The 143232-nt window shown below is 35.6% G+C and overlaps 16 protein-coding genes and 1 long non-coding RNA gene across 27 annotated transcripts in view; 11 read left to right on the top strand and 6 right to left on the bottom strand.

Moving 5' to 3' along the window:
- Nucleotides 1-6711: 6711 nt before the first annotated feature.
- On the top strand, nt 6712-8551 carry LOC110711519 (pentatricopeptide repeat-containing protein At1g09220, mitochondrial-like). The gene is given in 2 exon segments (XM_021889925.1): nt 6712-8000; nt 8002-8551. Coding segments are annotated over 2 exon segments (1488 nt in total). The 5' UTR covers nt 6712-6909; the 3' UTR covers nt 8399-8551.
- A 93-nt stretch (nt 8552-8644) lies between these two features.
- On the bottom strand, nt 8645-17190 carry LOC110711520 (protein NAR1-like). Of its 2 annotated transcripts, none has more exons than XM_021889927.1 (11): nt 16794-17190; nt 15654-15727; nt 14401-14554; nt 11918-12104; nt 11597-11723; nt 11279-11456; nt 11123-11172; nt 10857-11028; nt 9920-9989; nt 9743-9834; nt 8645-9211 (listed from the first exon to the last, which is right to left on the bottom strand). In XM_021889927.1, exons 1-11 carry the CDS (start codon nt 16917-16919, stop codon nt 9059-9061), a joined length of 1383 nt encoding a protein of 460 aa, XP_021745619.1. In that variant the 5' UTR covers nt 16920-17190; the 3' UTR covers nt 8645-9058. The 2 variants fall into 2 exon arrangements, with proteins under 2 accessions (XP_021745619.1, XP_021745618.1); XM_021889926.1 differs by having other exon boundaries at nt 9920-10046; nt 16794-17187.
- Nucleotides 17191-31853: 14663 nt separating this feature from the next.
- Nucleotides 31854-33686, top strand: LOC110711739 (cytochrome P450 94A2-like). The gene has a single exon (XM_021890157.1). It carries the CDS (start codon nt 31879-31881, stop codon nt 33433-33435), a length of 1557 nt encoding a protein of 518 aa, XP_021745849.1. The 5' UTR covers nt 31854-31878; the 3' UTR covers nt 33436-33686.
- An 8912-nt stretch (nt 33687-42598) lies between these two features.
- On the top strand, nt 42599-44737 carry LOC110711698 (cytochrome P450 94A1-like). The gene has a single exon (XM_021890114.1). The coding sequence runs from the start codon at nt 42945-42947 to the stop codon at nt 44496-44498; it is 1554 nt and encodes a 517-aa protein (XP_021745806.1). The 5' UTR covers nt 42599-42944; the 3' UTR covers nt 44499-44737.
- A 263-nt stretch (nt 44738-45000) lies between these two features.
- On the top strand, nt 45001-47131 carry LOC110711771 (cytochrome P450 94A1-like). Its single transcript, XM_021890189.1, has one exon. The coding sequence runs from the start codon at nt 45172-45174 to the stop codon at nt 46708-46710; it is 1539 nt and encodes a 512-aa protein (XP_021745881.1). The 5' UTR covers nt 45001-45171; the 3' UTR covers nt 46711-47131.
- A 2872-nt stretch (nt 47132-50003) lies between these two features.
- Nucleotides 50004-52634, top strand: LOC110711657 (7-deoxyloganetin glucosyltransferase-like). Its single transcript, XM_021890075.1, has 2 exons — nt 50004-50790; nt 51495-52634. The coding sequence occupies exons 1-2, from the start codon at nt 50250-50252 to the stop codon at nt 52442-52444; spliced, it is 1491 nt and encodes a 496-aa protein (XP_021745767.1). The 5' UTR covers nt 50004-50249; the 3' UTR covers nt 52445-52634.
- An 8879-nt stretch (nt 52635-61513) lies between these two features.
- On the top strand, nt 61514-65999 carry LOC110711725 (7-deoxyloganetin glucosyltransferase-like). The gene is made up of 2 exons (XM_021890142.1): nt 61514-62201; nt 64949-65999. Exons 1-2 carry the CDS (start codon nt 61697-61699, stop codon nt 65911-65913), a joined length of 1470 nt encoding a protein of 489 aa, XP_021745834.1. The 5' UTR covers nt 61514-61696; the 3' UTR covers nt 65914-65999.
- A 269-nt stretch (nt 66000-66268) lies between these two features.
- Nucleotides 66269-68557, top strand: LOC110711726 (UPF0690 protein C1orf52 homolog). The gene is made up of 3 exons (XM_021890143.1): nt 66269-66423; nt 67407-67524; nt 67956-68557. The coding sequence occupies exons 2-3, from the start codon at nt 67413-67415 to the stop codon at nt 68330-68332; spliced, it is 489 nt and encodes a 162-aa protein (XP_021745835.1). The 5' UTR covers nt 66269-66423; nt 67407-67412; the 3' UTR covers nt 68333-68557.
- Nucleotides 68558-68582: 25 nt separating this feature from the next.
- Nucleotides 68583-71796, bottom strand: LOC110711724 (protein NRT1/ PTR FAMILY 3.1-like). The gene is made up of 4 exons (XM_021890141.1): nt 71619-71796; nt 70832-71049; nt 69876-70435; nt 68583-69546 (listed from the first exon to the last, which is right to left on the bottom strand). Exons 1-4 carry the CDS (start codon nt 71722-71724, stop codon nt 68616-68618), a joined length of 1815 nt encoding a protein of 604 aa, XP_021745833.1. The 5' UTR covers nt 71725-71796; the 3' UTR covers nt 68583-68615.
- A 10579-nt stretch (nt 71797-82375) lies between these two features.
- Nucleotides 82376-86647, bottom strand: LOC110711640 (exocyst complex component SEC15A-like). The gene is made up of 2 exons (XM_021890059.1): nt 86308-86647; nt 82376-85276 (listed from the first exon to the last, which is right to left on the bottom strand). The coding sequence occupies exon 2, from the start codon at nt 85256-85258 to the stop codon at nt 82883-82885; it is 2376 nt and encodes a 791-aa protein (XP_021745751.1). The 5' UTR covers nt 85259-85276; nt 86308-86647; the 3' UTR covers nt 82376-82882.
- Nucleotides 86648-87515: 868 nt separating this feature from the next.
- On the top strand, nt 87516-89090 carry LOC110711751 (psbP domain-containing protein 6, chloroplastic-like). Its single transcript, XM_021890167.1, has 3 exons — nt 87516-88055; nt 88296-88612; nt 88821-89090. Exons 1-3 carry the CDS (start codon nt 87746-87748, stop codon nt 88989-88991), a joined length of 798 nt encoding a protein of 265 aa, XP_021745859.1. The 5' UTR covers nt 87516-87745; the 3' UTR covers nt 88992-89090.
- Nucleotides 89091-89189: 99 nt separating this feature from the next.
- Nucleotides 89190-92838, bottom strand: LOC110711750 (bZIP transcription factor 17-like). The gene is made up of 2 exons (XM_021890166.1): nt 90920-92838; nt 89190-89978 (listed from the first exon to the last, which is right to left on the bottom strand). Exons 1-2 carry the CDS (start codon nt 92583-92585, stop codon nt 89536-89538), a joined length of 2109 nt encoding a protein of 702 aa, XP_021745858.1. The 5' UTR covers nt 92586-92838; the 3' UTR covers nt 89190-89535.
- A 3929-nt stretch (nt 92839-96767) lies between these two features.
- LOC110711754 lies at nt 96768-106107 on the top strand. Its single transcript, XM_021890171.1, has 4 exons — nt 96768-97248; nt 103370-103991; nt 104602-104881; nt 105683-106107. Exons 1-4 carry the CDS (start codon nt 97116-97118, stop codon nt 105731-105733), a joined length of 1086 nt encoding a protein of 361 aa, XP_021745863.1. The 5' UTR covers nt 96768-97115; the 3' UTR covers nt 105734-106107.
- An 8073-nt stretch (nt 106108-114180) lies between these two features.
- On the bottom strand, nt 114181-116761 carry LOC110711602 (transcription factor MYBC1-like). Its single transcript, XM_021890007.1, has one exon. It carries the CDS (start codon nt 116012-116014, stop codon nt 114983-114985), a length of 1032 nt encoding a protein of 343 aa, XP_021745699.1. The 5' UTR covers nt 116015-116761; the 3' UTR covers nt 114181-114982.
- A 6792-nt stretch (nt 116762-123553) lies between these two features.
- On the top strand, nt 123554-124698 carry LOC110711626. The gene is made up of 2 exons (XR_002509385.1): nt 123554-124046; nt 124444-124698. It is a non-coding gene; the product is annotated as an uncharacterized LOC110711626 (long non-coding RNA).
- Nucleotides 124699-130904: 6206 nt separating this feature from the next.
- LOC110711512 (calmodulin-interacting protein 111-like) lies at nt 130905-140041 on the bottom strand. 2 transcript variants are annotated; one of them, XR_002509375.1, is made up of 12 exons: nt 139515-140041; nt 138814-138972; nt 137458-138314; nt 136704-136908; nt 136364-136571; nt 135645-136150; nt 134300-134726; nt 133824-133904; nt 133505-133695; nt 133233-133420; nt 132739-132803; nt 131746-131838 (listed from the first exon to the last, which is right to left on the bottom strand). XR_002509375.1 is itself a non-coding variant. In XM_021889919.1 (11 exons), the coding sequence occupies exons 1-11, from the start codon at nt 139812-139814 to the stop codon at nt 131757-131759; spliced, it is 3204 nt and encodes a 1067-aa protein (XP_021745611.1). In that variant the 5' UTR covers nt 139815-140041; the 3' UTR covers nt 130905-131756. The 2 variants fall into 2 exon arrangements, 1 of the variants encoding a protein (XP_021745611.1); XM_021889919.1 differs by lacking the exon at nt 132739-132803 and having other exon boundaries at nt 130905-131838.
- Nucleotides 140042-140117: 76 nt separating this feature from the next.
- Nucleotides 140118-143232, top strand: part of LOC110711489 (tRNA 2'-phosphotransferase 1-like) — an 8009-nt gene continuing 4894 nt past the window's right edge. The window contains exons 1-3 of one of the 9 annotated variants that reach the window (XM_021889883.1): nt 140119-140294; nt 140877-140932; nt 141791-141900. The gene's annotated coding sequence lies outside the window, so the exon portion shown is untranslated. The other 8 variants (XM_021889881.1, XM_021889882.1, XM_021889880.1 and 5 more) reach the window with 8 other exon arrangements.

The following is a 143232-nucleotide window of genomic DNA, read 5'->3' as shown; positions in this document are numbered from 1 at the left end:
TTTTTTACCCTTTTCCCGTGCACTTCTCCTTAGCTTTCGGCTTTAGAAGATCTCTTTAGTTTTTTCATGGACGAATGATTTTTGGTCAAGTAAAAAGGTTCATGATCATGTAAGACCACAACAGTATGACTTTACTGGAGTTTCATTAGCAATTTTCTTTTTCTTAATTTTTACATAAACAATTTCGGACGTGCAAATTTTGCAAGTTTTCTGTCCAATATGATCGCGATAATGATATAATGATCTGGCTATAATGCATACACATATCACATATCATTTCTTCGGTCACAATCACTCGTTTTCAACCAAAGAGTAAAGCATTTTGCAATATTAAATTCACTTAAAACAAACCGAAAGATTGCAAGATTCATATTAACTTACCTGCCACTGCACTATACTACAGCTTTTCTTCACAAAATATGTATCAAAACAGAGGCCTGACGTAGAAACCTGCACATAGTTTTATGATCATTGTGAGTTGTGCAAGGGTTCTACAACTAATTACAGTAACTTGTTCTAAAATATACTTCGTATGTACTTTGATGATGAGATGATAAATTTAATGCTCCGTTTATGTAAAATTAGATGAAATTCAAGGAAATTAGAGGTATATCCTTAGGACAGTAAGAACATTTGCAGTCTAAAAAAGCAGCAACATGCTTAATTAGCATCAGTACGATCAAATATTCAATACGCCGAATCTTCATGATCCAACATGTTCATGTCAGCACAAAATTAGATGAGATTCAACTACATGATACTGAATTTTCCTTGAGAGGGATGTTTGATATGACCCTCCGACATTGCGATTCAGGAATCTACAACCCTGCCATCAAAGGTTTGTGTCAAGTACTGATAAACGTCGGTATAACCTCTGCCCCAATACATAGAAATTATAGTATTTCCACTCACTTTCGTGAAAATGACCTTCATCAGATACGGAAGACTTAACATTATACCATCCACCCGCCAATTTAACTAGCAAGACCCCTCAAGACACCGCAAATTCCAGCTAAGCTAGCTACACCACTATACCCATATATAAACATATAGTAATTTAAAAATGAACATACGTTCTTTATATCTTAACTCTCTCTCTCTCCTTCTTTCTTACCTCTATTAATTTTCTCTCTCCTCTGTTTTCTTCTCAATCGGAAATTTTTTCTCTCCTCTTTTTTTCCCCCTTTTTTATTAGTTAATTTTCTTTCTTACCTCACTTTCCTTCAATCTTTATACTTCTTTATCCTTCTAATTTGGATATTCTCCAATTCGTCACCATAATTTAACGAAATATTTTATCTTTATTTTTTGTTGATTATTATATACAATAAATTTGAACCTATATGAATATATGAAAATCATGTTCATTTTTAATATACTAAACGTTCATAATTTTTTTTAAACGTGTTCCTTTGTTTATGTGTTTATTTTTTGTTCTAAATGTTCATTTTATATAATGTTTTCATATATTTTTATGAAATGTTCATTTTATTAGGTATGGTTCAACTATTCTATGATTGTATGATAAATGTTCATTTTTACTATACTAAATATTCATTATTTTTTTGACATGTTAATTTTTCATTACCAAATATTCATTTTTTTTACGTCTTTAAATTTTTTTTTTTTTTACTAAATATTCATTTTTAAGGTCGTTATGATTATATGATAATCATGTTCACTTTTAATACATTGAATAATCATTTTTTTTAACATGTTCACTTTTTAATTTTAAATGTTCATTTTGTTTTTATGTGTTCATTTTTTATTACTGAATGTTCATATTACAGGGCGTTGTGCAGCTATAAGGTGCATGCAAGACTTATTGCTCAAGACACCTCGAAACCAATTCTAAGCCCAATATAAATCTATAATAATTATTACATTCTTGACCAAGGAGTTTGGAGTCGATCTCTCAATGATGATCATAGTTTTTCCATACTTAGTAGGAATAAGGATGTCAATCATGTCAAAATTCAGTATTGCTTATACAAAAATCATGATATACTACCTCAGTTAAATATTAGTTGTAACTTTGGGGTATTATTTGTAAGATAAAATATTTCAAAGTTACAACTAATATTTAACGGAGGTAGTACATTAATGCTTTTACCATAAACACATTGATTAATGATTCTTTCTTTATGAAAAAAAAAGCACGGAAGAGGCAAAGACACGAGTATGACAAGGATAAAACCAATAAACCTTAAAGTGGAGCTTCATCTTAAATATTAATCATCTATCAGTTTGAGCTTTTACTTGACAACAACTACTACCTCATACGAATCCCCACTAAACACATTAAGGCCGCATCTAGAGAGATTCAAATACATGCAACCTTACTTTTGAGTAGTGTAAATAGTGGTGGGAGAAACAAGCCAATTAGATTGGATTCAGTTTGAACCATATTGGAGGATGTTTTAATTAGTTTGGGTTTGAAGTTGGCAATTGGTTCAGTTTGCTCAGGTCAGGTCATCTTCGAGTCTATTTTCTTATAGCTTATTATGAAAAATTATCAATATTAACATAACATTCAGGTTGGATCAGTTCCAATTAAGTCCGATCATCAACCAGCAGAGAGGCGGTTTACTATGTTTCTACAATTAGTCTTGACATAATAAGCTAGCCCTACACCATAAAAAACCGGTTCTCTCTAAATGTCTCAGTAACATAACATAATTCAGTCTGTAATATTCCAATCACTAGAAAGATTGTAAAACATATACGAGCACGAAGTATTAGAATAAGCACTTTCAATCAGACTTTAAGCACATGTAATAGACTTGTAAGAACCTTCTATTAAGTACGTCAGTGGTTCTGTAGAAACAGCTAAAGGTTGTGAATGTTGGAAACAACCATAAATTATTAGCACATCATCATTATTATTTCCATTCTATGCATGATCTTAATAAACAACTAAACAAGTAACATAAAATATGCCAAAGTTCACAAAACTCTCCTCCATTATAAAAAGTGGACATTAGACATTTCATAACAATAAACTTCTTCTACAGATTGGATAACTAGCTATACGCGTCAGCGAAAATCTGGCCAATGGCAGAACAGGAAGCTTTTGTAATGGCAGGGCAAAAGGCAAACTACTGGTTAGTTTATTTTTGATTTTATGGACAAGAAGAAAGCCTTCAAAAAACAGGCAATCTTGTTGATTGGTAAATTTGTTTGCCATTTTGTTAATGCTCCTAACAAAATTGACAAGTCTTATTTTTGATTAGCATATAAGAAGGCTTGTTAAGAAGTTAATTACACGGCATCTTTTCGATGTTATTCACATGTTCAGTTGATTTATTTCAAAGGTAATAGTTGAATCTAGCAAGTAATTCTCTGTTTATTTCCACTTACTTAGTGAGAACATGTATGACAACCCAATTACTTGAACGTAACAAAGACAATTTGTACTGTATTAGCTAAACAAATTAGTGAAATAAAGCTTTTTAACAACTAAAGATTATTGTTACAAAGGAGTTGGAGGATCATGAATGACCTCATGTTTAGGCACCATTACACAATTAGTTCAATTATTCGCGAGAAATGACTAAAATACCCTTGATGTTGGATTTAGGGCAGTTAATTATCAGCCATGATTAACTAATCAACCCATAGTGATGCACGGAATAATGTGAACAAAAAAATAACCTTTAGATAGGTGTACCCGGGAACAAGATAGAGGTGTTGCGTAGGCACTACTTTCTGTAAAACTAGAATCTCAACAAATTCCTACCCTTGTTAATTCCCAAACTACCCTTTTACAAATTATTCTAAATTATTCCTCCATTATCCATAATGGGATTACATCAGCAAGGGTTGTTTAAATCTTGCATAAATAAAGCAATTATTAAGATGAAAAGCTAATTATTAGGGTATTAAAGTGACTAACATAGCTGGTGTCATCCTGCTCTGCTGGTCCATAGCAAACGACGACAGTTTCCTCTCTCTATCTCTCCCCTTCTGTTGGTGCTATAGTGAACCCACTTTAGAGCTTCCTTCCTGCACATCATCATGAAGAATTAGGCACGCAACGGTTATAATATCGGTTGGAACAAGAAGTGGAATCCACAAGCGAAAATCCTGCTTCTTAATATTAGCACAAGATAACGACTAGGCAGAAATCTCACATTATGTGGTGAAGAATGCTTCAGGTGATTCAGCATAGCTAATAATAAAATCGAACAATTAATCATATCATCCATAAACTTATTCTATGCATTTGCGCAAATAGATAATGGTAACGTCTAAACTCATATAACTCGAAAGTACCTCAAACTAGATTATAATAACTAACAGTCTCTGGAGCCTACTTAATTTTTTGTACATTAAAGAAGCCTCTTGCTGTTCATCAATCTGCTTCTTCTGCCTATGTAAACCGCACTTTGATTAGTATAACAATATCTGAAGCGCGAATGCAACTTCCACTAACACAAACTGCATCGTATTACCACATAAACTTAACTTTAATCATTGTATCAGTTAGAAATCCAGTAGTCCATTTGTTTGAGATTTGAAATTTGATACTCAAATGTTTAGTAGCCTAATTTTTAAGGCTTAATTGCAACATCCACCAACATAAACTGCGTCGTGTTTCCACATAAAACATGCTTTAGATTATAAGAATCTGCCAAATGTTTAGTAGTTCATCAGTCGACATACAAAGGAGACTATTTATGTATATTGTGCATAGCCTAATAACATTCTTGACGCAGAGGAGAGACAGACAGAGAGAATCCAATAGCTGCAGCAATTCAGCATTCAATTCAGACATACATCTAACTGATACTCAAATGTTTAGAAGTCTAATATTTAAGGCCTAATCACAACATCCACTAACATAAACTGCATCGTGTTTCCACATAATCATATTTTAATTTCTATGAATCCACCAAACGTTTAGCAGTTCAACGGTTGAGATACAAAGCAGAGGAAAGACGGAATTTAGTAACCACAGGATTTCAACCTTCAGACATCTAAGTAATCTAACTGATTACTGAGAGCTAAATACATCTATGTCTGTGTACAAGTGTCAAATTTGATATTCTGATATGTTTTGAAAAGTTTCAGCACTTTTTGTTCAAAATGAATTGTCAATTATCCATATGATACATGTTGAATGTCGAAAATCTTACACAGATATGAGGTAGGATTTGCTTTGTACACCATGTGAGTACTCGGGCCATATCTTTTACACCAACTATTGGATTGTGCAACTTGGCTAGTTGGCATTGTGCTAAGCTGAATCGAATTTTTGGAATTTAAAAGTTCATTGCATCTGATACTTTCAAAACACTACATCTTTAGGTTTCCCCATGTAGGGCAGGGCTGAAGACGGAAATTTTTCAGACTGATGGATATCTGTAATCCAGTAATAAGTTCACCTAATTAAACTAAAGTTTATAAGCTACTCATAATTCACGAATCTTGGCATATCGAAATTGGTGCAGAACTGCGTTCAAAAAACTTATACAGAAAAAAATTGTTTCAAAATTATCAAATGTAGAAAGGTACATTTACAGTCTAAGAGACTTTGATCAGTTTAATGCATGGTCCATTACACATTTGAAGGGGGCTAAAGTATCCAACATGATACATCAGTTGTCCAATTAATCACTGGTCTTCAAATTTAAGTGTTGAATTGCCTGGTTTAGTCAACATGGTAAAAACAAAAAACCTAAATTTATCTGTAGGGTCTGATTACGTCCTATAATGACATCAAATCCGGCAGCCAAATCAACCGTGTCCTAGAGTTACGACCATTCTTGTACTGTATCTCTTGTCCTTAGCGTCTGAACATAAAGCCCTAGAGTGACGCATACCTCATATCTTATCCAGCTAGTAGCTATCTTTGCCTTAAAAAGATATTTAGTCCTGTAACTCAAGAGATAAGACCTCGTCCTGTAGAAATCTCCATTTCTTTAGGGGCCAATGTTACATTGTAAATTCCGAAAGGAGGGACAAAGAAGCATAGAATTTGAATGGTGTCATTTCTTACAGTCATGACGATTAATTAGCCAATTATAGCAGTACATATAGATGGATAGATTAGACCTCATGAGGTTGTAAGCAATATTGGACCATCATGATGGAATGTCCAAATTCCATACAAAAAAAAAAAATTATATTATGAGATGTCTACAATTAAAATCTTAATGGAAAGCACCAGCATTGTCGCTTGCCAAATTCTGTTTTCTCTGTAAGTAACTAAGTATAGTATCAAATCAAATCAAAGAAAACATTGATGAAACATGAAGAGCAAATAACAAAATCCACAAAAGTAAGATTTGAAAGCTATACCTAAAACCAAACCTCATTGTATTAATACAGGATCATAAAATGCACTGAAAGTATTATATATAATACCTCATTGTGTAGTAGAGTACTCCTAATAATTAGTAAACTCCTGTTATCAACTTACGAGTGTGCTCACCAAGTGTTGGACAATCGAACAACCTGGAGTAGCAGCAAAGAAGTGTGTATTAGTGATTTAGTTCCCTAAACACCATCAGGACCACCAGTAATAGGCTGATAGCCGAGAGAAAGAAAGCCCTATTCGGGTTAATGGGAGAAGATACCATTGCTGACTTACTCTGAAAACATATTGTTCCGTTTAACTAATTTAATCACATTCTTATAAGGAAACCAATACAGAAGAGAATAATTTTAAACTCGTATCTACAAGGAAAAATATTATAGTACTTCGTATGTAAGATTAGATTGACACAACTCACCAATCTCGGGGATTAACAACTACTTATTACCAATCTCGGAGATTAACTACGACTTTCGAGAAAGAGGGAGAGGGTTTATAAAACAAAAAATGTGATTTCCCGCCCATATGAATCATTTGATCTTCTTCATATTTCTTTAGAACCCTAAACATCCACCTGTATTCTAAAATTCATGCAGTGGTTGCAAAGAAATCGGTTCATCTGTTATACCCAGATTTCATTACTCCCCAACTCTTTTGCCTCTTTCTCATCCTATAATCATTCAATTAAAGGTCGTAAAAATTACCATATTCATTATCTTTCTCCTCTGAAAAACTTCCCTTCGTCGCAATTTGTTACCCAGCAAATCCACTCTCAATTAACAACCAATGGCTCGTTGAGTCAATCCCCAAATACCCAGACCATAATTCTGTTCAACACCCTTTTAAGACGCTACGCCGTTGGTGAATTTCCACATGAAGCTCTGTTTCTGTACAAACAAGCACAACAATCAACTGCATTGTATCAATACTTTGATAGTTTTACGTACTCGTTTCTCATCAAAGCATGTGGCAATTTGAATCAACGAATTACGGGTTTTCAACTCCATGCTCTTGTTGTGCAATTGGGGTTCGAGTCGGATGTTTATGCGCAGACTGCATTGCTGAACATGTACCTAGATTTTGGTTTGTTGAATGATGCAGAGAAGGTGTTTGATGAAATGCCTGACAGAAATTTGGTTACTTGGAATGTGATGATTACTGGGTTGGTTAAATGGGGTCACCTTGAGGCTGCTCTTGCTTTGTTTAGGCAAATGCCTAGAAAGAATGTTGTTTCTTGGACTGGTATGATTGATGGGTTTACGCGAATGAAGAATCATCTTGGAGCTTTTTCGTTGTTTCGGGAAATGATTATGGTTGGAGGCATTATGCCTACTGAAGTAACATTGTTAGCCGTTTCTACTGCTATTGCTGAACTTGGGGATCTAAAAAATTGCCGATTATTTCACTCCTTCAGCGAAAAAAGTGGCTTCAGAGCAAATTATAATCAGGTCACAAACTGTCTTCTTGATACTTACGCCAAATGTGGGTGTATTGAAAGTGCATTGAGGGTATTCGAGGAGATGTTTGCGTGTAGAAGAAATGTCGTGTCTTGGACATCGATAATATCTGGGTTTGCTATGCATGGCATGGCAATAGAAGCTGAACAGTTCCTAGAAAGAATGGAGGGTTCAGGGATTAGACCAAACCGAATTAGTTTCTTGAGTGTTCTCAATGCTTACAGTCAGTGGATTGGTAGAGGAGGGGATCCGGTTCTTTAGAAAAATGGTTGATAATGGCTTTGTTGCAGCAGACGTAAAGCATTATGGGTGTGTGATTGATATGTTGGGACGAGCAGGCAAGCTAAAAGAAGCAGAAGAAATTGCCTGGCAGATTCCTAATGACATTGATGATGTTGTGATTTGGCGCACTCTTTTAGGTGCTTGCAACTTCCATGGTGATGTTGAGATAGCTGAGCGTGTATCAAAGAAGCTGCAGGATATGGAGAGAGAATATGGAGGAGACTACGTTTTGATGTCGAACATATTGACAGGTCAGGGAAAGTTCAATGAAGCTCAGAACATAAGGACACTGATGGATAAAAGGCAGGTTCTAAAAATTGCAGGCCATAGTTCAGTCTGAGCTTACAACTGCAGCTTATTGTGTCACAATAAACCAGGCAGCAGAGCACACACTAGCGAAATTCCCTTTTGCAGTATCATTTCAAATGAGGAGATAACACTGGCACACTGCTGCAGCAGGAAAATTTTGTTATGTTGCCTAGCAGTCTGTAATTTTTGTACTCGCCTTTAGATTTCCTTCGAATCAAATAAAACAATGACCCAGCTCTTTTATTTCAGTTCAAGCCTCACGGCAACGCATTATACAGAAAGGAAAAATGGGACACATATCATTTCAGAACAAGAGTGTTGAGAAAATAACATACAGAGCACATCTTACAATATGGGTTAATGGTACAAAACTACAGAACAAAAACCTTGTCATGCATGTGTATAATTATATAATTTTTCTGGAAAAAGAACAAAAAGTGTTCAGATCAAATGGACTTATCTTCCTATAGAGTTGCATCCTGTCATTAACAAAAGAACTCACTACATCTACAGTAATGTACACCTGGAGAACCTCTGGTAAAACTGGTCTTCTCCGTAAAGCCTATATCAATGAAGTGTAGATATGATTCCAACCATAGGTCTGAAAAAACTCACTCTAGGCTAAGCATATGCACAATTGTAGACCTCCGGAGTTCAGCAATTGGGAAGAACAAAATCCAGGGCAACAAGTTCACCAATTGTGCAACTGAGACGTAATGCTTTTAACCACAGGATGGTATAGTGTGTGCAGGTATTTCTTAGCTTTCTCAGACCCAGGTTTCTCAAGCCACTCATCATATAACCCTTTTGCTACGGGATTTTGAAATGGATCAGCAACCAAAACCTGCCACAACAAGGATCAGCAATCAGAGATGTACCTAAACGACAATACTTATCAACCAAAAATGCTATCTTCCAACTTCAATGTCATCTTTGCAAATTACTCAAGCAAAGACAGATTATTAATAAGCACTAAAGTTAAAAAAGTGTGAAAAAGTACCATTTACTGACCAATTCTAGCAAGCAAGGTCAAACTTGAACACATAACAGATATTTTTTCCATGTTAGGTTCTAAGATACTATGCAATCATAAACAGATAAACCAGGAGAACGATATGTGGGTATTCGCATTAAGAAATAAGACTTCCTTCCAAAGAAATTTCCATGTCAGCAACAAAAAGGAGGGGGGAAGGGTGAAGCAACCAACAAATTAAGGACACTGAAACTATAGTTACATATGGCAGCATATGAAACTGAAGGTCAATGTGTATGCATGCACTGTAATTTGTTCCTTGTCACACTGCAAATACATCATATTGTACGAGATACATCTAAAGCATTCAAGAACAGTTCAAAATAGCAATGAAATCCTTACATTCTCCATGTAAACACTTTCCAATTGCTGAATTAAATCTTTGGCAGACTGCCCTGGCTTCGGCTTGATTTGACCACCACCATTCAAGCAACCTGCAACCCAAAAGATTATCCAATTTCAGTCCCAGTTGATCTAATTCCAAACCAGATGAAATAGATGAGCGAACACAATTCTAACCTGACGGACATGCCATGATTTCCAGATAATCATAATCACATTTTCCAGTTTTGATTTTCCTTACTACATTCTGCAGATTTCGAAAGCCATAACATAAGGCAAACTTTAAGACATTTTTTCCCTCAACCTGCAACACATAAACATTAGCGTCAATCTTTTACATGGAAGGAAAATTTTCCAGATGAGAAATCAGAACTCAAGAATCCCCACTCAATGGCAGGGTTCAGCACATATAGCGAATCGATGCATACATGAAGAACAGCAAGGTAATACTTGTAGCAGCAATGAGATATTGTGAAAAATCCACAAGTCAGAATGTAAAAGGACCAGGCTGGACTAGACAAAAGGAAGATTGTCAAATAGATTCTCGTATGGTACTCATCCTGACTTAGCTGGGACTTTTAAATTTTAGCTCAGTTTAGGTCCAAAACCAGAAGATACACAAAATTGATCAATGGACCAAAGTCTTGTATCTTAAGCGATAATGAACATGATGGCATCTCCATTGAAGAGAGAGGAAGCAAAAGAAAAACAGAACAAGAGGAGGAAATGACTCAAACTTGACTGGCAACAGATAAAAGAGGATTGGGAGATGGGCGAGAAGATGGTCGAGGGAGTATAGTATTGGAAAATCAGAAGGAACTTGAGGCTTCATTATCTCAGTAGTGTAATTAAATTCCACCCTGGAGCAAAGAATTGTTCAACTCCTATGTAAAGAAAAAAGAATCCTCTTAAAGAGCCAAAAAAAAAGGGTTTTTATAAACACTTTCCATAACAATAAAATTCTCAACCAATAAAGCACATATCAACTATTGCATAAAGAGATAACTGCAAGCTATCCAAGATTCTGCAGAAACCTCTTCAACTGCCAAACAAAATTCCATGCAGTTGGTTAAGTTTGCATAAAGATTCTTGAGATTAGAAAGAGAGATCTTACTTCAAGAATAACTTCACGGAAGTCTGAATTCCTTATCATTCTGAACTCTATAGGTCCCTCAATGTCCCTGTCAAAAAGGGCCTTTGCTGCATGCCTAAAAATAGTTTCAGCATAGCCCCCAGAACCTCCATTGACTCCATACAGATATCCATCATCAGTAATATTTGTCAACCTGAAGGTGGTAATTAAAGATCGTACACCATCAGTATCAACTACAGTAGAATACCAAATTGAAGCATCAGCCACAAAAGTTAGTTGATTCTTACATCTTATCTAGAGGAGATTCGTCCAAGGAGCTAAAATCCACAGATTTTAACTGTCACCAAAAAAATAAAATAAATAAATAAATAAAATCAGTAACATAGGAGTCATTACAATCAAAAATATGAAATGAAACTAGCAGCTGAAACATTTTTTTGTACCTGTATTAGTTCCAAAACCTCTCCAGAGGTCAACACAGAATCCACCTCTGCTACCCCTAGATCACCATGTATATTATCTTCATCTGGATATTCCATTTCAAATACAAAGTCTTCTCTCGCAGCCTCAAGCTTCTTGTCATAACAAGGCATCACAGTAACATGATAAACTTCATCTGGCCTGTTTATAACCCATTAATCCACTGAGAGAGAAATGACAAGAAAATTAAAAGTTTTTTTTTTAACGTTATGTTTAACTATGCCATAGAACCAAAAGAATATTGGTTTCTTATGGAGACATGGGCCTAAAGTTTAAATTACCTCAAAGACATTTTCTGGCAAAGGTAGCGCTTCAAGACAGCCCCAATTGTTTGCTGAGGGCTCTTTACGGAAGAGATGTAAGGTAAGATGTAGGATCCAAGAGTTTTTTCTGCATAGCAGATCCACCCTGGGAGTTTCACAGGAAAAAAAGGTAAATTCAAATGAAGAAAGCCTTCAAAAGTAAAGCTAGTCCTTTCTCTTTCTTTCTTTTCATTCCATTTTATTTTTCTCTTTCTTTCTATTCATTTCTACAAATTTTCTTTTCTTCAATCTTATTTCTGCACCAGGGCCGGGGCGTATTGGTGAGCAAACTATATATACCTGGACAAGCGGATGAAATTATTGGCAGTGATGTCTTACTCCCATCATCATCACCAGACTGCCTTTGCTTATAGCGTACCACAAATTCATTACATGCTTCTATAAGCGCTAAATCTCTACTGCAGCTGGTGTCAAAAACAGCCTTCACTCCAAGGGACTTAAAAAACGTTGTGAGCTTCTTAAAAGCCTGAAGGGAAGAAGAAATATGACTTCAGCGAAAGGTGAAAATGTCAAACTAAATGCAAAATTAACCCACACCTCAGCATTCAATCATCCATGATATTCTAGAAGCGGCCAAAGGAGAAACTACAAAAAAAACTGAACTGCAAATTTTAAATTACTTCTCTTTCCAAGCACTGCATAGTCAAAAGGGTAAAACATAAAAAGGTATAGGCAACATAGAAGCATAACTTCAATGCAAAGTCAAAACACCAGTCATCCAGTCTACATCACACTTCTCAATAAAGTGCCACGATTACAAAAGAAGCACTAACAAGTCATCAAGAGTCTTGCCTACATGAAGTCTGTGTCTGAATCAAGTTGTTAAGAATCAAGTTTTGCAGGAAATCTAGCAAATTAACAGTATTGAATATTTGGAGAGAATTTAAAAAAAGTAAAGCAAGAAGCATTTAAAGAAAAGCTAAGGTCAAATGATTATACAGATCAGGGTGACCAATGCAATTACAACCTACCCACACTCAAGGGGTGGGAATGTGCGATTTCTCCTACTGATTGTTTCCCTCACTACTTACTGTATAACTCTCGTACATGGCTTTCTCACACACACACACACACACACACACATATATATATATATATATATTAAATCAGCAAGCACGCCTACCTTGTTCTCCACTATTCTAGCTAACTAACTTTTGGGAGGATTTCCTTTTCTACCCTTCTCTACTTTCCTTGCAAGTGTTGTAACTAATATAGCTAAACATTCCTAACGTTATACATGGAATTCCTTCTAGAACAGTCGAGAAACATAGGAGGCATAGGCTGGTTTGTTGCACATGTGCCGACTCTAGCCCTATCCAATATACCAACTCTATCTCTAACCCTAAAAAATATCTCCATTCTCTTTTGTTGTAAATTTACCTACGACTAGAACCATACTAGGGAGCTTAATCCAAAACTGAAAGTTGGAGCAGCTGAGCCATTGAACACAAAATGCTCCTTATTTTACCACAAATGTTGCCAGCTTTTAGCCTAATAAGTGATTCACCCTCACATTTAAGTCCAATACGAATTTTTATCGAGGCCAGGAGAAAACAAAAAAGGAGTCGCATTTTTGTAGCATGATTGGAAATAAGTTTCGTGGGTCACAAACCTCCTTCACGTCTAAATTCAAACGTGTTCACTTGATGGATGGCTTTTCCACTTAGATTCCAACAATCATGACTTTAAATTGTTTTAAAATATTAAAACAATTTACATATTACGTACCTCACAGTTTTACTATATCATAATTAGTTTATTACCTTGCTCAAAAGAAGGTAATTTTATATACTCCCTCTACTCCCAAAAGTTCGACTTACTTTCTATTTTGAGACGTTCGGCACACTTCTACTTTTAATCCTCTTTGGAAAACCTCTCTTACAATCTTACCACTCTTACCCCACAATATTTACACCTTTTTACCCTTTCTCTTACTTTATTCACTTTTTTCTTAATACCTACCCACCTTTTACTACATCACTTTTATTTCGTTCACTATTTTCTTAAACCCACTCGCTTTTTCCAAGCATTAGTAGAAACAAGAGTGTAGTGAGAAAGTCGAACTTTCGAGAACGTAGGGAGTATTTGTAACAAGCAATATAATTAATCAAGCCAGGTATTGTGTCTACTGACTAAAATTAAAAATACATCATTATTTGCTTCACAGCATTCTGTGATAGGAATACAAGATGTCTTGAAGCTTAAACTCTTCTACTTAATCAAAGCAACAATTGTAACTTCAATAACAGAACCCCAGAAAGCCCTTCTACAAAAATATGATATAGATTACCAAACACTCCTTTCTTTCAAAATACGAAGGGCAAGGATCATTATTTGAGAAATAATGATGAAGTAGACTTGAGATACATTTATGGTCCTCCCAAATATATGAGCAGTCCTCAACAGTTGAGCATTTGGTGAAAGCATACTTCTAAATAATTTCAACAAGAGCTTTCATCAGTAAAACTATCAATTTCATTATAGTTTTGTTACCTTGGAATTTTGGAAGTTTTAATAATAAGTTCTATTCATAAAGCAAAATTAAGTACGAAATATAAATCTATCATCAAAACCTTAGGAAAACAACTCATAGAAGATTAAATTTGGACAAAGGTGCTAAACAGTAATCATCCATGGCCATGACGCCAAAACGCACAACAATCAACTTTGTCCAAGCCCTTAAAAACAGCATGTTCTGCTTACCATGCATCTCTAATAAGAATATTGCCATAAGAGAAAGAAAATCAAGTGAGATCCCACACCTGAAGTGGTGCGAGGCCAAAATGAGCTGCTAAAGAAGCCCTAGACTGCGGCGAAATGGATACTATGACTGTCTTCCCTTTATTGATACTTGACAGGAACTCATCTAAACTTTGTTTCTCAAGCATCACAGTCTCTGCTGATGTTATACATCCACTGAATATGACCACAGAAACAGAAAATAAATGAATTGGAGTAAATAAATAAAATAAAAAATAAAAAGCCCAAAATAAAAGTCACTACACCTAGTTAACATAGCCATGATCGTGTGATTTGGTGATTAATGGAAACAGAAAAGCTATATACAGAAAGCAAAAATGAAGTTCAGCATGTAAGGCATTCCAGGAATAACATTTCATTGCTTTAATGACTGATTAGCGAAAGAAACATTCCCTGTCAGATATTAACGAATATCTTCATTTTCCCACGACATAGAAGTGATAGATGATCTGAAATGACAATAATAAACAATCCTAAAAAAAAAGGACAAGACACCTGTTGCAACTTGCAAGAACCATATACAGAGATTGTATCACCTAAAGCAATCAGATGACTGAACCATCAGGAAGCTACTTAAGACAAGTTCACACAAAATAGACCAAAATCAATGTAAATATTTTAGCAACAGAAAGGGATTGGGAAATATGTCCCATTCTCTTGTCTACCCCTCCTCCAAATTAACTCTCTAAAGCTCTGATTCTCAAAATCTTATCCTTTTCCCCACTTATACCAAAAGAATTCCTTACGATAACAATATGAAGACTAAATTAATTGATCCAGACATCTTCTATCCTCTCATTATTTTCTTTATCACTATGCTTTCTGCTACCACTTTTCCTCATTCTTGTAAAACCATGCTTTAACAAAATTGCTGACTAATTTCAGCACGCATGCCATGCTAGGTATCAAGAATAGAAGGTAATGTTCAAACCTGTCAAGAGTCAACATATTTAGCAAATTATCAAGACTTCTACAACAAGACAGTTCAAGATATATATTTATTTTCAGGCAATCAGAAATAAATTAATAAAAGTTGAAGGATTCTCGTTCCATCCAGAAAGACATTATGGGTACCCAAAAAAAAATACAAACAGGACAAGCCTAACATTAGACACCCTCCACTTACATAATTCATACTATCTTTGCAACCCCAACAAAAAATCACCATACCCGACAAGCTGAACATTGGGCATTTTAAACGAACATAATTAATAATTTCCTTACAATCCTACAACAAATTTATCAAGAGGGTTACCTGCAAGCCAGGCAGTCCTTGAGTGAAATTTTAACAGGTTCTGTAGCAGCAGGAGGCCCCGCCTTTGCTCTTTTCTAACCTCAATAGATCATTCAAAGCAGCATCTTATTAGTTGAACTCCCAAAAAAGGTAAAAAGTTTAAATCTTTAAACAAGTATTTAGAAGTAGAGGCTCGTGAGAATAAAGAAACCGATAGTAAAATAACAAAACTACATCCAATTTATTAATCACCTTCCATAAATACAAAAACTACATCTTTGTCCTATAACATTCCAAAGTTTCAACTGTTCAGAAACCCACAAAATTACATTATATATAATTTCCTCCGGAAGCATCTAACAAGACACCATCAGCACAAAAAAAAAAAAAAAAAAAAAAAAAAAAAAAAACACCATCATAAACCCCAGTTCTCAAAATTCAACTCACGGACAGCAAGCTCACGACTTCACAGCTCCAAAATAAAATTTCTCACCAGAAGAACTAAATTCAAGTTAATGTCCCGCTTCTACACTCATAACCCAACAATTCCATCAGCTGTTTGCACTAATAGAGTAACCCACAAAACAATTACATCTATCTTTTATTTCCAAAACATAATTTTAAGTGTTTGCAGTAAAAGAACAGCACCCTTCCCCTCCCTTAAAATAATAACCTTCAAATTCAACTAACATGTCAACCCAACAAGGATCATCCAGCATAATCTCTAACTGTCTTCCCTAAGTATTCAAACTTGTATTGCCAAAAACGCGAAATGAGAACGATACTACATCAAAATTCTTCAGTATTGCAATTGCCCCTTTCTACACCCCAAAATCAAAATTCAACACTCGAGGAGCAACAACGAGCCCACGAAATCACAACTCCAAAACTAAAATCCTCAGCAGAAGATCATAATTGAACTACTTTAATAATTTGATTTCCGAATTCCATACTTCATTAACCAACATAACTGCCCCCGCAAATCAAAAACTCAACTTATCACTAATCATCAACAAGATTAAAACTTCAATAAATTAATTTCTCCAAATATTATGCATCAAATCACCAAAATTATCAAAATTCAACAGAAATAATACAAAATAACAATACCCAAAGTCCCTAGGGTTTCATAAAATCAAAGAAAAAAAAAAGAAAACAAACCTCGAAATCATTAATAATAGGTTTGGTGGGATTAGGTTTAAGTTGGCCGACAATACAAGCTTGAGAAGGAGCAATGAAATCGTTCAAATCGCCAATCCTCAAGGTTGCCGAGAACTTCTCCGACATCTTTTCTTCCGGCGGCGTTGCGGCGGCAGAGGCGGTGAGTAAATGAGGCGGTTGAGTAGAAGTGAGTCGAGGTGAGAGGAAATGGGGAATGGGAGGAGAGAGATGAGAGAGGGAGAGGGAGAAGAAAAGGGAGAAGCACAAAAAATTAAAATGGTTGGGAAAGGTTTCGAACCCGCGATCTGAAGGTAGATATTGGCTTTGTTTGATAAAGAGCTTTCTGAAAAGTTTTTAGCTTATTGAACACTATTAGGGGGTGTTTGGTTGGGGGGTTTAAACAAAGGGAAAGAGAATGAATCCCTTTGTTGTCGTTTGTTAGCGACATTCTTTCATTTCATTTCCCCTTTTTTATTTTGGGTTTACCCAAAATTGGTCCACCCCCATTCCCCACCCCCCTACATTTACCATTCCCTTTCCCCAACCACCACCATACCTGATTAGGGGATTTTTATCCACCAAGCGCCGTTTGACAAGCGGACCACTTAAGACACGCCACGTGTCCACCCATGCCAAATGGGACAACCGGCCATCAAGGCCCATTTCAGTCTAGAAGCCCGATCGGCCCTAGGTTTACCTTAAACCTAGAGAGTTGCATGCTTCCCAAGGCTATAAATACTCGATTAATCCTCATTAATCAAGGGACCGAATAATTAACAGAACAGAGGAGAAACATTACGGAACACACTAATAACCGGCTGATCTCGCTAGCAAAGCAGATTACCTACATTAAATACTCTCACCTAGAGAGACCTTATTACTTTAATTTCTGTGTTAATTACTCCTTAATCAGGTACTAACTTGACCGTTGGAGGCGGAGCTCTCAGGAGTCTCCGTTATTTTGCAGGTACAGGCGTCCGGTTCCAGTCTCGGAATTGTAGCTCTCCCGCAGGACATCAGAAAACCCCAAAACATTTGGCGCCGTCTGTGGGGAGAGTACTTCAGAGATGGCATCCAAGTCTGTACCGACCCCAGAAGAGAGGCGTCCCCTAGACGACCCTCAAGTTCAGTCGGACCATGATACCGAAAGTGAATTTGAAGTTGAAACTCATACAGCTCCAGACGGGACCCTAAGGGCCCGCCGTACCCGTCATACTGAAATAAGGGAACGGGAGTATCTTCAAACAGGAAGCGAGCCAGCAGGCGCACCGCTTGCTCGGCAACAGCCGACTGATGGGTCTGCTCCCATCACAAGGAACGAACTCATGACCTTCATGAGGGGATTCAAGGGAGAGATCCAAGAGTTGATCAACAAAAAACCGCCTGCTTCAGTCAAAGAGCAGGCGGCCAAAAAACCTTCCACTTCACTGAAGAGGAAGCCAGTTCAAGGGCGAGAGGCGACTCCCCATCCTAAATCTAAGAAGCGGGAGCCGTCTGCTCTTGATTTCACAAAACTCCGTTATCCTACGGGAAATAGGAAACCGGTTCGTCATATTCAGGCGGACGGGTCAAAGCAAACGTTCACAGATGCTCGGCACCTGCTAGAGCAGAAGAAGAGTGACCGATTATCAGAGTCGGCTTCTACTTCAAATTTTCAGGACAGTTTGCGAAATGCCTCGATGAGGCCAACTCAGTCGTACCATGAGAGTCAGTCAGGCGGCACCTCCCGTCAGTCTGGCTTTCATAGTGCGCAGGCGGTACCAAAATTGCCATTTGTGCCGCAACAACAATATTTTATGCAGCCACCTCCATTTGGTGGACCTGCAGCAAAAAACGTCCAACCTATGGACTGGCAGCTACGGCTGCTTAGACTTGGTGAACAGCCGTCGGCCTTCTCCAAGGAAATTACTGAAGCCGCTCAGCCGGCCAAAGTAAAAAATGTTTTAGTAGGCGCCTATGATGGCACTACTAACCCGGAAGACCATCTGATGGCATTCACCAACCTGATGTACCTTCAAGGGTTGGATGATCCCACTTGGTGCAAGTGTTTCCCAGCAACTCTCAAGGGAATTGCACAGCAATGGTTCGGCAACCTGCCGACTGGTTGTGTAAACAGTTTCAGGACGCTTGCTTACTTATTTGCCTCCAACTTTGCAATGAACATCCCTGCGAAGAAAACGACTCTTGATTTGGGAACAATTCAGCAGGGTGAAAAGGAGGGGCTTCGTTCCTACATCAGGCGGTTCAACCTGATGAGAATACAGATTCAAGGGTTACCGGATGAGGTAGCTTATACTGACTTTTTTAGAGGTCTCAAAGACGGGTCTACCTTCAAATTTGATTTAGTTCGAAAAAGGGTGGCGACTCTTCAAGAGGCCTTGATTGAAGCAGAAGCCTATATACAGGCGACTGATCTGTGTACAATGAAACAGTCGGACGGGAAGAGGTTCGACAATAGAGAAGGACGACAGAAACAGTCGTCCAACAAAGATGAAAAAAGAAAAGGGGTCTGGGCGGCTGATTCCTCTAAACAGCCGGCCAAGAAGAAAAAGGAATTCAAACCATACTCCCCAAAGTATGTGTTTAACAAGGATAACCAGTTTATCCTAAAAGAAATAAAGGGACGGCTCTCAATTGAGAAACCGCTCCCCATGAAGGGTTCTGCGAGCAACCGGAACCAAGACAAAATCTGTGCTTATCATGATGACATTGGTCATCACACCAACGACTGCATTAGTCTCATGCGGTACCTAGACCGCTTGGCTGATCAAGGTGATCTTGACACTTATGTCAAGAAATCTACGGGGAATACTTCCTCAAAAAAGCAGTCGGCCAAAAAGAATCAACAGGCCGACAGTTCCGATACAGATGATGCAGTCGTCTACACCATTGCAGGCGGCTTCTCAGGAGGCGGCCCCACTATTAGGGGCAACAAAGATAATATAAGGCGGTTAGATGTAAATTCCGTTCACCAAGAACGACCGTCCAAATATACATTTCCTGAGATTGTCATCACTGAAGAGGATCTAGGAGGAATAAGGGGGCCGCATGACGACCCTCTCGTTATTGAATGTAAAGTGGCCAACCAGAGAGTTGGTCGAATCCTCATAGATACTGGGAGCTCTTCAGATCTCATCAGCAGCAAATGTCTGTCAAAACTGAAATATCAGACGGACTGCATACATCCGGCCTCCCACCCTTTAATAGGGTTTGGAGGAGGAGTCGTCCACCCACTGGGACGAGTTGATCTACCCGTCCGCCTGGGCGAAAAAGGGGAAGGACGACACATGGTAGTCCGATTCCTAGTTGTAGAGGAACTCTCTGCCTACAACATAATTCTGGGTCGCCCAACCCTGAATAGTGCCAAGGCTGTTATAATCCCGTCACTTATGCTGCTTAAGTTTGAAAGGGACAATGGAACAGTCGGCTCCCTAAGGGGAGATCAGAGGATGGCCCGAGAGTGCTATCTCTCGGATGTCAAACCCACTGCTAAGGCCACTGGGTCAAGTGGAGAAAAAACAGACCTTGACAATGTCAAGGAAAGTGCGCCTGTTCAAGAAACAGGCGACAGAAAAAGAAAGGCGTCCCAGACAGAGTCCGCCAGAAAGGCAAGAAAATAGCAATCATTGGCAGAGGACCGGCCGGATGAGTTCCGCCCTCAGCCGGCTGGTGAGCATACGGACCTGATATTAGACGACTCCCGTCCTGACCGAACAGTCAAAGTTGGGACGACTGCTCTGAGAAACCTTGGTGATGACTTTCACAACCTGTTGAAAGAATACAAGGACATCTTTGCATTTGAAGTCCATGAAATGCCAGGCATTAGTCCTGATCTGGCAGTACACAAACTCGCTGTGGATCCGAAAAAGAAGCCGGTACGGCAAAAGAAGCGGAACCATGGTGAAGAAAGAGGTCAGGCGGCCGCCGCCGAAGTCAAAAAATTACTTGATGTAGGGTTCATTCGGCAATGTTACTTCCCAGATTGGGTTGCAAATGTGGTACTTGTTAAAAAGCCGAATGGCACCTGGCGAATGTGTGTAGACTACACAGACTTGAACAAGGCGTGCCCCAAAGACAGTTACCCTCTGCCCAAAATTGATAACCTGGTCGACTCAACAGCCGGCCATGCCTTGATGAGTTTTATGGACGCCTATTCTGGTTTTCATCAAATTCCTTTGTGGAAGAAAGATCAGGAGAAGACGGCCTTCGTCACTGATCAGGGATTATACTGTTATACGGTCATGCCGTTTGGTCTTAAGAATGCCCCGGCTACATTCCAACGAATGATAAACACAGTGTTCTTTGATCAGATTGGGAGAAACGTCGAGGCATACATTGATGATATGATTGTTAAGACTAAACTTCAGAAAGATCATCTGACGGACCTCCGAGAAACTTTCGCCACACTCAGGCGGCACCATGTCATGCTCAATCCCAAGAAATGTGTATTTGGAGTTGAGTCTGGGAAATTTCTCGGATTCCTTATCAACCAGAGAGGAATAGAGGCGAACCCTGAGAAGGTACAGGCGGTCATTGACATGCAGTCGCCTCGTACCGTCCGAGAGGTTCAGAAGTTAACAGGTTGTCTGGCGGCCTTGGGAAGATTTCTAAGCCGATCAGGCGACAAATGCCTATACTTTTTCCAGGCAATTAAGAAAAAGGCAAGGTTTGAATGGGGGCCGGATGCTGAGGCCGCCTTCCAGAAATTAAAGGTTCACTTGCATTCCTTGCCAAGGCTGGTCAGCCCTTTGCCCAAGGAAAATCTCTACATGTACCTGGCCGTCTCTGATCATGCGTTAAGCGCGGTGCTCCTTGCTGAAAGGGACGGCTGTCAACTTCCGGTCTACTTTGTCAGTCACGTACTGAAAAATGCCGAGTTGAGGTATCCCCTAGTGGAGAAATTTGGTCTTGCACTCTTCATGGCTGTTAAAAAATTGAAGCCCTACTTTCTGGCACATGCAGTCGTCGTGTATACCGACCAACCGATCAAGCGGCCCCTTACCACCATGGAGTCCTCCGGACGAATGATCAAATGGGCCATAGAAATGCAGAGTCTCGAAGTTACTTTCGAGCCTAGAAAAGCAGTGAAGGGGCAAGCCTTTGCTGACTTTATTGTAGAGATGACTCGTCCTCCTGACTCTCAAGTTCCAGACCAAGTCTGGAAGGTATATGTGGACGGAAGCTCTACTTCAAACGGTTGTGGAGCAGGCGTCGTATGTCAATCTCCAGAGGGCGACAGGTTCGAGTATGCTCTACGCTTCAGTTTCCAGGCTTCAAACAATGAGGCAGAATATGAAGCTTTACTAGCCGGGATCCGCATGTGTAAGGCGGCCGGGGCAAGGAAAATAGACGCCTGTTCTGATTCACAACTGATAGTGAGTCAGTACAATGGCGAATACGAAGCAACACATCCGGCCATGATCAAATATTTACAGGCGGTCCGACAAGCAGTCGGCTCCCTTGAGGATTTCCATCTGATCCAAGTACCGAGATCAGAAAACAACCAGGCAGATGCACTCTCGAAATTAGCATCATCCGCCTCCTCCGATACTCCTCGAACTGTGTTTTGGGAAGTAATGGAGAAGAGAAGCATCGAGGAAAATCCTATTGGAATTTTAGACAGAAGCTCAACCTGGATGGATTCAATCAGGGCATATCTGACAAACGGTACACTGCCGGATGATCCTCAACAGGCGGCATCACTGAAAAAACGAGCCTCCTGTTTTGAAATGATACAGGGGGAACTGCACAAGAGGGGGCACCTTCAACCCTTCTTAAAGTGTGTTACTCCTGAAAAGGGACGAGAGATACTAGATGATCTTCACTCTGGTTTCTGTGCTTCCCATATAGGTGGTAGGATGCTTGCTCAAAGGGCAAGGCGGCAGGGCTACTTTTGGCCTACTTTGGAAGCAGATGCAATGGAGATGGTGAAAAAATGTGACAAGTGCCAAAGGTTTGGCAAATTAATTCACCGTCCGGCTACTGACCTCACTACCATTCACAGCCCACTACCGTTTGCTAAGTGGGGCATGGACATTCTGGGTCCATATACGCCTGCTACAGGCGGCAGAAGGTATATACTTGTTGCCGTTGACTACTTCACTAAATGGGTAGAGGCGGAGGCTGTAAAGGGAATCAAGACGAAAGATGTAATTTCATTCATTTGGAAAAACGTCATCACTCGGTTCGGGGTTCCCATGTCTATGGTTTTTGATAATGGTCCCCAATTTGAGACGCCTGTTCTCAAAAGCTGGTTGGGAGACCAAGGAATTGGACATTACTTTGCATCTGTCGGCCGTCCACAAGCAAACGGCCAGGTAGAAGCCTTTAATAAAATCATCTCAGACGGTCTCAAGAAAAAAATTGAACGAGCAGGCGGCCTATGGGCAGATGAACTACCACATGTTCTTTGGGCCATTAGGACGACTGAAAAAGGGGCGACTGGAGAAACTCCATTCCTCCTAACTTATGGTGCAGAAGCTGTTCTTCCAATAGAACACTACGAGCCGACTCTTCGAGTAATGCTATATGACGAAGAGGCAAACTGGGAAGCTATGCGCCTGGCATTAGACTCACTTCCTGAAAAGAGGGGCAATGCTGTTTTGCGCCATGAAATCTACCGCCTGAGAATGACTAGATCATACAACAAAAAAGTGCACAGGCGTCCACTCAAAGTAGGGGACTTTGTACTTAGAAAAATGGAAGCAGTTGGTAGGGCTAACGAGTCTGGCAAACTAACTCCCAACTGGGAAGGACCCTACCGAATCTATGCGGAAGTCAGGGACGGTACCTACCGTCTGGAAACACCAGACGGACAACCGTTGCCTCGAACTTGGAATGTAGATAACCTTAAGAAATATTTCTTTTGAATGATGTAAAGTAAAGAGCTACTTAATAAAGTTGGCACTTACTATTCAATTTTGTATTACGAGGGGCATGCCGTCTGTACCTTTACAGTCGGCTACTCTCCATTGAGTTTCACTCTTTATCTTTACAGGGGCATGCCGTCTGTTCCATTACAGTCGGCTACTCTCCCTCGAGTATTTTACTCACAATACTTAGCTAAAAAGTTTAGGGCCTGGCCGATCCTGTAACTAACAGGCGGCTACCCTTCTTTTACTTAGCACATACGTTCACCAAAAACATACCAAGGCCACTGGCCGAATGATCAGACCAGGCGCCTAGTCAACTGATCTAACTTTTAAAAACTAATCCGACCTGTCCCAACATTATAGCAGGCGTCCGGCGGCATCCATTCGGATGAAATTCGTCGCAGAGAGCAGCTCCCTTTTGGGTGGAACATTGTTCTATAAACTAATTACACGGCACCTATACGACTGTCCCAAAGGGCAACCACGTAGCCGTTTTTGAGACAAGGATAACTCTATCACTAACCAAACCAGTGGTAGCAGTTGACATCTGAGTCAGATGACCGCCTGTATTACTTGGGATAAATGCAGGGGGTACCTATTGAGTTAATAGCCAACAAACATTGGCGAATCAAGGGGTCTAGCCGGCCTACGCCGCCTGGTACCTCTACTTCTCAAATAAAAGTGACGGCGACTGAGTAACTCCAAAGTTAACTCATAGTCACTCCTTCAAATTTGGTATGGAACCTAAAAAGTTTGAGTCGTCCGCCTGATTTATACAAACAAGGGCACTCGAACCCCTATTCCTACTGGATAACCTATTGAGTAAATAGCCAACAAACATTGGTAAATCAAGGGGTCTAGCCGGCCTACGCCGCCTGATACCTTTACTACTCAATCAAGATTGTGACGAAGACTAAGTAACTCCTATGTTAACTTAATAGTCACTCAAACTTAGTACTGAGCCTAAAAGGTACGAGTCGTCCACTTGTTTTTAATAAACAAAGGCTCTCAACCAATACTCTTGCTAGGTTAACAAATAACAAATTAGAGGCCAACATTGGCAATAAAGGGAAACAACCGGTACCCGCCGCTTGTTTTCCTACTTAAATTCCTTGGCTACTTGGTAATTCTATTTACTTGGTCAAATTGAATAAAGAGTTCGAATACCGATTGATTAAATGGCCGACTGATCATCTATCCTGGAAACAGACAACCAGTCGTCCAGGGGCATAGGCGGCATACTTACTATTTGTACCTGTCTTAACGTTCGGCCATACACAACAGTCTGTCTAGTGAGCAAATTTCAAATACTTAGACAAATTTGAACAAAAACAAAAAATTTGATTAAAATGAGCCGGCCATAAAAGACCAGCAGAATATTCAAAACCCCGGCCCCCTGGCCGGGTAATTACAAAGCAAACGGCACGCAGGCCGTGAAAAGAAAAAATATACTTAAAGCTTAAGAAGGGGGCAGTTCAGTATCAGCAGCAGCCGCCTGGTCAGCACTCTTCTTGCTGGACTCGCCCTTCGCTGCATCATCTTTTGATGCCTTTCCCCCAAGTGGCACAAGCGCCACAACAGGCTCTTCCTCCTCCAACGCAACGTCCATCGCCTCTTCTTCAGCAGCCGCCAGGATCTGTTGATTATATATTTCCGAACACTGGCGGTACGTTCTTTCCCATGAGGCAAAGTCGGCACTGGGGAACAGTCGTTCCCAGGTCATGCGTTGGATTTGGGCGGAGTCTTCCACCATCTCCCGGACGAGCTCTTGTTTTTCTTGCTCGGCCTTGTCCGAGAGCTCTTGGGTAAGACTCTTCTCCTGGTTCACCAGGCGTTCTTTTACGTTAGCCAAAGATTTCTCCATGGCTTCGTAAGAGTGCATTTTCTGGCGAAGGGGTTTCAGCTCGGCTTTAAATTTGGTGACGGTCCCCTCCAGCTCGTCAACCTTCTTTTGGGCCGCCTCTAGCTGAGCCCGAACAGCGGCGGTCGCCTGCGCCTGATAATAAAGAAGATCAATGGTCAGTACTTCATTTTGGGCAATTTGAAACATTGCTTTATCACAGCTGGAGGCGGCCATAGCCTTTGCGGCCTTTACCTCTTTGTTTTTCCGATCAATCGGCTTGCGAAGGCTGTTGACTCGGAGCAGGGCCTAAGTACAAAGAAAAACAGGCGTCAGTTTCCAATCATAAGGGTTAACAGGCGTCCTGGGACTTCAAAAGGGTATACCTCAGCTAGGATCCCCGAAATTCCATCGAGGTCAAGGGTGCCGGCACCCTTGACCGCCTCCCTGTCAGAGGGAGGAACTACTTTAACCATTGACTTGGCTACCTCAACCAAGTCAAGTCCCTGGGGGCCGGCTGCATTAAGCAAAAGGAAAAACAAGTTAGACCTAATCAAGAAGGAAGCAAGAGTGAGTTTTTACAAGCAAGTGTCCATACATCTAGGCGGCCCCGCCTGGGTTTTTGAAGAAGTGGCCGGCTGCTTCTCAGCCGCCACCGTTTTCCTGGAAGACCCAGGAGAGCTTGCAACAGTCGTTCTCCGGGCCTTGGGGTCCGGCTGTTGCGAGGAAGAAGCCCTTGGAGTGCCAGACTGAAAACAAAAAGAGTTAGTATATGCATAATACAACTTAAAGGGGAAGAGTTTTCAAAGCTTACCAAGGGTGCCTCCTTGCTGGGGGAGTCGGCGTACGACTGCTTCATTAGCGAAACCCGCAGCATGGCCGCCGCAGTCTTAGATGCTGTTATTTTACTCATGGCGTCGGCTGAAAGAAATAAACAGCAAAGTTAGTAAAAATCCCAAGTAAACAAGGCGTGAAAAAACAGAGTATTCGTCAGGCCGGCTACCTCTAGGGCACCGACTGCCGAGGCCACAGGCGGCCAAGAAGTACTCATCATAGAGCCACTTGAAGCTCGGGACGCAGTGTAGGGGTACTTGCTCTCGTACCCCTGAAGTAGAGTTCACCCTAGTCTCTACTTTGAAGAGTCCTTTGTCTAGGATCTCTCTTTTAGCCTTTGGGGGAACAGGCGGCATGCTGCGGCCGCCTGCAAGAAGAGGCGGATCCCTGTTCCACTTGTTAAAACGTTTGTTCAGCTCCGTGTCTGAACTCTCGATAATAAGGAAGGTGTTCCGCCAATCCTTCCATTTGTTTGCCTTACCTCTCGTCATGAGGTAACCCCTGTGGCTTGTTAGTTGATACCAGCCGGTACCTCCCGACTTAGGGGTCCGGCTGAGATAGTTCATGTGGGCGAAAGCCTCAAAACTTGGCTCCACCCCGTTCAGTTCGCACCCGGCCACATAGCCGAGTACGTTTACCCAAGAGTTGGGGGCTAACTGCCATAACCCCAGATTATACCCATCTAAAATCCGCTGAACAGCCGGATGTAATGGGAAGCGCAGACCAGCTTTGATGGCCGCCACATAGCAGCCAAAACAGCCGTCACCATAGCTGGTACCAGCCGGCCAGACGACAGTATCTTCTGGATCCGGCACAAACAGTAAATACTCCGGGCCCATTTTGTGGTTAGCAATAAAGCTCGCCACGTTGTCTCGCATGGTTGCGATCCGGCCCCGGGGCACCCTGCAGTAGTAGGGGGTGTTTTCCTCTCTGTAAGAGGCGGACGGCTCTGCCCAATTATCCCCCTTCTCCACTGCATGGGAACTTCTCGCCTCTTGTAGGCGGTTATGTTTTTCTTCTGAGTCAGAAGAACTATGGTCAGAAGAACTATGGTCAGAAGAGCTGGAATCGGACTCGTCCCCTGACGAGTCCGAAGAGGACGACGCCTCCCCTCTCCTAGAGGGGCCCGCCTCCTCTCCCTTAGAAGGAGCAGAAGGTAAATTAGACATGTCCACGGTTAGATGAGAAGGGAACACCTTGGTCCCTCTCTCAGAACTGTCAGCTTGACAGTCGCCTCGTTCCACATCTGGCGCCTGGTCAGATGTTTCGCTAAGGAGTACCCTTTGGGAGGAGCCGTCTGAGTTTGATATTCTAGCAGTCTTTTTTGTTCTGGCCATCACGTTCTGCATAGACACAGATTCAGTCGGACTTTGTATAAAGGGTAAAGATGGGTCCAGAAAAGGGCAGGCGGCACTCCTAGTCCTAGATTCAGCCGTCCCCGGTGACCGGCTGATCACTAACTTAGGGCGTGTCGTGTGCTTCCATGGTGCCATTTCAAAAAATAAAAAGAAAATTTAAAGTAGGAGAACTGAGTTACCTGAACGGATGACAGTTGATGAAGTCCTGAAAGTTCGGGTCAGTCGGCTTGTCAGAACAGGCGGTAGGCAGAAAAAGTCCGAAAATGTCAGAGCAAGTTCAGGGGTCCGAATGTTCTCGCAAAAATTCTCAAATGTGAAAATGACCGAAGTCAGCACTTCCTTTTATAGGCAAAATGAGAAGGCGAAGGGTCGCTTCCGAATTCAAATTTGGGCGGGAGAATCTCCCGGCCGTCTGCAAGGTGACACCTGTAACGGGCCGTCGCCTGTCACCGTGCGACACCTGTCACAGGCGACACGTGACCAGTCGCGTGCCACCTGTGAGGGGCAAATGATTAGGGGATTTTTATCCACCAAGCGCCGTTTGACAAGCGGACCACTTAAGACACGCCACGTGTCCACCCATGCCAAATGGGACAACCGGCCATCAAGGCCCATTTCAGTCTAGAAGCCCGATCGGCCCTAGGTTTACCTTAAACCTAGAGAGTTGCATGCTTCCCAAGGCTATAAATACTCGATTAATCCTCATTAATCAAGGGACCGAATAATTAACAGAACAGAGGAGAAACATTACGGAACACACTAATAACCGGCTGATCTCGCTAGCAAAGCAGATTACCTACATTAAATACTCTCACCTAGAGAGACCTTATTACTTTAATTTCTGTGTTAATTACTCCTTAATCAGGTACTAACTTGACCGTTGGAGGCGGAGCTCTCAGGAGTCTCCGTTATTTTGCAGGTACAGGCGTCCGGTTCCAGTCTCGGAATTGTAGCTCTCCCGCAGGACATCAGAAAACCCCAAAACAATACCCACATCCCACCAACCTCGTCGGATGGTCGCCGGCTCTCCCCGACCTTCGCTCCACCTTCGCCGGCTCTCCCCCGACCTCGCTGCACCTCCCCCGACCTCGCTCCACCTTCGCCGGCTCTCCCCCGACCTCACTCCACCTTCGCGGCTCTCTGATCCCCCGACCTCGCTACACCTCATCCGACCTCGCTCCACCTTCGTCGGCTCTCCCCCGACCTCAATCCATCCTCCCCCGACCTCGCTGGTCGCCGTCGGAATTCCAAACAACCAAATTCCAGAAAAAAAAAAAGTCAAAAAATTACCCTAAATGGTGGTGTTGTGGTGGTGGTTCTATGGAATCATCGTTTGTATTTTATTTTAACAAACAACGCCCTAAATTTTAAGGGTTTCATTCCATTCTCCTACGTACCCTTTCCCCATTCCATTCCGATTCCACTTTGCGAACCAAACGACCCCTTAAAGGTTTGACCATTTTAAAAAGCTACTTTTGGTGTTTTGGTAAATAGCTTATTAAAAGAGATTTTTGGGATCAATTAGCGTTTTTAGTATTAAATACATTGAAATAGCTAATAATAAACAGTTATTTACCAAACATTTTTACACAATCAGCTATTTATAACCAGCTAGTCAAATCATCTAATATAATCAGCTAGTCAAACCAATTAATATAATCAGCTATATCAACTAGCTAACAGCTAATAACCAAACAGGGTCATTGAATGAATTGGGAATCATAACCGACTTTTTGGGGGGTTTTGGCACGGCAAAAACTCAAGAAATTTGACACGCGTTGGCATTAAATTTAACTTTAGATTATGTTATCATGATACTAAAATACTTATTCAGTGATACCAATGAATGCAAAAATGTTTTGTTAGTATCGATATAATTTCTTGTTGGTATTTAGATGATACCATCTAAACACAATGTTATACCATCGCTGTGTTATTAGTGGCAGAGAATTCCTCGGTTAATGTGACTTTCTAGCTTTAATTAGTCCCTTTTTTTAAAATTAAGGAAACGGTATCCCTACAACCATTTTTTGAGTCTGCCCCAGCTTTGTCAATTAAGTGACAATTTTTGTAATTTAACACAAAAATAGAAGCTTTATCGATTACCTGGCAATATTTGTAATTTAACGCAACAACATAAAAACTTCAGCTCATATTTACGCTACATCAGCTAAAGTTTTCGCGGAGTCATATCGAAGTAAAGACACTGACATAATGTCTGTTCCCTAACTTTCTGCTCAATAATAAGAATACTTAACCACTATGCCACAACTTATTATATACAATTATTAAACATTATATTTCTTATAATCAACAACTCAAAAATACTTATAAGGAGGTGGGCCTTTGGCCCTTGCCCGCCCAAACAAAGATCACCACGACCACCACCATCTCTCTGTCAATCAACTTCTCGACCATCGCGAAAAGGCTCCATTTTCTACCACCATTGATTCTTCCATGAAAACCTCAAAATCGTAGACGGGGAGGAGAGAGGAAGAACAAACCACATCACCACCATTTTCACCACCTTAATCTGGCGGCTTCCGAATTTAAAGAAAACCATATGCAAAATGTATATTATTAAGGGAAATGGTTAACCCTTAAGGGTAATTTTTTTCGTGGAAAAGTGTAGAAAATTAAAGCTTCAAATATCTTCAACAATGGAGGAAGAGAGAAGTTGGTCTAAAGTTGAATATGTGGGTTCTAGTTATATTGATGAAGTTGTTGTTGCTTGGATGAATAGTTGGGTTATTGATAAAATTTCTCGGTCTTGCATATCCAAGTAATATCGTTTGTCATTGTTGCATGTATTCCAACTCAGCTTGACCAATTTACATAAACATCCCCAACTAAGGGTTTTTTTTTTCAATGAAATAGATTAACTTTTTATTTTCTCCCATTTTTTAGGAAGAAAACTATTATGCCTACGATTATTAAAAATATTTTTTTTAAAATCATCTAAATTCTTCAAAGGTACAAATCGAATTCTTAGATCTGTATGGACACATATACTTTTAATATATCAACTAGTTTTATTAATCTAACTCTTTTATAATTAAACAAAGATATTTAAGATTGAATGTGCATTCAGATGTACAAACCCCTCATTGTGCAATATTTGTGGAACATAATAGGTATTACCGCATTATAGGCTACGTAGTACATGACTCATGTTTGAAAATGTTTTGTTTGAGAAAGCATAGTTTTCCCTTTAGTAATCGTGACTTTAATTTAAGCTAGCTAGTTTATTTATTGGTATGGATGACTAGATGATTGATTGGATTCATTATTTTTCGCATGTAAATGAGATTAAAATTATTGTTTCAAAAAAAAAAAAGGATTAAAATTAAGTAATTTTTTCAACTTATCACAACTGTTGATTATTATAGCTTAGGTGGCATTTAATTACAAAGATAAATCGCCTATCATCTATAGCTATATCAAGCTAGAAAGGAAAGATACAACTATGTAAATCAAATAAAATAATTAAGCAAATCAATTGTGTAATCATAATCATGATTTTGATTTGCTACTTACTAGGATGAATTATCCTTGTCATTATTGTTAGCTATCTTGGATGATATCAGATATCTATCTCCTTTTACCAATCTTACGAATGTTACGGCTAAATAAGCTAATTTAGAGAATACTTTTTCTCATTTTTAGCTTTTTGCTTTGCATATCAACCCCCGCATCCCACCGAATTGGTAAAAGCAATTCATTTGAAACTATTCCTTAATTACATGTTTTGTTTTCATTGCGCAATTCTTTTTAAACACAAACAAGAAAACAATGTAAATGAGTAATAAATGTCTAAATGAGTGATAAATAGAGTTTGGACCATCAAGTGGTGCCTTGGTGCGTGGTGCCATGATGGTACCTAAAATTTATGAATCAAATCTCGTCTACAATTAATGTTCGTCTCTTAGCAGCTTTCTAAACAATTAAATCAAACAATAAAAGAAACGTACAAGGGTTTATCTCCACAATTTTTGACAAAACGTATACATAGTATGTTCAAGCTACTTTGAGGTGAGGTCGCTGCCAATCGTAACCTCATCTCAATTAATTAATTAATCAAAAGTCAAATTCCGTCTAAGCCAGGTTAGCAATTCAATTGATTATAAACTTATAAAAACATAACAGTTAGTTTCTTCATTCATTATTATCCAAATAATATAATGGAGCAAATCATGACTACCTTATTTTCCTTCTTTCCATATTTTACTCTCTTCTGTATCATTCTTCTTTCACTATATTTCACACTATACCACCTTACAAACACCAAAAAACAACCCCTTGGTTTCAAAAAATACCCCATCCTAGGCACCTTACCACAGTTCTTAGCGAACCGGCACCGCTTCCTCGATTGGACCTTCGAAATCCTTTCTGACCTCCCCACACACACCGCCGTCTTATACCGTCCTGGCAATGTGCAAGATGTCTACACCGCGTACCCTCCTAACGTCGAACATTTCCTCAAAACCCGTTTCGACAACTACCCTAAAGGCACTCGTTTCATCTCTTTACTCTATGACTTTCTCGGCACTGGCATCTTTAACTCCGACGATCATCTTTGGCGCCACCAACGTAAAACTGCCAGCTTTGAGTTCAACAAACGTTCCCTTAAGAACTTTGTTCTAGATAGTGTAAGGCTTGAAATTACAACACGGCTTATTCCTATTTTTAAAGAAGCATCCGGTTCAGACCGGATTTTGGATTTACAAAATATTCTCGAGCGGTTCTCTTTTGATAATGTTTGTAAGTTGGCCTTCGATTTTGACCCGGGTTGCTTGGCGGGTGACGGGTCGGGCGAGTCCGAATTTATGCGGGCTTTTGAGGATGCCGCTATGATCAGTGCCGCACGTTTCTTGTACATGCTTCCTTTTATATGGAGAGTTAAGAGATTTTTTAATGTAGGATCGGAGAAGAGGTTAAGGGAGTCAATCAAGACCGTACATGGGTTTGCGGATAAGATCATACGGGCGAGGTTAGAAGAAATACCAAGAGAAAATATTAGTAATAATAATAGCGATGTGAATTCACAAGATTTGTTGTCACGTTTTATATCTGCAGGTGAAAAACAAGATTGCAATTTTCTGAGAGATGTTGTAATAAGTTTTATTCTAGCTGGGAGGGATTCAACGTCCTCGGTATTAAGTTGGTTTTTTTGGTTGTTATCCAAGAATCCCGATGTTTTGACAAAGATTCGGTCCGAGGTTGGGGAGGTTCGGAATAGAGCTGGTAAACAAGTCGGGGATACGTATGATTTTAATGATCTAAGAGAAATGAACTATTTACATGCAGCATTATCTGAGACTTTACGATTATACCCACCAGTACCTGTAAATACTAGATCATGTTTAGAAGATGACATGTTTCCTGATGGCACAGAGATTAAGAAGGGTTCGCTTGTCACGTATTGCACTTATAGTATGGGGAGAATGGAGAGCATTTGGGGCAACGATTGCTTAATGTTTCGACCCGAAAGATGGATAGACGAAAACGGTTCTTATAAGTCGGAGAACCTGTATAAGTATCCTGTTTTTCATGCGGGTCCAAGGATTTGTTTAGGGAAGGAGATGGCGTATCTACAAATGAAGTCGATAGTAGCTTGTGTTGTGGAGCAATTTGATGTGGATATGGTACAAAAAGAGACATCTCCTCAATATGTCATGTCTTTAACTCTAAGGATGAAAAATGGTCTTCCTGTCAAATTAAAGGCAAGACAATTTTAATACTGCAAATGTAATACGGATTATATCGAATAATGATTACAAGATTTATCTACATGCATGTTACGTTTACAATACGAAAAATGATTAAGCTCAGTTATCAATTAATCTGTACTTTATTAAAGTTTATGAAGGCTTAAAAAAATACTTCAGTTATCAATGAAGTCGATAGTAGCTTGTACTTTATACGTTTTTAAAAAATGTTGACTTTAATCAAAGCTGGGACTCGTCGTGGTCGAAGTTAAATTATAACATCCATATTTGGTCTTCAAATCACCCTATTAATTAAAAAAAAAAATGAAGGAAAATTTGTCAGAAAAAACCTTTTAGAAGCATTATTTTGCGAAAAAAGAAACCTTTTAAAAGCTTTTTGGGTAAAAAAAACTACCACGCTCATTTTTTTTTTGTGAGAGGAAACCTATTTCCTTAATCACCCTCTAATTAACTTAATTAAACTCTAATTTTTCTTATTTCTTCTAATTAACCTCTAACCCACCAAAATTATTAAATAATTAGATTTTTTATATATAAAAAAAAATAAAATGGGAAAACCACCGCCCCTCCCCTTCCTCCTCCTTCCTCCTCCCTTTCCCTCTCCCATGGCAGCAACTCCCCTCCCTCATCGGACCCGCTGCCCAGATCCCCCCACCCCCGGCGACCTCCTCCACCGCCGAACGACCCTCCCTTTCCCCCTTATCATCGCGGCGACAACCATCTCCTTGATTTTGAAAAACCCTGGAAAATCGATTTTGGGGTTTATAATTTTGTGCATCTTGCTTGTAATTGATGCTTGTTTAGGCTTTGATTTTGTATGTATGTGATGCTAAGGTGATTTAGAAGCAAATTACAATTGTTTTGGACTTGATTTGAGCATGTTTAAGTAGATTAGAACCAAAAAATTGAAGGGTGGTGGTGGTTGCCAACGCGGATAAGGGGGAAAGGGAGGGTCAACCAACGGTGAAGGTAGGTCGCCGGAGGTGGGGGGGTTTGGGTGGCAGGTCCGCTGGGTGAGGGGGTTACTGCCAGGGGAGGGGGAAAGGGAGGAAGAAGGGGAAGGGGTGGTTGGTTGGTTGTAGGGGTGGTGGTTTTTTGATATATAAATTAAATCTAATTATTTAGTAATTGGGTGGGTTAGAGGTTAATTAGAGGGTGATTAAGGAAATAGGTTTTCTCTCGCAAAAAAAATGAATGTGGTGGTTTTTTTAACCAAAAGCTTTTAAAAGGTTTTTTTTTCGCAAAATGGTGCTTTTAAAAGGTTTTTTCTGACAAATTTTCCAAAAATAAATAAATAAATAAATTATATACACCCGGGTGTAAGATGCATCCAAAGGGTCAACCCTCCACTCCAAAAGAATTAAAATTTGAAAGAAGAGAAGAAAGAGGAAGGAACAAGGGAAAAATCGGGAGAAGGGAGAGGGAAATTGAAAGGGAGGTGGTTATTGGGACCCACCATGACGTCATTTAGGGAGGTTAGGGTAAAGTGGTGGTAGTTTTTAGTGTTTTTAATAAAACTAGGTGGTAAAATACAATATAAAAACCTTGAGGTGATATTGTACAAAATGACAACAATAGATGGTGGTATTTTTCAAATTTTCCTTATTTTTTTAACTAAATTAAATATATAATAAATGGATATTATTTTAAAGAACTTTTTGAAACGAATTTTATGATGGAAATAAAACCGAGTTATACGATATTTATTAAAAGTTATGATTAATTTTGTATATATGAAATATTAAAAGTATAGTGATAATAAAATTCTATACAACAATTTTATCGTAAAAAAATCTAGCCAAGAATCGCTTACTTAGCATCATATATGTCACAATAATACATATTTATCGTCTATGTGGCGCGACACTTGGCGAAAAACTGGAATGCCAAGTGTCGCTGTCTCGTAACCTGGCTGCGAGACCGGCTTTATTTATTAGTGATATATGATATGATATTAGATTTAATTTATGTAAAAAAAAATTAATAGAGAATTAAAAAAAAACAATTTAAGTTCAATAAAAATAATTTCAAATCAATAATAACATAGATATTCACAAACTAAACTACAAAAAGTACACTATTATTTAATTAAATAAGCGATATGACATCGTATGTCTAAATATCCTACATTATCAAAAGGGATTGTAAGACCTTATTTAACATTCAAGTAAAAAAATTTATACTGAAATTTTATCAAGGGCATCGTCCGGGCCAAAACAAGTATATATATAAAGAGGAGTTTTTTCCCGAGTTTTTAGAGAGTCACGTAGGAATTAAAAAATTTAACGCGCCATGTAGGATTATAAATTTTAATTATAGCCAATTAAATAAGAGATTTGTAATTTCTTTTAGAATTAATTAATTCAAATGCCACATAAGTAAAATTGGCGAATGAAGTTTTAAAGTTTAAATTAATTAAATATAAAATATTATCTTTTGAGATTATGAATTTTACCAAAAATATAAAACAAACAAATTTTATCACATAAATACCAAAAAATTTTGTTTTAAAAAATACAAACAAACCATGGATCGTACAGGCTTTATCTAGTAATAATAATAACACTATATAATTTCGTCTCCTTATGAATATATTCAATTATTCATTCATCCACCCGGCCTATACTATTGGCCTGGCCATTACTTTAAGGGTATGCTCGCTTGGCACTAGATTTTGAGTAACTTTTTGGTACTTAATAAAAAAAAATTGAGAGCTCAGCAATGTAGAGGTTGGGGTATCTTTTAGTGGTAGAAGTAGCTTTTATCAAAAGCTAAAATATTAACTTTTTTTTTTTTTTTTTGAAGGAAGCTAAAAAATAACTTTGGATACTTAAAAGTAACTATTGATGATTTAATCTATACTTTATTACATATATTTCATATTATTTACAATAAAGCAAGGGATATTATTTGTGAGACATAAAAAATTCCTTTGTTGCAAATTAGTATATGTAACTACTTACCAAACACCTATACTATAATTATCTAATTTTACGGCTAACAACTTATTAATTACTAATAATTACTTGCGCAGTTAATAACTACCTTCAAATTAAAGTTAAATTTTACCTAACACACCCTAATAACTTTCATTTTTTTTCACTGTGTTTATTTGATACTTCGTACATACTCCAACCATGTATTTTCTTTGTTACCTCTTCGGATTCTTTAATTTGGTAACACCTTAATTTATGAGGTCAAAGATACGAGTGTTTAAATATTTTCTCTACCAACAGCTTTTAAGGTGGCTAATTCGCTGTAATTAATTCACTTTTTTAAAAATTATATACTTGTATAACTTTAACAAGATTAGAATAGATGAAACTTAGAGCTTATAACTTATTATAAATAACAGCATTATATTATTCGATCATATACTTCATGGTAAATCGATCTAAAACAAAATGCAAGCTTACATTTTAATTACTCCATACAACTTTCTGTAATTTCCAACAAAAGCAACACTTACCTAATTGCCTATCTTATAATTCTTATTGCTATACAAATACAATAGAAAAGAAAATAACTAAATCAAGCTAAAAAGGTTAGACAAATTTATAACAACTATATATGTGTAGATTAAATCAAATACAAGTACAATAATTAAGCAGATTAATTATTATCTGATCATAATCACAATTTTGCTACTTATTAGGATGAATTATCCTTATCATTATTGTTGACTGTCTTGGATGATATTTATCTTCATTATTTACCTATTTTACGGTATTAACGGCGAAGTGAAGCTAAATTATAGAGAATACTTTTTTCTCATTTTTAGCTTTGTGCTTTGCATATCTAGCCTTGCATCCACACATATTGGTACTCCGTAGAAGCAATTCAATCTAAGATATTTCTCAATTACAAATTTACAACACTACACCTTACACCATATATAAATTCCAAAGCTATTTTATATGATGAATAGTGACTAAAATTTAAAATTGAATCTCGTCTACATTAATGTATGTTTTTGTGCGGCTTTTTTAACATGGACAACAAAAACAATGTACAAGTGAGGGTTTAATTATCTATATCAGTGTTCATAATTAATTAATCAAACACGAATTGAATTCCATCTCCGTTAGTCGGACTTTTAATTTAAAAAAAAACAAACAACAAAATTATTTTGTAGCCTTCTATACAAAAGAAAAAGAAACAAACAACAAAAGCAACACACAAGTAATTATCACCACCATTTTCAAATTTAGTTGATTATTATAAACTTATAGACCTCCATTATTTCCCAAAAATCAAACAACGGAGCAAATCATCACCACCTTATCTTCTTTCTTCCCATGTTTTACTCTCTACTCTATCATTTTTTTTTCCCTCTATTTCACCCTCTACCACCTTCCAAACACCAAGAAACAACCACTTGGCTACAAAACATACCCCTTTATAGGCACCTTACCATAGTTCCTAGCAAACCGGCACCGCTTCCACAATCGGAGCATTGAAATCCTTTCTCCCCTCCCCACACACACCTCTGTCTTATTCCGCCCTGGCAACGTGTGAAAGGATTAATGAATGTGCTAGCTAGTTTGCGATTAACGACAATTAACAATAACGAAGACAGAAAAACAAGTAATAAACGAGACAAGGAGAATTTACCGTGGAAAACCCAAGAACTGGGAGAGAAACCCACCAATCCACTATGGAGTAATAATTTGATGAACAACAATGTAGATTACAAGCTTTCAATCACCATGAAAGGTCCCACCCCAAACTCACCCTCTCAAACACTCAAACCCTAAGTGTTTTGGGTTTTACATTGAGGCTCTCTCTCTCTCTACATATTTCCCTTCATCCTATTACTCTCTAACAATGACAAAACATGAGTATATATATAGTGCAAGAAGATCAATGGATGAGGTTACATCCCGAGCGAAATAAAAGAAATTGCATCGCAGGAACAGAGGCAACCGGTTCGACCTAACCTACCATGAGTTCGGTCGAACCTCCAAGAGGTTCGGTCGAACTCTCGAGTCAGTAGCAAAACTTGATTTCCTTCAAATGGTTCGACCGAAATTTTCAACAGTTCGGTCGAACTTCCGTACTGCGCGGACATCTCTTCGTAAATCGGCCATAACTCCCTCAATTCTTGACCAAATCGAGCTTATGACCAGACGAGCTATCACCTCCAACTTGAATCATCTCAATATCATTCCTATATCTTGAGATATGCTCATTTGAAGTCAGCTCCTACTTTTCGTTGTTGCTTTGCACCAAGCAAACAATCCATAGCTTAACACCAAAGCTATGCACCCCTTTAGCATTCTTGAACCGTTCTCCACACTTCTCAAACCCAACAACGTGAAAGATGTCTTCACCGCCTACCCTCTTAACGTGAATACCCAAGATATGATTAATTATTGAGTGTGTATTCGTTGTTATTACATTTTCATTACTCCACACAACTTTCTGTGATTTCCAACTAAAGGATAAAGCAACACTTTCCTAATCGGCTATCTTGTAGTAATTCTTATTGCTATGCAATAGAAAAGAAAATAACTAAATCAAGCTAAAAAGGAAAGATAAAATTTAAAACAACTATGCGTAAATTAATCAAATACAAGTAAATTAATTAAGCGACTCTGCAGGAATGCTCTAAAATTGCAGATATTATCAGTACTTATGAAAGAGCGTCTGGTCAGAAAGTTAATCTTAGTAAGACGGAGGCTACTTTTAGCAAACGTGTGAATGTTGAGAGAAGAAAGGAAATCGTTAATACTCTTGGGGTACGAGAGGTTGATAGGCATGAAAAATATTTGGGACTCCCGACTATAATTGGAAGATCAAAGAAAGCAGCATTCACGTGCCTCAAAGAGCGAATTTGGAAGATATTACGAGGGTGGAAGGAGAAATTGATGTCTAGGGTGGGAAAAGAGGTATTAATTAAGGCGGTGGCCCAAGCTATTCCGACCTATATGATGAGCATATTTCGTATTCCAGATGGGCTCATTAATGAGATACACTCTACTTTTGCGAGATTTTGGTGGGGTTCAAGAGGATCGGAGAGGAAAATGCATTGGCATAAATGGGAATCCTTATGCTTACCCAAGTCTATGGGGGGATTAGGATTCCGGGATCTAAAGTGTTTCAATCAAGCATTGCTTGCGAAACAAGCTTGGAGGTTATGTAATGATACCAATTCCCTGCTGTCCAAGGTTCTAAAAGCACGATACTTTAATATTCTGATTTTATTGATGCTTCACGTGGTTTTGATCCTGGCTATAGTTGGAGGAGCATATGGGGAGCAAAGTCTATGCTGCTTGATGGTCTGATGTGGCGTGGGGGTAATGGGTCTGTAATAAAGGTATGGGAGGACGCTTGGATTGAAGGGAAAGGGTCTCACTTTGTTCCTACTTTGTCAGCTAATAGCAACTTGGAGATGCGAGTGAATGAGCTTATTGATTTTGAGAGGGGCTGCTGGAATATTGAACTAATATCTTCCACATTTATTGAGAGTGACAAAAGGGCGATTCTTGACATTCCCCTCTCAAACATTTGGCCTTGTGACATACATTTTTGGTGGCCTACTTCTGATGGGTTATATACGGTGCGGTCAGGGTATTGGTTGGCCAGACTTGGGCATATGAGAACTTAGGAATTGTATTTCGGTGCTAGTGAGAGTGACTTTTGGAAGCTTGTTTGGCAATTGGATGGACCACCAAAATTAAGTCATTTCATCTGGAGGGCTTGTAAAGGGAGCTTGGGGGTGATGGATGTATTCCAAACACGCCATATGCGTGAAAGTGGGGCGTGTGCGATATGTGGAGCTAGAAGTGAAACAATTGTGAATGCTTTATTTGATTGCAAATACGCTAGGCGGATTTTGGGACATAGCAGCTTTCAGAGCATGATTAGAGATGCCCTAAGTACCTCATTTGTTGAAAGGTTTAGATGGATGGCTGGGAAATTGGACAAAGAGCAGCTTGGAATTTTTGCATCTCTTGGCTGGGCAGCGCGGTGCTGTAGAAACAAGGCCATTTTTGAGGGTCTGCAGGAAATGGATGAGTAGGTGTGGCGTCTGGTTTTGCAAAGCTTAATGAAGATTATAGAGCTTATAATAAGAAGGTGAGTGTAATCTCTGTGGTGCAAACAGTCACGTCTTATGCTAGGTGGTCCCCTCCCCCTGCTTCTTGTGTTAAAGTCAATGTTGATGCTCGAGTAATGAATGGTGTGGGGGTTTGCTTCGGGGTAGCTATAAGGGATGAGTTGGATGCTTTGCTGGTGGCTGCTGTGAAGCACCATAACTCCTGCTAGTTTGCAGATTTGGCAGAAATTAGGGCAGCTCGTTACGGGTTAGAGATTGCGAACAGGCTAGGCTTCCATAATGTAGTGCTTGAAGGGGATGCAGTTAATGTTATCAAGGCAATTCAGAGTAAGCAAGTGGGTGCTAGTCCAAGATTCCTTTTCCTAGATGACATATATAGAATGAGTTCCTTGTTTAATTTCTTTAAATGTAATCATGTTAGACGAGTGGGTAATACCATTGCTCACTTAGTTGCTAGGTGGACATTAATGTGAAGTCGCAGCGCATTTGTACTACTGAGTTCCCCCAAAGTATTCACACTTTGGTTGACCTCGATACGATTTAATAAATTCCTTTCCCGCTTTGCTTCAAAAAATAAAAATAAAAATAAATAAATAAATAAATAAAGTGACCTTACTTGAATAGGATCTGTTCTATAGGATCGTATCGTTGTATCCTTGAGTTCTAAGGAGACAGAAAACCAAGTATGGTGGATGAATTATGACCGTGTGGTCAGAGCGTGATTAACAGCTGCCTTTTGTTCTCGGACCACTGGTGCCGTAGATGATCGTTCCCCAGCTTCACTGTGAACTTGGGATGATCACACGGTTGTCTAAAAAAAATTAAGCAGACTAATTCTCTTATCATAATCACAATATTGCTACTTATTAGGATAATATATCCTTAACATTATGGAAAAAACTTGCGTGGACGTGGTCTACAATAATATTTTTGTGAACCTTAGGTTTATACACACGCAACAGATGTTATATTAAACATAGTAACCTAATTTTAACATAGTAACCTAATTTTTAACATAGTAACCTTATTTTTAACAAAGTAAGTAACTATAGTATAACTTGTGTGACCTTTAATATTATTGTGAACCCGAAGTACGACGTTATGTTGAATAAAGTGACCCTAATTTTAACATAATGACCTTTATTTTTCATATTGACTAGTATATAAAAAAATTCATTAAAAAATAAAAATTAACCTCTTATAGACATTGTAATACCACAATGACTTTTATTTCAACATAATAACTTTTATTTTAATATAATGACCTTTTTTTTATTAATAAAATTACTAGTGTCTCTAATATTAGTGGTCCACAATAAATTAGTGTAAATCAGATTCATTTAAGAGTTTATATAATTATTATGGTTGACTATCTTGGATGATATCTCCGTTATTTACCTCTTACGGTTCTTACGGCTAAAGAAGCTAAATTATGGAGAATACTTTTTCTCATTTTTAACTTTGTGCTTTGCATATCTAGCCATGCATCCACACTATTGGTACTCCGTAAAAGCAATTCAATCTAAGATATTTCTCTATTACAAATTTACGACACTACACCTTACACCATAAATTCCAAAGCTACTTTATTAAAGCATGTCATATTCTTCTTTAAGTCTTTTCATGTCACAATTTCTTTCAAACCCAAATGATGAACAATGTGATGAAAGACTGTTAAAAATCTCGACCATTCGTATAGTGACTAAAATTTAAAATTGAATCTCGTATACATTAATGTATTTTTCTTTGTAGCTTTTTTTAACATGGACAACAAAGATAATGTACAAGTGATAGATGATTCTATGGTAGTCATTTTAAAAAATGACTACCATTATACTAATTTTTTATAGGTTGATTTTGATTTATTTTTTAATGTCAAAATTAATTATAAATTTTTATCTAATTTTTAAAATTCATTTATTAATTTTAAAATAATTTTTTGAATTTTTTTTTTTTTATAATTTTCCTAATTAATTTACAAAATTCAACTTGTATTATTACTGAAATTCAAAAATAATTTATAAATTAATTATGAAAATATAAAAATAAATAAAAATAAATTTTAAAAATAAGAAAAAACTTTTATGATTAATTTTGATATAAAACTAAATTAAATGACTACCATAGAATTTTTATACAAGTGAGTGTTTATCTACATCAGGGTTCATCATTTTGTTTGTTTGAGCTACTTTGAGGTGAGGTTATGGTTTATAATATCCTCATCTCAATTAATCAAGCGAGAAATGAATTTCATCTACATCTATCAATGTTCATCATTTTGTATTTTTATAGATTTTTTAACATGAAAAAAAGAAACAAAAAACAAAATCATTTCGTGGCCTTCTTGACAAAAAGAAACAAACAACAAAAGCAACGTACAACTGTTTATCACCACTATTTCCAAATTCAGTTGATTAAATTATAAATTCTTCTTCCATTATATCCCAAAAATCAAACAATGGAGCAAATCATGACCACCTTATCTTCTTTCTTCCCATCTTTTACTCTCTTCTCTATCATTCTTTTTTCCCTCTATTACACACTATACCACCTTCCAAACACGAAGAAACAAGCACTAGGCTTCAAAACATACCCCTTCCTAGGCACCTTACCACAGTTCCTAGCAAACCGGCACCGCTTCCACGATTGGAGCTTCGAAATCCTTTCTCCCCTCCCCACACACACCTCCGTCTTCTTCCGCCCCGGAAAAGTGCACGGTATCATCACCGCGTACCCCCCCAACGTCGAACATTTCCTTAAAACCCGTTTCGACAACTACCCTAAAGGCGCTCGCTTTATCTCTTTACTCTACGACTTCTTCGGTACCGGTATCTTTAACTCCGACGGTCATCATTGGCGCCATCAACGTAAAACTGCCAGCTATGAGTTCAACAAAACTTCCCTTAAGAACTTTGTCCTAGAGAGTGTTAGGTTTGAGATTAAAACACGCCTTATTCCCATTTTTATAGATGCATCCGGTTCAGACCGGGTTTTGGATTTACAAGATGTTCTCGAGCGGTTCGCTTTTGATAATATTTGTAAGTTGGCCTTTGATTTTGACCCGGGTTGCTTGGCTGGTGACGGGTCGGGCGAGTCCGAATTTATGCGGGCTTTTGAGGATGCCACTGCGCTTAGTGCTGGACGTTTCTTTTATGCGCTCCCTTTTATATGGAAAATTAAGAGATTTTTTAATGTAGGATCGGAGAAGAGGTTAAGGGAGTCAATCAAAACCGTCCATGATTTTGCTGAAAAGATTATACGGACGAGGTTAGAAGAAATATCAGGAGAAAATAGTCGTAATGTGAATTCCCAAGATTTGTTGTCACGTTTTATTTCCGCGGATGACATAAGTAAACAACAAGATGGTAATTTTCTAAGGGATGTTGTGACGAGTACTATCCTAGCTGGGAGGGATACAACATCCTCGGGATTAAGTTGGTTTTATTGGTTGTTATCCAAGCATCCCGATGTTTTGACGAAGATTCGGTCCGAAGTAGGTGAGGTTCGGACTAAAGCTGGTAAACAAGTCGGGGATATGTATGATTTTGATGATCTAAGAGAAATGAATTACTTACATGCAGCGCTATCTGAGGCGCTACGATTATACCCTCCAGTACCTGTAGATACTAGAACATGTTTGGAAGATGATGTGTTTCCTGATGGTACAAAGATTAAGAAGGATTGGTTTGTCACGTATAGCACGTATGGTATGGGGAGAATGGAGAGCATATGGGGCAAGGATTGCTTAATGTTTCGACCCGAAAGATGGATAGATGAAAACGGTTGTTATAAACCGGAGAATCCTTTTAAGTATCCCGTTTTTCATGCGGGTCCAAGGATTTGTTTAGGGAAGGAGATGGCATATCTACAAATGAAGTCCATAGTAGCTTGTGTGGTAGAACAATTTGATGTGGATATAGTAGAAAAAGAGAAATGTCCTCAATATTTGATGTCACTAACTCTAAGGATGAAAAATGGACTTCCTGTTAAAGTAAAGGCAAGACAACTTTAATGGGCCGAGGAAGAAATATTGCAAATATCATGTAATGAATATTGAATATGATTACAGATTTGTCTACATGCTTGACTGCTTAACAAATATTGCTTTTTTTTTTTTGTGCGATCATGTGTAATGATACAACAAAGTTTCTAAGCTCACTTATTAATTAATCTTGTCTTATGAAAATTACGAAGAAAGCTCAAAAAATACTTGTATTTGATGTCAGCGGTTGTTATTTAGTAATAGTTATAGATAGATTTCAATTTTTTTTTTCAATAAATTTAACAAGATTACAATAGATGAAATTTACTAATTTAGAGAGTAAAACTTCTTATTAAAATTAATCAACATTATTCGTTCTTATGAAACATAATGCAAGTTACATTTTTATTACTCCACACAATTCAACTTTTTGTAGTTTCCAACAAAAGCAACACTTACCTTATCTTCCAAGATCATTTGCATTGTATTGCAATTGCCAAGTGTGTACATTTTGATTACTCCAATAACGCCAAAACGATAAACACTAAACTTTGATTCAAAAACACTTCAATTTCCCACAATCTTTTAATTGGTTTCAATTTTTTTTGACAGATATTTTTTCTAATTTAAGTATATAATTTAACACACTTATACATGACACCACCCCTATTTGCCACAATATTCTCTAACAACATAATAAACCATGGAAATCAATCTTGCTATCCTCTCTATTACAACCCTTTTCCTTGTTCCTTTACTCTATTTCATCCTCCTTAAACCTAAAACTATCCATTATGGCTTTAAGAAATACCCGATTTTCGGTATGATACCGGACTTTTTACGTAATCGCCATCGTTTTCTCGAATGGTCTACCGATGTTTTGTCTACTATCCCTACCTACACCTCCGTATTTTACCGTTTCGTTGGCGGGAACCATGGTGTGCTCACCGCGGACCCCGCCAACATTGAGCATATTCTCAAAACCCGGATTGAGATTTACCCAAAAGGGACCCGGTTTCTCTCAATCCTACAAGACTTCTTGGGCACCGGCATTTTTAATGCCGATGGCTCGTTGTGGCGCTTGCAACGCAAAACTGCGAGTTTTGCGTTTAACATGCGCAGCCTAAGAAACTTCCTACTGAACTCGGTTCAAGTTGAGATTATTAATCGGCTTAATCCGATATTAGAAGAGGCCTCGGGTTCAAACAGGGTTTTGGACCTACAAGATGTCCTCGAGCGGTTTGCTTTCGATAATGTTTGTAAGTTGTCATTTAATGTGGACCCGGGTTGCTTGAACCGGTTCGGTTCAAGTGAGTCGGAGTTTATGCGGGCTTTTAATGATGCCACGGAGCTTAGTTCGGGACGTTTCTTGTATGCACTTCCTATGTTGTGGATAATAAAGAGGTTTTTTAATTTTGGGTCGGAAAATAAATTGATGAAATCAATCGTAACCGTACACGAGTATGCTGACGATATCATACGGTTGAGATTGGAGGAGGAAAAGTCAAATAAAGGTAATAAATATGATGATCTGTTATCCCGTTTTATTGATGCTATGTTGGATAATAGTCGAAGTTTTGTTACAAATTCAATTAAATTTTTGAGGGATGTTGTTATAAGTGTTATATTAGCTGGAAAAGATACCACGTCAACGGGTTTAAGTTGGCTGTTTTGGTTATTGTCACATAATCCGGATGTTGTTGAGAAAATTCGGGTGGAAATCGATCATATTCGGGTTCGAAACAAGAAAGTGATAGGAAGTACCTATGATTATGAGGAGTTACAAGAAATGCATTACTTACATGCGGTAATATCTGAATCACTACGATTATACCCACCTGTACCTGTTGATACAAAGGCGTGTTTAGAAGATGATGTTTTGCCAGATGGGACGAGGGTTAAAAAAGGTTGGTTTGTTATGTACCACATATATGCAATGGGACGGATCGAGGGTATTTGGGGGAAAGATTGCTCCGAGTTTAAGCCTGAAAGGTGGTTGGAAAACGGGGTTTTTAAGCCGGATAGTCCGTTTAGGTACCCGGTTTTCAATGCCGGGCCAAGGGTTTGTTTGGGTAAGGATATGGCTTATATCCAAATGAAGTCTATAGTGGCTAGTGTGTTGGAACAATATGACGTGGATGTGTTAGGGAAAGAGAAACGCCCAGATTACATATTGTCATTGACACTAAGAATGAAAAATGGCTTGCCTGTGAGATTAAGCAAGAGAAAGAGCATCATGTGAAGTTGTGAACACTTGAAAATCTTACTTAATAGCAAATATTTGTATAGTCTCTTTGGTTGAGTGGTCGATATCTTATATGATTATATTCCCTCAAGCATGAAATTCCACATGCCTAAGAGAAGATTTATTATCCTAACTTTTATGTACCTTAAAAAAAAAAATCCACAAGATCACAATCATCTTAAGATATGTACACAAAAAAAATAAAAAAATAATAATAAATTGCATATATATATATATGAAATTTGAATGTATTTGTACAAGTACTTGATTCAAACTTGCATACTTGGTATATACATTTAAAGAGAAAAAAAATTTCAATTTTGGTCTGCATACTTGGTATATACATTTGATGTAAACTTTCTTTGTATATATATGCATTTTTTTAAAATAAATTGGGGTATTCCGAAGGTTGTGAAGGGTCAAGTGGTGAGTCATTTAAAATTCAAAAAATATTTTGAATTGTGAGAGACCAAACAAAAAAAATACTCCGTAGACAACTAGCGTTATTTATTATTGTAGAACAATATTTAAAAACGAAAACGAGAAGAAAAAAAAATAACATGAAATCAAATCGGGTTGAGTTTATTTAGATTTGGGTCAAAGTTGGGTCTGAATATAGTCGGGTACAAATCGAATTTGGGTCAAGTTAAATTCGGGTCAAGTCATATCGAGTTCATATGAAATTGGTTTCAGATTTTATCGGATTTATTTGGGTCAAAACGGATTTATTAGACTTTGGATCAAGTCATTTTGGAATTAATAAGATCTCGGTTCAAATCAATGCAATTTCGGTTAAAATTTGAGTAGGTTTATTTCAATTATTAGCTCATTATCGGTTAGAATTATTTTAGTTTCGATTATTGGATCGTGTAATATGAATTCGGGTCAATCTCAGTTTGAGTCATTTTAGTTTAAGCTATATTAGCATAAAGGTGATGTCATTTTTGTTATTGGATCATGGAAAATTTTGGCTTGGGTTATAATTAATGGGTTGGTTTTAATTAGACCATGATGAGTAGTTCCGAGTCGATTTTAATCGGTTCATGGGAAGTTTCAAGACGGGTAAATAAAGGTCGGGTAAAAAGAGATATTTTTCGGGTCTAAATGGTTTCAGGTAGTTTTTGGTTCGGGCCAATTCAAATCGATTTCGGATCTTGGATTATCCGGTCTTATTGGTTTCGGATTAACTATGAGTCGATTTCAAATTGGGTTTGGTTCATACATTACTGGTTGAAGTCGGTTTCAAGTTAACTTCGGGTTGACTCCAGATTGAATTCGGATAAAAATTGTCGGATCTAACCAGTTCGAAAACAGTTCGGTTTCAAGTAAATCTTTCAGATCAGGTAAGTTTTTGACATCCTTATGCCTAACTGTAACAAATGCCTAACAAGATTATAGGAAATTTACTAGTATTTGTGTTTATTTAAAAGGTAAAAGTACATAAAAGACAGAGGTGATGTAGATCCTGTACTTTCTATCAAAGTGTCATTCACATGGAATTAGAGAGAAAAGGTAGTGGGGACCACACATGATTGTATTAGAGAGAGAGAAATTCCACTTTATAAGTTTGAGGAGAGTTTATCCCAAAACTACTAAAACATCCAATAATATTATTTGACCTTACATGATGCTAAGGAATTTGCACATTGTTAAATATGTGTTTGGGCCGCACTTGCAACCAAGAGAGAGAGTTCGCTTCACAAGTCCAAGAAGGCAATACTCAAGCCATTAAGGTCTCAAACCATGGGCCTGCCTCTGATACCATGTAAAATATGGGTTTAGACCGCACCCACAACCAAAAGAGAGTTCATTTCACAAGTCCTAGGAGGTTCTATCCCAAAACCATTTGACAGTTGGAGGATTAGCCCATGACTTATAAAATGTTCAACTCTCTCTTTTTTACTCAATGTGGGACACTTACATGTGTTCTTTGAAAAGTTTATACTTCAAACACACATAAATGGCATGTTAGGCATTTAGCAAAGTGCTCATTGTGAGCCAGAGCCACTAAAAATGCCTCGTCGAGTCGTGATTGTGAAAAGGAAATTGTTTTCCACCATGCAGAGGTGAAGCTGCCTAGCTGATCAAGTGTCGCATTCTTCTTTCTATGAATGGTCCTTGACTCCTTGTGTACTTGTGATCAACCTTGCTTCGCATTAGATTACAAATACTAAAGCTTGGATTTCAGTTACTCCACTTCCTACATTACAATTCGTTTTTTCTGCCTACTACTACGAGTACGTATTTGTTTACGGCTGGTTGTTGTTTTATGTGCATGATTTATGCTTTTCAATTTTTTTCTTAGTTAATCATGTAATTAGTTATAAAAAATAAAATTGTTAGAAACCTTTGAAAATTGTGTTTTTGCTGGAAATTAATTTTTATTTTTAAAAACAAAAAAAAATCATCTTGAAAGTCATTTTAAGGATGACTACCATAGAGTTTTCACGTAAGAATAAACCTATTTCTTTTACTTTTCCCTTTTTCGTCCCGCTATGTCTACCCCATCCAATCCGCCACACCCCTCTCCCTCTCCCTCTCCCTCTCCACCTTATCTTAGGGTGGTCGGGGTGTTTGAGGAGGTTAGGAATTTTTTTTTATTGTTGAAGAGAATTTCGAGGGTGGTTGGGTGGATTTTTGTTGGTGAGTGGGGCGATTTAGAGGAATATTTGGTCACCACTTTTATTCTGCTAATTCCAACCTTTATACATTTTTAAAATAATATCCCGTATAAAATAAAGTCAGGTTTCCTTAACATGTATTATGAATAAAAAAAAATATATAGCTTGATTGATTAGGTAGCTAGGAATATAAAAAAAAATATATACAGCTTGATTGATTAAAGGATAAAATAAAATACTTGATACATCCATTTCAAAATAGTTACATCATTTTTGTTGTTATTCAAATTAAAATAATAATTAATAGAAATTAAAGGTTTTTGTACATTAGTAAATACTTCATTCGTCCTTTAATTTTTGCCTCATTGCAAAAATATGGGTTAAAGTTTAAAAACTTTGAGCATGAATTCTCGTTAACCTATAAGTGATAATATATTCATGTAGGATCTTGTTAAAATCGTCTCATTGTATAGTTTATTAATATGAAGTTTTTATAATTTTAACGCATGTAGATGGAGATATATAAGTTTCAAGACGCGTGTTGAATACCGTAAAAAGTCAAATATGGACAAAAAAAATAAGGGACAGAGGGACTAGTATTAGTGATAAAAATGTTGTCATCATTTATAAAATATTAAAATCATTAATTAGGTAGTGTGTCAACATTTGACCTTTTGACTTACTTAGTAGTTAGTACTGATGCACTAAACTTTAATTTTTTTTATTTTTATTTTTATTTTTATTTTTATTTTTTTTTTGAGGGCATGCACTAACCTTTTTATAACAATCATTGGAAAAAAATAATAAAAAAATGTTACCCTTACACACCATTAGTCCTTAGCAAGCATAAATATCATTATCATAGAAACAAAAAACAAAAAAAACTAGCTAAAGAGGAAAATAAAATTAAGCAAGATGAAAAATCATGTAGTCTGCATACCATTTCCATCACAAGGTCATATTAGACCCATGCTAAAATTAGCTAAAATCCTTCATTATAAATTTGGTTTCCACATTACCTTCATCAATACTCTACACAATCACCAAACCCTATTTCAATCTCAACAATATTATCATCAAAGTATTACTAGTCCTACCTTTCGATTCGAGTCCATACCTGAATGTAACGATGACAACAACGACGACGACAACACCACCAACCCGAAAGATATCATGTCCGTGATCTACTCTATTTTGAATAACCATTTGGGACCTCCCCTTAAGAAGATCCTTTTAAAACTTGGTAGTAAGGACTATTACCAATGTTTGCCTAAGGATGATTTGAGGCCACCGGTGACGTGTATGGTTTCCGATATAGGCATGTCGAAGTTCACCCTCGACGTGGCCGAAGAGATGGGGATTCCGGCGGTGGCGTTGCAGACGTGTAGTGGTTGTGGTATGATGGGTTACTTGCAACATCGTCAGCTTCTAGACAAGGGCATTATACCTCTCAAAGGTATGTATGAGTCAATTCTTTCCTATAATTTTATTTTGTTGAATATTTGACCAACAAAATAAAAATGAATTTACGTAGAAAGAGGGTTCTCCAACTTGTAGGTTAACTTTTGACTAATTAGCTAGTTGGATTTGAAAATGTGAATGAAGATAATGCTATTATTGCTGTTATAATGCTATACAACTAACACTCTTGTGACTAAAAATTGTCATATTTTGCCAATATACAAACTATTAAAGTATTAATCGCCACTTGTTTCCACTTAAAAAAAAATTAAAGTATATTATTCTCCTTTCGTAATAAAATATTAATTTAAACTTTTATTTAAATAATTAATTATCATTATACTCGTATACTTTAGATGAATGAGATCTTCGGCTCTAAATTCAATATTACGAAGTATAACTGTATAAGTATATATTATGGGAATTTTTTTATGAGACAGAGAGAGTATATTGCTTCTACTTAATTGTGATATTGTTTATAAACATCCATATGTAAGGACGTAAGGTGCACCGAAGGGTGTTTTCTGCTTATGTAATATTTATTGTTCATCTTAAAATGTTAAAATGAGCAAAAAAAACATACCCTTGGATGCACCTACCTCTATGTGCATCCGAATGTATATAAAAGGTCTCGAGTTAATTGCAGCCTTACACTCATAATCTAATACTTGGAACATTATTTTATGTTTTCGTATGCAGACTCAAGTTACCTTACAAATGGCTATCTTGATAAGACTATTGATTGGATACCAAGTTTGAAGGGAATACGATTAAAGGACATGCCGAGCTCTATTAGGACCACAGACCCAAATGACAAGATGATGAATTATATGATTTCAAGTGAGCATAGAGCTCTCAAATCACAAGCTATCATCATCAACACATTTGATGCTTTAGAGCAAGATGTTCTTAAGGAACTCTCATCCATTTCACCAAATATCTACCCAATTGGGCCACTCAATTTATTAGTAGACCACTTAGTACCAGTAGATGAGAATATTAGGCCCATTGGGCCTAGCCCTAAGGAAGATGTTAACTACATCCAATGGCTTGACTCCAAAGAGCCCAATTCAGTTTTGTATGTAAATTTTGGGACACTTGTAGTTTTGACCCAAGAAAAACTTGTTGAATTTGCATGGGGGCTTGCAAATAGTCATCATAATTTCTTTTGGGTTGTAAAACCCGATTTAGTTTCGGGTGGGTCAAACAATAATAATCATTTTCTCATTGAATTTGAGGAAGAGATCAAGGAAAGAGGCTTATTAACAAGTTGGTGTGACCAAGAGAAAGTGTTAGGTCATCCTTCTATCGGAGGGTTCGTGACACATTGTGGGTGGAATTCGATGATTGAGAGCATAAGCAATGGAGTTCCAATGATTTGTTGCCCATTTTTCGCCGAGCAAGGTACTAATAGTTGGTATTGTTGTAATCATCTAGGCATCGGTGTAGGTATGAGTGAAGCCGTGGAAAGAGTTGAAGTTGAGAGGGTTGTGAAAGAGTTGATGGAGGACAAAAATGGCAAGGAGATGATGAAAAAGAAAGCCATGGAGTGGAGGCAATTGGCAAAAGAAGCAACCTTGAGTCCACATGGATCTTCATATGTTAATTTAGAGAACGTAGTCAATGACATACTTCTTTCAATTAATTAATCAAACAAGAAATGTATTTATAGCATTTTCCTCATCATAAAATAATATATAAGAGTAATCGTGTCGTATTTACTTTATTAGACCACATGTATTAAATTCTTTATACGATCAATGCTATCGTGTAAAATAAAAATATGGGTTGTCATTACTCTTTAGCCCTTTTACATATGAGCATTATAATTTTTTATTTTTATTTTTTTGAAAGTTACTCCCTCCGTTCCCAAAAGTTGGACCCTTATTGGCAATTTTCACGGGTATTAAAAAAGTGAAAAAAGAAGTAAAAATAGTACATTGAAAAGTAAAATTCACGTAGGATTTGTAAAAAAAGTAGAGAAAAAGTAATAAAAGTATATGGAAAAACAAAACTTACATGGAAAAGTTAACTTTGCACAAATATTGTTGCAAATTAAAACACGTAAATTAATAATAATAATATATTTTATTTATATATAGGGTCGGGATCCAGTGAAAACCACCTCCTATAAAAGAACTCATCCCATATGTGAGAATAAATCTCAGCCATTAGATTGTATTAATCCAAAAGCTGAGATTGTTCAACTAATAATGGCAATAATGTAATTCTTAAAACAAACAAATCAGCCCCCAAAACCCAAATTTTGTACAATTTGTATACTCCTCTTTCTCTCTCTTTAAAGCTGGGATTTCTCTCTCCTCTTCTTCACTGCTGCATAATTTTGGTTATCCGAGTTTGACTTTCAAATTTTTGCTCGATTTTTTTTTACTTTGAGTGTTCTCAATTTAGGATTTTTGTTAAAATTTTCAATAGGATTTTCAATTGTGCCTGTAGACAAGATCCTTGACACCATCGAGGAGCACTACAAGAAATAGGCCATATTCCGACATAATCGTTCCGACGGAATTTGGATCTGTCGGAAAATTCCGCCGGAAAATGTTAGTTCCGACCAAAATCCCTCGGAAATATTCCGAAGGATTTTTTTTCCCTCGGAATTTACTGCTTCCGACGGAAATTTCCGCCGGAAGCTGTAAATTTCGAGGGAAAATAAATCCGTCGGAACATATTAATTTCCTACGGATTTTAAATCCGTAGACAATTCCGAGGGATTTTAATTCCGTCGGAAATTTCCGACGGAATTTTAACGACGGATTTAATACTTACAAAAAAAAAAGATACAAAAACCCGTAAACCCTAAATTCCCCCTTTCCCTTTCATTTCTCTTTTCTCTCTCCTCTTTCCGCCTCTTTACTCTTTCTCTTTCCTCTCCTCTTTCCTCTTCTCTTCCTCTCTGGTTTCCTCTCCTCCTTCATTATATCTTCTTCTCTTTCTTTGCTGCTCTTTTCTCTTTCTCACCGTGGCTGCTCTTCATCACTTTCTCATTCTCGCACCGTCAACAACAAAGACAAGCCGCTATAATCGACAACAACTCCAACAATGAAAAGGTTATTGATGGTTAAAACGAAGGTTTTTGGGTCAAATTCGACCATGAAAACCCTAGATCTAGAGTTTTCATGGTCAAATTTGGCCTTGTAAACCCAATTGTGAGGTTTTGTGCGGTGGAATCAAGGTATGAATATTTTTTTTTTTAAATTTGTTTGTTGTTTATTTCGGGTTTTTTTAGCTAAATTCTTTGTTTTACGGTTTTTTTGGGTTGGTTTGGTGGTGAATGGGTTTGACGCGGTTTGGTGGAAATTTTCGCATTTGAAGGTTGGTTTGGTGGTGAATGGGTTTAGGGCAAGGGTTTGACGTGGTGGGTGGTGTGGGAAAAGGGGTTTGACGTGGTTGGGTGGGGGTTGTGGGTGCTTAGGAGTTAGGATGGGTGGCTAATGGGGTTACGGTGGTGGGGTGGGGTGGGGTGGGTTAGGGGGTGGCTAATGGGGTTACGGTGGTGGGGTGGGATATGGTGGTAGGTTACGGTGGTGGGGTGGGTTAGGCGGTTACGGTAGTACATTCTGGTGGGTGAGGGTAGTTGGTTAGGGGGTGGGTGTGGGTGTATGGTGGTTGTGGGAAGTGGGTTTAGGGGTAGGTGGGGCTTTTTTTTATTATTGAACTTTCCGACGGAATTTCCGTCGGAAGCATAGTTGTTTTCGACGGAATATTCCGTCGGAAGGTTGTAACAACGACGGAATTATGTCCATCGGAATGTTACGACGGATTTCCCCTAAAAATCAATCTTGACTCCGACGACAACAATTCCGTCGGAATATAGTGAAATTCCTACAACATGTAATACGACAGTGCGTTCCGACAGAATTCCATCGAAAACTGGCTTTTCCGACGGAATTTCAGGTTATTCCGAGGGATTACTTCCGTCGTTAATTAGCTTATTTCTAGTAGTGGAGGTTGCGGACGAGCTGGACTTGCAGGTCCGCATGAGGAAGAAGTATGGTGTCGAAGACTTGGTTGGGCCTAAGGGTGATTTCATTGCCAGGGTAGAGATTGATCAACTAACTGAACAATTGGTAATTATCAATGAGTTTGTTTTGAATATCCTGATAATGCATACAAGGTGTTTGATAAAATTCTTGTTAGAAAATGCTTGGTAATTATTTGCCGTTTGAGGAATGCTATCACATGGAATTGAACAAAGGACTATTAATGCTGATCAAATGATTACTCGGCTTAAGGAGAATGTAGTTGGTAGAATTAGATGTTTGCCATGTAAAATGAGTGCTAAAAATAGAAGTTGGTTTGATAATATGTGATGTATAAGTTTCTTTAGCTGCTTGTTTTGATAATATGTGATGAGCAACGATAATAAGTTAGTTGTTCATTTGTCAAATGAGCAAATAATTAGTTCTCATTTATCAAATGAACAAATACTTAGTTGATAATTTCACAAATGAGCATTGAGTTATTTGCTCATTTGACAAATGAACATTCAATTATTTGCTCATTTGACAAAAGATCAAAGAATTGTTTGCATATTTCACAAATGAGCATTGAGCTCCTTGGTCTGCTTGCCTGTGCACAAGCCCCACCCCCTTCTTCTTGGTCTGTTTCCTGCACACCAACCACACTCCCTTCTTCCACTTCCCTCCACAAATCTATATATCCCCCCTGCCCCCTCATCTTTCTGCTTGCAGTTCTGATTTCAGAAACTGATTTCAATTCTAATTTTAAATTATGAAATTATTTTGTGTGTGTGTGTGTGTGTAAGAGTGTATGTGTAAATGTGTGTGTTTGCTCCTGGCCGTGTACATTCTTATTTAAGAATCTGATTTCAGTTCTAATTATTGAGAGAGTGTGTGTAAGTGTGTTTAAGGGGGTGCATATTCACTTGTTACTAATTTATTTGATAATACTTCCTAGTAGTAGTTGTGTTGGGTGAGCATGTGTTGGGTAATTTGTGAGCTACGGTGGTTGTTGTGGTAATAATGGAGGCATTTTAGTTTCTACATGTGATTGTTTTCCTCTGCTTCTATGGGAGGGCGTTGATCTATATCAAAAACCTATTAGCTCAAGTGGTAGAGCACTATGCAAATGCATAAATGATGTAGGTTCGAATCCTACATAGGTTGTATTTATAAATAACTATATTAAAAAAACCTTCAAAAAAAAAACTTGATCATCTCTCCTTTTCTACTCAACTATATCGTTGTTCAATTCTTATACATGTCTTATAATTGTAACATGATTTATGCAATGTCCGAAATTTTTAGCACGAATTAGCCTAGGCAACTTCCTCTTGATCAAATAATAGGTGTTCCTTTTCCAGCAATGGGTGTCTTTTGTATTGTTTTCCCAATAGCCAAAAGAAATAAATTTCATTAACTACTCAAAATTTTCAAACTCTGCATTTTCACACTACTCTACATGCTAATTGAGTGTAGTTTTCTCATTTCTTTGCTCACACTACAAACTTGTGTCTCCACATTACATAAATGAACCTACGTGGGATTCGAACCCACATCTTTTGTGTATTTGCACAACGCTCTACCCTTGAGCTAGTAGGCTAACGTATTTAAAACATTCAAACACACTTATAAATGAGCATTAATTTGACAAAACGAGCAAGAATCATTTGCTCATTTGACAAATGAGCATTAAATAGTTTGCTCATTTGCCAAAAGAGCATTGAATTTTTTTACTCATTAATTATTTGCCCATTTAATAAATGAGCAAAAACGTGTTTGCTCATTTGACATATGAGAAGAGAATTGTTTTCTTATTTGACAAATAAGAAGAGAATTACTGCTCATTTGACAAATGAGCGGAGAAGTGTTTGCTCATTTGACAAATGAGTAGATATGTGTTTGCTCATTTGACATATGAGCAAAGAATGAACAAAGAATTGGGCAAGCCAAGACAAAATTTGTTGAACAAAATGTGTTTCACAGCAACCCAAAATGATAGCCAAGATAGCTGTTAAACAATATATAACTTGATCCAACTTTCCGTGAAACAACATTTTCTAGTCTACGAATCCACGACAGACATTAGTTGACAGGAACACAAGGCTCTTACTTTACAGCTAGAAACAGCCACAATGTTTGAAATTGTCTACAAGCCCTTTGGAAGATCTCCCCCAAAAACTGGTTTAGCAGGTTGGGCAGACATCGTGACATTCACTTTTCTAACCCAGGGAAGTGCTGCCACCACCTCATTTGCTTTCTGCTCAAACTGCAAAACACACAACAATTATATACCCCGTATTAATGCATAATGATTGAAGCCCAAATACACATTACAAGGCAATAGTATAACCTCAAAAGCAGTGGTGGGATCAAAAGTATAGTATAACCATTGTCTAAAAAGAAAAAAAAATACAAACATGTAAGTGCCATATTCTTTTTCATATCTATGTGATCACTTGGTTGATATCTATGTGATCTTGAGAAGTTGAACCCTATGTATATCTATGTGGATCAGCCCAATAATGTACGAGTATAAAGAAACTACCACTCAATACCAATCAAACTGATGACAAGGTTAGCAGATATTAAAATATACATAGTAATACTTTAAAATAATTTGACTATGAGAAATGTTTATAAGACAGATTAACGTAGACCAACTATAAAAAATAAAAAAAGTGACCAACTAAAAGGGAGATTTATGAAACGACCTGCAACATCAACGTAGACTTCACGCTTGTATCTTGTGATTCTACTCTTGCAAATGAAAAACGGCAGTTACAGCACACATTCAATCAGTATTATACTAATAAGACCTCCAACTACTCCAACCATAACTCCAATTTTTTTTTTATTTGAATAACCTGTCAACAAAAAACAGAATCAGTTCAAAGCAATAGCTTCTTAACTATAATTCAGGAGTCGCCAACTTTGAAAGACATAGATACAAACACATAATCACCAAATACTCAAGAACCAATATACCTGCACTATTAGCTTTAGCTACACAAGGATGGTGAAGATCTCTACCACACAACTATTGATTCCCTGAGAAACTGCAACCAGGGAAACAAAAGATGATAACTACAAAATAGCATACATTAATGCTGCTTATCAATCGATTCCTTATTTGTGTATTATTAGTACTTTTGTCTCATTACTCAAAACAACAGCATGTAAGTGCCATATTCATTTAAACAAGATGCTTGGTGCTTATGGTAGCAGCATGTGAGTACTCATATATCACAGACATATTAATGCATAATGATTAAAGCCCAAATACACATTACAAGGCAATAGGCGGTATAGAGTCAGACAGAGGTCAGTGTATACTGTATAGAATTAAGGCAATAAATTATGATAGTTCTACATGACATATCAAACATCTTAGTGTGCATCAAACATCTTAGGGAATATTAAATAAGAAGATCATCAATTAAATATGTACTACATTTGAAATTGATAAAATAATAGGATTCATTGGGGAATATTGTCAAACACTTAGTGTGCATCAAAATTTAAGCACAAATTAGTGAAATGCAATTACCAAAATTGACAAAATCAATCTCTATAACCATTCATAACATAAGGGATGTGTTCTCACATGAGAGAGAGAAAGAGAGAGAGCGTATGGATCATGTGAAAACAAATGTTAGGGTGAAAACTGAAAACGATTCATCCTAGCCGTAGATTATAATCTAGCGGATGACATCTAACGTTTATATACTAATTTTCTCTCTCCTCCCACGAAAACAATTTCTCTCTCCTCCGTTATTTTCTTCTTCCTCTTACTCCTCTCTCCTACTTTCTCTCTCCTAATTTCTCGACATTTTTCCCCCAATTTTCACGCTATTTTTTTCAAATTCAGCTTCAATTACTTTGATTTTTAGCAATTTTTCAGCTCTACGATCTATTATCAGGTGAGTTCTTTGTGTTAGTTTCACTATTTTTTGCATGATTTGAGGTTTTAAGGTTTCTAAAATTTTCATCAATTTTGTTCGATTTTGTTTGATTTTGCGATATTCTGTTCGATTTTGTTCAATTTTGTTCGATTTCCTATTTAACTAATCGATTAACTTTAGTTTCCTCCTTAATTTCATTGATCTAAGTAGAAGAAGATCTACAACTTTCATGATTTTTTCATTGTTGTTGAAGCTTTTTTCTGGCGCCCATGGCGAATCAACGGCGGCGGCGCCACCACCTCTACCACAGCAACACCAGCATCAGCCGCCTTTCTCGCAGATTTCTTCCCGCTGTTACCTCCATCGTCGGCGTCTTCGTCCTCCGCTTCTTCGCTCTCTCGCTCCTCGTCCTTCTCGCCTCCTTCACCATGGCCACTCTCGCAGCTCATTTCTCTTTGGTATTCTCTCTCTTTCGCTTTCTCTCTCCTCTGACACTGTAATTACAACAATTTGTTTTACTATAATTTGTTTAATTACTATAATTTCTTCATATATGAGGTTTTGTTTGTTTAATTAAGTGATGAATTATTGTCCAAGTGTTTTGTTTTTGGATTTTACTTTTGTTCATTTGAAATTAATGATTTTTTTTCTTTTGTCTGAATCATTGATTTGTTTTTCGATTTTTAGATCTTTGATTTTGTAATCTAGAGTTTTGATTGTTTTAATGTTGATTTGTCTCTGTATATGAGAGATTTGAGTTTCAGTGTAGATGACTATTTTAATAGAAATTCTAAATGTTTGATTTAGGTAAGAAAATGTATGATTTGTTAATGTTGATTTTGTAAATTTGGTTGATGATTACAAACTCGCGCTTAATTGGAGTGTTGTGTTTTTAACCTTTTGGTGATGTTGTGGCAATTAATTGAAGTGAGTTGATTTATTGTACATAGTTTGGTATTACAGTAGATTGATTTAAGATTGGATCCAAAATTCTCTTGTTCAGTTTGTTTATAGGATCACCATGTTTATAGGATCACCATATTAAGTGATTTAATCAACATTAATTTATTGTGATTCCAACAGTTCCCCTTAGGAGCTGTGAGAGGGATACATGATAGAGGCGAGTAAAAATCTTACTGTCAAGTAACAACACCCTGTGTCATGCAGTAAATGGCTAATGTCGTTATATGTCATTATCAGCTCATGCTGTGTTTTAAGATCTAAATAATATGCTTTGTGAATTGCTTAGGTTTTTGTTGTTCTCTTTTACTAATTATCAAGGGTTTATGCATATTAATGAATTAATTGTTTTTATAGGACTTAATAGACGTGGTAAGAGTTGCAGGCTTAGGTGGACTAACTACCTGAGGCCTGACCTTAAGCATGAAGAATTCACAGAACAAGAAGAGAAGCTCATCATTTAGTACCATGCAGCTATAGGCAGCAGGTGGATCTAAAGTTTAATCTAAAGTTTGTCGCATTGGGTCAATTTTAGTTAATTGATTACTCACATTGATTGCTCTAGTTGTTGATTAATTTTTGGTAGTTCATAGTGTGATTTAGTCAAAATTAATAATAGCTAATTATTTTCTTAGTGTAAATTTTAATGAGCAGGAGAAAGCATCAGCTGAAGTTATCTTATGATAAGGAGCAGCAGGATGACAAGGAGGAGCAGGAGAAGTTATCCGATGACAAGGAGGAGAAAGAGAAGTTATCTGATGATAGTTACCTTATTTTTGTAAATAATGACTTCTATATCAATGTGGTCAATGTTGTCAAAATTGATATAATTACCTTATTTTTATATATAGTGACCATCGTTATTTTTATATATAGTGGCCTCTGTATAAATGTGGCCTCTGTAAATTGATGTACTTACCTTATTTTTGTATATAGTGACCTTTATATAAATGTGGTCAAAATTGATATAATTACCCTATTTTTGTATATAGTGACCTCTAAGTAAATATTGTAAAAATTGATATACTTACCTTGTTTCTATATATAGTGACCTCGGTGTAAGTGTCATCAAAATTAATATAACTTGATATAATGACCTTATTTTTGTATATAGTGACCTCTCGGTTGTTTCACACTATCAGATGATCTAGTGAACATTCAATGGCTAAGATTGCTTGTTTTTAGTTTTCACCATAAGCTCTGTTTTCAGCGGAACCTCCCCGTTTATATATATAAGTTGAGAGTGAGCCCCACTAATGGTGATTGAACTAATATAACGGAATCCGTTAACTACGGCAGGATAATGACAAGGTCACTGTATGGTTACTAATTATATTTGAGGGTTACAATGTGTAACTTTTAAAAAGAGGGGGTACAAGTAGAATTTCTCAATTAATTTTAGGATAATGCTATATAAGGGCTACATATAAGCATTAAATATACTCTTGAAAATTATATAAAATTAGGAATTCATGACAAAAATACGCAATCAGTGTAATTAGTGTTTATATTTTTATGATTTCAATACTTTATACAATTTTCTAGTATATAAATGCTGATATGTGCCCTAAAGGTTATGTATAATATTTTCTTTAATTTTAATATAAAAGTTTATTTTCCCGTAATTTTACCATTATCTATGTACGGTTTAAAAAATCAAAATCAACGGTCAAAAAGAGACAAAACCCAGGTCAGACATGTGAAACAGATCGTTCATACTGTATACGACTACGACAATACGTTAATTATTTGCAAGACAAAAACGATGATTCATGAATTCACAAGTTTTATTATTTTATACTGTAAAATTAACTACTACATTCATAAAATATAACGAAACATAATGGTTGGTCTGAATAATATAATTAAATAATAATGTAACAATTGAAAATGCTACGGAGTACAGAGTACTTTAGATCAACTATAAAAAAAGACCTTTATATCTCGCTTCACTTCTTCCTCTCCTTAAATTGCAAACTCCACTACAATAAAAATAATCAAAGAGATCATAAGGTTCATATACTTCTTTGTCAATAGTATAGTAAATTTACTAATAATGGAAAATCATGTTGTTTGCATACCATTTCCAGCACAAGGTCACATAAGGCCTATGCTAAAACTTGCTCAACTCCTCCATTTTAAATTCGATTTTAGCATAACTTTCATAAACACGCACCACATCCACCAAACCTTTTTCAAACATCAACATCATTCTTCTGGTAACAAGACTCATCCCTTCTTTAGGTTCGAGTCCTTACCAGAAGACGATGATCCAAAAGATATTCTTTCTGTCGTCAACTCTATAATCGCTAACAATCTGGAGCTCCCGCTTAAGGAGCTCCTAGCGACACAACTTCATAGTAGTAATAATAGTAATAGTAATTGCTCGCAACCGCGAGTTAGTTGTATGATTAGTGATGTTGCTATGTCATCCTTTACACTTAGAGTGGCTGAAGAATTGGGGATCCCTGCTGTGCTTCTTGAGACTGCTAGTGCTTGTAGCCTTCTAGCTTATTCACATTGCCGCCAACTTCTTGACAAGGGTATCATACCCCTCCAAGGTACTCCTTTTTTTTCTAAAAAACTAGCTACTATATAGTAATAAAATTTTCACCAAAAAAAAAAAAAAAAAAAAAAAAATAATAATAAAAAAAGTAGTAATATAGTTCACATACACTAATTTGCATTGTTTTGGTTCAAAAAAAAAATTTGCATTGTTTCAATTTAATGGTCTAAGTTGTTTCAGAAAAAAAAAAAAAAAAGTAATAATAATGGTCTAAGTAATTTCTTAAATGGATGCAATTTATGTTTGTTTGAATTTAATGGTCTATGTTTATTTAATTGCCGGAATGCAATTCATATATATTCATACAATATTAAATTTACAATTTGATAAATTAAATTATTGTGGTATCATTTGATTATTCACTAACTTTTATATGGTGTGGCCAGCCACCATGAGATTACTCGATTAGTGTTATACAGATTACTCTGTTAGGGTTATAGCCTTACAAGAGTTGTTTAGTTTGTCACATATGGGTTACTCGATCTATCAATGTGTTGTGGACTAATGGTACTTAGGGCTTGTTTGGTTGCACAAAGAAAATGGGAAGTGAAAAATCATGCGAATTCGAAAATAGATGCAATGAGTTGTTTGGTTGACAATAAAAAGTGTATATGTGGGAATTGCAAATTCATGGAAATTGTGACTTCCCACAAAACATGGGAAGTTAATTACCCAACCCCCTTAAGTAAGTCAAAATTCCCATGATTTGCAACTTCCTTCATCCCAACCAAATAAGTTTAGACAATTCTTAAAAATTGGATATAGGTGTTTGATTTCCATGAAATATAAATTCTCATAAAAAATAAATTTTCATATCCAAACAAAGGACACCTTAGTTTGAAAATGTAGGGTGTATCTGAACAAAATTAAAGGCGGCCAAGGGATAAATGATAGTCACGTGAAATAATCAATACGAGAAACAAATTTAATATGTACACTAGTCCGATCCACAACCACCCTTGTCCTCAAATTGTTATCCTAATCCCTCCACATCTTTTTTTCTTAGTCCCCCATGTGAATTATTTGTTTCATTTAAAATTATTATACACTTCACCTCTTTTTTTAATTGCAACACATCAATACCGTAGACTGTAGTCATATGAGATTTTGTTAGATTCATCTCAATATTTCCTTTGTAAAATCTACCTTTTATAATTTTTACCAATACGCAATTAATGATATAAACAATTGAAGTTATGCATGAACAAATGTGAAGAAAAAAAATGTTATTTTATGGTGTTTAGAGAGTCACAAGGACAGGTGATGAGAATCTATCCCATAATCTTCTGAAATCAAGGGAAAGCTATAGCACTTGAACTATCCTTCGATCTCAAAAATTAAATAAATAAAGGAAACAGATGAAATATTATAATGCACAGAATTCTATACTCTATATTATTGATAATTATATAAGAAATTAATGACATTCCTAGATTCTTGTTTAATTCATTTCGATTTGAAATTTTTAATATATCAACTTTTTATAAAAAAATTTACTATACTTACTAAAGGTATTGATGCTTCAATTATGTATAAGTCAAATGGAGACAAGTGAACGGAAATAAAAGAGTACTCGGGTACTCCCACTGTTTTTGTCGATTGCAATATTTTGCCCAGCATATAGTTTTATATATGTGGTTAATATTATAATGTAGTGGAGTTTGTTAGGGAATTAAAAAATAAAAAAAGAAAAAAAGAAAAAGAAAAATCAAGTGATAGTATTAGACTATTAGTGGATGAATAGTTATGTATAAGTAAGAATTGCGACAGAAGAAAGATATTACTCCTCCCATCCTAAAATAACTAACAAGTTGGATCTTTTTTCACAATTCATACTACCTCTGTTTCTGAAAATTCGACTCACTTACTATTTATATGGTCAAATAAAATAAGTTTGACCACATTTTATGACTTATGCAATAGAAATAAATTAGCACGTGAGATCTTATTAGATTCAACTTATTATAAATTTTTCAAATATCAACTTTTTGTAATTTTTACTCATACATAGCCAAAGATATTCACGGTCAAAGATGTTCATTGGAGATCGTGCAAATGCAAAGTGAGTCGAATTTTCGAGAACGGAGGGAGTATATTAACATTGACTTTAGCTTTTTTATTAACATAATAACAACATATTTTACCATAAAATATGTTATTAGATAGGTATTAATTAATATAAAGTTTCATAATGATTTTTTATTTATAATTTTTATTAATATTTACTTATGTAAAATAAGGTCAATTTAGTGAATCGACATGTGTACAAATTTTGACTGTATCATCTATTTTAGGAATGAGGGAGTATAAAACTAATAGAGTAGGGTATGAGCTAGTGGAGACCAGGTGATGAGAGATATGTAATAAATTAGTGTATAATATATAATTCAATTTAAGGAAATGTTGAAATTTAAAAAATGGTCATTTATATTATATAAAACGTTCCAATTAAAAAATTAGGGAGTATTAGATATATGACTTGTGCAATGATATTAAGTTTAATGTGAACGTAAGAATACTTTAATTGACTTAGGGAGAAAAGAATTAATATATATAGGATCACACAACACATGATTATACGGCGCATTTTTTTTTACTAAATTAATATGTAGTATTTTGTGATATTTAAGAGATTAGAATAAATGAATAACATATTTGTGTCAAAAAATCCTATATGTATGATTTCTAAGTGTGGATTTTTAATCTTATCCTTACTATAAAAGTTTTCTCATTTACTTTCAGACAATAGTTGGCTGACAAATGGATATCTTGAAAAGACAGTAGATTGGATACCAAGTTTGAAGGGTATATCCTTAAAAGACATGCCAACTTTTATTAGAACAATAGAGCCAAACGATATTAATCAAATGATGCTCGATATTCTTATGTCAAATGCACATAGAGCTCTCAAGTCTCAAGCCATCCTCATCAACACATTTGATGCCTTGGAACAAGATGTCCTAGAAGATCTCTCCACCATTTCTCCTAACATTTATCCAATTGGACCCCTTAATTTGATGGTGGATTATCATATCTCTAAGAAGGACACCATTAATATTGGAGCAACTGCTATATGTAACGAAGAAAATTCAATTGATTATGAGCATATAAAATGGCTTGATACTCAAGAGCCTAAATCTGTTCTCTATGTAAGCTTTGGCTCCCTTGTTGGAGTCGATCAAGAGACATTTATTGAACTTGCATGGGGGCTTGCAAATAGCCTTGCAAGGTTCTTGTGGATTGTAAGATCGGATCAAGTTGTTGAAGAGAGGTTTACTCTTGAATTTAATCGATTTAGGGAAGAAATAAAGGCTAGGGGTGTGCTAATTGATTGGTGTGACCAAGAGCAAGTATTAGCGCATCCTTCTATTGGAGGGTTTTTTACACATTGTGGTTGGAATTCAACAATCGAGAGCATAAGTTATGGGGTACCAATGATTTGTTGGCCATTGGTCGCGGACCAATCGACTAATTCTTGGCACTGTTGTAATCGTCTTGGCATTGGTATGAAGATGAGCGAAGAAGTTAAAAGAGATTATGTTCAAAGGGTAGTGAAAGAGTTGATGGAGACAGAAAATGGTAAAGAGATGGGGACCAAGGTTGCAAAGTGGAGAAACATTGCAATAGAAGTAACCATGAGTTCACATGGATCCTCATATGATAATTTAAACAATGTAGTTAATAATGTATTAAAAGTACATCAATAAGTCAGTATTAATCTTGTATGTTGTTGGTCATGAGAGATTAATTACGTTAAATGCAAAAAATGGTTAATTTAATAATGTTTGAATTATCTTGTAATGTCTTGACCTTTATTTTTTCAATCAAGGAAATCTTAACGGAATATTTTACGGCACACAAATCGAGGAAAAAATAGGATTGGGTGACAATTAACAAGTTAGTAGTACTTTTGTGCCGCAATTTGCAATTTTTTTAAATGATTGCAATTGACAAAATATATACTTTAAAATTTAAATAGCTGCAATTGACAAATTTTCCAAAAATGGAGGAAATATTAAATTACTCCATAAAAATTTGACTTGAATTTGAGGTCTTTGCATAAGAGGATGACAAAAACGACGTCGTATAATGATTCAGTCAGATGATGGCGTTTTTGCATACCATCGATCCGCGAAATTCTAAAAATCGAAAACCCTAATCTGCGACTCTGCGCTCCAAATCTCATCAGACATCTTCATCTTCTCTCTTTCGTTGAGGTAATCTTCATTTTTTCTTGCAAAGTTGCAATTATATACGATTATTGCCTGTATGTTCAATTAATTACGAATTTGAAGTCTGTTTATTATTAATTTTTTTTAAATATGTAAGATTTAGTTCGTAAAGTATTGGGAAATTTTATCCATATAATTTATTGGAGATTACATTGGGTTTAACTTTTTTTTGGAAAAATGGATGAATTACTTTTACTTATACTTCGTCTTATCCAAGTATTTTTCTATGATGAGAAAATTGGAAAAAAAATGAGATTTTAAGAGGAGATAGAATAAGCTAAGTGTCAATTTGGATTTGGGGTTTAAACTGAAATGTGAGTGATTCAATGACTTTATTGTCAAGCTATGAGATATGCAGAATCTATAATGAATGGTTGAGTATAGAAGGAGAAATAAGGGTTCCAAATGAACTGAAAGTGAAAGTATTGGGCTTTCGTGTTTGTTGGGATTGAGAGATTTCGGGATTTTGTGCTGTGGTAATTGAGGGATGTCGGGTTTTCGTGTTGTGCTTATTTTGGGATGTCAGGCGTTTGTGCTGTGCTATGGTAGTTGAGGGATGTTGGGCATTTGTGCTCGGCTAACTGAGGATTTTGTGCCATTTATGATGTGCTATTTCAGGGATGTCGGGGTTTTGTGCTTTGCTATTTCAGGGATGTATTGCATTCGTGCTGTGCTAATTGAGGGATGTCTGGCTTTCATACCGTGCTATATGAGGGAAGTCGAGTTTTGTGTTTTGTTATTTGAGGGTTCGGTTGAATAAAGATTATGAAAATGGAGGTAAGCTTTAGTGGAATAGGGAGGGTAGAGCTATTAGTGATGCGTTGGGTGAAGTTGGGTCGATTCATTGGTAATTTTATGTATCTTCTGCATCAAACTTGTTTGTGATTTATGTTTTTGTTAAAAAATGCAGTGTTAGTTTGTGTGTTTATGTTCTAATTATTATTTTTTTATGGATCCTCTTGGTTCAGAAAACCATGAAAAGACCATGGAGTGATAAAGAAGATGAATCATCATCATCAAGTGATACTGAATCAGAGGCTGAGGATGAACCTGGGAAGCCGAAGTCGTCACGAAAACCTTCTGAAGGTACTTAAGTTTTTGTTGTTTTCAATTCTTTTTTGTTTATCGTTGTAAAATAGTTTCCTTCAAAAAAATGGGGAAGGGTTCTTTTTCCTCACATGGATAGTGTCTTTGAGACGGCTGGAAATATTCTTCATGCTAGGAAATTGGTTGTCGTTTACTGAATTGAAGTGAACTTCCTAGAATACAGCCTCAAAGTCATGGTCTTAAATTCAATGATTTTGTGGGTATTCCGCCATCAAAGTCTTAGAATGTAGTGGCATTAGGGTCAATGTGAGGCAGAGAAATGTTTAAAATTATGAGGATTTGTCCTGATCAATGAAACGGGAAGCCTCAAATGATTTAGGGCAGTTCATATCCTTGTGTCTGAACTCCAGAAGCAAATATTTCTCCAGAACTTGCTTATTATATATCATAGTTTAGCTCTTTTTATGCAGTGAAATCTGTGAAACGAAAAAGCGGTGGAATTGATTTTGAAGCTTTGAGCCGCCATGGTTATAAAGGAGGCCTATCTGTCCTGAAAGTGCCTCCACCGAAGGAGGATCCAAATCGAGACTGGACTTGGTCTACTGGCAAGGATAGGAAAAAAGATGAGGAGAGTGAGGAATCATACAAAGAGCGTCAGAAAACAAGAGCTGCTTTAGCAGATGGAGAAGAGCTTGCAACTGCTATAACTCAGAAAGAGAAGAAGACTTTTGCCCAGAAGGAAAAGAGAAAGAGAGACCTCGGCCAGACTAGTAGAGGAAAGAACTATGTTGAAGAAGAAAAGAGAATGTTAAGGGATAGCGGTGTATATTCTGGATTTGATTGTTGAAGCATGCAGATATTTCCTTAAATTGGAAAATCTTAACTCCAAGTAGGTTGCTCTGTTTGTGCATTTCGTACGTAGACAGATTCATGCTCTGGTGTACTATATTGTAGGTTGAAGATGCATTTATCATAACAAGACTTGCACAACTTACAAATTTGATCTGTTATTAAGCTATATCTAGTTATATGCAGGTGACTAAGCAAGGTTTTCTGCTAATTAATTGTGAAATATGATTACATTTCTATCAATTATACGTTAAACCCTGCTATTTCTAGTTTATCAAATTCTATTTGCCTTTCGAGAGTTCAAGTTCACTATCCTTGTCTACTAAAATTTTTGACGATGGAGAATGGGTACATAAATCCTCGCCTTGCTCATCAGAGTCTTTGACCTGCTCCAAAGGCTTATATGTGTATAACGATGCACATATAACATAATATATGAGATTTATTACTTGTATGCCAGAGACAAGCAAGAAGTAGTACTCCAACCTTCCCTTGTTGATGTTCCTATCAGGAAGCCAATTGTGTTCTTTTCCTGTGTAACTATGAACCATTGAGACTACCATCGTCCCTAAGTAGTTTCCTACTGATGTCGTTAAGCAATAGAGTGCAACAGCGGTGCTTCTCATGCTCTCAGGTGCTTGATCGTACAGAAACTCAAGATGCCCGACATTCATGAAAACCTCCGCTAATCCATGGAGGCAATATTGTGGGACTAACCAAAAGACACTGATGGGAACAATAGCCATAGGACTGTCCAAAAGGTGGTAATGAGTAGCAACTGATTTCCTCTTCTTCTCAACCAGAGAGGCTACAAGAGTTGCGACTATGTTGATCACGTATCCTATCCCCATCCGCTGTAAACACGATATGCCTACTGGATTTCCAGTGAATTTACGTACAAAAGGAACAAAAAGACGCTCATAGACAACGAGCCCAATGAGCATGGTCCCAATGCTAAATATTGAAAGACTAGCTGGAGGTATTTGAAATGAGGAGGAGAGGTGACGGTCCATTGTCCGAGCTTGTGTGAGCACAAAGCTGCCTTGATGAGATGATGCTGTCACGAGCAGAATTCCAGCTGCCCATATCGGTAACACCCGGATGATAGATTTCAGCTCTTCCACTCTATGGACTGTAGACAATCTCCACAAGTTTGGTGGTTTTGAATCTTTTGCCTCTCCTTCTGTTACTATTGCTGCTTTGTCAAGCCACCTACAGATAAAAGACCAACATTACTCTAAGCTGTCAAATGTCATCGGAGATGAAGCTTTGTTATGGCAATCTATATACTTTACATTCATATGCAATGTACCATTATAAATATACATATAAAGTACATAAATACTTTGATAGTTCAGATTTTTTTAAAATTGCAATATTATTGGCAGTACATTTGAAGTGTGCTAGTAATTTCGAGATTTGTAGTGATTTATATACCTTCTCAAGCTAGTATTGTACTTTGTATGACTCTAGTGATACTTTAAAGGCTTGTTGTGATTCGGATCAACAAAATAAAGCTGATCTTTAGAATATAAACTTACGTAAACTGTTCAGTGTGCAGAAGTCTTCCATCAGTAGAGATGAGAGCATCAAGCTCCTTGTTTTGGTACAGCAAACTGCGGTCAGCTGGCAACGGAGCATTCCTCTTCTTCCAAGCAGCAACAGCAACTTGAAACATTCTGACCAAAGGGCTTCCTGCAGGCTTATGTTTGAGGTAAAGCGGATATCCGATCACAAAGGCTATAACCGAAATTGTCATAGCCATTGTTGGGATTCCAAGCCCCCAACCCCAGCCCACATTGTCTTGGATATAGACTATAACAGTCAGTGCAGTTAGTGTGGCGAGTCCCATGCAGAAGTAATACCAGTTGAAGTAGTTCCACTTGCGCCCTGCAACACCTGACTTGCTCATGTCAAACTGGTTGGCTGCGAATGTCACCACGCAAGGCCGGATGCCACCCGTCCCTATAGTTGTTAGGAGGAGAGACATGTATAATACCCATAGTTGCTGTGTTGATGCTTCTTGACAGTTCACTTGTGTTGGGCAAGGCGGTGGGTGGAGTTTCGGAAGAATGGCTGTCATGGTAACGCTGAACATCCCCTGCAACCATTAGAGAATTTAGAAATATTACAATGAGTATGCAATTCAAAGGACTAAAAGAAATTCCTACATAAAACATGTACTTTATTATACCATCATAACTAGCAAGTCTTCTTATTCTCTAGTGCATTTTAAAAGATTTATCACTACAAATTCTTAGATGGGTGTGCAAAATATGCCACACTATAACCTAAGCGCCTTGTTAAAATATTAGAGATATATGCCAAAAAGGCGAAAACTACTTAAGAATGTCTTTGAGAGTCGACTATAAATTAAATCCACTCTCACAGATATTTGTATCACCTCTCGACTTAGTTCATATAGATTCCATCATGTATCTAGTCTAGTATAAAAACGACAATAAAATAAAAGGAGATCGAAGAGCGAGTAAAATACCAATTGATAGAAGATAGAACCAATAGTAATAGTCCAAAATTGGCCAGCAAAAGAGTCGGCAATCAAAGCACCAATAAGAGGGGTAAAGCTAGCAGTCCCCCCAAAATTGGTGAGTGTATTGGAGGCTTGTACAAGAGGCATGTTCAGTTGTTGGGTCAAATATGTTATCATGTTTGCATGAAATCCAACTCCAGCAAATCTGTCGCATATTTCATTTGCTGCAAAATTACAAATAACTCAAACTGTTAGCATTGATGGATCAATAATGCTCTACTACTCTACTAGTACTTGCTTTTGTCACTCATTGAATTGGCTACATAGCTAAAATTTAAGACTCGTGTTAATGTGCACGTGAAACTAGTTTGAATGTTCCGTGCAAGATTTAAAAATAGTGAGAAAGTTGACGACAATAAGTTGAAACATGGAAAATATAAACAGCTAATAAATTGTTCGCCGCTGATTGTATTAGATGTATTTGATAAAACTTTCGCTATGAAATTAAGTAATGACATTTGAGTATAAGTACTTGTATAATTTAACATCAAAATAAAAATCTTGTCTACATTTCTTTCAAAGCCTTCTAGATTAGCAAGTTCAACTAAAATTAAGGTAAGAACAATTATTCAAATCCAACTCAAGACTACAAAATTCCACACATAGAAAAAGATGATTGTTAACTTGTAAGCAGAATTCAAAGTGTACATTTGGTAATTAATCTTCCGTCCAGAATTAATAGTCACGTTGAGAGGGGAACTAACTTGTAATGTAAAAATGTGAAGAAACTCACCGAGAATGAAAGGCAATGTTCGAATCCCACCACGCTTCTTCTTCTTAGGACTGTCTTCAATCTTTTCTTCAACATATTCTGCATCTAATTTCTTCTCCAAATCCATTGTTGATCTGAAATTGTACTGTAATAAATGAAGCTAAGAATTATTGTGAGTTCTAGAAGAAGTTTAATGAAGGGTGGTATTTATAAGCAACAACAAAAGCTAGGATCAGTGAACGTGCATGGTGCCTGAGTGTGAAGTGAGACCCACCATTATTGTGATAGATATTATTCACTATCTTATCCCTGGATTTTATTACTCCGCTGCATTATTATTCTAGCTTTCTTATGTGTCTAGTGATGATGGATATACTAGTATATTTTCTTATAAACTTCATTGTTCACCAACTTCCAATCCATTGTTAATGCTTAATTCACAAATTAGCTGTCACATTGTCTTAACACTCGTAACATAATCACTCACGGTTAAAGATGCAATTACTTTTATCTAAAGATTGTTCCTAGTAATACATATATCGATCATGATCAATTTTCAATTTTCAATTTCTCACTCTCCAATTCTCTATGCTAGTAGGAAAAAATGATTTTGGAAATTTGACATAACCCATTATTAATACTTCCTTCATTTTTTTTATGTTGTATGAAGTAATTTTTACACTATTAATTCACACTCTACTTTGACTACCTTTGTGAATTTTTTTTTTTAAGAAAATGCATTGTTATATGGGATCTTGTTATATTATTTAATAATACGACATTGTCTATATTTTTAAATTACCGAGTACTTCTTAATGCGGTTGACAAGCATTAAAAAAAGGCTTGCTAATTTTAAACAAAAGTATTTATTGTAAGAAAAGTATGTAACAAAATACCTACACCAACATTGTACCTTTGCACCTAAAAATTAGATCATATTTGACTTTTGTGGTGAACGAAATTGTATCAAAACTCAATTTAGTTTTTAATCGTTATTCATAACTAATTAGATTTAAAACTTAATTTCTTAAGGTGAAGAGAACATACCCTAGAGCATAGTTAGAATAATACATATTATAATCGGATGATGAAGACGTGATAAAAACAATGCGGTTTAGAGACCTTGTTTTAAAATAAATGTCGTGCCCTTAATTTTATGAATGAAATAAACTTTACATCTCTAATATTTTTTTGGGCGACACACAATTTAGATAAATAAACATATTCCAAAATGCTTTCAAAAAAATACAATTTAATCTCATTGCTGAAAAACTACTCTCTTATGAATATAGTAAAAGATATATGAAAAAATGGAGAATTGAAGAAGAAAGGTTGAACAATTATGATAGTTGAATAAATTAAAAGATAGAATTGTGGGAATTGGACTTTGAAAATTTGGAGAGATTTTAGGATGCTAATAATAGGAGAGTGAGTGGTTGTCTGATGTTCTAAGAAATCTTCTCAACAAAAAAATAAATAAAAATAGCAGAGTAACAAATAAATCCCAAAAGAGTTGAGAGTGAAGGGTAGCTCAGGTAATTAGAGCTTTCCTTCTGGTTTCAGAGGATTTTGAGACCGATTTTCACAAGGACAATCGTATCGGACACATTCCTACATAACAAGTGATTGCTAAAGTCAAATGTGATCTATTATTTAGTGACAAATCGAGTATATAATTAGGTGCCAAAGGAGGTAAATAAGGTTGTCTATTATAAGTATGGATGAGTCTAATAATTTTGTACTCCGTATTACATTGTTCGTTACGAGTATCTTTTTAGAAGAGCCGGGCAATTAATTTTCTAGTATAAAAATTTATCCTTATTTATACATGATCTACAAATTTATAATGAATATCACTTTACAGCTTCTAATATAAATTTAGCACCAAAATTTTAATATTTTTAAAAAGAATTACAATTTTATGCAATTCTAAAATATTGTTTTCGGATCTATGCAGATATAAAGCAGAAGAATCTTCAGAATATTGCAAAGGGAAAACGACAGTGTGATTTTGGTGAGGTGGATTTTAGATGAATGAGGACTATTGCTTTTTATTGAGAAAACAAAAATCACTTAGAATAACTTCTATCCTTTTAGTTGTGGACTAGCTAGTATTCATTTAACAATTTGTCAACTACATTTTGATGAAATCCACTTGAATATATATGTATATTCATTATCCAATTCCTTTTTGTTAAGACCTGGCTTGACCTATGGTTTAATTTTAAGACAACAAAACAGTTCAATCTCATATTTTAGTGGTACCATTAGATAGGGGTGATAAGACTGATAACAAGCTAACAACTTAGACACTTAGAATAAAAACTAATCTTATAGTTATGGACAAGTATTTACTTAGACACTTTGTCAAAAGAAATACAAGTATATTTTGATGAAATCCAACTTTGGATATTTGTATTCAAGATTTTCCTTTTAATTATTAAGACAAGCAGGCTGGATTCTTATAAAAAATGCATAGTTAATCTCGGAGATCAACAAAACAGTTCGATCTCATACTTTGATGGTTTATTAGATAGGTACATTAACAAATAACAACTTTAAAATTTGTGGTGATGCAAAATAATTGAGTTACATGGTTGTGATGATATATTCTCGTGCGAGTAAAAAAATGTCATTTGAATCATTGGATATGTGTAAAGTTAGGGTTTTCACAAACCACTAAAGTGGGGAAAACTGTCTAAATATAACTCCCACTTAGTATCCCCATGAATTTGTTTGTGGCCTTTAGCTAGTAGTAGTGCCTACTAGTTACTATCTTTGAATCCTTTTTTTAGGCATGATTATAAATCCAATAGTTGAATGACATTTGCCAAATGATTGGACAAACTTTTGAAGAATTCAAATTCATCAAGAACACCTCTCTAATTCCCTCAATTATGGGAATCCAATCTTAATCATCTAGTGTTATGTTGATATGTTTTCATGTACAAGAAACATGTGGTCTTGTTTCTTGGGAGGGGGAGATCGATGATGTAAAATACAAATATTCGTATTTAGCTCATAAATAACAATTGTATTTTTAGATATGAGGTGGTGGTTGATAAAAATTCAAGATATTGTGTGATAGACGTAATTTTAAAAAGTAGATCTAATACTCAATAGGATTTATAAACAAGATCGCTATCATTGTCTCTTCTATTTTTGAAAATTTTATCTTCAATTATTTTCTTTTCAAAAGTTCATGCACCTATATATAGCTTTTGTTACTAATATTGTGTTACATCCTCAATTTTGATGTTTTGGATACACTAATATAGAAATTTGATATTAGTCTGCTTTGTAAGTATTGAAGACTTTGATGTACACTCTATTATTGCCTAAGTCAAATGGATTACTCATATGCATCTTTAACTCATGAAATCTTGTGACGTCTAACCACATTCTACTTTTGTCTAAAATCATTAATCAACAAGTAACTTTATAATTACTTATTCAAGCTTCAATGTATACTCGGAGTAGGATTATTATTAATGAACATATCATTTTATTTTATTTTTTTTGACAAATCTCAATTTACAAATAGCATAGTGATTTTAAATCTTGAATATTGTCTCAAAATTTTAATCAATTACGCGAGTAAGAAGACAAAAAACAATGCGATTTATCATTATTGAAATCCAATAAAATGTTACGGAGTATTCTGTATTATATTAAATTATTAATTGGAAAAGGTACCACATTAGGAGAATGTTGCTTAATTCTTTTTAATTTAATCTAGCTGTAGGCTAGATTGGAAAGTATGTTAAATAGTGCCTCTAATCTACGTAGTATATGCTTAATAATCTAGTCCTTTACAGTTTTATATATTAATAGAGTGTACCAGTGTTAATTAGAATATATTCAATTTGCGAAAAATGACAAATTTGATGGCTTATAGAATAAGAGGTTATTTTGTTTTCTCAATTTTGGTGTAAACACGGGCCAAATCAATCAATCAATCAATCAATCAATTACTTAATGCTAAAACAGACATCTGACACGTGTCACATCCTGGTGCTGTTTTTTCCCTCCAAAATTCCCCTTCATTTTTTAACCCTTTTTTTTTTGGTGAATATTTGATACAATTACAATAATATCATTTTAAATATTTTATATTATCTTTATGACAAAAATATTCCTTTTTATTTGGTGCTTATAATTATTAACTATTACTAAAACAGAAAACTGCTGACATCATCCTCTCTCCCAAACTGTATATGTATCGCTTTCTTATAAAAAAAAATTCGTGCATTTATATATATATATATATATATATATATATATATATATATATATATATATATATATATATATATATATATATATATATATATTTGAGGAATTAGTTATTTTTTTATTTTTAATCATTTTCATTTCAATCTTTTGGCTGTGTCAATAAATAAATAATTTTTTTTTTTGGTTGGAATAAATAAATTGATATCGAGCTTAAACTTTTTAGTTAACTATGAAGTTTATTTTAAAGTTTTAATGTTATTATTATTTGTTTTTTTTATTATTATTATTTTAAGGATGCTATGAAGTAAATGTTAGCATTGTTTTGTATTTTCAAGGTACTTCTATTTATTTAAATTAGGATCTTTAAATTACAAGTATTTTTATTTTGTATTTTGAACTCTTAGATATGGAGTATATAATTGGTATGTATATGGTTTGATTAGATCAGATTGGCTTTCATTTTTATATTTTGTTACTCATGTAATTTAATGATGATAGCTGGATATCTTTTATAAGTATATACGGGAAAATAAATAATGTATAGAAATAAGCTATTTCATTTCAATAATTTTTGTAATCCGTGCATCGCACGGGTCTAATGTAGTTCTTCCCTAAAATATTAATCTAACTCCTTTTTAATTATCTGATAGACGGAGTAACATTAAATTTTGGTAAAAAAAAAAAAGTAATACTCCGTAATAAAATTGATTCGTATTATTGATATTAAAGAAATTACTTTAAAGCATCACTTTTATTTGTTAGACATAATAATTTTTTAAAAAAGAATTACACTTACCGTGCATGGCACGGGGCCTAAGCTAGTATATTGTTAATTTTGGAGAGGCACATAGTTTCTTAGAATTGTGGTTTTAGAGAGTTGTGATTAATAATTTCAAAAACAATTCTTCTATGAATATATAGAGCACTCCGATATTTTAGTTATAGCTAGGTAGTCAAAATTAGGGGTGCTAACTATTTACCTAGAATTTACTTATTAAAATTTATATTTTAAAATTAAATTTGTGTAGTCATTATTAACCCTTAAACTAATGTAAAGTAGTTCTTAAATTTATTGCATCTAAACTCTATCTGAACATGTATTTTTTGAAATAAATGCAAATAAAATGAACAAAATAGGGTGTGATAAGTGATAACGTTGATTATTGATATCTCAAATTTTGCATTAGCTATGTTCTAAAAGGGTATTTGAGGGTTGAGGCGACATAGATAATAAATACATTTCTAGGTACACACGAGTATATAAAAGTCATATTGAGTAAAATCCAAGGATAGTTGTTACAGTAGTGAGATCTACAAAAAGTGCTATATGAGAGGTAATCAAGCACAATTAAGCAAAACAGTGCTTAATTTCAAATTGTGAATTGGATTCTAATGTCAGTACGCTGTTAGAACATTACAGTATTAAGAACTTTATGTCAGATTCAAACTGGACTCAAATCAAGAACTAGGTAGGTATCTAGGCTCCAAACTTTCCGAATTTTTTGGTTAACTGCCCATTTTATTATTGCAAGCTGAATAAAATTAACCTGTCATTTTGATAGCTAAAATCACTGCATAATTACTTGTACAATCTGTAACAACTTCAAACTGACCTACAACTAATTTCTTTCTGCATATCAGTAAGGACAGCTTCATTTTCAAGGGGGGTGGGGTTCCAGATCGAGAAGGTAACATACAATGACTAACATGAATATGTTTCGTTTCATGTCTCATCTTGTGTCCCATTTCTTCCTAAATATTATGAGAACTTACAAGTTACAATCTACATCATCATACGTAGTGCGAATGGTAAATGAAGATAACATGGTACACTCGGATGTAATAGGACACATAGTTGGGTAAAGGATTCCTTAATCGAGAAGACGAAAAGAGCAGCATCTAAGAAGAATTTGCAGGGATAGAAGAGATCCAACGCAATATCCAGAAAACAATATATGTGGTGCATTTCTCTATCACATAGCCATAAAATGACCTTAAACACATGCGCAGCAGATATGTTACAGTGAAAATCATCTGTGGTCTAGAATTTATTCCAACTACGCGCTTAATGCAATCAGACAAAATCAGAGAAGAATAAAAACAAACTCATAATTAATCATAACCAGTCACCTTCTTCATGAGCTTAACCAAGCCATAAAAATTGACCCGTGAGATCATTCACAAGATTCCCTTCATATTCTTTTCTTATTCAAATTTATTAATCATGTCGACTTCTGTTGTTCGGGTTTTTTCTTCTTGGCGACACCTTATCTCTATGTCTTGGGTTGATTAGGATAAGCTGGATAACACAAGGTCGTGTACATTTAATTTTGTTCACATTGCCAACATCGGTTAGGTTCAAACCTTACATGGATCATGAGCCAAGAGAAGTAATGTATATCGCTCAAAATGCGAGCAATGCGGTCCAAACCTGGCCACGAGAAAGCATGAACCAAAGCATGGCTAACAGAATAAAACGAACACGTTAGGAGTGTTAACTGAAACAGACTTCCAACTATTCTCAGCACCCCCATACATCATAGGTCTAAACTGGTCCAGACAGAGTTCAACCGGTCACAACCCGGTCCATTCAATCGGGCCCAATGTGGTCCACAATCCAATATGTAAAGTAAACACTTTTGCACTCCAATTCAGTTGTTTAGCATAATTAACGATCCTAATATTCTTAAGTAACTGTAGGTTCACAAGACAACAGAAGAATGGTGCTGAAATTTTTGACAAAGGTTTAATCTGTCACACTAGAAGAACATGTAGTCTCGAATGACGCAGCCACTTACGTAAAGATTGATATTAAAGCCAAATACAGATACTGATGTGTTTGGTGAACGTTAAAGATTTAAACTTTAATAAAAAGGAAAGAGATTGTATTGTCAGTGGTCCATGACTCAATTATATGATTCAAGATTACCACCAATATCACAATTGATAACTCTCTTCTAACCTGGTCTGTCCAGAGCATGATCTTATGTCTTCTCATTGGTCTTCTCTTATCTATTCAACCTGCATTCACACTTCGGAAAAAAAAAAAAACAATCATTAAAAAAGGAGCACGAAAGAATGATAATACACGTATAACAGTATGTCAATCCGATTTTAACTCGTATTTGTATCAGGTACTCAGCATTATGACACCAATACAGGGATTTGGTATACTTTTTATACCAAGACTTTGCAAATTTTTCATAAAATAACAGAGTCTGACACCTAGCCATATTCTCGTGCCTAACATTAGTCCAATCTTAGTAACAGAGGTTAGGTTGCACCTTAATAGGAATGTTAATACAATTGAATCTCTCATGATGGAATCTAGCATCTAATGTACTGCAATCTGACAAGCAACCATGCTGGTTTTCCAGCTTTCCTTCAAGTATTTAGAACATTCCTTGTATACTCATCTGAGTCATCTCTCCTTGTTATTGAAATCATGGGAGCAAGCTGTTGCCACAAGCCAAGCCTGGCCGTCTAGCCCAGCCTGACAAAGGCCTGGATCAGACTGATCCTGATAGCAAGTGGGTCGTGGGCCCAAGTTTTCAAGGATTAGCTTGGCACAAATCAACTACACTTACAGCCCAATCAGATTAAGCCCTACTTTTTGAGCAAAGCATTAGGCCAATGTGTTCAGGCCCAGGATTGGACTGTGAATCAGCCCAGCCTTTTTTCCTAGCCACTTCCATGGCCTGCATCATCAACTGATCCTGACTACTAGGATTAGCCCAAGAGGCATTATTCACCTGATTTTCACTTATAAGAATTCATCCGAACTTAACTAAACTAATCTAATCTTACTTGATTTCACCTGAGCTTATTAGAATGTATTTTAATTGTACATTAAACTTGGGTAACACTTATTCTTAAAATTAACTTATTTGTTTACTTAATCTTCTTGGAGTAAGTAGAAATAAGGTTGACAAAACAGGGCAATTAATATTATTCAACAGTTTCTAAACTTGAAACCCTGTCTCATAACATATCAGGTAGTAAAACAAACAGGCGACGATAGCTGATAGATGCATATAACAGCAACAGCCACTATATAATCCACTGTCACTGTATCTTTGTCAGACTTCTTATTCTTAACTGATAAAAAAGACACTACTGGAAGTAATTATAATGCTACAATACCTTTATCTAAGGACCATGATAAGTCAGTTCTGTATAAACATTATCACAACCATGGGTATGACAGTAATCTTGTTCTAACTTAAAATAAAAGGCACAGACATTCCTGACATATCCAAGTTTCCATATCAAGGCAGAATGAATTACAATTCTGAGACTAGCAAACTAGCATATACTTCTATATGCTCCTGTTTTTTCAGTTGTTAATATAATCCTTTTTTCTTAACAAAAAAGCACCAAGGAGAATGGGAATTATTTATTTCTATTAATTGGTCTCATAGGAAGTGCAGACTGCAAACAAGTCATCTGCAAACCATCTTGCTTCTAATCCTTCTATATGGGAATGAACCTAGACATGAACCTCTTTCAAAACTTTACCAGGACAGATATCTATACACGAGGACTGAATCCGAGATAAATTTCTATATGGGAATGATGTTGCTTTTATATACTAGCAAATTCTGATAACTGGATGTATGAGACCAAAATTCTTAATAAGAAAATGGTATTAGTAAGAGGATTAAGTGTACATAAATCACTATGATGGGTAGGTAGAGAGGGAAGAAAATAGAATATGGAACTGTAAAGCATCGAAGACTAGCCATCAATCATATCTATATATGGGCCTCCTGGACAGTTCAAAGTACATCATAATTTAAAGGCAAATTCGATGATATAAAGACGGCGTATGTGTATTACATGCTAGATTGCCAAAACATGGTAATCCAGTGCAATGCAATTCACATGTCCTTAAAAGGCTAAAAGAAGCAAAGACTAATGAGAACCTTCCTCTCCATCAACAGAAAGGATTGTGACACAGCAATGCTGCTAAGAGAAGCATATTGAAAAACTTTGTCACAAAATTTCCAGTTAGGTGGAAGTATTGGGCCTTAAGAAAGAGGGTAGGCTGGAGATAAATAACAAGATTAGAGAATATTTGGTATGTGATTAAACTCAGACTACTTTAGAATGAGTTTGGAAAGGTGTAATTGTCTGCTACTCTATTGTCACTGCATTTTCAGACGGTCAGAATATGACAACTTAAACTGTACGCAGTACGCTACATATGAAAATTTCCAAAAATGATGTCATAACGACATAACACCATTGTAACTTCTACAGAAATTTTTGTAGGATAAACTTGAACATTCAGTTAAAAAAAGTTGCAAAGCTAAAATTTGAATATAGATCAGATGAATCACATATACCTCACCTTTGGTTAAGTGTAGCTGAAATAGGTTGACACAGGTCCAATAATCTCCAGTAAGTTGGCTCCAACACTGTTTGTAATAATCTGAAAGTCTCAAGCCAAAACAAAATAAAATCAAGTTTATCACATAATCCTCTTACCAGCCACTAAATGGATCTCCAGGCAAAACATAAAATGATTCACCTCTTAGGACCCTAAAAAAGTGAGACACTGAAGAGTAGAGAATGGTAAGAATAATCTCAGTAGCCCTGGAAAACTGGTAGCGTAGTGAGATGATATGATTATCCAGCAGGAAGCACCTGAACAAAATTATGCAACACAAAAATCCTTTCAAGAACTTTGATGTAAGCCTTGTGAGACATTGCCTTTGTCACTTCATAAACTCTTCATCTTGAAAGGATGAATTCAGGCAATCAAAAAGAACCAATCCCACACCATGAGCACCTCATTAATTTTATGAATTTCATGTAGCATGAAAAATGTCTAGCAAGCTCCGTATAAGGAAAACTTTACAACAAATTGCACTAAGACAAGAGTTGATCAATAGCAAAGTTCACAAATAAGGAGCTTCTCCAAATGATATTATTAACATGATATTCCCATGCCAAGCAAAGTTTCAGCCAGTTATGAGCTAAAGAACGAGTTCAGATTCTTCAGAAACCTGAGGGTCATCTTTTCAAACTAAAACACCATTCGGTTGATCAACAATCTCAAGAAAATATTTTTTAAAATTACAAGACTAACAGTAAGTAGTGATTTAAAAGGGCCAAGTGCAATGTAGTTTCTAAAAAAAAGAGCTCCCACTACAAAGGGCAATCTTTAAAACTGAGAAGCAGGCCCAATCTCAGGTTCAGAAATATTCATGCAAGTCCTGCCACATGCAGGAACTGATGAACTCGATAATTTTCTCATAGATACTTAACAACTCAGCAAACACAACATAACATTACCAGAACCAGAGGTCAAAGTCATTAAACAAATCTTCGGTTAGCATTAGCAACAAACAAATTTCAAATAGATTTTCATTTTTTATGGAAGTTATCCTTTGAGTCATACCAGAAGTCAAAAAAACATATTATAAAAAAACCAAAGCCAATATGAGTTGCACAGATCATTGAAAAATCCGGAAACTTACAACAAGACTATAAGTTTTGATGTTTTACTAAAACGGTAAAAGTGAAAGCTTGACATGTGATCAAATATGTTTCTCATGCTTAATGAACAGGTACAGACAACCAAAATTTCCATGATATGTAATCCAGATAAAGAAAAAAAACACCTAGTGGTGTGCTCTTCAAACTCAACAAAAGGCACAATATGCTTTCCATATAATTCCTTTTTTTTACTTCTTTCTAACTTTTTTTTTTTTTCTTTCTTTCATTCTTTTTTTTTTTTGTCCCTTCATCATTGTTGCCAAAAAAAGCACTTGGCTCTGCACTCTAATGGATCATCGTTATCGTATATTAATAATAGGAAATAGGAATACAATGATCCTCTAAAATCTTTCAACACCAATATAAAGAAAATTCAGTCAATTGAAATGTTAAGAGAAACAAAATTGAAGAGAACATAGAGAAATAATACCACAGGTAAAAAGGGTACCTATATAAGTGAGCTACAAAAGAGAAAAATCTAGTTGTGTTACCAAAGAAAAATCACAACTTCTTTCTGCTTCATATAATAAGAGGCTGCCAGCTGTCTAACTGAAGTCCCGCAATCTTCTTTTCAAAATATCCATAGATTTCTTCCGGGCGCTAGTTTTTGCATTTCGATTTGAAAGACTTCCAAACAGACTATCCGCAGAATCCTTGAACTTGTCACAGATAACTGCAATCTTCTTAATTTCCAAAGTATGGTAATTCTTCTGCCTGATGACAGGGTTCATGAAGTTTTCCGCTGTATTACTCCTTAGAAGGTTTATTAATTGACGAGCTTCTATCAGGTAATATCTAAAATTACCATCCTTGTAATCTTCACTCAAACCAGTGCTCTCAACCCGCTGATCAGCAAAGTTCTCTAATATCTCCAGATCATTGTTAATGGCCTCAACTGCATTAGCATTGAATCTTTTGACACTATCACTAAGAAATGCTCCTGTAATAGTATTGGATATATGCTCAAGAGCGCCACTGCCAACCTTGTATAAAGCATCCATTGGTAGAATTTGCTGGGCAGTTGACAGAAGAGTGTCAAGATAAATAATCACCTCATTCATGTATTCATGTCCATTTTCAGGTACATCATCTGGTATCCAATTGATATTTTCAGGGAGTGACATAAACTCATCCAGCTGAATGTTAACCAGACTCAGCAGAGCAATATACGCTGCATCTCTTGATGTTTTAAGGACCACCTTAGCTGTTAAAGTAGCTTGAGGATGGTCTATTGACCGTGTGGGGACTCCACAAAGATTTGATGCAATTTTCACGAAAAAATCACAAGCTTTTTCGAGGAAAGACACATTTGCAGCAATCTGCATGGCTTTTGATACACCAATGGAGGTGTCATTAATTTTATCAACTATGACTTCATTAAGCACATCAATCAATAGCGTATCCAGGCACTTCTTCACACCATCAAAAAGATTTACATCCCCACCAGAAGATAAGTAATCTACAAAGTCCTTTATAAATGATCTGACAACACGGCAAGCTTCTGGTACCATGGAGGAGAATGGTGCAACATAAGGAAAGGCAGGCATGATGTCTGATGTCTGCAGTTGAAAAGAGAGTACATTTGCCTGGTAGTCAGATTCTTTTTTCAACAACATTTGATCAAAGCTATCATTAGCAACTATTTCAGAAATCTGCCTGCGACACTCTTCCATAAGAAGCTTGCTATACTTATCTTTAGTGCCATTAATAGTCTCAAGAAGAGAAGTTACTTCATACCCATGATGTCTCAATGTTGTTCCAAAAAGGGTCATATAATCTTTGATAAGAAGGAAATGTGCTGTATTATTCATCCTGGAAAACTGGCCCCCAACCACAGAAGTGATCTTAGAAACAGCAGTTTCCCACATTGTCTCAACCTGACTTTCTTCCAATAAACCTCCAGCCGTCCTGAGAACACGATCTTCCACAATAAAATAGCCAGCTACCTGGCCCAAAAAGGTTTGATGAGATTCAAGAAATGGCTGAGATGAGAATATCTGCAAGTCTGAATTGAGTTGCGCCAGCCGGTTATTATAGTAGTATTCCCGAAACCGTTCCCCAATCGCTAGGCATTTATGAATGTGATATGCCCTGTAAATAGGAGTAAGATCAATTTTCAAACTCAGATCCTCATCTACCTCTTCAACATCTAAACTGTATGCAACCTCTGGTAGTTGTGAACGATTGTTTTCTTCAATTTCTCTCTGACGAGCCTTTGTTTCTTCATCCTTCTGACGCACTGATGAAGTATGTGCTATTGCTGTCTGTCCAATATCCTTGGCCAGGCTCCTGATATGAACTAGCCATTCATTAACTTCACTGCAGACTTTTTTCTCAATATGCGACTTTATGGCTGGAATTTTATGTTCCACTACCACTCTCAGCTTTCTGACAGGAATATTCTTCAAGTAATCCTTCTCAATCAGCTCAATAGTCTTCAACGCAGGATAAAATTTCCCCTCAGACACATGGGCATTACACTTTGAACAAAGCTTCAGCAATTGAAAGCACATTTTGGACATCTTAATAGCTTCACTTATATTCTTCTTTATCGAATACGATTCTAGAAGCTCGTCAAGTTTAGACAACAGAGAAGTCCCAACCTCTTGCAATTTAAAATTATCAGTTTGGAGTTCAGATTTCAGCTCCTCTGCATCAACTAGCACACCACGAAGCTCATCAACAGCAATAATGAATTCCTCATAGTGAAGCCTACATAACTCCTCTATCTCTGCTTCCTTCTTCTTTGACACGTGCCTTAGCTGCTGAAGAAGTGGCTCGGGACGGCCTGTTTCAAAGGCATGCCGAACAAGAGGACTCAAATCCTCCCCATTCCCTATCAATGTAGCAAGGACCAAGTCCTCACCAGTCCCAGTGTCACCATTTTCAACTACAGTTCTCTTTTTCGTTTTTGCATTCATGGTTTTACAGCATGGAACCTATTCATCATTAAAGCGAGGGAATCATTAGAAATGTAGGGGTATGAATTCACACAATTTTAGCAGGGGACCTAAATCCTAATCAATCAATTCTATATTTCGACGCATCTCAAAGTTTACCCCAGATAAGATTAAGAATAATCCATTCAATCCATGATGGAGAATATCAAGACATTGATAGTATTACTAAAATGAGGTAGTACTGTATTCATTTTTTCCTGAGGGCAAAATAACATGAAGTAGACAGCATGCAATACATAAATGATAATATCTCAAGAAAAAAAACATTCCTCAATTCAATTAATTTTTTTCATAGAAAAATCCCAGAAGAATCTTATAAATTGGAAAGCAAAAGGACACATCCAAACTTAAAAGAATCAGAATTACAATAACGTACACAAATCAGTCATGCATGCTTGGAAGATGCCAATTAGCTTAGCTTGCTAAAGACTTGGGGGTCGTACCCAACTACCCAAGACCCGGGATCAAATCCCGTCTACATTCAGCACATTGTAGCTCCTTACAAACCAATAAAATCAATTCAGTCAGGCTTACAACATCAAATATACCATTTTTACAAAATCAATTCAGCACATCATACAATTTTTCCACTAATTTTTCTTATTTTTTAATCAATGCACGTTCCAAACAATCAAGAAATTCTGGGAAAATTGAATGGTGGTCAGATTAAACCAAATTAAATATAATACAACTCCTTAATTGCTTAGAATGTACAATTATATACAAGTATTAAGATAATTAATTCGTATAAATTGAAGTAATCTGACACACCATATACTTCTTTCTTCTTCCTCAGAAAATTCCCATATATGTTCTACATTTACATTGATCAGATGAAAATTTCCCTTCAATTTTGAAACCTAAATTAGCGACAGGTTAAAATAACCTAGATTAGCGATATGATTCATATTATAAATAACCCAGAACACCTTCAATGAATTAAATGAGAAAAATACAAAAAATAAAAGAATTGAACGGAAAAATAAGAAAATAATTGAAAGGAAAAATACCTCAACGGCAAGATCACGGCCGTGCTGCTTGGGATAGACGGCGCACGGCGGACGACGGTGACGGAAAGGCTGAGCAGAGGGCGGAGAGAGAGAGGGAGAGTTGAGCAGTGGAAGTGCAAAAAGGTGTTTTGTGAGAAATTGAGAATGTGCTAAAAGTAGTGAATATTGTTATTATTTTTTCCCTTCCATTATTTTTCCCCCTTTTTTTGGGATTAAAGTTTATTATTATTGTTATTATTTTCAAATTAAAGATTACTCCGTAGTTGTAAAATTAAATTTAGAAATAGTAATCTATGACCTTTTTGCTGTAATTAAATTTTTATGTTGTAAATTATATTACGTACGAAGTAATATTTATGGAGTAGTTTCACTTTAAATATGAAAGACAAAGTATGAAGGTTTTCTTTAATGAACTTATTGGTACTTGTATCGATCTATTCGTAAATTTAACCTAATGTCTTTAGGATAATTAGCCCTATAATTTTGTTGCTGGGATTAACCATGTTTAATCACCTCAAATTTTATTTAACTATAGAGTAGCACTACAACAAAATATTCATTTTCAATACATATTTATCTTTAATAATATCATGATCATATTATAGCTCACTTCATCTTTCACTTTAATGCTATTTAGCACTACAACAAAATATTCATTTTCAATAAACATATTTATCTTAAAACAAAATTAGCATTTTCAATAAACAAAATTTTCATATTTGTTTGGTAAGGAACAAATTTATCCATCTTTAGCCATTTAATACAACAAAATAATCTAATTGTTTAATCACTTTAATGCTAATAGCCAACAGTCAGACCCCTAAAGTAAATATAGCTCCCTTCATCTTTCACATGAGTCATATATATGAAAGTTTTATCTTTAAACTACAACCTTATTTCTGTTGATCTTATGTCTTTGTGATAATCTTTTTTACTTCTTACTGTTTCTACTCTTGTTTTGTGCCTAGCTAGAACTGTTGTAACTAAAGCCCATAATCTAACATCTAAACAAGAAATAGGTTGATTAGTCATTTGTACATAGCTTCAATTTAAGTCTAATTAAATTCAAGTCTAATCACACACTATCAAATATATTAATTTATAATTTTATAGTTATAAATCAACCGATATTGATCAGGCTCATCCGCTCATTTTAGATTTAACGATATAAGTTGAGTCTTTTTTTTTTTTTTTTTTTTTTTTTTTTTTTTATTTGCAAGAGAGTCAAATTTAATTCAAGCAAATCCATAGTTGGAAAGGGGAAGCTTTAACCACATTCTGTTAAGGCCAGTTGGTTTTACGAGATACCACATCTTTTAACAAAACTTTCCTTTCTAAAACAATCTCTGAACCAACCAAATCCCGACTGAAATTCAGACCTCATCCATACATACATCCATAACTTTCATTTTCTCTCTCCTCATTCTCTTTCACAAACATGGCTACTTCTTCACTACCCAAACTACCCCTCACTTCATCTTCATCATCATCAAACTCCTTTAAACCTCCCACAAACCCATCAATGTTACAATTACATACCCAAAAACAAGAACAAGGAAAATCACTAATAAGAAGAGATTTGTTGTTAAAGGGTGTCTCTTTTTCTCTCCTTCATTTTGTACTAAAATCCCCTCCTCCTTCACAAGCTAGAGATGTAGATGTAGGATCATTTTTGCCGCCTTCGCCGTCTGACCCTTCCTTTGTTCTCTTCAAAGCCACTTCTAAGGACACCCCTGCCCTCCGTGCAGGTCTGATCAGTCTGTTATCTCTACTTTTTATTTAAACTATTTTCTGTGTATTTTGAAGCTTGAATATATTGTTTTCGGAATGTGTTATTTTTCTATGTGGCGCTCTATATGCTTTCAGAGTATTTTATTTTGTTTAGCATTGGTACATTGCTAGAAAAAGAAAGGATGTAATGTAATGTGATGCAGACTGTAGGTTGAGTTGTAGCATTGAAAGCAAAGGTTATAGTGATGGTTTTGCAGGGAACGTAGCGCCTTACCAATTTGTATTGCCACCGACATGGAAGCAGTTGCGAATAGCCAACATACTGTCTGGGAATTACTGCCAGCCAAAGTGTGCAGAACCATGGATTGAGGTTAAGTTTGAAGATGAGAAACAAGGGAAGATACAAGTTGTAGCTTCCCCTCTCATTCGTTTAACCAACAAACCTAATGCAACAATCGAAGAAATTGGCAGCCCTGATAAACTAATCGCTTCCCTTGGACCTTTTGTTACCGGGAACACCTTAGACCCGGATGAGCTGATTGAGACTTCTGTTGAGAAAGTTGGTGATCAGACGGTATGATCTCTTGTACTCATCTTAATCATTTGCTTACTTTAGGAGATTTAGTTGTGCATTGATCTTGGATTCTTGCCTTCTTTAAAGGTGAAAAGAACAAAGCCTCATGGTTTCAATTACAGTTACCAATGTTAGTTTAGCTTATTCCAGTGTCGATTATAAGTTGGTGGTAGAATAACTAGGCCCTTTGTGTTTCTGGTGCTTGCAGTACTACAAATATGTATTGGAGACGCCATATGCTCTGACAGGAACACACAATCTCGCCAAAGCAACAGCAAAGGGAAACACAGTCGTTTTATTCGTTGCCAGTGCAAATGATAAACAGTGGCAGACCTCCCAGAAAACTCTGCAAACTATAGTAGACTCTTTTCAAGTATAGTTTTATGCTGGAATCATGTAATGCTTCTTTCACTATAAATTATATTGTTTGAACTGTAATACAATGATATAACAGATCAGATTCTTGTTGTGCAGTTAAGAATATCAGATGCATTTGTGCCTCTAAAGATGAAAGTTGTATAAAACGTAGATGAAACTAGTTTCTGATCAAGATATTAAACTACTAGAAACACGAATATGATACAAGTATACATTGTATTAGTAACATAGTGAAAAGAAGCAAATGTGCGAATACAGATTAAAAGGTAAATATTGCATTTAAGTATATCAGATTACATAAGTTACAAGCAGTCAACGTTCCTGAACGCATCCTCAAGGTAGGCCGATTGATGCCTGTTAGCACACCAAGATCTCAACATGAAGATAAGAACCTAGTTTACAAAGGTTTCTTAGCAATGGAAAGACCGGCTGATTAAAGGTGTCACTAGAAAATTTAAAAGCTCTACATAACTATCGATCCTGTACAAAACTGTGGTGGAGATGAATACTTTATATCCATCACTCATCTTATTCTATCCCACATTTCAGGTTGTCACTAAATGATTGCTTGAACCCAAAAATGGGAGCATGCATGAGTAAGTCACGTACTTGACACTGTCAATAAGAACGACGACAAAGATCCGAGACATAGTCTTTGATCTAATCACGCCTTCTCCATCACCATCACCAACTTCCCTGGGATCGACAAGAACAGAGACGACCATTGAAGAACTGGTTCTGTTGCCCTGAAGTCCATCATTTTGCTCATGTGCCACATGCTCTTCAGTAGCATTCAGTGTATGGCCATCGAGAGGAACAACAGGTTCATGAAGGATCCTTCTATTCCTGGGTTTGTTAGAGCGAGTAGAATTCTGTTGGCGTTCAGAGGTAACATTAACAATGGATGTAGCAGGAACTACTGATCCTGGAGTGGGTGAGATATCAAATTGGAACACTTCCGTACACATGCCAGAACTCAGCATAGGCCCTGCACAAGAGTAAAATGTGGCTGCAGACAGTTAGCGATATCATACCACACATACAAAAACTAGTAAAGACTTGAGAAAAGGTAACATGCACAGGCTACTTGACGACAAAACGATGCAATAATGTTTTTCACTAACAACCTAGTCTGCCCTGATTTTTAAAGCACACAAACCCACCAGCTTTTCTGGTCTGCTAAACAGTTTATGCATCCAATACCATCGTTTTCACAGCCTAGCACCAAGCAAAACAAAGAAGAAGCTTTGCTGCTTAGCAGTAGATTAAATGAGGCTTTGCTTCCATCCTCGGATACAAAGAAAAGCAAACTCAAGCGTACACCCTCCATCAGAGCTGACACAGGTCACAAAATGGCCATTGCAGCAACTGGTAGAGACTGCTACCAAACCAAAGCTTGAAACTTTAAAAGATAATCAGCAAAGGCAATACCCTCACATTATTCATCATGCAGCTTTCACATATATTACAGGCATGCACAGAAAATATTATATTACATAATTAGTGGCAAAATTTTCTTCTGTGTACTTCAGGGCTCCTTGATAAGTGCTCAAGATCTTGTACATCGAACCCAATGATTATGGACCCATTTCTCAAAAAGAAAATCTTGCAGTGGCTAGAACAAAAATTAAGTTAAGCAGAAATTTTATTGTATGATAATACACATGATAGAAGAAAGTTGTTCGGTTTTCTAGAAGTTGTGCTCATGAATTTCAGAAAATCAGAATTACCAATCACCTAAACTAATTATTTAACTTGGACAGCCCATAGAGAAGTCAACTTCAGACTCGAGAACGGGAAAATAAATCTAAATCACTTTCCAGATTGGCATCATAACACACAGGAAAAAAGAAAATATAAAAGAGTAGATGAACACACCAAACTAAAATAACAAAACAGTCAAAACAACACAAAGTTCGATATCATTACCTGCAAGTCCCTCACGGAACCACTGCTGCAGTTTGCCATCAGATCCAGCTGGTGTAAACCCTTCAGAAGAGCTAGAGCCGAGAGCCCTTTGCCTCCCATTTTGATTTCTGTCAAGGTGAGGGTGTCTCCAATTATTGCTCCCTGGTCCAGGGATTGGATAAGGCGGGTAACTACCATGGATAGCCAAGCTTGTTTCTTCACTAGGCTTACTCTCCTCATCCGTTTTCGATGCCATAGCCTTCTCACTGGCAAGAACCGAATGAATAATCAAGTTCCCATCAATCTTCACCAGCTTATCATTCCTTGGGACATACAGCGACGCAACCAATGGCTCACTAGAATTCCCATTTGGACCAAACCCATCTGAACTATTCGACTGCTGAAGTATTCTCCCATGACTACTAATCTTACCCTCCAAAACCCCGACATGCTTATCAACCATAAATACACTTCCCTTCTGCACACCATCAAACCCAATACCGCCATACTTAACATTAACCAACGGAACCAACCCTCCGAAGAGCAACATACAAAACAACAACCCCAACAAACTAACACTCGCCACCTTCTTAGTCTTCCCCTCACCCTTCTTACTATCCGACCTCCTACTAACCTTAGGAGCCGGCGCAGGCTGCTGAGGCTTCAATCTAGGAATCGGAACCAATGGAACATGTGATCCTTGCGGCTTAACCATATAAGGAGGACACGCCATCCATGGGTATGGCATAGGAGCCATCGGATACATCCCATGAGGCGGTGGAGGGGCCGCACAAACCCCACCAGCACCGGCCAATTGCTGTCTCAAACTCGCATTCTCCGCCATCATATACGAAATCTTTCCATTCAAATCAGTGATCGTAGAATGCATTGATCTAACCTTATCCTTAAGCTCCTCTACATACTGTTTCTTCCTCTGCCTAGAAAGCTGCGCACTTTCTCTATTCCTCATTAATCTAGCTTTCTTCTTATCATCCCCATCAACACTACCCACTTCAACACTCACATTTTCCGACATCCCCGATTTCCTAAACTTATTAGTTTTATTACCCTCTTCACTTTGATCATGATCATACTCTTTCTTCCTCTTCGAGACAACACTTTTACTAACATTATTATTATGATTATTATTCTTCCCACCAATTTCCTCTACTTTAACCTTACTAGACAAATCATCAACATTATTCTCATTAAAAGAACTGGAAGAAACATCACGGTCATCACTAATATTACCTGAATCACCACCACGAAACGTCTGCGAAACGCCGGAATTACTCTTACAGCTACCAGACTCCGGCGAAGCACAATTCAACTTCACCCCAAAATTCGACTCCTCAGAAGAAACCCCACCATGATGATTCACCCCTTCCGGAGACGAACAATCGTAAACCCTAGAATTAGGGTTCCCAACAAGAATCTCCGAATCCCCAGAATTCCGACCCTCTAAAACATCAGAAACATCCGAATCAAAAACCCCATCTCCTTGCGGGTCCAAAAGTAGATCATCCGCGAATGTAAGATCATCAAAAGTGAAATCGAAGCCAGCACCAAAGTTGAAATCATCGCCGTTTTCTGGGAAGAAATCGGAGGAGAGAAGATGAGCGTGGTCGAGAGGAGGGATGGGAAGAGGGGTAGAAGGGTGGGGATCGTAAGGGAGTGGATCTTCCATTGATGAAGATTGAAGAAGGTTGTTGAGAAGGAGAGAGAAAGAGAAGGAAGATACTAGAAAGAAGGAAATAGAAAAGGTTTTCTGGGTTTGGGTTGAATGAATAAAAAAAGAGGGGTTTTTGGAGGATTTAGGAGAGATAAGACAAGTGGGTGGTTGTTTTTAGTCTAATTTTCACGCGCTTTACTTCGGTGTTGGTTTATACTCCCTCCGTCCCATTTTCTGTTTTCTTATTTTTGACATCTAAAATGTTGTTCCTATTTTTATATTTAGATAGTTGCTAAAGACCATTATACCTTTTTTTAAAAAACTTTATTCATTGTACTTCTTAAATTATCCTTAAATTTTTCACTTATCTTGTAATTTTTTCTACTTTCTCTCTCTAACTTTTGTCTATAATTATATTTTTCATCTTTTTTTATGTATTTCATTCACTTTTTCCTCTCTAACTTTTGTATTTTTTTTGTTTTTTTTTGGTTAAAAGGCTATCAACCCAGCTATTCATTAGAAAACCCCAGGCATCAACAGAGTTAGTGGTAGTACCTCCGATAGTTATCGATTTACAAACCATCAAGTATCACACATAGAAATTAAGTTAGGGCTAATAGACCCAAAAATTACATAATTAGCATAAAATAAGGACCTGATATGAAACATAAGGAACAACTGACATCTAGTTAATAAATGATCATACGATATATAAGTATTCAATTTTTTTGCATATTCTAACAAAATCTCCAATAAAAATTGAAACACCACAAATGTAATATTGAAAATTTTGAAATGAAAGAATAATAACGTGTTTTCACCGAGAAAAAAATGACTTCATAATAATTCCAATTTCAAATATCCAAAGAAAATTAATTTGAATGGAAGAAAATTGGTCTAAAAAGAAGGTGAACAAGAAACAACGTGGAAAATGAGAATGAAAATTGACCACAAGGGGACCGCGCGTGAATGTCACGAAAACCATGAGAGTGGGTTATCCTTGATTTATGACATCATAAATTAATAATTTCCGTACAAATTGGCTTTTGAGCGTGGAAAATTAAGGATTAGGCTGGGTCTACTCTTGACGCCGCGTGTCTCTCGAAACTTCCCTCTCATATTAAGAAAAATACGTAGTAAATAAAAACAGTTAAATAAAAATATTCTTTCAAAAAAAAAAAAAAAATTAATTATTGAGATTTTGAGTATGTAAGATTTCTGTTACGTTACGCCACATAATGTCATAATGTGATGTGATATTATTAACTATATTTGTTTCCTTCATTTTTTAGTACATCGTTGATGCTTTAAATGTTTTTATACCTTTTGGTTTAGATTTAGATTCCATTATTTTGTCACACCTTATTATAATGTGTGTAGATGGATAATTATAGTGTATATTGGTTCAAGAAGTGTAGGCTAATTAATCACTTCTATTTGCATGTGCATCATATGAAGTGTGATAGAGGGGCTACTCTTTGAATTATAATGGAAGTTTTGAGATTTTTTTAAAGAAAATCGAGTTTACGATTTTCATGTTTGTAAGAGGTATTAGCCTAATATATAGTAATGTTAATGCTTATTATTAAAACTTATAACCTCTTTTAATTATAATTGACGCTATTTAAAACATTATATCAATATAATTCTATCATACATAATCTATACTAATATATTAAAAGTCGTTTCTAACAACGTCTACGTATCACGTAAACTTCCCTCACTATGCTACGTCACCCACTTAACTACTCATAACGCCACGTGGCTCCCCTTCCATTTGTTTTCATTATATGTCATGCACTGCACTTAAGTTCTCCACGAGATTTGAACTCACAGCCTTTAGTTCTACAACTAAGTGTCTTACCACCAAGCTATGTGATTTTTTTATACAACCTTTTGAATACAAAATATTAATCACTAGCAAATGACAATATGAACAACAAATTTAATTACAAGAAAATTGAATCTTAAATTACAACGTATATTAATGATCAGTTTCATGTAATAATCCGAGACATCGCCCGGGTCCAAACATTGTCCATTGTACTTTTTTTTTTTTTTAAAGGTGAAAGTTCATAAACTTTGATCACAAATCTAGAATATTCTCTGATAAATAGTGTTTTAGTTTGAAAGCTATCACCTTGTATGAGGTTCACTTTTAATATGGGTTATTGACTTATGTGAATCCAAGTTCACTAGGATGAGCACTTACACAGGTAAGCATGTGAGCTCACTTAGAGGGTGTGTTCGAGGAAACCCATTTGATGCTTAATTTAGCTTGATCATGATACAGTTGGGAAAGTGTTGAGAGCTTATAAAGCATAGAGCAAGTGTTATAAATACTACGTAGTACGGTAGTAGTAGATACAGTATTAGACACCTTGAATGTGCATTCTGGGCCACACATATACTCCTGGGGCAGTTAGCAAAGTAGGCCCTAAAGTGGCTTTTGGGCTGGCCAAGGACTAGTAAATCTTAGCTTGTTTAAGACTTAGAAGAGTGGTTTGGACTGGGAGGCCCAATAATTTTCAAGGCTCGCAAAAATGGTAATTATTTTGGTACCTAAACAGAAAATAGACTCATATATTTCGTATGTGAGATTTTGTTAAATTCGTCACAATTAGGCCTTATTTAGTTCAACTTATTTTTACTAATTTTAGGAAAAATAAGTTCAGATCAGAAAAAATAAGTTTAGACCAGATCAGATCAGAAAAAATAAGTTCAGATCAGATCATCGTTTTATGTGCAATTTTTTATCGCTAAATATCTTTAGTTTCGTAATGAAAAAAAATTATGAAAATTATATATTAATAAAATACACATTATTATGAATCTAACAAGTTCCCACTTGATATATTTTTTTCCTTACAGATTATCGTACACTTAAGGCCAAAGTTTGGTCAAATCAAACAATAAAATCATATTAGATTAGACCAAATCAAATAAGTTCAGATAAACAAAAATAAGGTGAACTAAACATGGCCTTACACTTCGTAGTAATTAGGTACCAATTGTAAATTTGGGCTTCTATTTTGTGACAAACTTATTATCAAACCTCTTTACCAAACAAGTTTGCAACTTATTGGAAAATGGAAAGTCAACCTATAGTTAAAATTTAGCGAGTCAGCGGCTTCGTAATGAGCACATCCATTTAGGCTCGTAGGCCCATATAATTTAGTTGGCCACAAAGAACATTGTTCTTAAGCCCATTACAGTATACTTCGTAATAAGTTGCAAAAACAGCTTTAAAACACATTTTTCGGCTTAAGAAAAATGAAAAATAAGTACTTGTTTTTTTTTTTTTTGGGGACAAATTGTCTAAAATTTTGACATGGTAATCAAGGCTTGCAAAAATTGATTTTTAGCAGTAATAATAAAATACTAGATACAAGTCTCATAGCAGTTGGGTATATGAGTTTGATAACTTTAACGCCTTTAAGCCTTTAATTTGATTATCAACTATGAGTACTACGTAGAATGAGTATGCCAACACTTTTCTTACAAAACCCTTGTCATACCCTAATAAGTGAATCAATTCCCTTGACAAGATACAACCAAACTCTAAAACTCATATAATGATGCAATAACATGGTAAGATAATAACAAATACATAGTATATGTCACACAAAGCCAAGAATCTAAATGGTGCAGTGTAGCAATATGATAATTCATGCAAGTTGAAGTGTGAAAATGGCTATACTTTCTATGCTACTGCGTATTTGAAGAGAATAGAAACCAGAAAGCTAAATTTTCAACGCTAAATCCATCAATCGACTACAAATTTACACGATCAATAAATAATTACGAAACACCGAGAAAAAACTCATGTAGCATTAAAATATCTTCAATTAATCTTTCTACTTTGAATTATTATGCTTTATATTTGAAGCAATAACTTGATATTATGACATACTTCTTTATAATAGAAGAAGATATTTAACGATATACGATGTTTCTTTCTAAGAAGATCTAAAAAACTCAAACAAAAGCGAATTATATATTGAATAAAACTCTGGCTCATGCCCCCACCCACAATCCAACCCTATTATAAAAGGGGTAGTAATTGAGGAAAGAAAACATTAGGGAGACAAAAAGAAGAAAAAAATAGTGGGAAAAATTAATTAAAGTAAGAAAGATTTAACATTACAATAAAAAAAATTAAAAATTAGGGGACATATAAATGGAGTTAATCTCATAAATTCATACCCCTTTTTTGGGTGGGAGATAAACCAAAGAGAGTTTGCCTCTTTTTCTCTCCATCTCTTCATTTTCTCTCTCCTCTTCATCGTGGATGCTTTTGAACAACCAACATCAACAAACAACACAGTTTCTTCTTCTTCTTAAACCCTCGACTTTCAATTTAGGCAATTACCCAGAAGAAGAATTGAAGAGGAATCGGGTGTAGCATAAGCAGAAGCGTCCGCAATTTTGGAGAGAGAAAATTGAGATCGTTTTTTTAGGATTTTTTTTTTAATTTGGGGGTGATTTTAGGGTAATTGTGTTGTGGGATTTTCTGGGTTTGTTTGATTTTTGTGGGTTGTTGTAATGGATTCTACTCAAGTTTCGTCAATTGATTTGATTGAGAAGGAAAAGGAGGCGGCGTTGGTCAACAATTATGTTTCATTGGTCGACCCTTTTCTCGTTGAAGCTCTTCAAAACCCTCGTCATCGTTTAACCAGTTGAGTTTCTTATTGCTTTTGTTTGCTTAATTATGGCTTAATTTTGCTGTAATTTGTTCAATTTTGCGTGGTTTTGGAATTTTGGGGGTAATTTTTGTTTGCAGATTTGGGATTGTATTTGTTTTGATTTGATGTTAATGTTGTGATTTTATTGGTGTTTTTGCGTTGAATTAGGGTTAATGTATTGTGGGTTGTTTTGTTTTATGGCTTAGATCTGGTTGATTTAGTAATTGGGATAGTAGAATAGATGAATGTGTGATTGGTTTATGGAGATTTGTTGTGTTTGTATGAAGCTGGCATGCTTAATTTCGTATATATTGCTGTTGCGTTAGTTGTTGGAATCAATTAGTATTTGTAATGGCAGGTGAAGCAATGAGCTTCCAGCTGAGAAATCGTTTTTGTCCGTATAGATGAGCTTTTGTTAGAATCTTTGCGACCGATGGTTTGAAATCCAATTGTTTGCAGTATTCTTCAATTTGAATTTCGTCATAGATTGTGTTGCTTTAGGTGTAAGATCATGTTCTTTTGTAGTGAATGGGCTGTGGTGGAATTAGTCATGCATATTTCAAAATTAGGTATGTTTGAATATGAATGCAATTCAAAGTTAGATAAGTTCTATAGATGTTGAGTGTTCTCTACCATTGTGTGACTTCCCTATGCTTTTATTTGGTTGAGAATGGTCAGATACTTATGCCTTTATACTTGAGTAATCTCTGTGTTTGGTGGTCAGCAAAGGGAACATGAGCATTGTTTTCAATGATTTCTTCCCCGGTTCCCCGGAACTTGTTTTTCTTAGAAGAATTGTCTTCTACTGCCATGTTAATGTCCTATGCTTTTTAATTTTGGTGTAAAATGGTGCGACTTATGTTTGGTGCATAAAGATGAGAGAAATTTGTTCAAATATTTCTGTCCCCAAATATGTCTTTTCTTGTAGCATACATAAGAGGTGTCCTGATACCTATACTGAGACTCACTTATCTCATATTTCCTCTCTTTAAAAATGAGAGAAAATCACTTACCATGTAGTTTAAACTTAACACTTTGTTCTGGTAGCAAGATAGAAGGAAAGGAAGGAGATGGAAAGAGGAAGGAGAAGGAAAAGGGAAGGAAAGGGAGAGGGGAAGGTGGAACTTCATTTTTGGAGGGATGGTGTTTATTAAGGAGGGAAGGAAAATGGATCCTCCCCTTTATCTTCCCTTCCTTCCCCAACCGCTTAACCAAACAAGGGAACTTTTTCCTTTCCCCTCCTATTCCTTCCGACCTTCTGTTTCCTCTTACCCAAGTAAGGTGTAAATTAGATTCATGATCAACGTCAGTGGTATTTTGAGGAAATTCTTTAGAATGTTTTCAGTATTCTTGTTTTAAGTATTCTTCGGACTGTAGGGATGAGGATACAGTCATACTTTTTCAAATGTGTGTGTGTGTGTGTGTGTGTGTGTGTTTTTATTTATTTTTAATTTACTACTAATTATAAGAATTTGTTGCGGAGTTTGTAGGCAATTGGTGGGGACAATTGAATAGTTGAATGTAACATCTTTATGGAAAACACTTGATGTTTGTTAATGAAATGATGTTGTGTAATGCTTCTTCAATCATAAGGCATGTATAACTATCAATTACTCGAAAAGAATTTGATGGTGCTTTATTGGTGTAGCATACTTTCTCACGTATTTTTTTTGGAGCCTTTTATGTTTGTTGTAAAGGTTTATTAAGGTTTGAAGATGCTAGTGAAGTATGACTTTAGTTCTGGTGCCAGTCAGCCAGTGGTTAACGTGGCTTTATTAGTTAGTTTTTGGAGAATTTAGTATGGTGAAATTGCAAAAATTTGAATAGCAAACCAGGTCAATCTGTCCTTTATAAGAAGCAATTCCTATGTTTTAGGTCTCCTAAGAGCCATTTTTTCTTAAGTTGAAGTGAAGTAATCTCATGCCTCCACTATCATGTCACTTTCTTTGATCTATTGGTGCTTCTCTATAGGTTGTTATTCTTGTTAGATGCAACTTCACAATCCAAACAAGGCTTGGTTTTATATATAATCATATTGGTAAGAATGCTAAAAGAATGTGAATGTCAAAGGATTAAGGGGGTGTTTGAAAATCTAAGAAAGGGAATAGAATCAAGCAAGGAATAGGAGAAATAAAAAACCCTTTGATGTAAGTTATTGTTTGGGTTGTCTCACCACTATCCTTTCTCTTTTTTTGCTCCACCACTCCACTCTTCCTCCATTTTTTCCTCGCTTGTCAGATCTAGTTTTTGTTGGTCGGTGGGGATGTTTTCAACTTTATATGGGTGGTGGTGGATTTTCGGTGGGTTGTGGTAGATTTTTAGGGGTGGGTTAGGTTTTTCGGGTGGATGAGGTGAAGTTTCAAAGGGCGATGGATTACAAGGGTGGGGTTGTGTTGGGATTTCGGGGTGTGTGCAATGTTTGAAAAAGTGTGCCTAGAGGCTCTAAGGTCCAAGGCGTTAGGGGTCATGCGCCTTTTGCAGTTTAGGTGCAAGGTGCATAATGACGTTTTACGGTTTTATTTTGTAATTGTTTTATTACAGGCACCTCACCTCAACAAGGTGTGCATAAGGTGCTTGGAACTCTGAATTGCATTGGTGCGCCTTGATCTCTTTTATACTTTGTTTGTGGTTGGGTGGTGATTTGTTGGTGATGGGTGGCGGTTGAGTGGATTTTATGGAGGTTGGGTGGTTTTCATGGTGGCTGAGTAGGGTAGTGTAGGTGGTTAGGGTGGAGAAGTCAGAAGATGGGTGGTCTTGATTGTTTGGTCTAGTGGTGGTCAAGGTAAGCATGGAGTCAAGAAGAGAAAGAGTAAGTGAAAGCTGGGGGTGGGGGGGAGGGGGAAGAATTGGGGGGTAAGAAGAAGGTAAAGGGAATGATTAAATTGACCTTACAAGCAGCAATTTAGGGAATCAACTCAGTTGATTCTCTTAACCTTTCTAGAATACCCTGTAAGAAATGCTTCTTAATTATATGTGGAAACAAAATCTAAGAATGTGGAATTAACCCTAATAGAGGCCATATGGAATGTGTGGCATGCTAGAAGTGTGTGGACCTTTATAACAGAGCATGTCTTCACTATAGAGGGGGGCTTAATTAATGGAGCACATGGTTCGAAAATGCGTTTCGGTCGCGGTCACGGAAACGGTCGCGCAATACGATAACGGAATTGATGCGTTAGTCGCGGATCGCGTCGCAATTTTCACGCAAATTTTTTTATGCTTATTATGAATAAAATTACTATGATTTTTCTCATAATATTTTGAAATTTTATATTCTTATAAATACTACTTATATTGTTAATGGAGTAACTCTTTTATACTTCGTACATTTTAAAATTCTGGTAGTATTTGAAAAGGGGAAAAAAGGTGGGGGTCACGTGGGAAAAATAAAAAAAGAATAGAAGAAGAGATGGGGGAGCAACCTGTTACTAATCAGCTGGTGGGGTCAGGTCAAATTTCAAAGAAAAATAAAAGGGTAACCCTTCCAGCTATCATGCAATCCCCTCCCAACCGCATGTTATCTTTTTTTATAAAGTTATCTTTTTTTTTTTTTAATTTTTTTATTATTATAAAATCATCTTTAAGCTGCACAACAATCGATTCGCGTGCTATCATGGGTGAGTCATGAGTATATTGGTCGAATCGGACGATTTGGTCCGAAAATGCGCTGTATTTCAATGAACCGCACCAAGACGCTAAAACTTGGTTCGGTAAAAATGAAATCCTTTACGATTCGCCCGAATCATGATGGTGCGGCCGCATTTTCTAACCAAGATGGAGCAACACCATTTGAATAGAGAGGGCTTTCCTTTGTGAGTGGTTTCCTTTTAAAACTCTTGAGTTTTCAGTGGAGATTTCTGGATATCAATTTCTAGGCTCAAAGTGTTAAAGCTGGGTTAGTTACTGTTAGTATCCTGTCCATTAAAAAATATGCTTGTGTAAGGCAGTGTCTTATGCAAAAAGGTTCTATTTCACTTAAATGAGATTGTATTGTGGCGGTTGCTTATGGTTTTCCTAAACATTGTGATTTATGAGAAAGTTTTGCATGTAATTATGGCGTGCTTGATTTTGTTGTTAACAATGTACATTTATGTCGTCCCATGCCTTCATTTTCCTACTATTTTGAATGACCAAATGAAATTTCTTGTTTCTCTTGTTAATTTTATGTACTGCATACATCTAGATCTGTGAAGGTAAAAGTAAAGGGAGCTTGCAATAGGTAGTAGGCAACATGCTTGGGCATCACCTATCTATTGTACTAAATGTGCCTAAATATGTTTAAACACAATTCAAGTATCACCACTTGTTTTATCCTTGCTGCTATTCTTCAACAAGGTTCCAAAGAGGGAGTGACAGAGGGAGGGTGATACAGACAGAGAGAAAGGTTGATTATGAGACTTCTGTATATTGTGGGAATTGTGCATATAGTAAGGTAGAAATACAGCGGTTTTTTTTTTTCTTCTTGTCTTATACTCCCTACTAGGCTGGTTGGTATCTCTTTCATTTTCTCCTTTTTGTGCACATACACGCGATGTCAATTTTGCATTTTTTGCTCCACTACCCTAGGTTGTGGTCATGGTGTTTTAATTGCTACTGTTCATTTTGTTTTTATGACTTTATTATATTATACTTTCTTCGTTTTCTTTTGAATGCAACACACCTTCTTGACACGCTTTTTTAGGAGTTGATTAGAGTAGGTAAACAAGTGACTTTATCAAAATAATTTGAACACTAAGATTAGAGAAGGGTTAGGTACTATGTGTATAAATTATTTTGATTAATTTGTCCATTTACGTTGCTTAATCGCTTCCTCAACGTGAGTGCCAAGAAGGTGTGTTGCATTTAAAAGAATTTATTTTCAAAGGGAGAGGAAAGATAACTGGATGAGTAATTGTACTTCATACGATTTCATGCTGCTGATATTGTCTATATGGCTGCAATAACTAGTGTTCATTTATGTAAAGCAATCTAGTGACAAGAATTTTATTATGAATCAAATTTAGTGCATGGCAAAGTCTTAATTTTAAATAATATTATCTATTTCCTTATTTTCTCACTTACTACTTTGGGATATCTTTAAACATCATCACCCTTGTTCGTATGGTGCTTTTGCTGTTGATGGCTCTGCCAAGGAGTTTAAGCGGATCAGATAAATCGAATTGATATTTTCTTAAGGCTTTCCTGATGTTAAAACCAACATTGCTTGATGAACTTGGGTGTGAAAGTAAGCCCATTGGCTGGCGGGTCACTTTGTGTGCTGTATATTTGTGTTTGTGTTCCTGTGTTGTGTTATATTATGTCAAACCCATTTCTCTGTATACCTCTGGGAGTTGGGATGATGTAGATGTCATGTTGGGATGCACTATTCTAAGAGCTAGTGTACCATTTTTCACGTACAAGGGGTTCTTTAATCTTTTGATTCTCTTCCATTCTAGAATCCTGTTATGTGTCTCAGATATACTTTGGAAATTAGATTCTGAATTTCTTTCTAACGAGTTTATTATATGCCTTATACAGTGCTACTACTCAGTTATAAGACTCTTCATTGGCATTCTGCCATAGTGCCATGTACCTACAACTGTGGCTTGTCAAGTTATTTTATATTGGCTGCTTTCTTGGATGACTGCTTTTGACCAATCTCATATGTGTTGATTATAGAAGAAGTATGGTTTAAGGCACATTGACTCCTTGTGTCTACATCTGTTCATGCTCTGTTTTACGCTTTTCTTTTCTTTTGCTGGTCTAAATATCTCCAAGAGTCGGTTCTGATCCAATTAACCATTAGGAAGTGTTCAGACTCAGAATATTGAATAAATCTTTTTGTGCCCAGCAAATCTCAAGGAATATGCCCTTGATTGCATCCTAAGGATTGATGTTATTGCAGATCTGGAGATTGGCTAATTACAATGATTTAAAGTGTGTGATTTAAAGTGTGTGAATTATCTCGCCCTATGTTCCCTTGTCCTTATTGATTTTTTTTGTTCTTTGTTGGTTAAGGGTTGTAGACTTGTACTTGGCTTTGATCAGATTCCTCAATATACATTACATATGTTGCTTCTATGTGATCTCTTTAGTTCGACTGAATAATGACGGTTTTTATTTATTATTTTTCAGTTCTGCGTATGGAACTCGATATTCAGAAATTCTTACAGAATCCGGAGCAATTGCAGTTTGAGTTCCAACATTTCCCTACTTCCTATTTACGCCTTGCCGCACACAGGGTTGCTCAACATTACGGTCTGCAGACCATGGTATTGGACAATCTTGTTGATGGGGCTGGAACTAAAATCATGGTTATGAAAACAGCGGAGAGCAAGTACCCATCAGTTTGTTTATCAGACATACCTAGACAGTCAGATAACAACAAACATGAGATGGTCAAAATTGCTATCAGGCGTAGGCCTTGTAGATCATCTTCTGGTGCAGGTGACATGGATCTTAAACGAAACTCTGTAAGGAGTGTCGAAGAGAGGAAGGAGGAGTATGATAAGGCAAGAGCTCGCATCTTTAGCAGTCCAAGCAGTCCTACGTCAGATGATACATCATCTCAGGTGTCAGCGGATGGGAAAAGTTTGTGTCCAAGCAAGGATGGAATGGGTGGATGCCAGAACCTTATCAATGAACCGGAGAAGAGTGTCAATGCCAGGGACATAGGAACTTCTTCTCGTGTTGCTGCCATCTTCAAAGACAGAGAAAAAGATCGATATGATCCAGATTATGACCGTAGTTATGACAGGTACATTTGCGCTTCTCTGTGATGAATCTTTTTTGCTATAATCTTGCAATTTACCTTAGATCTTTGTTGGATTGGTATTGATAATACTGCCTGGGGGCTGGGGAGCATGAAAGCAGAGGTAACGCTTTCATCATAGTGGATTCTGAAGACTGGATGATTAATTTTATTAAGAGATCCTTGCTTCTGAGAACTTAATTTTCTTAGATTGAAATCAATTCTGGAAGCTGAAAACATCCTTTTCTCTTTATCCTATTGTTTCTTTAAAAGAATTTGTTGCTACTTCTTGGCTATTGACATAATGCTCTTCTGCTTATCTTTCTTGATCCCTGTATTTGTTCTTGTCCTTACAATGCTATTCTGTTTGTATGATCATAATAGAGGTAATTGAGTAAAACCTGTGGATTGTTTTTTTTTTTTTTTTTTTTTTTTTTTTTTTTTTTTTTTTTTTTTTTTTTTTTTTTTTTTTTTTTTTGCATATTCAGACCCAACTCAAGTCTTGGTGTAAGTGTGCTATTGCCCTCAAATTTGTTAGTTGGGGCCATTTTATATTTGCTGAGGGTTTTGGAGATGTTTGTATGTGAGTTAATTTGTCCTATTTGGTCATCTGTAGGTATGTCAAAAGCTTTCCTACCGGTCAGAGGTTTATGCCTCCTTTCAGCATGCCCAAGTTTCAGCCTCCCTATGTGCAGTATGATGCTGCTTTTCCTCAGATGGGTCAAATCCCAAGAGCACAAAACGCCCTCAACTATGGTCCATCAGATCCAAGTATGAATCATTATTGCGCCATGGGATTAAATCAACCTTCCAGAGATGCCGTTTACATGCAGTGGCCTAGTCCTGCTATGATGTATGCACACTCATATGATCAGTTTAGACATTCTGTTTTCGAGGTATGATGCAGTTTTAAAATTCGGTTCATCTAATGGCCATTATTTGTTAGTGGGTACTAGGTAGGTAGTTATCAACTTATCATTCTTATTGAGGACTCAAGGTTGCAGCATATCCACCTGTGCATGTTTTAGGGATTTTTTTTATTTATACAATCGATTTGAACATAATTATGATATATGGTTGTTCTAAACTCCTAATTGACACATAATTTTTGCACCTGTGCATTTGAATTATAGTCCTAGCATATGCTATTGTAAGTACTAATAGGAAGAAATTAGCAAGATAATTAATCAATTGTTAATCCCAATTTAATTAATGCTTTTTGTGCACTAAGGTAGATAGACTTGTTATTGAGCAATGATGAGACACTCACTACCAAGCAAAGCTTGGCTTACTTGGTAAGGTTTTTACCTTAGATCCTTGAGGTCTGGGGTTTGAATCTTGCTAAGTGAGGATGCTTGGGGGTAGGGATTCCCTTACATACCCACCCCCTACACTTCCAAGTACTTGGCCCACAATACTAGACCAAAAAACCCATGAGGATTAAAGTCTGGTCAAGGTCTTTCTCCTTACCATTAAAAAATGATGAGACACTTCCGGGGATCGGGCTTTTTAGTATAATCCCTGAGCAGTAGTTTGAGGTGTAAGTAAGGTATCTGAGATTTTATCGTGCAAATTGGAGGGTTGATTTGGGATAATTGAAATTGGACTTTAAAATCTTCATTTAGAGGTCAACTTTAAGTTCATCTAATTTTTTCTCAGTTATCTGATGTTATGTTTGGAAAATTTCTTTATTTCAGGCTCCATTCTGTCAGCAGCCACTCAGCTTCGACTACTCGCAGAACATTTGACAGCTTGACTGCCATTCTATGGTGGTGAATGGATGATTTGCTACCTGTTTCCTTTAGGTCTATATCATTACTTCTTACTAGGCTCCATGTTTAGGGTCATTTGTTGAATTATGTGGAAAACTTAGTCTGTGTGCTACTTATTTTTCGTTAAAAAATAGGACCTTTCCTAGTTTTCAGTTGATACCTGGCGACTTAGCCATTTCTTAGTCTTATGTCCAAAGATCAGAACTCTTTTCAGGTCGACTTTGTAGTAAAATCAACTAAATTCGTTCATCACTCTCCTTTTCCATAACTTATGTTACTTTCTGCCAGGCAGTAGAATATTGTATGACATTCTATATTGTAAGGATTTATCTTATTTTATTGGACTACCAGTCTCAGAGATAGAGAGAGAGCGAGATTCAATTTTTTGTGTTTTTTTTTTTTATTTTTTTTTATATATATATTTGGGGGCGACTAATCATAGTAGAGTGTGGCAAACCGGCTTACTAAATGTACCATTGTCTTGCATTAGCTTGGGGCTGATTGGGCTAAGTACTGTTATCGACTCGAGAATAGGCTAGCTCATGCAAACCTGGATGGAGCGCGACCGGCCATACATGATCAGCTCTACTTGCAAGAACTGCTCACCATACACAGCCTAGGTATTGGTCTTTCTATCTAAAAGTAGTTGCAAGTGACATAAATCTAGGCATTATTAGCATGCAAAAAGGAGTTGAATACTTTGGATGCTTGTGATATTGGACATGATGACATTACCCTTAAAGTCCCAACATCTAATGCTAAAGATTCCCTTTGGCAAAATAAAAACTTTAGAATTTGCTGAAGTAGCTGGTACTGTTATAAATAAGTTGGGACACTTTATCAGTATTAATCTTGGAGATCTAAAAATGTTCCCTTGAAATTAAGGGTAAGTGCGGTCAAACCTCCCTAAAAGTTATTGCCTATCTTTGAAGTGACAAACACTCCATGCCAAAAACCTTTTCATTTTTTCACATGGGAATGAACTTGTTAAGGCTAAACATCAAAGTGCTTCACTAAATTTATCCTGATTCTTTGTCTTATTTCATCTTAATATTTTGTAGTATTTCGACAAGTTTTTCGGCTTAAAAATAGTTTGAGTTGATAACAGTACTGCAGCTGTCTTAGTTTTTTTCATTACTCAGTGAGATAGGAGTACTAGCGGTTTAGTTTTGAAATAGGAAGCACTTTTAGAGACAGAGAGAGTATCTATAATGATTGTTTTTAATTTTATAAGATAGCTAAATTTAATCATATAATTGAAGGATTTGATGATCGGTGTCTTAATTTAATGGCTAGTTGAGATTAAGCATATAGAGTACTACATAAGATCTAAGCATATAGAGTACTACATAAGATCAAGTTGGATTTGGTACTTCCTTTATAGCTTATACCCTTAGTTTAATGGCCAGTTGAGATTAAGGATACAGAGTATTTGTTATTTATTGATATGATAATCCTGACAAAGTGACAAGTTGACCTAGTAATTAAAATTTCCTATTGGGTTTAAGTGCTTTTGTATGAATATGACCTAATAATTATGATTTTGAGGATACACTTTGATTATACCCCATAGAATTTTGATAATGTTCACTCTTTTTGCATCTTTACTACTCCGTATTTACTTATGAAATTTACGAGTATAAATATCGACTACTCATAATAATTAGTTTACGAATGTGTAAACTTTGATACTCTGTAGATATCATTAAACTATTGATCGTTCAGTTCGAGTACAATCAAATTAAGTTACAAATATGGTGTTTTTTTAGATTGGATACAATCATACAGCCACTAGGAACCAAAAGTTGTGATCGAATTTCATATGTATGAATGTTTAAAAAAGAAAAGAAAAAACTTTATGATTAGATTACTCAAACCCAGATGGAAGGAATAATAATGTATAGAAAAGATAAAGGTAACTTAGCTTGGGTACTAAATTATGGCCTAATTATTTGTTTACAAGTGATTCGCCAGGTTGTCCTTTTTTAAATGGAGTACGCCATAACAAAGATTACATTATTCCTTATACCATTACTTTCTTTATTAATTAATTAATTAATTAGTTAATTTGCATGGGTTAGTGGAGCTTTCGTGCGTCTCTACTTCTGAGCTGTCAGACCAAACTTATGAACAAATACAATAATACCCTACTCTTCTTCATACGGAGTACAAATTTGCTTATACCCAAACTTATTTCATACAGTAATACTTCTTCCGTTTCTTAATAAGTGCCGAAATATATTACTGTATTCATTTCGTTTCTTTTTATTTTTTCATTTAAAATCTTTTATTTGAACAGAGAGAAGCGTTAGTAACAAATAATCCTCAATTCATATAAAATGGAGTAAAATCATACTTATATGAAATGATTGAAATCTTGTTAAATTCGTTTTGACCTGTAATTTCAAAATATTATCTCATATTTAAAGATATTTGTGGTTAAATGTGTGTATTAAAAACTGTATAAGATAAAGCCAAAAAGGGGATGAAGTTCGTAAGCTTATTACTTGTATATGAACACTTTAAGCAAAAGAGATTTACAAAATGAGACAGAGAAATTTCATGGAACATGACTATATTATGCAATATTCATGCGATATCATTTGCATTGATTTTGTGCATAACATATTTCTAAACTCTAAATCATGCACTATAACATATTTCTAAACTCTAAATCATGCACAATGTATGAAAAAGAATTGTAATGTGGTAGTTATCGCTAAACAATGTTAATGTAGTTAACTAGAAAGTTCATATAGAATCAGCACGTCTTGTGTGCGGTTGGGCCCACCATATTGCCGCTTGTAAATGAACAAAGTAATCCCTATAACGCTGACCGAATAACCTCCGTAATACTGATCAAGTAACCCTTATAACACTGACCGAGTAACTCGTATAACATTGACAAAATAAACCTGTAATACTGACTAATTAGCAATCCCTATAATACTAGCGAAATAACCCCATAATGGCTGGTCACATATAAGAATTTGTGCACATATTGTGATACCAAAAGTTATATATAAAATTGTGTATGATATAAATATCGCAATACATACAAAGGTATCACATAAAACTTTTCATAAAATCAAAAGGTCACTTAAGGAAGAGAATATCATGATCAAGATAATAAAGAATTAAGGAGTATAAATATATTTATTTAAGACTATTGTTTTCTTCGAACCTTCTTTTTGCTTTGTTGCTCAGATTTGATCCAGTGAATCCTAACCCTCGGAGATTAGTAAATGATTAAGATATCTTGAAACACATATAATAGTACCATTTTTTTAATTAATAAGTAATTTGTGGGGCTAACATTGTCCAATTGTTCCATAATCATCCAATAGCATAATTAGATAGAAAAAAAAAAAAAAAAACAATATAAGGGGCAACGGAACATATATTAGTATATGATATATGCTTTGTTTGTACTCCTTCGTTTCTAAATGTTTTTCATAATTCGACTTTTTATTTATCTGTTAAAAAGATTCTAATTAAAAAGATCGTTTAGTAACCGACGAAGTTGAATTAAGTGTGATGTATGAGAGAATGGTTGGTGGATTTAGATCATGAGCAATGTGGATGGGAGTCATGAACTTGGACATAAGACTACAAATGAGATTTCTATATGAGCTGGATTTTTTTTATTTTATTTATTTATTTATTTATTTTGTAATTTGCTTATACCTATATTATGATTCATGATCACCAAGATTTATGTACATTATTTTTGTCGAAGATGTGACATTCAATATCGTAATATTTTTAATATTAAGATGTATGTGACATTTAGTTTTGTTGCCACTAATAATAGATTAAGTCAACTAATTATCTTTAGGCTCAAAATAATTAATAATCCTACCAATCAAAATTTTCATAATAAAAAATTATGCTGTATATATTGATGTATGCAATAAATGTGATATGACTTATATGAGTTGTTGATGTAGTGATCATGGTTTGAAATCCGATTTTTACAAGTATAATTGCTTGTCCATTTCCTTTATTTGTTTAAATTGTTTTATGATTCTTATGATATCATATTTGACCATCGATAACAATAATAATAACATGAATAGCAAATTAGTTTTACTAGTCTTTTTATTGACCGTAATATTGTTATTCTTTAGAGGATGGAAAAGAATGTACTAACAAACATTTATTAATACAATATAGTACATTCTTTACGTTCTTTCAATGTTTCGTTTCGTTTTGATTTTGATCTCTTTTGTAATGCACAACTTTAAATATTACTTTCTCCGTTCCAATAATATTGCAACAATGATGAAATTACGCATCCCACAGCATATTTATATGTTAAATGTCTATAATTGTATAAGAGTAAAAATTATAAAAAGTTGATATTGTAAAAGTATTTTATGAGACGAATCTAACAAGATCCTATATGACTATATTTTGCTTAATGTATAAATCATATTATATGGTCAAACAAGAGTGATAAATAGTGCAAAAGTCCAATTATTGCAATATTATTAGAACGGATGAAGATATTTTATATAATAAGTAGTAATTTTTTATTGTCTCTTCGAAGACATCTGATAAAATTGGAACGATACAGAGTAGTAATTTTTTATTTTATTTTATTTTTAAAAGAAAGACAATATCTTAAATAGCGGCTCTATAAGTACGTATTACTATTGAGGAAGACAATCTAATATTTGTCAAATCAAAGCACATTTTGTGGCTTTTACGTACCACGAAATCATAAAATTTGCTAATTTCGGAACATCGACTATACAACAAATCAAGTAGAAGGTCGATAGCAGATAGCAGATAGCAGATGCAAGACATTAGAGTCTTTGAAAATTGTTCTTTTCAATAATTTAAGTTTATTGCTTATTATTGTTATTTAAAATCTCCATTTGGTATTTTCCTTGTAACAGGATATTTTTGTACTCCTTCCGTCCCTTATTGTCCCTTATTTATATGTCTATTTCTCTTTATTGTGTGAGTAATAAATGTTAGGAATAGACATATAGATAAGGGACGGAGAGAGTACTATTCTTTTACCCTAACTTTTTTCAAATGTACAAACAAATAAACAAACTCAAAGTCTAAACCACATACAATTTATATCATCTTTAAGTATACATTAGATTTATTTGCAAAAGTAATACAAGTACTTGCATTGTAAATCAAGTTGACATCCCTCGAGGTAAAGGGTTAGGTAATGAGATAATTTTCCTAATATAACTAACTATATTTGGTATGGTATGGTTATTTGGTTGTAATTGAATAGCTTTTTGGCTTAATTAATTTGGTGTGAATATCAGAATATGTACACAACCACCCATACTAAAGTTACATTGTTTTTCATGTTCTATCTACAATTTAAGTATGTATATAGTTGAAATTGGTTTACATCTAACTTCAATTTATTTTTTTGTTTTTTTTAACAATTACTGAAGGTTTCCTTATCTCAAGAAAATGACCAAAAATACCTAATAGTTTACATCTATCAAACTTTAAAGATTGCTTTTAAAATCAACATTATACGTAATAACTTGATACTATATGATATATATAACAATACACGTGAAAGAAATATAGTAGGAGAAAACAAAGGGTAAAATTTAATTATGCAAGAAAATTTTATTCATTTAATTATATATCTATGTTACAACTCACATATTTTGAAGATGCCTTTAACAATTTGAGGCAATAAACAACCCTTTTCCCACTCAAACAAGAAACTTTCAATAATTACCATATTTTTAAGGGTTGTAGTTAGGCAATCCAGATCACAAACAACACAAGGTCAACTAAAGTCATTTCTATTTTATTTTTAAAAATAAAATTTCTAATATATTTTTTTTTAAAATAAAAACTTTTGCCTTCATTGGTGGGTTCTTGGATCATGAGAGTGAAATTATAAATATAGAAAATAAATAAATACTATAAATAAAAATAATAATAATAATAATAATAATAATAATAATAATAATAATAATAATAATAATAATAATAATAATAATAATAATAATAATAATAATAATAAGTTCCTTAGAATAGCAGTAGATGATGATATTGATGTCGCCCCACATTGCCACATATAATCGAAAATTCCTTGTGCCTTGTTTGGTCCCAAGTCTCAAATGTGTTTAACGAGATATACTCTCTACTAATTTGGCTCTTACTCATTTTTTTGGGAGGTCCCACATCAAATCCTAAACCTCAACAAATTAAAAATTATACATAAATGATTTTTTAATATTTATTTTTTATTTTTTAGTGTCCTTTCTTGTTTATGTTCTCTTCAAAACTCCCATGTGAAAATTCCTAGCACTACCCCTTGAGGCCTACCATGTAGTTTGTATGTCTCCCTTTTCCATTTTGTTTGCTACCTATCTTATTGACATCACTTTGTGATCCATGATTTTCTCAATCCATAAGCATTACATGGATCATAGGATGAGAGGCAATAATAAGTGAATTCTTTAGCATTGTTACTCTTTTCCTTAGTATACAAGTCGTTACATAGTGATAAGTCATAATTCAGTGTTTTGATGATTAAATAATATGTGCACGCAGTGCCTGTTGTAGCCTTGTAGGTATGTATTGTCCGTGATGTATGGATCACACATGCCAGATTGCCAACAAGGCTAGTGCACATCGTATACTCGTTCACGTACACCTACAAGTGTGAACTTGTTGCACTGCCTCATTTTTTGTCGTGCCCTTAGGAATATATATGATATGATATGATTGACGATTGGACAATCAATCAATTCTACGCCCTATATGTTATAATAATTAGCTAGAAGTTGATTGCATTGCTATCTTTAAAACACTATGTATCGTTTGGATGGAAGGACATCCATTATTGGATCATTTGTCACAGGCCGGGATTGACCATACAACCACTTTTGCGCTATATAATTGCATTCGTGCTACATACAAGTAGTAAACAAGAGAGAAAAAATAAAAGCCTTTTGAAAAAAGCTAAATTATGTGGTTCAAAATGACAGTGAAAATTGGCACCTTGTGACTATAAGCCTAATAAAGTTGCCAATAAACGTACTACAATTGCTAAGGCCAGCCTTTACTACTAAGATACATACCCTGGTAATAGGGACATTTAATATATTTTAGCATATAGTATAAATGACATAAATAATATTTGGCACATAATCGAAGAAATATTACTATTTCAAGCTCTTGTAATAAACAGTCTTAAAATTAGGAACTAGTAATACTACGGGCAACACCAATTCTAACAAAGATTTATTCAGAAAAGCAAAGCTAAGACACCCCAAATATTACTTGTTTTTCCGGGAATTGCTGATAATATTACAGTAACATGCATGTTATGTGTGAGATTCCTAGTATCTTCCCTAATTATGATATAATCCTAATCATGCATAATTAGCAATTTTAATACGACACTTTAAGATTCTATTATTTAAATTAAACCTGAAGCAACATCGAAGCTTCCACCTTTGTAGGATTAGTTTTTAATCACTTGTGAATGAGTGGCAATTCAGTTATGTAAATTAATATAATTGTAATTAAAGTAACATTGGAGGTGACAAATGAGTCGTTCGGTTCGTCTATATTTGGGTGAATGAAGAGTCAATGATTTGGGTCTCGAGTAGATGAATTTAGGATAGAATCATACAAATATTTATTATGATGATACACGGATTAGTACCCAATATCAATCACATCATAATAATTTATGTACCCGTCAAAAAAAAATTAATTTATAGGTTGGGTCATGTCATTTCTGTTTGGCTTGGACAATTTGCTCTTGAGGACCCTTTGAGTTCGAGTTAGGTAAATTGGAATTGAGTATGAGTTAGTTTTGCAAAGTATAGGTAGCACCATGAAGATACTCGAAGATCTAGCCCCTGAAATGCTGCGAAAGTAGCTGAATGAATCATGATCTAACAGAAGTTACAGCTGCAAGTACATATACTAATATGTGCCCACATAATTTTCGACATTTCAGCAGAAAACACAAACGATTTCGAGTGCAGGGAAACTGAAGCTGATACTGTCGAACACATGATCGGAGAACAGAGAATCCTGTTAATCAGTTAAGTAACACGCATTTTGCCAGGTCCTAACAGCATGGAGTTGTCTAATACAGCTGTTAAATAATGCAAATTGAATGATTCAACCTTCATTATAAAATGTAGCAAACGCAAAGAGATCTGGCTGAATACGATGGATCTAGTTATAGATTACAGAAATACTCGTCGATAATACAAGATTAAATGTAGGAATATCGGTATATTTTAATCCGATCAAGATTCACATTGTTTGTTTATCCTAATGTAGGAAAAACAGTCACCAACATAACAACGCGAATTAAGCATGCATACAGGTTGAATGTTCAGGAGATCACAACTAGGACAGAAGTACAATACTAGTACAACAGAACAATACTAGTTTGTTCATGCAAGTAATGAAAATCAGAGGCTTTTAATATATTGAATGACACAATTTACAACAAGAAAGAACCACATCTACATGATAGTACTACTACTACATTGGCAACAAAAAAATTAAAACTACATTTGAACTGTTACATGATATGGGACTACAGTCACTAGACACTAGATGAAGGCTGTCGAAACATCCACCCCATCTCAACGAGGAGGCAGGTGTTTATTTTTCCAGACATTACCGGAAAAGGCTGTCGATGGCCGGGTCCGACAGTATAGCAACCAAGATTTATGACATAATCTTATACATATGATATGATGCCTCTTCATTGCTCAATGATAAAAGAAGGCCTCAGAAAACTAAGAATAATCAGCACATGATCACATACTCAAAAACAACAAGTATGATTGCAGGCTGCTTCTCCAAAAAGTGACATAATGATCAATTTTACTCCGTCACTAGAAAAGCCTAATTATAAACAGAAGTGAAAATGATAACACCTCTCTCTATATTGTAGATAAACCTTCCTTAATTAATTAATTACACCATGATTAATAATAATAATAATAATATTAATATAAGCTTAATTATGTCCAAAGAAGCCAGAATTAACACTGCCCCATGATAACACCCTATCTAAAAATGACTAAATTACCCATCAACAAACACTAATTGCCAATTAATTAACTAGAAACCAACAAATAATCCCAAGTTAATCACAACAACTATAATTTTTTTCATTTTTTTTTTGGGAAATTGATGAAATGTTTGTCATAATCTTTTTTTTTTTTTTATTATTATTATTAAGAATTATTAATCTTCTCCTGTAGGAAAGAGAGTGAGGACTTTCCTGCCACCATTGTTGGCTGTTCCAGACTCAACATCTTCCACAAACCCAGAATTACTCTGCATCATACCATTTCTATTTGGGCCCAATTGGGCTTGCCTTGACAAAAACGGATGCTCAAACTGCCCACCACCTTGACCCGACCCAAAATGGCCCAACTGTCGATGATGCTGATATTGGGCCTGAATCTGTTGATGACCAACCACAGCCGCCGCCATCTGATGGTGATTAAGGGCCGCAACCGGCATATACGGCAAAAAATGGTCTGAATTGGGCCTACCACCACCGCCACCGCCGGGCCCATTTTGGTGTAAGAAATGGGCCGGAACCGGTGAGCTCGCGAACAAATGATCAGTAGCAGGATCACCGGATCCACCGTTAGGACCACCAGCACCACCACTTACACCTCCGGCTCCGCCACCATTGTTAAGACCTTGCATCCTTTTCAAGTAAAGACGGTATTTCTGAAGATGACTTGCAACATTCTCTCTAGTAAGACCATCAACACTCATCAGCTGCATTATAGTCTTGGGTACAGCATTCTTGATACCCAAGTGGGCCACAGCATCCACGAATCTCTTGTGGAGCTGTGGGGTCCACACGAGGCGGGGCCGCTTCAGGGTTCGAGCTGGCTCGTCATTCCCCCCACCCCCTGAAGTGGCCCCGCCTCCTCCACCACCACCTCCACCGCCCCCGCCCAACTCGGCTGAGGACGAGTCAAACTCAGACGAGTTGGGTTGATTAGGGGGCGGCTGGGGCGCCGAGCTGCTCTGCTGCTGCCCCCCGTGGTGGTGGTATTGGCTGAGCAGCTGCGGCGACGACGTTGCGTGGTGGTGGAGAATAGAGATTGGGGTATTCCCGTTGTTCCCGGGGCTTCGAATATCGAAAGCCGAGGCGAGATCGGGAGTTATTAGGGTTTGCGACAGAGAAATGAGTTCATCCGGCGACGGTAACTCTTCGTCCCATTTGGAGAACCAATTTGACTCCTCTTCTCTCATCTTCTCTTTTTTTTTTTTTCTCTTTTATATGTGTATGTGTATTTTTTGGTACAAAAACTTTTCACAACCTTCAACAACAAAAATTCAAATTACCCAAAAAAATTCAACAATTACCCAAACAAATTCATCTAATTGTCTCAAATGGGTATGGCTTAATTTCAATTTTGGTGGGAAAATTATTTGTGGGTACAACAACAAGTGAAGAAGATTAGTGAGAGTTTTATTAAGGATAATTGAAGAAATATGTATAAAAAGGAGACAATTGAGATAATTCCATAAAATAAAATCCCAATAAACAGAAATTTTGCTATAAAAAAAATTGCTTATTGAACAATTGGTTATGGAGAGAAAGAGAGAGAAAATGTGGTGGTGGGTGGTGGAGGAGGGGTGTTCGAGGTGGATCTTGTTGGTGCTTCTTTTCAGCTTTTTAATATGGGGCACTGTTACAAAAAAAAAATATTAATATATAAAAAAAGAAAATAAGAAGACTTTTCTTATGATTTTTTTTCAGGGTTTATATTTTTATTTTTCCGGGATTTGAGGGTCCTTATTACAGTTATACTCTCTTCTCTCTATAACACTTCAGATTGTGTTGGCCGTCTTAAAGAAAGTATTTTTAAGGATATCAAGGGCATATACATCATTTTATACATGTTTTAAAATACTATCACGATTTGACGTGTTATATGTGTGTTTAATCGTTGCAAATAATATGAGGCGGAAATAGTAAATTGGATGTACCATTAAATCTAAAATTACATACTAAAATAATCAATAATTATCGCGATTTATAAATCACTCAACTACATTAAATCGGTTAAAAGTTAATTTACAACTAGTCGATGTACGCCAAGTGTACAAAAAGTTTAGCCATTATAATTCTTCGTCTTAAATTACTTATTTGTTTCCTTAATTGCATTATTTTCCCTTTTTATGAGATATTGTATAATAATTGCACCATTTTCATTTATAATAAGCATTATTAACACATGGTCACACTTATTTTATGGGTTCATACATCAAATACTCATCCTACCTCTGATAATACACATTATTATTTCATATTTTCTCTTTTTCCTTTGTTTGTAATCAAATAACTTTTATACTTTGCTTAAGAGGTAGAGATTGAGAAAATTAAATAGAAAAAAAAAAGCAATAATTTAATAAGATGAACCCACAATTTTATGTGGAAAAATTTGATAAATAAATATATGAATTTTATTATGAGCACTCAAAAAATAATCTAGGAAATATATAGGGGAATACAGGAGCCATAAACTATTAAGGTTGAGTAATACAATAATAATAACGAGATTGAGTGTCACATTGAAAACTTGCAAATGTAGGTGGATCGTGGTGGATCACTCCCAAAATAACACCCATCGCTAATATTTATAGATGATGTAAATCAACAAATGTGAATTCATGAAATTAATGGAATTGTGTAGAAAATTTTTCCACTATTTGTCTCTGAAGTTAACCAACGTTATATTATTGAAAGAATCATGAATCATTTAATAGGTACATGACTAAACTAGAATTTTCTAATATATGTCATCCAATCGTAAATAAACACCATCATTGAAATACGGAGTAGTAGGCTATAAAATTTGGGCCAAACAAAACCAACAAGCAATATATACATAAAAATATATATCACTTATGTATTTATGTTTGATTTTGTTAAATTCTTTGTGATTTTCAAAATTTAAATTATTACAATCATCTTAGAAGTCTAAAGCATACAAAGTGGATCATAAAAATGCTATTAAGTGGCTAATACAAATTCATCAATCTAACTTACTAGTATATAACTTATATTTTTTCCGTTCTGTATTGCAAGTACATTTTTTTTCCGTTGTAAAAATATCACGTAGCAAATAATTGAAATAATATATTTAGACTATGTTTAGTCCACTTTATTTAAGTACCTTATTATTTTTATTTTTTTTAGGAAAATTTAAGTACCTTATTATTTATTTTTTATTAGATTTGAAAAAATAAGTTTAGATCAGATAATAACGATCGTTTTATTTGCGATTTTTTGTCGCTAAATATCTTTACGTCCGTAAAAGGAAAAAAAATAAAATAATTACTACCTTTGAATATTATTAGTTGCAACTTTGGAATATTTTATATCTCACAAATAATACCTCAAAGTTACAACTAATAATATTCCGAATTAGTATTATATATTTGAAAATACACGTTAATACAAATCTTATAAGACCCATTTAAATGGATCGACTTAATTGATGTTTTTCTCAATTTATCTCCTCATCACATCAATCCATTCTTATAATTGTGTATCCTGCCATCCTCTAATTAATACGAGTTAGAATTATATAGAGAGCATATAAGATTATAAAGTCACACCCACTCACTCATATGCTCTAATTACACGCTCCTCCAAAAATCCAAAATCATGTGCTTTATGGCTTTATGCTGTCAATTTATTAACCTTAGTACTAAACCAATAAGATTTCTTAGCAGCTTTTATACTCCTGTCAAACATGACTATAACCTAAAACACTAGTGGCGCGTGACTTTCATGTAATTGTATGCGAGTGGTACAGATTACAAGAGATCAAAAGGACAAAGAAAGCTTTGTATTCTTTGTACTAGAAAATTTAAAAGTTAGAGAAAAAAAAGGGTTGTGAGATTGGGATTAGGAAGGACTTTAGAAGGAAATTTTTTTGAGTGTTTGAGTGAAAAAAAAGAAGCGCATAGAAAAAGAAAATCAAAAGAAAAAGAAAAAGAAAATGCAAAGTTAGGTCACTTTAATTTGAGGATTTTTCTTTTCTTTTTTTGTTGTTTTCATTTTTTTAGTTTGGTGATGTGGGGAATCAAGAAGGGAGTTATTCCAATCCAATGTTAAAGAAAATAAATACATTAGTAATATTCCAAGTGGGGTTTCTCTTTAAAATTGATTTTGATTTTGATTTTTGATTTTTGATTTTTGATTTTTTTTTTTTTTTTTTTTTTTTTTTTTTGTAATTTTAAGCTTTTTTATTTTATTTATTTTGGGTTCTAGTCACTTTGCTTGAGAAGGAATCATTTTGTGTGCTCAAGGTGTGATTATAGATTAATGGGGGCCATATTTGTCTTTTTGCCTCCCTTTGTTAGTGGTTTGACTAAGATAATCTTGATTCCAAACTTTTTAAGCTTGATTTGTGTTTTAATAGAGCTTTCTAGATTCGATTTGTTGCCATGTGCATAAACATAAAATTCATAAATATAAAAAGGGGATCATTGAACATAATAAGAACTAATTTACCTAATTATGAGTAAGATAATACAATTGATTAGAATGCATCCAAGTGTAGAAATAAGCAAACAAGTTATCTTTTGATTATTTATTTAAAATATTACCTATGTTCGAAAAAGAAAACCTTAGCTAAATTCAATTGGTGTTGTGGTAGTTGTATTGTGAGATTATAAAGTAAGGTGTCACTTGCCATTTTATTAGAAGGTCATAGCAAGTTTTAATATTACGCAAATAATCTTAAAAATTTCTCGTAACTTAAATACATATCGTAGTAAATTTTTATTTTTGGCAAGGTACATACAAATGTTACTTGTTTCTTTGTGCAACAAAAAGTTATGTATATATATATACAAATTTCTCCTTGTAATTAAGACGCTAAATCTACAAATTATGTATGTAACTTCCTGTACTAAAATCTGTAAATTTCTCCTTATACTTAAGATGTTAAATCTACAAATAATATATGTTACTCCGTACTAAATATGCGATGAAAAGAGATGTGCATAACTAGCATAAGGGATTGGATATGATTGTACTGGTCCAAATATTCGTAGCTTGCTGAATATAGGAAAGACTTCTACGCCGAACTTGTGACTTTCTAAAAGAATAGAACAAATTGGAAGACAGATGATTTATTTGGAGTTATTCTTTTTCATTTATTGTGATAACGACTTTGATTCAACGACTCTAGGAACATGTTGTATGAATGTATGATTTATCTGCAACGAATCTTTCTTCTTATTAATCTACGACTTTTCATTTAAATTTTATAATATTTTATGTTGCACGTTATATATTAATGTGACAACAAACAATAGTTATTATTATTATTATTATTATTATTATTATTATTAATTAATTAATTAAGTAAATATCCATTTATCAATGCAACCTTTACACTAACATTTTTACTGGTTCATAATCCATATTAGATCTCAATTATTATGCACCAAAGTAAACCTACTTCACTACGTTTAAAAATAAACATAAGTAATTATCAATAAATATAGAGTGTTAATATTTAAATTATCTTTTATTCCCTTCATTTTTTCTATATTATCAATTGGAATCTTGTAGTAACTATTCTCAAGTTAAGGAACCCTTTTATATTATTCACAAACAAAATTTGTAATCATATGGGGTCATGTTTGATTCATTTTAATGAGTGCTTAATATCAATTTTATAATTTTTTTTAAATAATAAGTCTATTCAATACATACATTGTTAATTAGGAACATAAAAAAAAATTTAAAAAAGTTCATTTATTGAAAGTACATATCAAGAATAAGTATGTAACTTCAAGTACGGAGTATATTTTTCTCTACATACAAAATACTCCATACAAATATATAGATTGCGTTAGACTTAATCAAAGTTAGCCCGCCCTGCTGGCCCGACCCGATTTAGGGTAGATTTTTCTGGCCCAAAATTTTATTTTTTTGGATGGGTTTGGGAATGCGATTTACGCATTTTTAGTTGTTTTTTTGTGCCGGCCCGAAAATGGCCCGAAAAGCCCGCACGGCCTGGCCATTTTGGACGGGTTTGGGCACAAAAATTCTGACCCGAAGCTTGGCCCTGCCCAAGAAGTGGGCTGATTTTTGTGGCCCTTCGGCCCGGCCTGGTCCGCCCAATGATCACCTCTAGATTACGTAAATCACAAAGATGGTCAAACAAAAATGAATGAATAACTGATTTGGAGAGATTGATATATATACACTCGGTTACACGGTGCACTGCATTCATAAGTATTTTGTTCTCATTGCAATGCATGTTTTCATTTAATATCAAATGAAGAACAAAATTTAACCTTAAATTAATTGGGTATACGGTACACTCAGGTCTATTTAAAAAATTTCAATTGAATAATTACAAAAATAAAAAAAAAATTAAAAAAAAATATGTTGGGTAGGAGAATAAAAGCCGCATATAGTTAAGAAAAAAACGACCAAGCAGTAAAAAAAATCAGATATGAATATGATGGCAACTTTCACTTTCAAAGTTTGAGAAGGATTGATTGGACTTACAAGTGCCAACATTTCTCCCACTTGAACGCTCGCTTAAAATATTGTATCTTCTGCCCTACACACTACTACTAAGGTTGTTACAAACTACATTTTCAACATTCTTTATTTTATTTTATTTTGCAACACACCCATTTAATTATTATATTATTATTATTACAATATTTTTATATTTCATTCTATTTTTTATTGAAAAAAATATTATTATATTGTTGTTGTCAATTTTATTACTAATTGTGGGCCTTTCATTACAATAAGTGAATTAGAGCTCTTTAGGTTGCTTATTTTTTAAAGTACGGAATCCATATTCTATTAATCACAATAAATGGAAATTTAGTATTGGATTTTTAAACTTTTTTTTTTCAAAGTAAAATTAATCTATTGATAGAAGAGTCATACAACATTTATAATATAAATCAAAATTAGCAAATGCAATAGAAATTGGATCAAATAATATTCTAATTGGACAAAATCGTGATCATTGTAGATGGGATCTGACATTGATGAATACCCTCGTTCACATCGCTGTTTGATACAACCTTCTACGAAGGGGGTCTTTCAGTCTATTGTAGATTAATGAAACTAAAATGTCATTGCTTAAGTTATATTTTAAGTTTGCTCTTTCAATTAAGCTGAATACAAGGATAAATACTTGAAAATTATCTGATAGTGGAATCAATTTTTTTTTTCTTTTCCTTAAATTATAAATCTAAATCTTCAATTTGCCACGTCTTTTCTATCTCTTCATTTAAGGGGGGGGGGGGGGGAGATAGACCTACACCACTCTTATAAAAAAAAAAGTTAATAGAATAAAAAATACTACCTCCGGTTCTTGTTACTCGCAACAAAGAGGTGTTTTGCGGACTCCTAGGCAAAAGATCTATTAATACAGCCCAAAAAAAAAAACCAAATTCAACTAAAATTAAACTAATAACCCGCCACCACCAGCACCACCCTACAGCACCGAAACCACCCAGCAACACCGAAACAACTCAGCAACCACGAAACCACCACCGCACCCACCACACCCACCATCGCACCCACGAAACCACCACCGCAACCACGAAACCACCACCGCACCCATGATACCACCACCACACCCAAGAACCCTCTACCCACCGCACCCATGATCGGCAACCCACAACCTACCACCGACGATCTCGCACCCACGATCTGTAACCCACAACCTACCATCTACCACCCACGATCTGAACCCACGAAAATCCACAGATCTGGAAAAGTAATGGGAATGGGGTTGGAGGAGGAGAGAGAAAAATAATGGGGATGAGGAAGAAGATGAAGAAATTTGATGATGAAGGAAGAGAGAGAAAAATAATGGTGATGAGGAAGAAGATGAAGGATGATAAAGGTAGCTGGGATTGGTTTTGGTGGCTGATTGGATGTAAGGGGATTGATTTTGGTGGAAATAGTTAACTTAATCAATGTTAGGGTTTAAGTTAATTAGATTAAATCAGTTTTTTAATTAGGGTGTTTAAAGAAAGTAAGGGTATTTTGGTTTCCACCCAAAACTTACTAAATAAGGAAAGAAAAAAACATGTTGCAAGTAATGTGAACCATCCGTTTTAGGAAATTGTTGCAAGTAACAAGAATCGGAGGTAGTATTTTAATTTTCTTTTGAAAAAGATGTTGTGCTATAAAAACAGATCTATTATATGAGAAAATGACAAGATAACATCAATATAAAATGATTTAATTGGAGACCTAGATTTTGGTATGTCAAAATCTCTTTTTGTGATTACCCTATGATAATTTTTTTCCCTTACAGTAAATCATTATTATAATCTACAACAAACATGTCAAAATCTTTAGCTGTCCTCATTTGATTAGTTTCAAGTTACTTAATCTTAATTACCTCAACTGAATGATTAGCTCAAGTTTAGACGACTGTACGTGGATAAAAAATAAAAAACTAATTGTCCTAATTCAAATGAATTTGAAATTAAAACAATTTAATTAAAGATAATCATATGTAGATGAAGAGTATGTAATGATGAAGTTTCCATTAGAAAATGATTTAGAAGAAGAAAAAAATTGTTTCTAAGATTGTGTGCTTTGCAATAATAGAGCAAAAAAAGCTTTACATACCTTTTTTTTTTTTTTTTTTTTTAAAGTACCTATTTTGCACCACTTTCAAGGCAATCCATAGGGACAATTTCACGAGACTAGAAGACATAATTCATAATTAAATGTAGATAAAATTTATGTTCTTTTAAAGCTGGAAAGTATGGAATAGTAGAAACATTTAGGGGTGAAAGTAGTTTGGATAAAAACCGAAAACCGATCCAAACCAAACTGAACTAGAAATTCGGTTCGGTTTTTTCGGTTTTCGGTTTGGATTCGGTTCCAAAATCCTGAAACCGAATTATTTCGGTTTGGATTCGGTTCTGGTCCTAAAAAACCGAAAACCGAAATCCAAACCGAAATGTTTAAAGCCCATATAGATTCCAGCCCAATTCCCCTACATATATATAGCAAACCCTAATTTTCTCCTTCATTTTTCTGACTTTCGGCCACCTTCACTCCTCAATTCCTCTACTTCCTCACCAAAACCCTTCATTTCCTTCACTCCGACCATCGTATCTCACTCCGGCCACCGTATATTGTCTCCTTGGTCGAATATCAGTTCCTTTCTTCATATCTGGTGTTCGTAGACTTCGTACTCCCTCAATCCGCGACGCGCCACCACCTTCTATCGCCACCACCTCTCTCAGTCACTCAAAGGTAAGGATTTTTTTATTTACTCCTCTTTCATTTGTTTTTTTGAATTGGGAATTTGAATTATGTTCGAATTAGGAATTTTGAGTTATTTCTGGGAAATTAATTTATTATGTTCGAATTGTGAAATTGAGTTATTAATTTATTATGTTCAAATTGGGAATTTTGATTTATCTCTGGGTTATTATGTTCGAATTGATTCCATTCAAATTGGTGATGTTTTGTTCAATCTTTATAGTGATGTTTTGTTCTGTTATGTTCAAATTGGTGAGTACTTATGTTATTTTTGATAGATTCATTACTTTATGAGCCTTATTTTTGTAGTATAATGATTAATTATCATGTGTTTTTTTTTTCATTATGTCATATGTATTATGTAACTTGTTTATTTTTTGAATGTTAGACTTGAAGAATATGAAAATTACTGATCCAATCAACCCAAACTTGGTTGAGCTTGATTGAATGCATGAAGAGTACGCTGCCAAGAAGAAGAAGCTAATGCCAGATTTGAATGAAGCTGCTGCCAATCTGCCATACTGTCATTTTATGTTTAAGATTACTGTTGTGTTTGACTGTCTGTAATTTTTATTTTGGCTGGACAAACTTAAGTGTTGTAATTCGTGACATTAATTGTGGTGGTGGAAGCTTTGTCTAAAAATTTATGTTTTGTTCAGGAACAGGTACAAAAATTAGGTTTTTAAAAGGCCCAAAACTATTTGTCCAATAACAGCCTAGAATTCAAGGCCCAAAAAAACAAGCCCAAAGAAATTCGGTTCGGTTTGGATTCAATATCCAAAACCGAATTATTTCGGTTTGGATTGGATTGGATTGAATCCAAATTCGGTTTGGATTCGGTTTCAAAAATCCAAAACCGAAATAATTCGGTTTGGATTCGGTTTGGGGTATAATCCAAACCGAATACCGAACTTTCACCCCTAGAAACATTCATAATGAAAACTCTTCATGTAGAGAATGTAGTCCACATGATCAAATTCTTTGCTATAAAAGAATGGAACACAAAATCAACCTTTATACAACACATTCACTATAAACTCAAAATAATATTCATTTTTTGAAAGCAGCAATAGCCTATGGTTTCAGGCCAATAACATAATTATGGCAGAAGTATTAATTTTAAGGTACGGAATAATGTAATTATGTAGCAATGTTTATAATAAAAATTTTTGGCATAAGATATCATGCGCATTATAATATGAACCTTAAAGTTGGACGGAGTAAAACAACTAAACTCATGTTGTACTCACCTTATTATGTCATTTTCATTCCTTGACTCGATTTCCGCTAAATTAAACAAATTTTTAGTGATAATCAATAAATTTCTACTTATAGATTGATTTTGGTTTTGGCTTATTATATTCAGTGAAAAATATTCTTACGGATCTACTGTTGTATTTATAAGATTATTCATTTCGACCCATTAATATTGGTTTTATAATTAAGATCAACTTGTATAATGAAGAGAACTTGGTGACTTCATTCTCACTTATTTTAGGACAAATAAGTTATGATTTAGAAAAATTATAAGTTTCATCCATAAGTTTAACAATAAGTTCACATGATTAAGGGATAATAAGGAATATATATATATCGTGTACTTTGGCTATTTAAAAAATAAGAAAGATGCAAAAAATTAGAAGAGTCTTTTCTCAAGACTATACCTAGCTTATCAACATTCTATGAGAAGGTCTTGAAAGGATATCTATTGTCTACAAATGTGTCTATATTGTGATGTGATTATCTGAAGTAACCTAACAAAGAAATATAATCTGCTGTTCAATTAGCTTATCGGTATATATGGTGAGACTCCACACTGGAGAAGTTGTGAAGAGGTCTTTGATACCATCCATCAATTGTTGAATTTTCCAAGGACATTGAGCAATTGAGTAGTTACTTTGGCTATATTGGGGGTAAATAAGCATATAATTTGTTCTTAGTACTCCCTTATCAACAACACATGCTTTACTAAGGTTATGAGCCTATGACTAGACTTGGCAATCCTGATCCAAACCCGATGACCTGACCAGTATGATTCAAAAATTGACCCAAAAACATCGATCCGAAATTGACTTGAAACCCGAATTCAACCCGACCCGATCCATACTCGACTCAAAAATGGAGTTGACCCGACACCTGAACTGACTCGACCCGAAGTTGACCGACCCAAAATTGATCCGATATGTTTGACTCGACCCGAAAACGGAGTTGACCCGACACCCAAACTAACCCGACTCGAAGTTGACCCGACCCAAAATTGACCTGATATGTTTGACCTGACCTGAAATTGACCCAAAATGTTGACCTGAACAGACCTGGTACCCGAATTGTCCCGAATTAAAATTACCTTATACCTGAACTAAAATTGTCTGGTGCAAAAAATGACTCAAATTGTTCATCTCCAACCGTAGTCAAGCTCATAAAACGAATTGATAGTTCTAGTTATAACAATAACAAGATATAATATTATCGGTTTGAGCTTGATCCACAAATGGAACAACCCAAACATGACGACCTAACCCGTTTTTGACCCGACCCGAAAATGGTCTGACCCGAACTTGGCCCGATACTAGACCCGAATTGACCCGAGCCAAATGTGACCCTAAATCGACCCGACCCATAACTGACCCGAATGACCCATTTGCGAGGTCTATCTATGACCACAAAGTACAAGTGGATGGAGGTATTACTATCTTTTCACTTTTGCGAGTGTAAGCAATTAGACCTGAAAATCTTTACCCGATCCGAATGACCCGACTAGCGACCCAAAAATTGACCTGAAATCATTCCCAAAAATGACCTGAACTCGAACTAACCCGACCCGATGGAGTTGACCCAACATGACCCAATGCCCGAAATGACCTGAAACCCGAAGTTGACCCGACTCGAAGTGACCCTAATTGATTGACCCAAACCGATATGCCCCAAAGTGACCCGACCCGATAGGTACTCACGTTTTGTTTTCTTGGTTTTTTTTTTTTTAAAGAAATTTACTTTAGTTTTCAAAAACTACTATTATTGAAATAAGAGGGAATTTTCCCACAATTTCTCTAAGTGAATTTATTTTTGGTGACCCGACTCGAACTTGATCCAACTAGAGATGACCCGACCCGAACTAATGCGACTCGAACTTGACCCGAAAACTTGTCTTGAAATTGACTCAACCCGAACTTACCCAACCCAAACCGTCACGACTCGAACTTGACCCGACCCGAACTCAACCCGAAGTGTTGACCCAAAACCCTAATTAACCTGACCTGACTCTAATATTTGCTAACCTAAAAGTGACCCGACCTGAAATGACCCGACCCAAACGACCCGTTTGTCAGGTTTATAAGCAATTGAGGGTTAATGGTTGAGACATTATTATATATGAAAATGAAACAATTCTTAAGAGATGACCTAAAATAAATTATGAACAAACAAATAGAGGCGGAAAAAGTAACAGAAAAGTGATTTTCTTCTCTAATATCTATGATTAAATTCAACTTGTTAATTAAGCATTTTTATTTAAAGAAAGTATGCAATTACTATTTATAATAAATTTTATACAACTAAGCACAACCCAATCAAGGATGGACAATGATTCAAACTAAAAAATGGTCTAAATCTGATCCAACTTAGTCGAGCCAATCACTTCAAACTTTTAAAGGACACATTATATAACACACGTATTTGGCTTTAATAGTACGTTTTATTGATGGGTCCCATTTAACGCATGAATGAGGATGGTTGTTGCTTTGGCACATCAAAGTTTTCGGCATATATGTATCTATCTTTTGTGGGTCCAATTTTCATGAACTCCAAGTGCAAATTTGTTGAGAATATTTTCCCCAAGAGTTAAAAATTATAACTTGTATATGCCAAATTAAATAAATCTCCATATCATCGGGTCAATAATAATAATAATAATAATAATAATAATAATAAAAAAAAAGAATATACACGATTTGTGTGAATATAAGTTTATAGTATATGATAGAAAACATAAGGCCTTTCGCTCCTACTTTTCTACCTTAAATAGCATGTGAAAAATAGTTGGTAGTGTTAACCAAATGCTGAGTTTAATCAATACATGCTTGTATCAACTATTTTATGCCCTAGACTTGACCTTTTTTTTTTTTATTTTTTTTTAATGAATGCAATATTATTACTACTCAGAGACGTTCTTTCTGTGAGTGAGAGATAGCTCAAGTGTTTAGAGCTCACCTCCCTCTTTTAAGAGATCTTGAGATCGATTCTCATTATTCGCCCTTGTGGCTCCCTACACATTATTTTTGCTTATCTAATCTAATTGTCAGTTTTGTTAGATTTGTAATAAAATGTACTTTACTAATTGTGCAATTTTCATAATTTTTTTCATTACGAAATCAAAAATATGTAGCGATAAAAAACTGCACATAAAATGATGATCTGATCCAAACTTATTTTTTCTGATCAATTTACTATTATTGGTTAACCAATTTTGATGTTCAATTATATTATTTCAAAATACATGCAACTATTATAATCTCAAAATATATGCTCCTTCTGTGTTTTTATAAGTGTTACACTTACTAAATACGGCCGTGTTTAATAAGTGTTACACTTCCTTTTTTTGGCAAAAAACTATATTTATATTATATCATTCTCCTTTCATGATCTCCATCCAAATTGATTACTATTTTTATTATTTTCTTCCTCTCATACAGTGGCAGATCTTGGCCGAAAATATTAGAGGGATCGGGATTTGAATCTTTTACATCTCGCTCAAAACTAATTACTATGTTCAGTATTTTATAGATAAAATAAGGTTATTTAGTTCATTGACTAATTATTTGTAAAATAAAAATAAAAATGTTCATCAACTAATTAATTACAATAATTTACCAAGGTCCCCGTTGGATGATCCCCCTTTGCTCTCATATTCTTTACTTTTCAATAAACTATTAATTTATTATCTTTTTATACAATTTTTTAATATTTCAATTATCCCACTTAATTTTTTATTAATTTTATTAATTTTATTTTTAAGTTAATTAAATTACCTAAAATTATGTACGGTCAAAGTAACACTTATTAAAACATCAAATTACACATAACAGTCCGGAACATAACTAGTTTGTCAATTATACATTGACAACAATTGTCAAAACTCCAACCAATAGATGTCTCTCCTAAGTTAGAAAAAAAAGTTTAAAAAATGCATTATTAAGATATTGTAATCATGAAAGCTCACATATCTTTTGTCTTTTACCATAACTACACATGACCAATGCGGATGATTTGACATCATCATTCAAAGATTATTGCTCCTAATCAAGCAAAGTATGATATCCCAAGATTTTACAAAGTTAAGCTAGTTAACTCTATCATCAATATATGACATCCCCTATCAATCAAAGTGTACGTTTTTTTGCTCAAAACTCAAAAGTGATCCACCTACCACTCTCCCATATATATGACATCCCTACAACAAAGGCGAAAACATTCCAAATCTATTAGCAAGGTTTAACAATTGACACCCTGAGAATTTATTTATTACATTATAGCCATGAATAATGCAAACTATCAAATAAAACCAGTTTCGGATACAAAAGTTGTAATTACCTTGAAAATTTTGTTAATCGAGATTGAGAATGATCGGTAGTGAAAGATTAGGGATTTTGAGTTCTTGATTCATCTTGCTAATTTACTGTTTTTCTTTGAAAGTTTTGAAAAAAAGTTAGACTTAAAAATTATGTTCTTTTATGCTATTAGTTTGAATAAGGCGGCCTAAAGGGATTAAGAAGTGAGATTTCTTTACTTTTTGATTTGAGTTTTTAAATATATTTAACTTGAAAATATTCTGTACCGATATGATATTGTCCAATCAACCTAATTTAGTAAGCAAGACACCAATTATAATAGTATAATACTCTTTGGTGCATAAAAATATTTTTTAAAGTTCCCTCATAAATAGTTTATGAAAAAGAGATTACATTAAAAATGACTTTGATGAAATGATCCAAATATTAATAGTCGTTAGTCAACTTGTAGATTTATTTTTTAAAATACTTGTTGAAAGATTATGTTACAAAATGCTTTATTTTATTTTATTTTTATTTAGAAAACTTGGTGCTTCATATCTTCAAATTGAATATAAACATAATTTGAACAATTGGCCATATAATATATTAATATGCGAGTTATTGTATATAGAGTATAGACGTATGAAGTACAATATTAACAACAATAACTATTTGAAACAATTGAATATATATACATTTAGGTAAATAGTCATTTCATTAAATATTCTTAATTGTCATTAAAACCTTAAAAATGGCTAAATCATACAAAATCCAAGGAGTAGCTAATAATTTAATGAGAGAGACAAGGATGATGATAAAGAAAGTGGGAGCCAGAAAGGCAAAGAATGATCTGATCCTCAACAAGATGATAATGAATGATGATTAAAGCATAGCCAAAGGAAGTACTTGAAAGTTCAAACTCCTAAAATGCATGTTTTCCATGTACTATTAATTACTTAATTAATAATGTTAGTTGTGAAAGAATCAATTGCAAAAGATGAAAGGAGGAAGGGGGGTTCACCAATTGCGATTGATATGATAAGGAAAAGATTGAAGTTGAGATGTGACGATGTGTATATAGGTCCATGGATCGAACTTCACCACGTACGGGATAGGGTAGGGATTCTTCAAGCATTAACTCGCTAAATCTTACTTAACTGAGATACTTAGACGGACCACATCTTATCACTCTAAATAAGCTATTTATCTTCAGTTAACAAATATAGAATAAAAGAGATGCTATTATTCGAGGACAACAATTATTTGAAACAAAATGTAGTATCTTTTAAAATCATTACCATAGTATGAAAATATAAAAACTTTCTAAAAGTGTAATTACTTCAGGCCCAATGAAGATAAAAATAGTAACAAAAGAAAAGTAACTCACTATAGTAATAGAAAAAAAATCTTTCCAAGTTAATTTTTACTTCAGAAATATATCACTCCTGTTTTTACTTTGTATCCGTACATAAAACTTCAACTTTCGTAGTTGATTCTTTCAACATCACAAATAAAAAAAAGGGTGAATAATTATGATATTAATAAAAAAGATATCATCATACAAAAAAGAAATAATTCCAAAATTCGAATATTGACAATAAAGAACCTACAAATATAAATAGACCATCCCTCCCACAGGCCACAGCTGTAGGACAGTGACAACAATCTTTGCGCAACCAAAAGGATACAAACACATTTTTCATATATTACCAACACCAATCCACCCACATACTTCTAAATCTTATACCAAATTTGAGGGCAACAAAATGTGCCTGAATAAACCAAATATATTTATAATTTAATTGTATAATAACCCCACCTAATTTGCTTGTCCAAAATCTGGGGGTTCCTTATCTTAACAATGTGTCACAGATTTAGTATCAGACATTCTAGTATTGCTTTGATTGGGTGTTTGCCCGAAACAGATCGTGCTTCTATCATGGTAATGGATAATTGTCGACAAGGTCTCTATCGAGTAATGGATAATCTATGTTCCTTTGTGAGTGTGTATGTACTTCAGAGGTTAATTTTGGCGCATGCATGCATGCATACGTGCATAACAAAAGAAGATGGTAAGGAAGCTCTCTGAGAGTCTGATCCAAGTTATGTGTGGAGAAATGAATCTGCAGCGACTGTGACATGTTTGCTTTAGTTACCTGTTTGAAGAGATGTTTCGCCGTGAAAGGGCAGCTGGGAGCCAAAGAGCAAGCTGCTGAATCCAATTCACTGGGTTCCTGCTTTTCCACATAAAAATACAAATTAGCGTTATAATTTAGTAGATGGTCCAGATCTGATGTTGATTGGACGGACTTTCACAAAAGGAGGGAATATGCCATCAGAAGCAAATCATTAACTAAGAAAGATAGTAAAGGAAAACCCAGCAAGAAAACCACTATACAACTTAAAAAAAAGGGTAGACAATAATCGAACTGCTAACCATGTTGGTTAAAAGAGATCAGTCAATGAACTCCCACATAGTTCTTCAAGCATTAGTAAAGTATTCATAGATAATTCAACATGAAAACATATTATAAGAGCAAAAAAGTGAGTACTTAACAAACAATAGGCTAATCCTCATTTAGTGTGATTAAACGATATTGACAATGACGCAATAGTTTTTCAAAAAGAGCTGCTACCTACTTTACTATCATTAGTCAGAAGTTAAAGCCATCTATATATATATATTTTACACCATAATTGGATGAGAAGAGACCCATATAGGCTACTTTAGTCACATAAAGAAGCAATAGCCAAGACAAAGTTTTAACTTAAAATAATCGTCCTAATTGTACTCGTTATGTTCTTCACATCAGATACAGCAATTTAATAAGATTGCATGATAATTATATTCCTTATCACCATGTCCTTGTCATTGAGAGATAACAACATTCTAAATTCAACACCCAGCATGATAGATCTCCACCAAGTAACAAGTCAACCAGATCCTGTGAGGCAGCAGGCCTAATATGCAATTTAAAATTCTCATATTTCGCAATCAGGGATGACAGATTTCCATATGGCAGTGACTTGCAAAACTAGTTTAAAAAACATTTCGAACTAATTGTCGGCACACTGAATGTATAATATATATATGATGTATAAGTGAACTTGAGCTTAGAGATGAAAACACTTACAGAGTACAAATTAGTAACTAGGGTACAGCCAGTTCCATATCAATAATTCTCATGCTACGACCAGTCTGACGGTGAAATGGAAAATGTTATTTCTTATTTATGCATGAGAATATTGAGCTTTAACGAAAGTAATCAAGCCCGCTCTAATTGTAAATCTCCAGTAGGATGTAATATATATAATAAATTTTTTTTTTTCCAATTTTAGCGTACTTTGCATGAAAAGAGACATTTTCTAGTTTCAATATGACATTTTCTCTTACTACAGAATCCAAAAGAAAAAAAGCTACTAAATTTTATGTAAGGGGCAGCAGTTACTGCCATCTTCTGCAACATCCTACTTGACTAACAATTGCTATTGAATGATCAAAGCAATAATCAGGTCCAAAAGCAAAAAGCATTCTTATGGAGGATCACAAGCAATTGGAAGGGATTTGTAAGCAGGTTGGCTAACATTTTAAACTAAAAAAAAAAGTGAAAAAGGAGAAAACTTCTACCAGGATGATGATTCGTTTCGTCCATTCAGCTGATGTTGATATGTTAAGTCATCTGATTGCGACTTGGAATATACGCTCCGCTGGAACTTGTCAGACAATTCTTGATAAGGTTGAACCTCTGATGGGTGTACACGGAGAATTGCATTCTTTAAATGCTCCATCTTTATCTCTGAAGAATTTAAGTTCTCCTGATTGCATTGAACTTGCATATAAAAACTTACAGCTGAAGATATAATGAATAATTCAACTACCCAAGAACTAAGACAACATACTTCAATTGCTGAAATTGCGGCTTCCCTGCAAATCAATGATATATCAGCACCAGTACAGCCTTCAGTGAAACGAGCCAGCTCTCTAATGTCAACATCAGAACTGCAAGGCATTTTACGCAAATGAACATGGAATACGTCAACACGATCTGCTTCACAAGGGGGTCCAACATATAACAGTCGATCAAACCGCCCTGTTCAATAACAAGGTCCAAAATCAAGACAATATTCTGAAGTTAAAAACACGAAGGAAAAGGAATAAAAGCCAACATAACCAAACATATATTCATGATTGTATATTACAGAGAAGCCGGAGGTTCACCTGGTCTAAGAAGGGCAGGATCAATCTTGTCAGGACGATTTGTTGCAGCAATAACAGTAACATTAACTCTTCCATTCAGACCTAGAAAAAAAAGGGTCTTCTCAGGGTTCCAGCCATCATATATAACACAAGTAAGAAATACCATTTGTGACCATACATTATACTCAAGCCTGGTTTACTATAATAGACTAAATTTCCTTCGTTGCACCACTTAATAAAAGGGGAACTTAATCTAAGATTGTACAGCAAGTTCCCGTTCAAGTTTATTGTAGATCACGAGAGTATAAAGGACATTTTCCAGTTCCATTAAGTATAATAAATCCAAACCCAAGGGAGGGGAAAGAAGAAGGGATAGGGAAAGCAACAAAGCAGCACGAAGACAATGACAGGTTAGTAGCTCAAACAGCTTTACAGCAATGTAACACTTCCAATCGTTTAAACAAAGATACTGCTACTAACCACACAGAAAGGCTTACCATCCAATTCAACCAAAAGTTGACTCATGACCCTATCTGCAACTGAAACACCATCACTTTCCTTTCCACGGATGACAGCAAGACTGTCTATTTCATCAAAAAATATTATTGATGGGGCGTTAGCTCTTGCTTTAGCAAATAGAGTTCTTACAGCCTTCTCAGATTCACCAACCCACTTGCTGAATAGCTCTGGACCCTTAACAGCCAGAAAATTCAGTCCTGCCTCAGAAGCTACAGCACGGGCCATCAGAGTTTTGCTGCATCCTGGGGGACCAAACATCAACACTCCTGTTGGTGGGCGGGTCCCAATTCGCTCAAAAGCATCTTGGTGCTTTTGAGGCCACTCAACAGCTTCCATCAACTGTGCCTTCACTTCCTCCTGTCCACCAACATCTTCCCACTTGACCTTAGGAATCTCAAGAATTATCTGCAGAACAAGCAGATTAGAGAGGAAAGGATTAAATCATACTTCATCATCATTCTAGTTGTTGACTCGAAAGACTGAAGCAACATCCCAATTCACATGCCAAAGGCTGGCAAAATACACATGGCCTAATGAATTGTGTGTGTGTGTGTGTGTGTGTGTGAGGAGTGGAAGAGAGGAGGGGGGGGGGGGAGGAATAGTACCGCATAAGATTCTCATAGAGTTATACCTACTGTAATACAGCAATATGTCACATTTCAGAGTGGTGGAAAGTCTCAAAACTCAGGTTAGAAATATTTGGCACATAGGTTTTAACATACCAGCATAATCTTATGTTGCATTAAGAACTTATTCAAGCTACTCATAACAGAGTTATAAAGCAATTCCCAAATGTACTTCTCCTCTATACCCAATGCATAACAGCAATGTGAGGAAGTTGGATAAAGAGAGCATCAATGTAGTTGTAAGTCAATACTGTTCAGCAATTAGTCATTTCAATATATCTGTGATTCAAGTGCATCTAATGATTAAGACAATTTCCTATTGCTAGATGTGCAACAAGTATAGAACATTAAGACGGGCAGTATGGCAATACAAGATCAAAACAGAAGTAAACTCAAGAAATTGCTCATAAGCTTCAAAATACACAGACATTATACTCCGTAATTAGTAACAGAATGAGCTCTGTTTCAAATACTATACATAGGGATTTGATAGTCATTTCTTAAAAAAGATACAAAACTCTCTCAAACTACTGTCTTTAAAATCATCAAGTTTGGTCTCAAATAATCAGCAAACAAATCCTTCACAATTTTATTTACTACATAAGCATTCTGAGATTCTGTTGAAATAAGGCATTGGCATACTAGTAAAATCTATTTTTCTATGAGCTTAAGTGATGGGAAAAGACATCCAGCATACCTCACGCATAGCACTTGGACGTATTTTCATTCTGGCCCTCTCAAAATCTTCGAAGGTTATCTTCAACATATATTCTGTTGAGGAAGAACACCCATAACTATCTAAAATCACTTCCTCTCTGTTATGTGTAACCACTGTTTCCTCAGAACTAGGAAATGGCACAGAAGTAATAGACTCAGTCAATTCCAAATCTTTTGAACATGAAGAAGCCTCAAGATCATCTACATATATTTCCCTGGCATCTCTTGCATAACAATCTCCCGACATCACACCAGAACCATCATGAGTAGATCTTTTAGAATATAAATCATCTATAGAGTTATTTGACTGAATACAACGCCTTAAGCAGACCATAGCTGCCTCATTTGAAAGGGAATCCAGATCTGCTCCGACAAAACCGTGTGTAGCCACAGCAAGCTGCTGGATTTGAGTAGATGAAAGAGAATGTTCCATTCTATCAAGAAGAGTAGTCAATATATCAAGTCGTTGATCAGGAGATGGTACACCTGTGTAAATATATACATTAGTAAATTATCTACTCCTAGGATGAGGCCTATGCTGTTCATGCATCACATAATATAGTGCGAAGTATATCATTATCTTGTACATGTATAGAACATCATATGAAAAGCATTGGCAACACAGCTCACATCATATCATGTGGAGTTTGTGATGTGGCAGCACAAGGATATACGATACCCTTTTGGAAGATAATTTACCTACTTCAATTTCTCTATCTAGTCTTCCAGGCCGTCTAAGTGCAGGCTCAATACACTCGAGCCTATTGGTAGCAGCAACTACAAGAAGACCATTTGTTATGCTTATCCCATCCATCAAATTCAGCAAAGTTGCAACCATCCTTTGCGATAGCTCTTCACCACCTTCTTTTCTGGCTGGCGCAATAGCATCCAGCTCATCAATAAAAACCTATACAACGAGTTTCCTAATCAGCAATATCCAAAACATATCAGGCAAATGACAAGCATTAACATCATCTAAACCTTTGAAGTCTACATATCACAATATCTAGGAACCAAAAAGTTGGGAAGCAGATCTAACCACAGAGGGGGCAGCTTCACTAGCTGACTTGAAGACATCATGGAGTCCCTGTTCACTTTCCCCGTGATATTGGCTGACAATTTCAGGTCCATTCACTTTAAAGAAGCTAACTCCAGCATCATGAGCACATAGTTGAGCCAAGGACGTCTTCCCAGTTCCAGGTGGCCCATGTAGCAGCACTCCTTTTGTTGTTCGTAACCCCAGACTAAAATAGTTAAATACTAATCAAGATACAATATCAACAATTGAAAAGGGAATCATAATGAAGCTCCTGTAGGATAGACAAATATGAGTACATAAGCAAGCATCTACTAACAATATCAAACATTTTATTCGTCATGATAAAAACAAAGTCACCATGATGGTAATCGATCCAGTAAGCTAAAGGTACAACAGACACTAGTACAGCTACTTTTTCAGATGTTCAACAGTCTGAAATCTAGAGTCAAAGCCACAGACTCAATATAATTTGCCAGGTTCAATAAATTGTCATTTTTTTTTCTTCATATATTCCACAATTTCTTTAGCTTTTTGCAAAAAATGATAGCATATTTCGCATACATTAGCTATAGTGATACTATTGGGGATCAAGTGCACTCACGATGCACTTTGCTACATGATAGTGAATGGTGCTGAAAGCTAATAAGAACAAATGCCACCATCAGAAGCTGTAAGTGTCTCCATATGAGCTTAGTTATAGAAAATTACAAGTAAACTGGAAAAAAAATATTTAGACTGGCAATTAATAACAAACCTTGACAAGGAATTCTTCACTGATGAAGAGATGATTTCTCGCAGAAGCGTGTATTCCTTCCATAGTCCGCCCAACATTGTACTTCCAACTCCCATTTTTACACTGACTTCCTTAGATTCCATTTTACCAGGACTTGAAGTTACTTTCTCTGGAGTCTCTGATGATACTGTTGACTGTGAACCAATTTTTATTTTTGTTGCATGATCTATGATGAATGCCTCTTTATCACAATGAAGTAGAGGAGTTTGGTTAGGATTTCTGGAAGTACTATCAGATGACAAACTTTTTAAACCCACCACTTCGAAAAGGCAAAGTCTAGAGAGCACTGGGACTGTGACGAGATTTCCACAAAGTAAAGCACGAGAACATAACCATGAAACAGCAGTACGCTGCAGAAGTTTGTTTGCGTCTTTATCTTCTAGGATTTCTTGCATCTCAATCGCGTCAAAATACGATACCTTTATGCCATTTAAATGAGAGATTAAATCTTCAGATGTCAGTGAACTCTTGCTAGGACTTGGAGAGCACGGCCTTGAGTGCTCAAGTGAGGGTGTCCGAGGGGAAGAAGGGTTGCCATTTTCATACTGTTTCATGGTTTTGCCTATAGAATTTCTAGATGGGGAAGATGCATCCATACTCTTTGCTGAAGCATTTTTGAAGGGTAGCAGTCTTAATGATAGTGCTTTGCAGTAATATACTGAAGAATGGTCCACAGAAGAGCTGTGAAGCTTTCCATTGCTTTGTATATGCGTAGTCAATGATCCACCCTGAATAGGTTGCACAAACAAAACTCTCCCAACAGGACAACCCAATGTATAATTTAGATTAGAAGAGATTTTAACTCCATTCTTTGAAAGCTGCAAGAGACAACACATGAGACACAGTCAATAGGATGCATACCCATCACTGGCTATATGGTTTTCGAATTCAAAGTACATGTTGAATTGGGTTCTCAACATAGATCTAATACATGGTAAAATTATATATCCACTTGTCAAGGATTTCAAACCTCCCCCCCCCTCCCCCCCAAATCCCCCCACTCCAAACAATTCAAAAAAATCCTTAAAATAATGGCTAGTCTTATGTGCACCATGTTATGTTCCTTGATTTACAAATAAAGGCCTTCAATGTTTTTTTCCAGATAAAAAAAGGTGAGCGAACCAGCTAAAAAATCTTTCAGCAATATATTGATTAGCTTGTGCTATAGAACAATAATACCCAAAATTTGGGTTTCTCAGCATACAATTTAACTCTGATAAGAAGTGATTTTTTTTTAAACTCCAATCCTTTTTCCAGTTAAATTCCACAAAACTCAATAAACCAAAATTCAAAAGGAGTAAATTTTTTCACTTAGACCTTACTAGAAGGAAATGCTGTTGCAAGGGCAAAATAGTTTCCTGCTTTGTTATCCAACTTCCCATCCCAATGAAGTCCAAATTGTTCACTGCATTCTGCAGATAATGAACTTAAAGGAAAACTACTGTTCGAATATCCATCTATCGAAGCGAGTGATACCTGCCACATTACGCAAAATCTGCAAATTATATACACAAAAATACACAATAGTATACTAATATTACAATTATCAACAAACTAATTACCCTCCAAAACACACAACTAGTGCATAAGAGCAACCCACATTAAAATGACAATTACAATAACAACAAATACCCACAATAAGCTTTCAAGTGCATTTAACAATAATACCTCATCTCATACATAAATCACTAAATGTTGAAATAAATACAAAACATGATATAATTATACTAAATAAGTCCTCTATTTCCTTCAAATTTGATCATCAAACTTGCAATTTTAAGTAAACAAGACGTATTTATAATCAGAAACCACGAAAGCTAGGGCAATTAACATATAATTCAATCAAAATAAACCAACCCACAATATTACAGGACTATAAAACACAAATTATCTCTTATAATGCAATTTCACAAGAACAATCTGTCATATAATAGTAAAAATCTGAGCAAGTAAATACAATCATACTACTAATTAGAACAAGAAATAATTACAAAAATTAGAAATAGTAGAAGAAATACCGAAACAAGGGAGGCAGGGGAGATGGAAGAAGCAAGCATAGAAGATTCAGAAAGCCAAATTTTGCAGCCCTTTTGGTGGGGGGAGGAATCGAACTCGGATAATTGGGCAATAAGAGAAGATTGAGTGATGAAAGAAGGGAACTTTCTGGAAGCTTCTTGGAGGGTATTTTGGAGGTCAATTTCAGAGAAAAAGGAGGAAGAAGAATGAGAAGAAGGTGAAGAAGGTGGGTTTTCTTGTTGTGATGATTGAAGCTTTGATAATGGAGTTTTTGATGATTTTTTCTTTGATTTTGAAGACATTTTGTCAATATGAAAGTGTGCAAATTGTGTATCGAAGGGTTGGTTTTACTACTGGAGACTGTGAGTATACAAGAAGGAGAAAGGGCAGGAATGAGGGAAGGGTTTTTCAGGGATGTCTAGGCCTGGTTATTGGGTAGGGCTACCCAATGGCAAAAAAGTCGGGCCTAATACTAAAGGGTTTTGACCCTTAAATTATTTTATGGACAGGGTTTTTATAAGGTTTTATTTTATAGGGTTTTTATATGATTTTATTTTATAGCTCAATAATTTAATAATTAAACTAAAAAGTCCAATAATAATGGTAAGGGTCAGCCACTGCCCTCACTTCCATTTTCTCTCTCTTCTCCTCTGTTCTTCCGCCCACCTTTCTCTCTCCTCCATTGAAGCGCACTCAGAGTTCTCCATTGAAGCCGCTTCTTAGAGTTCTCCATTGAAGCGCACTCAGAGTTCTCCATTGAAGCCACTTTCTCAGCTTCTCAGGTATTCGGCACGACGCTTCATTCCCTTCCAATTTGCAGGTTTATTTATACATTAAATTCCTCCTTTCGAAGTGTTATTTCTCTTTCCCAACGATCTAAAGCGTTATTTCTGTTTCTTTTTCTTCAATTTTCAATTGGATTTCTGCATTTCATCTCTCTTCCATTCTTTCTACCCCAATTCAATTTTAGGTCTCAAATATATTTCTCTTCCCCACTTTTTGAATTTCAGAAGCAATTAATTCCTTGTTTTGATATTCTCTTCATTTGGAAATATTACAAATATAATTGCGTGAGGATATTATATTTTTCTGGATAATATTGGTACTACAATGAGAGGAAATTTCAGTTGTTGAAAGTTAGTTTGGTGCAATGGTTCCTTTGTATTTGTTGTTCTACTTGATAATTCAATTTTGTTGTTCTACTTGATAATTCAATGTTCTTCACGATTTAAAATCAATTTTGTTTAAACATGTTTCATTTAAAATTTCAAATTACCTTCAATTATTAGATTCTATAGTGATTTCGAAGTATATCGGCTGATTATTTGATTGTTGCTGCTTTCTTTCTTATTCGGATTGATCAGTATTATAACAAGATTTGCAAGCGGGAGATTGTTAATATTATTGCTGAAGAATTAAGGTTGATTATCGATTTTTCTGAATTTACTTCGGTTTGAATTATTGATGTTCAATTTCTGCGAATTGTATCGGCTGTTTTGTTGATTGTTGCCGCTTTAATATTGGCCCGTTTCGCTTTAACCTCGACCATGACCCGACACTGACCCGTTAAATATCCATCATGGCCCGCAACCGACCCGCCCCGCTAACGACCCGCACAATAACCACCCCTAGGGATGTCAGTGGGGCGGGTCTAGTAGGAGATCCGCCATCGGGGCGGGGATGGGTCTAGCTTTGGCTGGTCGCGGGGTGGGGATGGGTCTAAAATCCATACCTGCCATGGGTGATGAGGCGGGGGTGGTTTTTTATGTAATACTCGCCCCGCCCCACCCCGCCTGATCCACCCCGTACCCGCCCAGCCCCGCCTGACCCACCCCATTTCCGACCCATACCCGCTTTATACCCACCTCATACCCGCGTAAGACCCGACCCATAGCATACAGGTGATAATAATGCTATAAAAAAAAAAAATATTACTACACCTAATGTCCTAATGAAATCTCTAGAAGACTAGAACCCAGTAACCCACTTACCACCCTCATTCTCAAAACAAAAACACTAGCCTACTCTCTCAGTCGTCTCTCCTCTCACCTCTCTCCTCTCAAGCGCTGAATCTACTTCCTCACACCCCTCTCTTCGATCCTTCTTCTTCAACCTCATGTGCAATCGGATCAGTTTCGACTAAATGGGTATATTTCTCGTCAATTTATTTGATAAAATTTTACGTTTTTGTTTGATCTAATTGAATTCAATTGTATCAACTTTGTTTCCCTGTTTTTTTACAATTGATGATGGTACTTCGGTTATATTCCGTTTCTAGATTAAGTTAATCTCGCCGCTCCTATCAAATCTCTCCTCTCAACGCTCCGATCTGCAATTCTTCAATTCTATTTGCGAGTTTCATTCGATCCTGCAACTCATTCAATTTAGGTAAACGTTTTCGCATTATTATCTTTGAATTTTCTGGTATTTGTCCTTTTTTGTAGATATGTAACCCATTTGTTCCTTGATTAAAATCGAATACAGTTGGAGTTCCGTTTATTTTTCTCCTGGTGTCATTTTTTGTTATGTGAAAATTTTAATTCTTTGGTATGCAAATACAGTTGGATTGAATCATAATTTTTTGTTATGTGAAATTTTTTTTGTTATGCGAATACAGTTGGATTGAATCATAATTTTTTGTTATGCACTTATGCGAATACAGTTGGATTGAATCATAATTTTAATTCTAGGACTTTGCTATGTGAAAATGTGATAGATGATGATATAAAAAAAAAAAAAAAACAAATAATGCACTGGAGGATTAATAGGAAGAAATAAATAAGACAACGAAGTACTGGAGGAGTAGTAAGAGGAATAAAGAGTGAGACATGAATTTGAATAGGTCTTGATAAATAGACTTGCAACAAGTGACAATAGGCTTTGTTGTGATATCACTTTCCTGTTTGAAGATTGTCTTGAGTTGTTTGGAAAAGTTGAAGGTGTGCTGGCTGTAATAGTTAAGATCCTCACTATGTTTGGGATCCTCACTATGTTCCTAGTGCTCTACAGATTGTTAGGAGAGGCCCCTTTCCCTTATCTTTGAATTCATGATTTTTTTTTATTTATTATTTTTTTTTTTATGTTTGGGCTCACCAATTACTATAACAAGTTTGAGACGAGCAATGGCCCAATTTGACAAGCACGTTTTGAGCTAGAGGTTATCGAACTTGGCGAGTATAGATCACGTTGTGTTGAGCACAGTTCAACTACGAACTACTCACTCAGCAAGAATCAGAAGCTGTCTGGTTACTCTGTCGGGTACATTGTGATAAGTAATGATATGAGTTTATGCATTGATAGGCCTTTCAACATGATATCTTCTGATAGCTGTGCTAGAAGCATGATCTGCCTGTGCTGCTGTGCATTGCTATTATTATTGCTGTTTCTGAGATGTCAAATGTGTTCAATACTGCAGTCAATATGTATGGTTTTGCAATTGAATTGCTGATTAGTGTTCAGATTAAGTTGAAGGGGGGTAGTGTGGTGGTGGTAGTAGTCAGGTTCTTACTTATTAAGGAGGGATAGTTAAGGGTGAGTGGATACTTAATGGTTACATAAGTTTGCTAAGAATATCTTACTTGTTCCTGAAGTTGAATCCTACCTCCCTTGATTGTGTGACTGTTGCAATTGTTGATAAATGGGACTTTTACAGTACCAAGGATTTGATGCAGTGTTGTTGGCTGTAATATATATATTCTTGTAATCTTATTCGACTTTAAG

Source organism: Chenopodium quinoa, unplaced genomic scaffold, assembly GCF_001683475.1.
Source record: "Chenopodium quinoa cultivar QQ74 unplaced genomic scaffold, ASM168347v1, whole genome shotgun sequence".
Lineage (NCBI taxonomy): Eukaryota > Viridiplantae > Streptophyta > Magnoliopsida > Caryophyllales > Amaranthaceae > Chenopodium > Chenopodium quinoa.
Note: the sequence above shows the minus strand (reverse complement) of the source record. Positions and strands in the feature narration are given on the sequence as shown.

What these genes read in the sequence shown, in the direction of transcription:
- LOC110711520 (XM_021889926.1), bottom strand. Translation starts at nt 16,919, where the DNA reads ATGTCGGAGAAGTTCTCGGCAACCTTGAGGATTGGCGATTTGAACGAT. An exon ending in CTATTATTAATGATTTCGAG is followed by an intron (nt 15,728 to 16,793) that starts GTTTGTTTTCTT and finishes TATTGAGGTTAG; the next exon opens with AAAAGAGCAAAGGCGGGGCC. An exon ending in GAATCTCCTCTAGATAAGAT is followed by an intron (nt 11,029 to 11,122) that starts GTAAGAATCAAC and finishes TACCACCTTCAG; the next exon opens with GTTGACAAATATTACTGATG.
- LOC110711739 (XM_021890157.1), top strand. Translation starts at nt 31,879, where the DNA reads ATGGAGCAAATCATGACTACCTTATTTTCCTTCTTTCCATATTTTACT.
- LOC110711698 (XM_021890114.1), top strand. Translation starts at nt 42,945, where the DNA reads ATGGAGCAAATCATGACCACCTTATCTTCTTTCTTCCCATCTTTTACT.
- LOC110711771 (XM_021890189.1), top strand. Translation starts at nt 45,172, where the DNA reads ATGGAAATCAATCTTGCTATCCTCTCTATTACAACCCTTTTCCTTGTT.
- LOC110711657 (XM_021890075.1), top strand. Translation starts at nt 50,250, where the DNA reads ATGAAAAATCATGTAGTCTGCATACCATTTCCATCACAAGGTCATATT. An exon ending in GGGCATTATACCTCTCAAAG is followed by an intron (nt 50,791 to 51,494) that starts GTATGTATGAGT and finishes TTTCGTATGCAG; the next exon opens with ACTCAAGTTACCTTACAAAT.
- LOC110711725 (XM_021890142.1), top strand. Translation starts at nt 61,697, where the DNA reads ATGGAAAATCATGTTGTTTGCATACCATTTCCAGCACAAGGTCACATA. An exon ending in GGGTATCATACCCCTCCAAG is followed by an intron (nt 62,202 to 64,948) that starts GTACTCCTTTTT and finishes ATTTACTTTCAG; the next exon opens with ACAATAGTTGGCTGACAAAT.
- LOC110711726 (XM_021890143.1), top strand. Translation starts at nt 67,413, where the DNA reads ATGAAAAGACCATGGAGTGATAAAGAAGATGAATCATCATCATCAAGT. An exon ending in GTCACGAAAACCTTCTGAAG is followed by an intron (nt 67,525 to 67,955) that starts GTACTTAAGTTT and finishes CTTTTTATGCAG; the next exon opens with TGAAATCTGTGAAACGAAAA.
- LOC110711724 (XM_021890141.1), bottom strand. Translation starts at nt 71,724, where the DNA reads ATGGATTTGGAGAAGAAATTAGATGCAGAATATGTTGAAGAAAAGATT. An exon ending in AACATTGCCTTTCATTCTCG is followed by an intron (nt 71,050 to 71,618) that starts GTGAGTTTCTTC and finishes GTAATTTTGCAG; the next exon opens with CAAATGAAATATGCGACAGA. An exon ending in GTTCTATCTTCTATCAATTG is followed by an intron (nt 70,436 to 70,831) that starts GTATTTTACTCG and finishes TAATGGTTGCAG; the next exon opens with GGGATGTTCAGCGTTACCAT.
- LOC110711640 (XM_021890059.1), bottom strand. Translation starts at nt 85,258, where the DNA reads ATGAATGCAAAAACGAAAAAGAGAACTGTAGTTGAAAATGGTGACACT.
- LOC110711751 (XM_021890167.1), top strand. Translation starts at nt 87,746, where the DNA reads ATGGCTACTTCTTCACTACCCAAACTACCCCTCACTTCATCTTCATCA. An exon ending in CACCCCTGCCCTCCGTGCAG is followed by an intron (nt 88,056 to 88,295) that starts GTCTGATCAGTC and finishes ATGGTTTTGCAG; the next exon opens with GGAACGTAGCGCCTTACCAA. An exon ending in AGAAAGTTGGTGATCAGACG is followed by an intron (nt 88,613 to 88,820) that starts GTATGATCTCTT and finishes TGGTGCTTGCAG; the next exon opens with TACTACAAATATGTATTGGA.
- LOC110711750 (XM_021890166.1), bottom strand. Translation starts at nt 92,585, where the DNA reads ATGGAAGATCCACTCCCTTACGATCCCCACCCTTCTACCCCTCTTCCC. An exon ending in GTTCCGTGAGGGACTTGCAG is followed by an intron (nt 89,979 to 90,919) that starts GTAATGATATCG and finishes ACTCTTGTGCAG; the next exon opens with GGCCTATGCTGAGTTCTGGC.
- LOC110711754 (XM_021890171.1), top strand. Translation starts at nt 97,116, where the DNA reads ATGGATTCTACTCAAGTTTCGTCAATTGATTTGATTGAGAAGGAAAAG. An exon ending in TATGACCGTAGTTATGACAG is followed by an intron (nt 103,992 to 104,601) that starts GTACATTTGCGC and finishes GGTCATCTGTAG; the next exon opens with GTATGTCAAAAGCTTTCCTA. An exon ending in TTAGACATTCTGTTTTCGAG is followed by an intron (nt 104,882 to 105,682) that starts GTATGATGCAGT and finishes TCTTTATTTCAG; the next exon opens with GCTCCATTCTGTCAGCAGCC.
- LOC110711602 (XM_021890007.1), bottom strand. Translation starts at nt 116,014, where the DNA reads ATGAGAGAAGAGGAGTCAAATTGGTTCTCCAAATGGGACGAAGAGTTA.
- LOC110711512 (XM_021889919.1), bottom strand. Translation starts at nt 139,814, where the DNA reads ATGTCTTCAAAATCAAAGAAAAAATCATCAAAAACTCCATTATCAAAG. An exon ending in AGATAGAGAAATTGAAGTAG is followed by an intron (nt 136,151 to 136,363) that starts GTAAATTATCTT and finishes ATATTTACACAG; the next exon opens with GTGTACCATCTCCTGATCAA. An exon ending in ACTTTTGGTTGAATTGGATG is followed by an intron (nt 133,905 to 134,299) that starts GTAAGCCTTTCT and finishes TTTTTTTTCTAG; the next exon opens with GTCTGAATGGAAGAGTTAAT.